Raw genomic sequence first — 144,179 nt, 5'->3', positions numbered from 1 at the left:
TTTATACTCTTGACTTGCTAAGGTTTTCAAATGATGAAGTGGTAGACTTTAGTCCTTTTGTTGAGAGAAAAAATCTACAAAGGTCAAGCAGGGAAGTGGGAAATGGAATGTTTTGGGGGTTCTCTAAGGGTGGCTTTACATGCTGCGATATCCGGCCCGATATCGCTAGCATGCGACCCACCCCCATCGTTTGTGTGAAACAGGCATATCGCTGCCCGGCGCGCACAAAATCTGGCACCCCCGTCACACATACTTACCTGCATAGCGACGTCGCTGTGACCGGCGTACCGCCTCCTTTCTAAGGGGGCGGTCCGTTCGGCGTCACAGCGACGTCACTAAGCGGCCACCCAATGAAAGCGGAGGGGCGGAAATGAGCGGGACGTAACATCCCGCCCACCTCCTTCCTTCCGCATTGTGGCTGGAGGCAGGTAAGGAGATGTTCCTCGTTCCTGCGGCGTCACATGTAGCGAAGTGCACTGCCGCAGGAACGAGGAACAACTTCGCCACTGCGACAGCAGCGATAACTGGCAGCGGACCCCCATGTCAACGAGGAGCGATTTTAGACGTTTTTGCAACGCTCCAAAATCGCTCCTAGGAGTCACACGCTACGACATCGCTACAGCGGCCGGATGTGCGTCACAAAATCCGTGACCCCAACGAGATCGCTGTAGTGAAATCGTACCGTGTAAAGCCCGCTTAAGAATGTGATAAAAATGTCCACTGTGACATTTCAAGCTGCAACCCATCCTAGTCATGTGTCAATATCAGTTACCGAATGAAGAAATACACAGTGAGACAGGTGTCTCAACTGAAAGAGGAGTAACATCTTGACCTCAGGAAAGAAGCAGGGCTGTAGCAAGATGAAAACACTTGTCCTCAGCGGAGTGAGCAGAATGTGCTATGATTTTCCTCCTCTGTGCTCAGTCAATCACCTGTGCACTGCTGTAAACCTGTCAGGCTGACTGAAATAGAGTTTATAAATGAGCACAGAAGAGGACTAAGGCTGGAGAGACATAGACCATTCTGCAAAAGTATTGTTTTTCTGCTGCTACAGCCTGCTTCATGGCTTAGTGTGCAGATCAAGTCATGTTGTTGCTGCTCTGACAGTTGAGATAACATGTCTCGAGCTGTGTTTATTCAGTCGGTAACCCGTCCTGACATATTGCATAGCCTGTTTGCAGCTTGGACTATATCACACGCCATTTTTATTACATTGTTGGGAAACCCCTTTAGGCCCCCTTCACACGTCCGTGATACACGTGCGTGTTTGGTCCGTTTCCGTATATACCGGAGACACGGCCAAACGTGCACCAATGTTAATCTATGATTGTGGTCACACGTCCGTTATTTCATTATGTCCGTGTGTGCGTGTCCGTGATCCGTATGTGTTTGCGTTTGGCACGGATGCATGTCCGTTATCTGCACGGAGCACGCACACGTGGACACAATGAAAGTCTATGGGTATGTGCACACACGTTAGTAAACACGTATGCATATACCTATAGTCCGTGTCCGTTTGGTGTTTTTATTTCTAGTGATGTCGGCTATTCTTTCTATTTCTGTGTATGTCGGTCAATCTCCCTGAGTCCGTCGGTCAGTCTCTCTGTCTCTCTGTCGGTCTCTCTGTCTGTCTGTCCCTCTCTCACAGTCTGTCGGTCAGTTTCCCCCCCTCTCTCATACTTACCGTTCCCCGATCTCCGGCGCAGCGCTGCACGACATTCACACTGCTGCGGCGGCTTTTACTATTTTGAAAAAGCCGGCCGCCCATTAAACAATCTCGTATTCCCTGCTTTCCCCGCCCACCGGCGCCTATGATTGGTTACAGTGAGACACGCCCCCACGCTGAGTGACAGGTGTCACACTGCACCCAATCACAGCAGCCGGTGGGCGTGTCTATACTGTGCAGTAAAATAAATAAATAAATAATTAAAAAAAAACGGCGTGCGGTTCCCCCCAATTTAAAAGCCAGCCAGATAAAGCCATACGGCTGAAGGCTGGTATTCTCAGGATGGGGAGCTCCACGTTATGGGGAGCCCCCCACCCTAACAATATCAGTCAGCAGCCGCCCAGAATTGCCGCATACATTATATGCGACAGTTCTGGGGCTGTACCCGGCTCTTCCCGATTTGCCCTGGTGCCGTTGGCAAATCGGGGTAATAAGGAGTTATTGGCAGCCCATAGCTGCCAATAAGTCCTAGATTAATCATGTCAGGCGTCTATGAGACACCTTCCATGATTAATCTGTAAGTTACAGTAAAAAAACACACACACCCGAAAAAATCCTTTATTTGAAATAAAAAACACACACAAATTCCCTCATTACCAATTTATTAACCCCGACAAACCCTCCATGTCCGGCGTACTCCACGGACCTCCAGCGTCGCGTCCAGCTCTGCTGCATGGAGGTGACAGGAGCTGCAGAAGACACCGCCGCTCCGGTCACCTCCACACAGCAAATGAGGTGAGTAGCGCGATCAGCTGCTGTCACTGAGGTTACCCGCGGCCACCGCTGGATCCAGCGGTGGCCGCGAGTTACCTGACTGACAGCAGCTGATCGCGCTACTCACCTCATTTGCTGTGTGGAGGTGACCGGAGCGGCGGTGTCTTCTGCTGCTCCTGTCACCTCCATGCAGCAGAGCTGGACGCGACGCTGGAGGTCCGTGGAGTACGCCGGACATGGAGGCTTTGTCGGGGTTAATAAATTGGTAATGAGGGAATTTGTGTGTGTTTTTTATTTCAAATAAAGGATTTTTTCGGGTGTGTGTGTTTTTTTACTGTAACTTACAGATTAATCATGGAAGGTGTCTCATAGACGCCTGACATGATTAATCTAGGACTTATTGGCAGCTATGGGCTGCCAATAACTCCTTATTACCCCGATTTGCCAACGGCACCAGGGCAAATCGGGAAGAGCCGGGTACAGCCCCAGAACTGTCGCATATAATGTATGCGGCAATTCTGGGCGGCTGCTGACTGATATTGTTAGGGTGGGGGGCTCCCCATAACGTGGAGCTCCCCATCCTGAGAATACCAGCCTTCAGCCGTATGGCTTTATCTGGCTGGCTTTTAAATTGGGGGGAACCGCACGCCGTTTTTTTTTAATTATTTATTTATTTATTTTACTGCACAGTATAGACACGCCCACCGGCTGCTGTGATTGGGTGCAGTGTGACACCTGTCACTCAGCGTGGGGGCGTGTCTCACTGTAACCAATCATAGGCGCCGGTGGGCGGGGAAAGCAGGGAATAGGAGATTGTTTAATGAGCGGCCGGCTTTTTCAAAATAGTAAAAGCCGCCGCAGCCGTGTGAATGCCGTGCAGCGCCGGTGATCGGGGATCGGTGAGTATGAGAGAGGGGGGGACACTTCAGTCAATCGGGGGATTAGCGGTCACCGGTGAATCCTTCACAGGTGACCGCTAATCAGTACTCGACACAGACAGAGCCGCAGTATGAGGATGAAGTCGGGTGAAGTTCACCCGAGTTCATTCTCATCGCGCAACTCTGTCTGCTGTCAGCCGACATTTATAAACGACATTGTGCATCACACACACGGACATTACACACGGACATTACACGTACACATACACGTTAATTCCACACGCACACACGGACGTTCTGCACACAAACACGGCTAGCATACGCAATTCACACAGGTGCCACACGGACCATAAAAACGGACACAAAAACGGGACACGGACCCGAAAAACGGCCCGTAACACACGTGCGTGTTTTTCACGGACGTGTGAAGGGGGCCTCAAAGATAGTGGAAGCAGCTATAGTATAATGATGAAAACAAGATGGACCCATTGGATGATCTAGTCGAATGATTAATTAACCATAGGTAAATGTAGTTTCTGTCAAGGAAAGGCCAAGACCACTGGATAACATCAGAGAGGGGGGGAGCTGAAAAGAAATGGCATCAAATTCACTAAAGAAATATTATGCCAAGCATCATGTCTCTTCTTTAATGGACTCTTGAAAGGAGAGCTAAAAAGGGTGTTGTGTCAAAATACACTCCTTCTATGCCTTTGGAACTCCAAATTAATAAGATCTGTTTTACAAGCGCTTGGGAATCAATACAGCACACACCATCTGTGGTGTACTGAAAGTTTCTGTCTTCATTACATCTTGTGACTAGTTAATATAGTATCTCAAACAAAGAAATAACTATGCGCCAATAAGAGCCGCAGGGGTGTGTGTAGAAATGTGAAACTTCCCTGCCCATCAGTATTAGCTGAGCCCTATGACATCATTCAGTTATAAGACAAGATGGTTTTCTATAAGAACAAAATGGCTTGTGTTCTCTCACAATCCCCCTTTTGTGACTAATTATGGGTATATCAGGAAGTATATATGAGTGCGCAACCCGCATCATCGGGACTTTCCTACCTGCTTCACCACAGTTCCCTACCTGGATACCCACAATTCTATCACAACACTAATGGATCTCCTCGTGTCTCGATTCCACATTCCACGACCAGGAGTTCTTTGACAGGAATTTCCTTACATGTGGACCTGATTACCTTCTTGTAATACACAGATTAGCACTTTTAGCTACAAATTCCAACAAACAAACAATATCATATATATACAGGTGTGTGTTATCTATGAAAATCGCCTACTTACACCCTTAAACTAATTGCTTAGTTCAGGACAGAGAATGTTTCTCCCACCATGAGTCCTTGTTTGCATTGTGTTACTGTAACTATTGTTCCCTTATTTTGGCTATTTCCCCTATATCAGTCCCAATCTGAAGATATTCCATAAGGTCCTATATGAGATAGTCCAGCACCATGGTATGTTGAGACAATCACTCTGCTGGTGTGACTCTTTACAATGACTTCTGTGTATCCAGATGAGTTTTCCGTCAAGCTTCATCAACGTTTCTTTGGTTAGGAGAAGCTGGATAGGCCCATCTAATCTTGGGTCATGGCTCTTTCTCGCTTGTCTTTTTAGGAGTCTCCTGGCTTAAGACCATGTGCTATTGGCACTGATTTAGGATCTAGAATTGAAAAATACACCTGTTTATCACACTATTTAGTCAATCATATAAGACTTGTACATCCCTGGTTACGATATCCTGCTGAATCTGAAGTATCTGTGGGAAATATAACAATGTTCTAGGTTCAAAACCAAAAAATATCTTATATAGAGACCTATTTATTAAGAAAAGAATACAAACATGCATTCGGTCCACGACTTGACAGTTTCCACCTTTACCCTCTGTTTTTTTAGCTTGGCTATCCTATTCAGCCTTTCCACATTTCCATGCTCTGTGGAGGGTGAGGAATTTGGAAAGGCACTACTTCCCAGGTCCTGCACGACTTGCAGATATTTTCTTTTATTTGGGCCTGGAGCACATTAGAGCTTCCATGCCTCTGCATCACTCATATATTAAACCCTCCCTCCACCCCCTCTTAAAAAATTGCCGGATTTGCAACTTAGCCCGGCAAAAGGGAATGGCGTTTAAAAAAAGAAATGGTATCTTAACATGGCCCTGGTGGCAGTAGCTCTGTGTGGGCCCCTCCAGGTCATGGGCCCGGGGCGACTACCCCTCTGCCCCCCCAGTAGCTACGCTACTGCTTACCGCCCTTTATTCACAGAACATTTTCAGTCAGCTGGGCTCCCTGCATTTCACACTCCATTCCCTGTTGAATCGCTTGTACCTGTTTGGATTTTAGAACATCAGGAGTGACTGGTGCCAAGGAAGTGCTGGTCTACATTGGTAAAAGACTCTAAACTCTATACCTGTTTGCTGCTTCCTTGTCGGATGCATCTGTGCAAGCTTTTCCTCTGACTCTATCACTGTCAGCGCTCAGGTCTGAGCTTTATCTTCACTATGCCAGGCTAATTTGATACCAAGAGAGCCTCTGTCCAGGCTCGTATGAACTCTGCAGTCTTTATAGATTTCTCATTTGATATTAGGAATGATCTACCACCTACATACACATTTGACTAGCTTACCCTTTTCCGCTCTACATGTCCCAGAGAGGGCATCTTCATCACTTCCTCCTGTATCGATAGGAGGGGAGTGAGTGGTTCAGCTTTTTATTACCTCATGTTGTGTAAATCGTAGCATATCCAGTGTAGAATCGACCAACATCTTATCATATTGTGCAATCTATGAAAAGAAAACTAAAAATATGCGTTAGATCATTCTATACCTTTAGCTGTGACTATGATAGTTAGTGGTCATCTGTACTTTACATGGTTGAAGGAAATAAATAACATATAGGACAAGATTTTCCTATGTTTCACTCTCCTATTTCTTACTTTCTCAAGATTCAGAGAGATAAAACCAGCGGGGACTCATTCCTTTCGCTATGGCCCCTCTCTCTTTCTTTTTCCATGCCTGACCATTTGGTCAGACGAATACCATCAATTTTTATGTCTGAAATTTGTAACCATATATGGGTTTCCTTTCTGCCATAGCATGCTGCATTCGGCATTCATCAACATTAATACAATCCACCAAGTTACAATCCAACCACACAGACCAATGACCAGTACAATGGCAAATCCACACTTACACACTGAACACATCCCATGCACACAGTTCACAAAGGCATTGGTAATTTTCTCAGTTCTTAGACCAGACTATTTAATACAAAAAAACTCACCTGGATGTAAAATAGATCAAACTCTCCGGAAAGTAACGCAAATATAAGAATTAAAACTTCTTACCTTATGCTGCAGCTATTACCATTAATTTCCCCAGAGCATCAATTTTCACTCAAGATTTGGATGGTATAATGTCTGTTTGGGTACCTGTTCATGACGCAATGTTTGTGAGCAAAATACACTCCTTCTCCATTGGAACGCCAAATTAATAAGATCTGAGGTGTACTGAAAGTTTCTGTCTTTATTACATTATGTGATCAGTTTATATAGTATCCCAAACAAAGAAATAACTATGCACCAATAAGAGCCGCAGGGGTGTGTAGAAATGTAAAACTTCACCGCCCATCAGTGTTAGCTGAGCGCTATGACATCATTCAGTTCTAAGACAAGATGGTTTCTAAAAGAACAAAATGGCTTGTATTCTCTCACAGGGGTACCATTAGTAACAAGACTCCATGTGAACTTCTGCATGTTGGGTTACCATAGTGACCACCATGCATGTGAGGTCACGCTGGCTTTAACCTCTTCACCCCCGGGTGATATTCCGTTTTTTAGCTTTTTGCTCCCCTTCTTCCAAAAGTCCTAACTTTTTTATTTTTCCATCAATCTTGCCATATGAGGGATTGTTTTTTGTGGTACTAGTTGTACTTTGAAATGATTCCATGAGTTTAAATGATTACATGAGTTTTCTTTTATCTTAGGGGTTTAAAAAAATTCAGAAGTCCATCCAAAAAAAGTGGCACACTTTTAGCGCCTTTTTCCACAACCCATAGAGTTCTCATTTTTCGGGATATGGGGGTCAGTGACAGCTTATTTTTTATGTCTTAGCTGACTTTTTAACTGTATCATTTTTGCACAGATACTATGTTTTGATCGTCTGTTATTGCATTTTGTGAAAATATGCGATAACCAAAAAACGTAATTTTGGCATTTGGAATTTTTTTAAACTACACCGTTTACTGATCAGATTAATTGATTTTATATTTTGATAGATCGGGCATTTCTGAACATGGCAATAACAAATATGTGTATATTTTTATTTTTTTAACCCTTTAATTTTCAATGGGGTGAATGGGGAGTGATTTGAACTTTTTATTTTTTTTTAATTTTTAAAACTTTTTTTATATTTTTTATTATTTATTATACTAGTCTCCATAGGAGGCTATAAGGATCATAAGTCTAATCACTCATTCATATCTGCTGATCACAGCTTCACAGCTCAGATCAGCTGAAATGCTGCTCTCCTCTTACAGCCAGCACTCTGGTGGCTGTAAGGCTTCTTTCACACATCAGTATTTTGCATCATTGTTTCATCAGCATTTGGATGCCATAACCAGGAGTGGAAATTACAGAGAACTATAATGGAAAGACTGACGAGCCGTCTGCTCCAGACGTTCATTAGTTAACAATGAGATATCTGATAATGCCTCACTCCTAAGCCAGCACTCCTCTCTCTTCTCAGTCAGAAACCCTATCTGAATTACAAGATGGAGTCTGTCCTATTTCTCAGCACTAGTTCCTCCCCCCAAGGTCTAATCCTAACTGCCAACTGTCACATGACCTGCAGTCGGTTGCCGGGCAACCTATCTTATAACATACCCAAATACACATATAGTACCTTATGCATTATACCATATTAGTATACATTACTATGCAGAAACATATTACACTTTGTATCACATCACATTACACATTGTATCAACATTGTGTACCACAGGGATTTTACCACCTCTTACAGTGGTACCTGGCATCCACCCTGGTGGTTGCTTAGTTAAGCTTCTCTCACGTCACAGTAAGCACAGGCCCCCTTGTTGTCCAGGGGGATCTACTCGAACTACAGCTCGCCTCAACTTCGACGAGCATATAGATAATAGAGGGATATAGATAGATAATAGATATTTAGAGGTATAGATAGATAATAGATAGCTAGATAATAGCTAGATAATAGATATATATTTAGGGGTATAGATAGATAGATAGATAGATAATATAGAAAGATAGATAGATAGATATTTAGGGGAATAGACAGATAATAGATAGATAGATAATAGAGGGATACATAGATAGATAGATAGATAGATAGATAGAATCATAGACATATAGACAGACAGATAGATAGATAAATAGATAGATAGATAGATAATAGAGGCATAGATATTCCAGCTTTATTTATGATGTTTCCCCCCACACACACTGCACTTATCGCGGCCGGTAATGTGCTCACATCAGCGGCCGTGGGAAATGTCCTGTAGTTACCCGCAGCCTCGCTCAGGAGCCGCATTCAGCACTCGCACACTGACCAAGGCTGCGTAGAGAACTGTCACACGCGGCTGGAGCAGGGCTGGAAGCGCCGCGGGACATCGCTGTGGATTACGTCGGAGCTGTGTGTTTCGGGGGGTTTAATACACTGGAGAAAGAGGGGCTTCTTGTCTTTTATTCAAAGTAAAGGATTTTTCGGTGTGTGTTTCTTTACTTTCACTTACAGATTAGTGACGGCGTGTCATAGACACTGCCATCACTAATCTTGGACTTAGCGGCAGCTATTGGCTACTGTTAACTCCATATTACCTGGATTTCCCTCGGATCACGGCATCTGGTAGAGCGGGGGACACGCCGGGACTGTCGCATAATGGATGCGACAGTCCCGGGGCAGCTGCGGCTGATATTCTCGGCTGCGAGAGGGGGGGGGCATTAACCCTGTCCCTCGCTCTCCCCAGCCTGAGAATACCGGGCCGCCGCTGTGTGTTTACCCGGCTGGAAGGTAAAAATACAGCGGAGCACACGCTTTTTTTTTTTTCTCTTCTTCTTCATCTTCCTGTCCTAGTGACATCACTTCCCTGCAAAACGCAGGGCAGGGAAGTACACTATGTCCCGAAAACGCGAAATAACGCAGGTATAACGCAGGAATAACACAGGAATAATGCACATCACTTGCTACCTGCGTTATTCCTGCGCTATTTCATGATTACATTACAGTCGATGGAGTGAAATAACGCAGTTAGCTGCAGAAAAGAAATGACATGCTCATTCTTTTTCTTAAGAAAATCTACTGAAAGAATTTTCTTAAGAAAAAAACGCAGTGTGCGCACAGCTAATTTTTTCCCCCATAGGTTTTGCTGGGGAATGTCTGCAGAAAGGTTACAGGAATTTCTCAAGAAATTTCTGCAACAAAAACGGACCAAAAACGCAGGTAAAAAACGCAGTGTGTGAACATAGCCTAAGACTGTCACCTGGGCAGCGTGGTGCAAAATAAAGGGACTGTTGTTTAGAAAGGGGGAGGGGAAATGATGATCCGATGTGCCGGCCAGGTCAAGGACTTGGAATGTCGTCCATGGCAATGGAGGACTTCTGCGTACAAGCCCTTGCCATCCGTGAGGTGTTGAAATGTTAAAAGTGATTCCATCCTGATACTGGATGGGAGAGCTGGACTATGGTTTACAACCTATTTTGTTAAATAAACCTGGACACTGTGTTGCGAGGTTCCAACCAAGTGGGATCGAGGCATTTGGACCGGTAAAAAAGAAAATTGATCTTGACGTGTACAGTGCGTATGACAGTGTCAGACAGGTATGGGAAGGAGGACAAAGGAATACGTAATGGGACAGGAGTACAGGACCTGACAACTAGCTAGCAGAAGAGGAAAATAACTAGCTAAAGGCATTGTGCAGACATCTTTCCTAGGAAGGATGTCTTAAGTACTTAGTGCTTCTCATTCACAGGTTGTTGAGAGGCACTTCCGGGAAATGGCGTGCCGACTATTTAAAAGCTGGGGTGGCACAAACCCTAAGTGCATTCCCAGGGGACCTGCACGGCATGCACAGGCCCCAGCAGGTTGAGGAGGCAGAGGACCACATGGAAGGCCATGGTGGCAAGTGAGTTGGTGTCCCTACTGGGTAGAGGCAGGGTATTGCAGTGATGCCGGTGCTACACAGCATCTGTCCACGCTTCATAAAAAGTGCTTATCTGAACTGAGGGTTTTGAGAATCTACCTCACCAGGCAATACATAACAACACCACAATGCAAAAAGACCTGAGTTTTTTAAAGTGCAAAATTACAAAATTCAATTTTATTATTAGGATATGGTGACAGAAATATGTTAAAATGCACACACATTAAAAACTAGGGAGACAGACATAAGGTAAACAATCAAAATATATTCATTTGTGACTCAAGGTCTAGGGATTATTCTAATTATAACAGCAAATTTTTCACCATACAAACATTTTTATTTGATATATAAAAACACACAAAGGTGGTTGTCACACTAAAAGAGTAGAAAATGTAGATAATACAAGTACCAATTTGTCTCAGGATATTCTTATAACATCCTGTACACCTTGGCCCTGGATACCAGGGACAAGGTAGAAAAGATGATAATACAAACAAATTCATACAATTTAGATAGAACATTGTAACACAGATAAGGACAAAGCGACACAATAATTGTGATGATGGTCAAATATACAACAGGACTTATCTTTTGACCGTAAGAAATATCCAATCAGATAGAGATTTCACAGAAAATGTAAAGCTGCGTGATTATCGTTGGAGAAGTTACAGTCCATCAAGATCCATATGTCGCATTTGTGCAGATGTCGCAAATCCCATTATCCATTATGTGAAACAGTAGCCATCTACAATGGATGAGGTATGTCTCTGCCTCGACGCTTTTCCCCAAGTGAGTGGTTCATCAGGAGGCTACAAAGACAACTGTAGTCTATCAGAGACCATACGACCATCAATATACAAAGCAAATAATATAAGTGAAATCCACCAAACAATATGACATAGAAAATTGCAAACACTTACATAGTAATAGTATGTACTTGCCCAAAAAATTTCTTGATCTGTGTTACGATATGCTTAGGGATGAGAATACGTATGAACTTCTGTCCTCTGATCCAAATAATACCTTTGTCAACATCCTCCTTTCGATACTTTATGGTGTTAAACAACATAACCTTTTATCACTTAGCAAGTATGAGTTTTTGGTGCCTCGATGTCCCGTCATCCCTGTCTTTTATGCCTTACCAAAGGTGCACAAGGGCCTAGATCCTCTTAGGGGTAGGCCCATAGTTGCGGGGATCAATTCGATATCCCAGAATAGTGGCATATATATTGACAAGGTACTTGTCCTTTTGTCACCTCTCTCTCGTCATATATTTGGGATACCTCCCATTTGTTACACATTTTGGAGGATATAAGTGTGGGTCCAGATACTATTCTGGCTTCCATTGATGTGGAAGCACTTTATAGCTCTATCTCCAATGATTTGGGGATTAGAGCAGTCAATTTTTTCTTGAAAACAAGGGCAGTTGAATGTGCTAGACACAGTGCCTTTGTTGAGGAATTACTGTCCTACATTCTCCATCATAATTATTTTTTGTTTAACACCAAGTACTTCCACCAGCTCAGAGGTACAGCAATGGGGAGCCCATGTGCCCCCAATTATGCTAATCTATTCCTGGGCTGGTGGGAGGAAACAGTGGTTTTTGGGGGAAAGATGGGGAATTTCATCAATGTATCGGACTTTGGGTCCAATAGATTGATGACATCCTCATCATCTGGACAGGATCCATATTTGATTTTAAGCATCTTGTGGGATCTCTTAACAAGAATGCACTTGGTCTGAGATTCACATATATTTGTGATCCTCATTCCATTACCTTTCTCGACCTAATTATATCTAAAGTATATCTAAAGATGACAAAAGGAGAATTCAAACAACCACGCACCATAAGCCCACGGCCACTAATTCTTTATTAAAATGGGATAGTAATCACTCCTTCCCCTTAAAAAGAGGGATCCCAAAGGGGCAGTTTCTAAGGATCCGCAGAAACTGCTCCAGGGATATTGGCTTTAGGACCCAAGCGTCGGATCTGTTTGGCAGATTCCTGGATCTGGGGTACTCCAGACATGTTTTGGAGCAGTCCTATGGCTATGTTAGGAGCATGAATAGACACATGCTTAAGACTCCAAAAGCACGACTCTCTGATTCTAATATTACTCGAATAATTGGTACTTTTGATGTACAATCAGAACGTGTGTTTGGAGTGATCTAAAAGCATTGGAATATCTTGAGAGCAGACCCGGATCTAGCCAAGTTTATCTCTAAGAATCCTAGTATTACTTATAGACGTGGTCGTACGATAGGGGATAGATTGGTCCATAGTTTATATCAGGGACCTCGACCCACAGGTACTTGGCTGGATAGACGTATCTGTGTTATGTTCCGCTGTGGGAACTGCAGTTACTGTGATTCTATAGACCAGTGCAAATTTGTTAAAAGCTCAGCCACAGGTAAAGTTTTTTACCTACGAGACTTAACAATTGAAAGACCTCAGGGGTCATTTATAGGGCTAGCTGCACGTGCCCATTGGACTATGTAGGTAAGACACTACGAGAATTTAGGAGACGTGTAGGGGAGCATCTTTCAGACATACGTAATGGACGGGATACTCTCATCTCCCGTCATCTCAACACGATACATCGAGGTAACATAAAACATATTTAATTTTCTGTGTTGGAATTGGTTAAACCAAATCCAAGAGGAGGGGACTTTGACAGGGTATTACTCCAGAAGGAGACAGCATGGATCTATAAGATGGGATCCTTGACCCCTAGGGGGCTCAATGAGCATCTCTCTTTCAACTGCTTTCTCCCCACATAGATGTTTAGGGTCTTTTATTGATTTATAAAACATATAATCCATACTCTTTATTCCCAATCAAAGGAAAATGTCTACTCACATTGTGGGGTATAATTCTATGTATCTTTATCTTGCCCATCAATATCGGGTTATCATATACCCAATATTTATATCTTTATGGGATGTTTATATTTTGCTTATACATATTATACGTAAGTGATTGTGCTTAATAATGAATTTGTTTTGGATATTTATTACCTTTATATGTTGACCCGATTATAGATTACTGTACCGCTCCATATGCAGTCTATTATCTCCGTTTGGAACTAAGTTCCCTTCTGAGCCATCACCCATGCGAGAGCCGTGTGTAACAGGGTGAACAGCAAACATCCACATCATGTGACCGTTATCGGGTTTGTTATGGGTGTAACCTTGGTGTGCGGCTCGCACATGCGCGGTACATATTTTCATTCTGATATGTCCTCATTTAGCCACCGTATTGGCGCAAGCGCCATTACAAGACGCTACTTAGTATCCGCGGTAATTTTGTAATTGATTAATTAGTTACGGCTGCGCAAGTAGCCGTGGGCTATTTATACCCAGATCCGACATGCATCTCCATGACGCTCCTCTATGACGGTTGCGGACTACATTGCTCATGATTCTCTGCACTACTGCTGATCTTGTTGGGGATTGTGTAATGGATTTGCATGTCTGATATCAACTTTTTGGGCAAGTACATACTATTACTATCTAAGTGATTGCAATTTTGTATGTTACATTGTTTGGTGGATTTCACTTATGTTATTTGCTTTGTATATTGATGGTTGCATGGTCTCTGATAGACTACACTTGTCTTTGTAGCCTCCTGATGAACCACTCACTTGGGGAAATGTGTCGAGGCAGAGACATACCTCATCCATTGTAGATGGCTACTGTTTCACATAATGGATAATGGGATTTGCGACATCTGCACAAATGCGACATATGGATCTTGATGGACTGTAACTTCTCCAACGATAATCATGCAGTTTTACATTTTCTGTGAAATCTGTATATGATTGGATATTTTCTTATGGTCAAAGGATAAGTCCTGTTGAATATTTGACCATCAACACAATTATTGTGTCGCTTTGTCCTTATCTGTGTTACAGTGTTCTATCTAAATTGTATCAATTCATTTGTATTATCATCTTTCCTACCTTGTCCCTGGTATCCAGGGGCAAGGTGTACAGGATGTTATAAGAATATCCTGAGACAAATTGGTAGTTGTATTACCTACATTTTCTACTCTTTTGGTGTGACAACCACCTTTGTGTGTTTTTATATATCAAATAAAAAATTTTGTATGGGGAAAAATTTGCCTTTATAAACAGTCAAAATATAGCCACATAATGTACAATAACGGATGATCAGAATACACTGTGTGCAGAATTATTAGGCAAGTTGTATTTTAGAGGATTTTTTTATTATTGATCACCAACTATGTTCTCTCAATCAACCCAAAAGACTCATATCAAAGCTTAATATTTTTGGAAGTTGGAGTGTTTTTTTTTTAGATTTGGCTATCTTAGGAGGATATCTGTTGGTGCAGGTAACTATTACTGTGCAGAATTATTAGGCAACTTAATAAAAACCAAATATATTCCCATCTCACTTGTTTATTTTCACCAGGTAAACTAATATAACTGCACAAAATTTGGAAATAAACATTTCTGACATGCAAAAACAAAACCCCAAAAAATTAGTGACCGATATAGCCACCTTTCTTTATGATGACACTCAACAGCCTACCATCCATAGATTCTGTCAGTTGCTTGATCTGTTTACAATCAACATTGCGTGCAGCAGCCACCACAGCCTCCCAGACACTGTTCCGAGAGGTGTACTGTTTTCCCTTCCTGTAGATCTTACATTATATGAGAGACCACAGGTTCTCAATGGGGTTCAGATCAAGTGAACAAGGGGGCCATGTCATTATTTTTTCAGCTTTTAGACCTTTACTGGCCAGCTATGCTGTGGAGTAGTTGGATGGATGTGATGAAGCATTGTCCTGCATGAAAATCATGTTATTCTTGAACGATACCGACTTCTTCCTGTACCACTGCTTGAAGAAGTTGTCTTCCAGAACCTCGCAGTAGGTCTGGGAGTTGAGCTTCACTCCATCCTCAATCCAAAAAGTTCCCACAAGTTCATCTTTGATGATACCAGCCCATATCAGTACCCCACCTCCACCTTGCTGGCGTCTGAGTCAGAGTGGAGCTCTCTGCCCTTTACTGATCCAGCCTCTGGCCCATCTATCTGGCCCATCAAGAGTCACTCTCATTTCATCAGTCCATAAAACCTTTGAAAAATCATTCTTAAGATATTTCTTGGCCCAGTCTTGGCATTTTATCTTATGTTTCTTGTTCAAAGGTGGTAGTTTTTCAGCCTTCCTTACCTTGGCCATGTCCCTGAGTATTGCACACCTTTTGCTTTTTGATACTCCAGGAATGTTGCAGCTCTGAAATATGGCCAACCTGGTGGCAAATGGCATCTTGGCAGCTTCACGCTTGATTTTCCTCAATTCATGGGCAGTTATTTTGCACCTTTTTGCCCAACACGCTTCTTGCGACCCTGTTGGCTATTTGCCATGAAACAATTGGTTGCCAAACGTTTGAAGCATGATCACCGAACAATTTCAAGACTGCTGCATCCCTCTGCAAGACATCTCACAATTTTGGACTTTTTAGAGCCCATCAAATCACTCTTCTGACCTATTTTGCCAAAGGAAAGGAAGTTGCCTAATAATTAAGCACACCTTATATAGGGTGTTGATGTCATTACACCACACCCCTCCTCATTACAGAGATGCCCAGCACCTGATTTACATAATTTGTAGTTGGCTCTCAAGCCTATACAGCTTGGAGTAGGACAACATGTATAAAAATTATCATGTGATCAAAATACTCATTTGCCTAATAATTGTGCACACAGTGTATATACCACAACATTGGATCAATCGTAAAAGGAAAAAGTTAAATAACATATCAAATGACTAAAAGTGAATATTTCTATTTAAAGTCCATGGTTGTCAAATGACCCTGATCAATACAATGATAATATATTCTGTCCATCATGTGATGGAAAGTTCACCAGAGAATCTTTCAAGAGGACTTGACAGGAGTTTGGCATATGTCTCCCTGTCTCTTAGTTGTCTCAGGACTTCCTTGTGATATTGATCAATGGATAAGATGACAATATTCCCCCCTTTGTCTGCTGATTTTATTGCTACAGCACTACACTGCAGTTCAAAAGTTTAGGGTCCCGTAGATATTTCTGTATTTTTGAAAGGAAAGCACATTTTTTTTTTCAATGAAGCTAACATTAAATTAAACAGAAATACACTCCATACATTGTTAATGTGGTAAATGACTATTCTAGCTTCAAACGTCTGGTTTTTAATGCAATATCTACATAGGTTTATAGAGGCCCATTTCCAACAACCACCACTCCAGTGTTCTAATGGTACATTGTGTTTGCTAACTGTGTTAGAAGGCTAATGGATGTTTAAAAATCCCTTGAAAAGCCTTGTGCAAGTATGTTAGTACAGCTGAAAACAGTTTTACTAATTAGATGCTATAAAACTGACCTTCCTTTGAGCTAGCTGAGAATCTGGAGCATTACATTTCTTGGTTCCATTAAACTCTCAAAATGGCCAGAAAAAGAGAACTTTCATGTGAAACTCAACAGTCAATTTTTGTTCTTAGAAATAAAGGATATTTCTTGCGGGAAATTGCCAAGAAACTGAAGATTTCCTCCAACAGTGTGCAATACTTCCTTTGGAGGATAGCACAAACAGGCCGAACCAGAGTAGAAAGAGAAGTGTGAGGCCTTGCTGCACAACTGAGCAACAAGACAAGTACATTAGAGTCACTAGTTTTAAAAATCGATGCCTCACATGTCCTCAACTGGCAGCTTCATTAAATAGTACCCGCAAAACGCCAGTGTCAACGTCTACAGTGAAGAGCCGCCTCCGGGATGCTGGTCTTCAGAGCAGAGTGGAAAACAAAAAGCCATATCTGAGACTGGCTAATAAAAGGAAAAGATTAATATCGCCAAAAGAACACAAACATTGGACAGAGGAAGATTGGAAAAATGTGTTATGGACAGACAAATCGAAGTTTGAGGTGTTTGGATCACACAGAAGAACATTTGTGAGATGCAGAACAACTGAAAAGATGCTAGAAGAGTGCCTGATGCCATCTTTCAAGCATGGTGGAGGTAATGTGATGGTCTGGGGTTGCTTTGGTGCTGGTAAAGTGGGAGATTTGTACAATGTAAAAAGAAGGCTATCACTCCATTTTGCAACGCCAAGCCATACCCTGTGGACAACACTTGCTTGGAGCCAAATTCATCCTACAACAGGACAATGACCCAAAGCACACCTCCAAATTATGCATGAACTATTTAAGGAAAAATCAGGCAGCTGGTATTCTATCTGTAATGGAGTGGCCAGCCCAGTAACCAGATCTCAACCCAATTGAGCTGTTGCGGGAGCAGCTTGACAGTATGGTAAGAAAAAAGTGCCCATCAAGCCAATCCAACTTGTGGGAGGGGCGTCTGAAAGCAGGGGATGAAATATCTCCAGATTACCTCAGCAAATTAATAGCTAGAATGCCAAAGGTATGCAAAGCTGGAATTGCTGTAAAGGGAGGATTCTTTGACGAAAGCAAAGTTTGAAGGAGAAAATTATTATTTCAAGTAAAAATCATTATTTCTAACCCAGTCAATATCTGGACTATATTTTCTATTCATTATGCAACTTATTTGATAAATAAAAGTAGGATTTTCCATGGTAAAGACAAAATTGTCTGGGTGACCCCAAACTTTTGAACTGTTTTGTATATACACAGTATGTATACATATATACATATACATATACATGTGTGGATTGCAAATTCCTTCTGCTACTATCAAAAGTAATGTTGGTGGCTGTTTACACTCAACCACCTCACCCTGTTCCACAGGCATCATTAATTAAGCAACATTTACTTTGGCCTGATCCGTCTTTATCCATGGCTGGTGGCCTGATGCAGTGAGGGCCAGTTCTGACATTGTGCTGGTGTGTGTGGTCTTGCTGCATATGCTGGCACCTGGATTGTCTTTATTCGCAGTTGTCTGTCTTTGCAACATGGGAGCGGTTCTGAGATGTCACAGGTATATGTGTTGCTTTTATATGGTTCTGCCTATTAAAATATTTAGGTGACCGTATGGCACAATGGTAAATTATATAATATAGAGTAGGACCCCCTATTGAGATTTGCCGTGACGTGGCAGGGGTGGCTCAAATTATTGATCAACTGTTTGCGAAAAATCTCATTTTGCATTATAGTACAGTAGGAATGAATTTGTGAATTTTACACCTTTTATTTGTTGCATGCCATTCATAGGCATTGCTGGCTCCCCCCGCTCTATAAAAATATATATACTACATATATACACATATTTGTTATTCCCGCGTTTAGAAATGCCCAATCTATCAAAATCTAAAACAAATTAATCTAATCAGTAAAGAGCGTAACAAGAAAAAAAAACAAAATGCCAGAATATGTTTTTTTTGGTTGCCACTAGAGCTGAAAACCGGGACCTGCTCTCTTTACTTTATAATCTGGATCCGGTCCGGAATCTGGCTCCCATAAAAGTCTACGGGATCAGAATCCGGAGACTAAAAATGGTGGTAGAAGGGATAGGGTAATGGGAGCAAGTGTGCTGTACTTACCAAGGTACCGGCATGGCTGTATGCTGCTCTCAGGCCTCGCATTCGCTTCTGGTGCCGCGTATTACGTTCATCACATATGCATTGCTTTCCCCGCCAACCGGCACCTGTGATTGGTTGCAGCCAGACGCGCCCCCATTCTGAGTGGCAGTGTGTCAGTTGACTGCATCCAATCACAGGAGACAGGACTACATGGTGGGCGGGGAAAGTAGTGTAACTGAAGGAGCCCATACAGTCTAGCATCTACCATGAGCCATGAATGTATGGGCTCATTCCAGTTTTGTGGGCGTGACTCGCTTGGTTGGTGGGCATCACGTTTCCTTTCGTCCACGATAATCATGCAAGGCTTTGCCTCCCCTGCACCCATCCTATTTGGGGGTCTCACCTCCACACCCTGGCATCAATTATAAACAACTCTATGCCCACGTGGACTTAGAAAAATAATGTTTATTCTGGCTGCAAACGTCGGACGGCATTTTGAACACGCCCACTATCCTGTGATAGGGGCCGTGTTGAAATGACCTCTTCCTGGAAGGAGCCCATGTACTCTAGCATCTACCGTCAGCATCATGGTATAAAATAAATAAATAAAACAATTGGTGCAGGCCCCCCCAATATTCTGATATTCAGCACAGATAAAGCCTATGGCTACAGCCCCAGCCTTGCGCTTATCTTGGGTCTGTATCAAAACAAGAGGAACCACATGCGGCTTTCCTTTTTAATTATTTAAATTTATTTTCCCCCAATTTTGATACCGAGCCAAGATAAAGCCCGCTGGGGGCTGGTATTCTCAGGCTGGGGAGGTCCAACCTAAAAATATCAGCCTCCAGCCACCCAGAATTGTCGCATCCATTAGATGCGACAAGCCTGGTGCTTTACCGGCTCCCATTTGCCCTGATGCGGTGGCAATCGGGGTAATAGCAGGGATTAACAACAGCCCACAGCTGCTACTAAACCCTAGATTAGTGATGGCACAGGCATCTATGAGACACCCACATCACTAATCTGTACGTGAAAGTTAATAAACAGAAACACTGAAAAAATCCTTTATTTGGAATAAAATACAAAAAAGTACCCTTTTCACCACTTTATTAACTCCTTAAACCCCCCTGCAGGTCCACAGTAATCCACACAATGTCCCATGACGATCCTGGCTCTGCTACATTCAAGTCACAGTGAACGCTATAGAGCATGACTGTCCGCTGTGAGCTCCAGAGAATGAGTGAGCTGCGCAATGAGCAGTGATGTCACTCAGGTCATTTGCGGTCACAGTTGGAGTTTCCCACGGTCCTTCACCTGTGATCGCAGGTAATCTGACCTCAGATGACCTCACCTCAGGTGAGTTCACGGAGTTCACAGACCTACATCTCCTGGCAGAAAACCACATATTTTTTGCCAAGAGATGCACATTTGGTGATGAAATTTTTACACCATATTCCTGCATCTAATCTACACCTCCTAGCAAAAAAACCCCCAAAAAACGTTTTTTACGCATTTTTTGCCGGGAGGTGCACAGTTAGTGCTGAAATAATCTGCACCAGATTTCAACACCAAATTTGCACTTCCTGGCAGAATAAGGCTATGTTCACACTAGAAAAATGATTTTTCTTAAGAAATTTCTTAAGAGTGCACCTATGTTAAAAAACGCACCAAAAACGCACCTGCGTTTTTGCCGCGTTTTCGGTGCGTTTTTGGTGCGTTTTAGGTCCGTTTTAGGTGCGTTTTTACCGCTGGTTGCTCCCTGCGTTATTGTGCCAATTATCTATGGCAAAAAACGCAGTTAGCTGCAGAAAAGAAGTGACATGCTCATTATTTTTCTTAAGAAAATCTACTGAAAGAATTTTCTTAAGAAAAAAACGCAGTGTGTGCACAGCTAATTTTTTTTGCCATAGGTTTTGCTGGGGAATGTCTGCAGAAAGGTTACAAGAATTTCTCAAGAAATTTCTGCAGCAAAAACGGACCAAAAACGGACCAAAAACGCAGGTAAAAAACGCAGTGTGTGAACACAGCCTAATAAAGTTTTTTTGCATTTTTGGGCCAAGAGATGCAAATTTGGTACTGAAATTTTAACACCATTTCCTACACCCAATCTACACCTCCTAGCAAAAAAACGCTTCAGTACTGCATGCGGAATGATGCGGGGGTTTTTTTGCCATTAGGTGTAGATTGCGTGCAGGAATATGGTATAAAAATTTCAGCATCAAATTTGCATCCCTTGGCCAAAAAATGCAAAAAAAGGTTTTTTTCTTCCAGGTTGTGCAAATTTGGTGCTGAAGTCTGGTGCAGACAACTTCAACATCAAATGTGCCCCTCCTGGGTAGAATACTGTGGCAAAAACTGCAGTAAAAAAGCGTCAAAAAAATGCGGTGAAAATCAAGGTAAAACAGTACTTAAAAAAATGCATTTTTTTTGCCAGGAGGTTTAGATTGTGTGCCGAAATATGGTGTAAAACGTTCAACACGAAATTTGCATTCCTTGACCCAAAAATGAAAAAAAAAAAAAAGTTTTTTTTCTGGCAGGATGTGCAAATTTGGTGCTGAAATCTGGTGCAGGTAACTTCAGCACCAAATCTATACCTCCTGGGCAGAATCTTGTGGCAAAACCCGCAGCAAACAAAAAAAAAAGCGTCAAGAAAGTGCGGCAAAAATTGAGGCAAAAAAAATTCAGAAAAAAACACATTTTTTTGCCAGGAGTTGTAGATTGGGTGCAGGAATATGGTGTAAAACTTTCAGCACCAAATTTGCATCCTTTGGCCCATAAAAGCAAAAAAAAAAATTTTGTTTCTGCCAGGAGGTGCAAATTTGGTGTTGAAATCTGGTGCAGATGACTTCAGCATCAATGTGCGCCTGCTACCAGAATACTGTGGCAAAAAAAATAGTAACAAAACACGTTTTTTTGCCAGGAGGTGTAGATTGGGTGAAGAATTAATTTCAGCACCAAATCTACATCTCTTGGCAAACTCCCCCCCCTGTGGTTTTTGGCCAGGTGATGCAGGTCTCACCTGAGGTGAGGTCACTCACTTTACTGAGGTCACCTGTGGTCAATTACCTGCTGTTACAGGTGGAGGACCGTGGGAATCTCCAGGTGTGACTGCAAATAACATGAGTGACATTATCGCTTATCGCAGCTCAGTCATTGTCTGTCTGCACTCACAGCGGGCAGTCATTCTCTATGGCACTCGGTAAGAGATTCAGATGTAGCAGAGCTGAATCACTGTGGGACCTCGTGTGGATTACTTCGGACCAGCAGGTGTGTTTGGGGGTTAATAAAGGGGTGAAAGAGGGTGTTTTTTGTCTTTCATTCCAAATAAAGGATTTTTTCAGTGTCTGTGTTTATTTATTTTCACTAACAGATTAGTGATGGGGTGTCATAGACGCTGCCATCACTAATCTGTGGTTTAGTAGCACCATTATTAAACCCTTATTACCCCGATTGCCACTACATAAGGGCAATCGGTAAGAACCGGTAAAGTGCTGGGCTTGTCGCATCTAATGGATGCAACAATTCCGGGCGGCTGGAGGCTGCTATTTTTAAGCTAGGCCTCCCTAGCCTGAGAATACCAGTCCCCAGCTGGCTTTATCATCGCGGAGTATGAAAACTGAGGGGAACCGAATGCCGTTTTTTAAAATAATTTATTTAAATAATTGATTAAAAAAAAAAGCTGCAAGCGGTTTCTCTTCTGTTGATACACAGCCAAGATAAGCACAGGACTAGGTCGGCAGCCTATAGCTACAGGCTTTATCTGTGCTGGGTATCAGAATACGAGGGACCTCCAATTGTTTTATTTATTTATTTTTATACCTCGGTACTGACCCTTATACAGCACCTGTCAGTAATTGCAGGCAGACACTGTTACACAGGCCGGGGGCGTGTCTGACTGCAACCAATCACAGACGCCAGGACGGCTGGTGGGCGGGGAAAGCCATGTGTATGTGATGAGATAATGCGCGGCACAGGAAGTGAATGAGCGACCTGGAAGCAGTGTGCCGCCGCGGAGCCTTGGTAAGTATGAAGCACTCACTTCATTCTTGTTTTCTTTATTTTTCCTTTATTTTTTTTTTTAATTTACCCAGTGCCGAATGTGGATCAAACACCCGGAATCCCAGGCCCGGGTCTAGCACTTGGGCATTTTTTAAACTGCGTGGCTCCGGAATTTAACAGTCCGGGTCAAACCAGCCCTAGTCGCCACAACAGTGCAATAAAATGCAATAAGCTGCAATCAAAACAACGCATCTACCCAAATATGGTATAATTATAAACATCAGCTCAAAACGCAAAAAGTAAGCCCTCAAACAGCCCCAGATCCCAAAAACTGAGAACGCTACGGATCTCAGAAAATGGCGACAAAAGTGGGTGGTGAAGAGGTTAAAAACTGCACAGCCCATAGTTATTAAATGATGTGAAAACCATTTCCTATCACTGCGCTATAAACTGGTATCGCTCCCTGCAGCTCTGACTGCTGAAAATTAGAGATGAGTGAACCCAAATTGTAAAGTTCGGGGTCCATACTAGACAACTTCTGTCTGGTGCGGAACCCCAAACACAGACTTTTTACTGTTTGTCCTGGTTCTGTCCGGGTTTGTCATCCGAATAAAGCTTGTTGACAGGTTGCAGAGCAGCCAATCAGCAAGCTTTTCCAGTGTGGGTACTTCCAGCCCCATCACAGCCATGTCAAGTATTGATACGGCTGTGATTGGCCATGGAAATCACTGTAAAAAAAAAAAGAAAGAAAAAGAAGCAAAATGGTTAAATCAGGACATACCGTACTTACCAGTCTCCACGGCGCACGGCTGCAACACTGCTTCCAGTCTGATCATTACACCTCAGGCATATTCACTGCTTCATCCTCACACCGTATGTGACAATGTCTGTGTATGTTACATTGGCTGCTGTCAGACTGTCAGTGTGCTAGCGTTTCTGATTGACTGCCCTCACAGAGGCTGTTTGTCTGTCTGAGTAAAGTGTAAAAAAATAAATTAAAAATAACATAGGGTCCCCATATATAGATACCCAGCGCAGATAAAGCATATGGCTTCATGCTGCAGCCCCCAGCTGTGTGCGATATCTTGGCTGTGTATCAAAATAAGAGGGACCCTATGCGGCTTTTTATTATTTAAATAAATAAATTAAATAAATAATTAAAAAAATCTGGTGTGCAGTCGTCCCACACCCAATTTTGATACCCAACCAAGATAAAGCCGACAGCTGGGGGCTATTCTCAGAATGGGGAGGCCTATGGTTATTGAGCCTTCCCCAGCCTAAAATTAGCAGCTTGCAGCCTCCCAGAATTGTCGCATCCATTAGACTGGGCACATCCCGATTGTCCTAGTACATTGGCAATGAGGGTAATATAAGGTAAGGGGTTAATGACAACTGTGATTTGTAAGCTGTCATCAAGTCCTGGATTAGTAAGCCCTGTAAATCAAAAGAAATAAACACAAACAGAGAAAAATCTTTTTTAAAAAAAAAACCAACAAAAAATACTCTTTTTCACCAATTTGTTAACCCCCAAAATACCCCTGCAGGTCCAACGCAACCCACATGAGGTCCCACAATGATCCCGGCTCTGCTACATCTGAGGTCGCAGTACGCAGTCACATTAGGAAATTTAACTGCTGACTATCAGGGCACACTGACTGAGCCGCAGCTGTGAGTGGTGATGTCACTTAGTTCCCCTAAAGTCATAGCTGGAGGTTCCCATGGTACTACAGCTGTGACCTCAGGTGAACTGACCTGAGGTGAATTCATTGACATCACCTCAGGTGAAGTCATTGAACTCAATGTTGGACTCCCCTGTGTCATCCTGTGGAGAATAAAGGCTTGTGTATTTTTGATTGTGCTTCATGCAAATAACCATTTTAAGTTTGCAACTGTGGGACAATTAATGCCATTTAAGTGCTGTCTGTGGCCAAATTTTTGTAAAACATGGAGACTCTTGTTGGAGTCCCCTTGCTGTGTTTTACATGATTTTAGAAGGGCATGGCATGCCTAAGAGGTTGACTTTCAGCATCTGCAAGCTGTTGGCTACAGAAATGCTGCCTTTCCGCCTGGTGGACACAGAGGATTTTCGAGACCTTATGCCCGTCGCAGTGCCCCAGTACCAGATGCCCAGTCGCCATTACTTCTCCAAGAAAGGTGTGCGTGCGCTACACAAGCATGTCGTGTTAGAGGGGCGACCGAGGGCCATTGTAGTCATGGCAGATACTGCCCTCTAGCTGTTGCGCAGCCCGGTACTCTTCCTCTGCGCCCCAACCGCCACTCCAGTGCAATTCAGTATTAAGCGCATTTTCTCTTCAGGCGTCACAGACACTGACACGGTCACAGGATCTTTTAACTAAATATCTTTACTTGTCAACTTATATACATTCCTTTTTCTCGCCTTAGGCGGGCACATTGCTTGAACGTTACAGGGAATATCTTTTTCTTTCCCACAAAATTTCATTTTTCTTTACATATCATCCGGCTGACTGTTTCTCTGGTGTTTGGGCTCACATTGGGGTACCCAATTACACTAGCCACGGTAGACTCAACCATCTTTTCAGTCAGTCAGGACCACTCTTCCCTCTAGAGGCCCACTGACTCTTTTCTCACTGAAGAATTTGTAAGATCTGACCAGGAAATAGCCTCCCTTTTTCCTGACCAGTTTTTGTGTCCGAAAAAATAACCGGATCCAGCCCAAAAGGCCACAACAAATTAATTTTACAGGGCTTTTTCTTCACTACACCTCTCACAGACGCAGTGTACTTCTCCTCAGGGACCTTCCTCACCAACTGATTTCTAACCGCTCTTTTTCAAACTAGACTCCTCCTCCTCACTGTTCGGGATCACCAGGGAAACATCCCACACACTGTGGCCACCTAGTGGCCATTTGAATACATTACATTACACTATAACATGGACTTTAAATATTACATTACACTATAACATGGACTTTACATATTACACATTTTACATATACATCATACACACAGGTTTGGGGTGACCGAGCTTTACACCCCCTTACAATTGCACACAACATCACCGCTTCCTTGAGAAACGCTGTGTGACAGGGTGCATTTCACCACAGATACTTGTACCAGTAAGCATGGACAGGGGCGTTATATGTCGCTGAATGGGCACTGGGTAACTATGGTGAGAGATGGAGAAGGGTCTGCTGTACAAATCTTGCCGTCCCCACGAGTTGTGCATCAATCCTCTGTATGTAGAAGTTCCTCCACTGCTTCTGCCTCCTCAACCTCGTCTGGGTCCTCCACGTCCACCCAAATCCTGTCTGGTAAGGCCACCCGCGTTGTAACTCTGCACAAGGAATCCCGCACACCTCCTTACTATGCTGGCAGCAGAGCTCAACGGCACCAGGCGGTCGACTCTTTACTTTGAAATGTATGGGAAATGTGAGTCACACCGCTGAGGAGTTGTGGACGGTCAGCTCTGGAGACCGAGTTTCATGAATGGTTGTCTCCACTCAACCTGCAGCCAGGGAAGGCCGTGTGCGACAATACTGCAAACCTGGGTGCGGTCCTTCGCCAGGGCAATGTGACACACGTGCCTTGTATGGCTCACGTGTTGAACCTGGTTGTCCAGCAATTTTTAAACCACTATCCCGGCCTAGATGGGCTTCTGCAGAAGGCACTGTGTAATGCCTGCCTAGATCCACAGACTCAGACGGGCTGTAAAGGATAGGCTAGAGGAAAGCCACTCTCCAAGCAGGACCCCTAGAACCCTGAAACCCTTTAACCCCTATACAGGGATTTGGAATTACACAGGGCCCAAGGTGATCACTACCTGTGGAAGGCTGCAGTCTAAGAGAGTAGTAGTCAGGCAGGGTCACACCAGGAATTGTGGAACAGGGACAGAATTGGCAGGCAAGGACGTAAGCAGAAAACAAGCAGTGGTGAAATCCTGATCAGGCAACAAGGTACATAAACAGCAGGCAGGAGACTTAGTCAGGAAACAAGCGATAGTCAGCACACAAAATCACAAAACAGAACAGCGCGGAACAGGAACCACAAGTTCAGAATTATCTCTGGCAGTGGTCAGCAGACAGGAGAGGCATTAAAAAGGGTGTTGTGTCTTCCCATAGGTTGTAACTGGATTATGGTGCTTCAGCTGGGAGACACCTGCCACCTACAGTCAGCCAGTGGTACTGCAGATCTCAAGGAAACCCAGCCCAGTGGATGAGCGGTGCCTGTGCCCACTGGCGCCGCTGGCACTGACTCCTCTCCTATCAAAGCACTATCCATGGCAGGAACGCGACGGCATCTGGCGATCGGAGTAGAAGTCTCTGGAGCGTACTCCGATGGTGACATAACAGCCGTGTGCGACAATGCTGCAAACCTGGGTGCGGCCCTTCACCAGGGCAATGTGGCACACGTGCCTTGTATGCCTCACGTGTTGAACCTGGTTGTCCAGCAATTTTTAAACCACTATCCCGGCCTACATGGGCTTCTGCAGAGGGCATGTTCGTTATGTGCTCCCGTTCACACCCCATAGCTCAATGACTTGCATCGCTCCAGAAGTCTTTCGGCCTGCCGGTTCACAGGTTGAAATGCGATGTGCTGACACGCAGGAATCTGCACATGTTGCAGTGACTGTTGCAGCACCGACGAGCCCTGCTGTAATACGTTATGACGTATAGCCTTGGCTAACGAGATCCAGAGGTGTGGCAGATCCCACTGCTGGAGTGGTCTCAGATCAAGGACCTATGCACCCTTCTGCACAGTTTCGAAATGGCGAAGAAGATGTTTAGCGCTGACGATGCCATTATCAGCATGACAATTCCGGTCATCTACATGCTGGAGCACACTATAAACAGTATTCGGAGTCAGGTGGAGGGACAAGAGGAAGGGGAGGAAGTACAGAAGGAGTGATATGCAGAAGGGATAACAAGATCTCCAAGGTCCAGACGGTCAGCAGCACCAAGGCGCCAGGCATGCGACGGTGGGGGAGAGGGATTAACAAGGGCGCATGGTAGCAGCCAAACTGTTGAGGCATGTGCAGGAGCCCAGGAAGAAATGGATGACGAACTGGCGATAGGCATGGAAGACTCAGCAGATGAGGGACACCTTGATCACATTTATGTTGTGCGAGGTTGGGGGGAGAGGGCAGAGGAAGAAAGCATGATTCTCACCTCGCTGCCAACAACACAGCAAGGACTTGTTCCTCTTGGATGTGCAAGACACACGAGCGCCTTTTTGCTCCATTACCTACAACATGACCCTCGGATTGCCAGAATTCGAAGTAATGCTGACTACTAGGTTGCCAAACTCTTAGATCACCGGTACAAGACAAATTAGGAGGAAATGGTCTTTTACTTGTCCACATCTGAGGGACCGAGGGCTGGCTGCTGTGCTGAGAAGGCGTTGAGTAGGGTGTCCCTGCAGAGTTGCAAATTTGGTCATCTATAAAATGAGTGGAAAAAGGCCAGATGCTGGTGGAAAGGGGAACAGGTGTGTTGGAAAGGGAAAAAAAAAGTTTATGTCCGTGGGGTAGGTGGTAAAGCAACAGTAACATCTGCTGAAGAAAGACTATCTTCCAGCCAAAGTAAGATGTCTACTTCTTTCCGTGGACAATCTGATATGATCCCTTTCTTACGGACACGACCAACGCTACCAAATGTACAGTCATGGCCAAAAGTTTTGAGAATGACACCAAAATTATATTTTCACATGATCTGTTGCCCTCTGGTTTTTAATTGTGTTTGTCTGATGTTTACATCACATACAGAAATATAATTGCAATCATATTATGAGTACCAAAAGGTTATATTGACAGTTAGAATGAGTTAATGCAGCAAGTTAATATTTGCAGTGTTGACCCTTCTTCTTCAGGACCTCTGCAATTCTCCCTGGCATGCTCTCAATCAACTTCTGGATCAAATCCTGACTGATAGCTGTCCATTCTTGCATAAGCAATGCTTGCATTTTGCCAGAATTTGTTGGTTTTTGTTTGTCCACCCGTCTCTTGATGATTGCCCACAAGTTCTCAATGGGATTAAGATCTGGGGAGTTTCCAGGCCATGGACCCAAAATCTCTATGTTTTGTTCCATGAGCCATTTAGTGATCACCTTTGCTTTATGGCAAGGTGCTCCATCATGCTGGAAAAGGCATTGTTGGGCGCCAAACTGCTCTTGGACAGTTGGGAGAAGTTGCTCTTGGAGGACATTCTGGTACCATTCTTTATTCATGGCTGTGTTTTTAGGCAAGACTGTGAGTGAGCCGATTCCCTTGGCTGAGAAGCAACCCCACACGTGAATCGTTTCAGGATGCTTACCAGTTGGCATGACACAAGACTGGTGGTAGCGCTCACCTCTTCTTCTCCTAATAAGCTGTTTTCCAGATGTCCCAAACAATCGAAAAGGGGATTCATCTGAGAAAATGACTTTACCCCAGTCCTCAGCAGTCCACTCCCTGTACCTTTTGCAGAATATCAGTCGGTCCCTGATGTTTTTTCTGGAGAGAAGTGGCTTCTTTGCTGCCCTCCTTGAGACCAGCAGTCTCCGCCTCACAGTGCGTGCAGAAGCACTCACACCAGCCTGCTGCCATTGCTGAGCTAGCTCGGCACTGCTGGTAGTCCAATCCCACAGCTGAAACAGTTTTAAGATACGGTCCTGGCATTTGCTGGTCCTTCTTGGGCGCCCTGGAGCCTTTTTGGCAACAATGGAAGCTCTCTCCTTGAAGTTCTTGATGATGCGATAGATTGTTGACTGAGGTACAATCTTTGTAGCTGCGATACTCTTCCCTGTTAGGCCATTTTTGTGCAGAGCAATGATGGCTGCACGTGTTTCTTTAGAGATAACCATGGTTAACTGAAGAGAAACAATGATACCAAGCACCAGCCTCTTTTTAAAGTGTCCAGTGGTGTCATTCTTACTTAATCATGACTGATTGTTCGCCAGCCCTGTCCTCATCAACACCCACACCTGTGTTAATGGAACAATCACTAAAACAATGTTAGCTGCTCCTTTTAAGGCAGGAATGCAATGATGTTGAAATGTGTTTTGGGGGTTGAAGTTCATTTTCTTAGCCAATATTGACTTTGCAAGTAATTGCTGTTAAGCTGATCACTCTTTATGACATTCTGGAGTATATGCAAATTGCCATTAGAAAAACATAAGCAGAAGACTTTGTAAAAATTAATATTTGTAGCATTCTCAAAACTTTTGGCCATGACTGTAGATGAGGCACCAAAAGTGCAGGTGCTTGAATGGATCTCAAGTGCTCCATCAAGTGGCCTCTCCTCCACTCAACTTTAATATCCCAAATACTCCATTCCTCTGTGGTGTCACCACAATCGCACTTGCTTCCTACGAGCTCTCAAGTCTCCACCTGCCCTGCTGAGTATGGGGTAACAGAGATGGTTGAGTCTGCAGAGCTGTTCAGTCACACTATAGCCTGGGAATCAGAGGTCTGCTCTAAAGCTGCAGTGTAAGGTGTTAAATACTGTTTGTATAGAGTCTAGTGCAAGGGTACAAGGGAAACACAGAGACACAGGTTTGCTAAACAGTTCTTGTATTACTTCATACAAGTAAGTGCACAAAACATGAAGGGTTAAACAGTTGCAGGGTGCAGAGGCTGGGAACAAATTAAGCAGGAATGGATCCTCAAAGTTCAGCAGAAGTGTCAAAGTATAATTTAGTCTCTCTTACTGTACTTGTAAATGTCCATGGCAGAGCAGAAGGTTTCCTGTGTGGACACAAGTTTCAGGGATCCAAAACAGAGGATGGCAGAAAAGTAGTTCTTCCAAAGACTTCAGGAGATCAAGTTACAGGCAGACTGTAAACAGGATTCAGAAGCACTGGTCCATCAGCTGAGATGGCTTAAGCAGGTAATTGGCAGGGAACTGGGCGGGAACATAGAAGCTGAGGAATCCATATTGACTGAGGGCAAAGGTGAGGGCAACAGAACAGGAAGCAAGATGGCCAATGAAGAAAAAACAGATTAAAGCAAAATGACAAAACAAGGCAAAAAGTCAGAAAACCTCACATGCAGTGAGTCCAGACAAGGAAATGATGTGCACTGATGCCCAGAAGCTTTGTGAGTCAGATCCAGGCCCAGATGAAGAAGGTTCTGAGCATAATGTAGACCCTCATTCCCAAACTGTAACTCCTCTTGGTGGAGACAATGAGGAACATGCTACATAGTTACATTGTTAGTTACATAGGTTGAAAAAAGACCTAGGTCCATCTAGTTCTGATGAGACTCAGATACCTGACTGGAACGACAACTTTACTATTCGGTCAGGGCAGAAAGTGGTTGGCTCTGAGGACGAGGGGAGTGAGAACACACAGGGTGATGATGAGGTTGGAGATCCCACTTACTGAGGATGCTACTGATGATGAGGTTAGGTTGCGCCTTCCTGGACAGAGACGGAGTACTGGAAGCACGTCAACAACTGCATCCTCAGCCATAACTCTGCCTCTGAGCAGAAGTCGTGGTGGCTCTGCAGGTCGCATGGGCTCTAAGCCTTGCCTAGTCTGGGCCTTTTTTGACATCTCAAAGGATCACCCAACTCATGTCATCTGTAAGCTTTGTCACCAATCTCTAAGTAGAGGCCAAAAACTCACTAGTTTGAGTACTTCGTCAATGAACCGTCACATGGATATAATGTGATAGGGTGAGGGCGCATTAATGACCTTTATCCATTGTGAATGCAAGATGCTTATTTGCTGTTCATTGTATGCATTGTTATTCACATGTAAAAGGGTAAGAGTGTATAAATGACCTTTATTTACTGTAAATGCAAAAGGCTTATTTACTGTCTATTGTATGCATTGTTGCTGACCACCCACAAGGGGCCCCTGTTTTGCATCTACCTTTGACTGTTTGGTCACTATAGGAAAACGGTCTTCGGCTGTGGACTTGGTGACCGGAGGAGGTGCTTCATGTGAGCTGAAGGAAAAGCGAAAGGTGTGCGTAACAGAACGGAGCCGCCATAGAAACGCTTAGGTGGATTGTGAGGAGACTCGTGTTAGAGTTTGGTGAGGAGGACCGTAAAGCGTGTGAGCAGCATCCTGTGCCGAAGACCACCATTCTTTAGTTGCTGGCTATACTGTTCACTGTGAGAGGATCTTCAAGTCTCTATTTATGGCAGCTGGACACCACAGTACCCGGGTATGGTAGGCTGGGCCCAGGAGTGCATGCACGCAACACTTTGTTTTGGTACCAAAACACTATCTGTTCTGCTTAGGACGACTATATAGACAATAAGACTTACTGGCTCTGCTCTGTCAGTTTGTCAGTTACAGTTAAAAACTTAAAGGGACATCACCACATTTGCATTGAATGTTGTTGTAGAAGAGTTCCAGGACTGTTTTGCTGAGCTGTGTGGTTTGCCTTCCCACTGTTATCATCTGCCTTATCTGTGAGGCTTCAGCAAATAAGGGTATTTCAGGGGGGTTAATGGGTTTTGTCCAGGCTCGGTCTGGCCCGCCGGGGTACCGGGGAATCCCCCGGTAGGCCCCGGGCCCTCAGTGGGCCCCTGTGCCTTATATAGTGCAGGGGCAGGGCAGTGTATAGCGCCGTCCAGCCGCCGTTTTTTCGGGGTCGGCGGTATGTGCGGGCAGACTGGGCAGGGCCCCCACGCTGTGATGGGCCCCCCCTCCCACGCTCTCATGGGCCCCCCCTCCCACGCTCTCATGGGCCCCCAGCTTTTCAATCACAAATTGCAGCGACAGCGCAAGTTCTGTTCTATCGCTGCAATTTGCTCAGCTGCAGAAGGACCTATGGTGACATCACAGTCATGTGATGTGATGTCACCACAGGTCCTGCACTGCGGAAGTCCCAGACCTGTCCTGCAGACCGCGCCGCTATTCAAATGTACGCGCATCTCTCAGACGCGCGTACATGTGAACAGTGAGGCCGGTGTCAGGACTGAGGTGGAGGAGCTGCAGGTAAGCGCTCAGCAGAGCCGAAGAAAAAAAAAAAAAACATTCTCACCTCTCCTCCTCGTTCCTTCCATCCGCTTCTTCCAGACCGCAGGGCACAGTCCCCTCAGTGAACCCGTCCTCTGCACGGAGCCGCCAATGCAGGTGACTTCATAGCTTTACTGTAGTTAAATGCTTTACGGCGCCACAAAGCCATTTAACAGCAGTAAAGCCATGATGGCATCCTGCCGTGGCGGCTCCGTGCACCGGACTAGATCATGGAGGGGTCTGTGAGCCTGCGGACTAGTAAGGTAAGGACAGCGCAGGAACGGAGAACAGGTGAGAATAAGGGTAAGTTCACACAGTGCGTTTTTCGCTGCGTTTTTGCGTGTTTTTCGGGTGCGTTTTTTGCTCAGAAAACTGCATGACTTCGCTTCCCCAGCAAAGTCTATCAGTTTTCATTTTTGCTGTTGGCACACAGCGTTTTTTTTTAGCTGCGTTTTGTGGTGCCCACAAAAACACAGCATGTCAATTGTTTCTGCGTTTTTCACTGCGTTTTCCACCCATTAAGTTCAATGAGATGTTCAAAAACGCAATAAAAAACGCAAATTGCAAATATAGCTGCATTTTAGTGCGTTTCTATGACTAAAAACGCAGCTATAAACGCCGGGGGTGGGTAGTAAAGTGACGTGTACAGGAAGAGGATTCCTTCTGTTAGTAAACACAGAAGCGTGAATCCTCCCGGTACCACCACCACTGCTTCCACCTCCCGCCCGGCACCATGTCCGGGCGGGAGATAGAAGCGACTGAAAATCAAAAGTGAATAGTAGAAAAAAAAATGTCGTACTCCCCTGTCCCGGCACATGTCCGCTCCCAGCTCCTCTTCCCAGTACCGCACCCCTGCTCCGGCTGTGTGCAGACTCCCACGCACGTCCGATGGAAGCAGGACCTGCCGCTGATCAGCTGATACGGTCACCTTAGCTCTGGAGTGCAGCCTAGACTGTACCGCGAGCGCCGAGTGACTGATTCCCCGACGCTTGCAGTCAGTTCATGACAGCTGCAGACAGGCCGGGGCGATCTCCGGAGTTCAGGTGACAGCACCAGAGATCACCCTGGCCTGAAGCGCCGGGGAATCAATCACTCGGCGCTCGCTGTACAGTCTCGGCTGCACTCCAGAGCTCAGGTGAGAGCTTCGGAGTGTAATGCAAGGTACCTGAATCCAGGCCTGGCCTTACTGTAGTTTCTTCCGGTAGTTAGTCCGACGTTGCGTGACAGAAGTGAGTAGTTTTTTTTTTGCACTGATGCATCAGCTGATTGTATAAACAGCTTTTATACAATCAGCTGATGTGTCATGTGATTCAGGCCCTTGAACCTGACACATCATCTGATCGCTTTGCCTTCCAGCAAACCGATCAGATGATATTGGATCCGAATTGGACGGCACGGGACCTTTAACCCAGGATTACTGCGGAGGTGGGTTCTTTATTTCAATAAAGATGGAGTCACTAATTGTGTTTGTGTTTTATTTCTAATAAAAATATTTTTCTGTGTGTTGTTTTTTTTATCTTTACTAGAAATTCATGGTGGCCATGTCTAATATTGGCGTGACACCATGAATTTCGGGCTTAGGGCCAGTTGATAATATACAGCTAGCCCTAACCCCATTATTACCCAGCGAGCCACCCGGCATCAGGGCAGCTGAGAGAGTTGGATACAGCGCAAGAAGATGGCGCTTCTATGAAAGCGCCATTTTCTAGTGAATGGAGCATGCTGAGCCTTGTAGTTCTGCTCCCCCTGCCTCTCCCTCCAGCATACAGTCCTGGATGGAGCAAGCTGAGCCTTGTAGTTCTGCAGCTGTCTGCTCTCCTGCATACACTAGTGGAGAATGAAGAACATATTGAAGAAAGAAATGACATCACACCTTTTTTCTTTTTCTGTCAACAATCTTTAATGGCATTGTTCACTGATAAAAACCACGCAAAAACGCAGAAAAACGCGGTAAAAACGCATGCGTATTTTTGCCGTGGGTGCGGTTTTGTGCGTTTTTTGCCGCAAAAACGCACAAACGCAGCATCAAAAAAATGCAGTGTGTGAACTTATGCTAACGTGTGTGTGTGTGTGCGAACAACGGCATGATAGGGGACAGGAAGGGGACTGGAATGAGGACATTACTAAAGGATGGGGGGCCCATTCATACACTGCACAAGGATGGGGGGGGGGGGGGCGTTGGTACACGGCACACGGATGGGGGGGGGCCCATTACCTATATACAGATCTCTTGTTTATAAAGTCATCTGTGATCACTGTATTACCTGTACACTGACACTATATACAGAGCTCCTGTGTGTAATGCCACTGATGGTAATAATAGTATTGTGGTTTTTATTCATGATCATTTATTGTAGTATTCGTCATCGTGTAGTAGTAATATGTGGTCTTGTCATGGTTTGGTTGTATTTGTCTCTTGTATTTAGTATTATTTAGTAGTCTGGTCATGGTGTCGTGGTATTTCTCCCTTGTATGTGGTAATATTTGGTTACTATGTGGTCTAATTATGGTGTGGTGGTATTACTCTCTTATATGTGGTTGTGTTTAATCACTATGTATTGGTAATATGTTATCTGGTCACGGTGTGGCGGTATTTCTCTCTTGTATGTGATTGTATTCGGTCACTATGTGGTGGTAATATGTTGTCTGGTCACGGGGTGGCGGTATTTCCCCCTTGTATGTGATATTATTGGTCTTGGTATAGTGGATTGTGTTGTGTCTCGAGGTCACTTTCTCTCTATCAATATGGGGAAGATTCTTTATTTCCAATAGTTTAAATACTTGAATGTTTAACCCCTCGCTGTCCTGTGACTATTGCACTGCAGCAAATATGCAGTTACAGAGGTTCTCCAGTGAAAACAAGTAATCTCCTTTACTAAGGCCACGTGCACACAGTATTTGGGAGTTTTTTTACCTCAGTATTTGAAGCCAAAACCAGGAATTGTAAAATCAGTAAAATGAGAGGAAAAGTATAATAGAAAGACGGGCACCGCTTCTGCATTTTTCACCCACTCCTGATTTTGGCTACAAATACTGATGTAAGAAACTGACCAAATAGTGAAAGTGTGAACGTGGCCTAAGTATGTGATAACTTATTCATCAGTGGGGTCAGATTGCTGGGACTCGAACTGATCGGCAAAATGTGCAACTTTTATCCCCATTACACAAGCTCATGTCTGACTCGACCCCTGATCCATTCATTCCTCAGTGGCTGCGAGTGCTGCGCTTGTTTTTATCTGACTGCTCCACAGAGGGTGAATGAAGCTGCGGTCACACATCCCACCCCACAGAGGATAAATGGACCTGCGGTCACACATCCCACCCCACAGAGGATGAATGGAGCTGCGGTCACACATCCCACCCCACAGAGGATGAATGGAGCTGCGGTCACACATCCCACCCCACAGAGGATGAATGGAGCTGCGGTCACACATCCCACCTGCTGCTGCATTGTATAATGGGCATATAAGTGCCCTGTCAGGGATAAAAGGTCCTCATTCTTCCGATCGGTGCGGTTTCCACTGGTCTGGTTCCACCAGTCAATAAGTTATCACCTACCTGTGGATCGGTGATAACTTGTCACCAAAGATCCCATTACTGCAAACTACTGTAATTGTACAGTTATTTTGTGTGTGCACAGGAGATGTGCAGGAGCCGCCCGTGCTTTACAGTCAGCGCTAAACTATAACGGGCATAGCAGCTAATAGATATTTGCATGTAGCTGTAGGGTAGTGGGCCCCTAGAGTTATTTCCCCCCCTGGTAGGCCCCAAACACCCCAGTCAGACCCTGGTTTTGTCTAATGTTTAGGTAGATATGTTGTAAGCTCTTGTGCTAGTAGGTCGTGTTCGCACAAACACACACACACACACACACACACAATTACTCCTGCTACCCAGAGGGATTACCAGGTATTAGGGAACTGTTTAGACAGTCCTTTGGTTAGGCAAAGGTTGGTAAGAAGGCGGTATAAATCGCCATTACGAGTGCCGCAGCATAGGGGTGTAGGCTTTTGGCCTTGTGAATAGATTGTTCTATTCTTTCTGTTTTATGCATGTTTTATTTTTTGTTTTGGTAAAGTAAAACAATCATTTATCGACCCAACTGCCTAGAGTCCTTTTCCTGGTGCGTGGTTTAGCTGTATACTGGGGAGCCCACCCTGTACACAACTTTCAATGAAGCATAAGTCGCAGTGGGAAGGTCACTGTGCTACAATGCGGCTTAGCGGGATGGGCCCACCACCGTCTGCCACATAAAGTGCATCCGTGCGCTCTTCATCCTCTATGACTGTGGGGACAGCAGTCACACATGCTTTTGGATGCAGACCTTCCACCTCTTTACCCGCAACAAGCAGTGTGATTGGCTGGTTGTCAGGTGTTTTGGAAGTGGAAACAGCTGCTGGTGTTGAGCTCTCTCAGACATCGAGAGCACCACCTTTGGATGAAGGCAACATTATATCTACACCTGCACCTTTCTCACAGATTGGCTGCAGTTAAAAATTGGCTACTAGAGATGGAGAGGTGGTGTATCTTACTTTACAAGACTGATACACCGCTGACTATCACACACTGATACTATGCCCAAGGGATTGCCTGGACTAGCTGCAGTTAAAAATTGGCTACTACAGATGGAGAGGTGGGGTAGCTTTCTTGACAGCAGTGGTACGCCACTGACTATCACACACTGATACTAAGGGATGCCTGGACTTTTTGCAGTTAAAAATTGGCTAATAGAGATGGAGACAGGTGGCGTATCTTACTTTACAAGACTGCTACACCGCTGACTATCACACACTGATACTATGCCCAAAAGGAATTGCCTGGACTTTTTGCAGTTAAAAATTGGCTACTACAGGTGGAGAGGTGGGGTAGCTTTCTTGACAGCAGTGGTAAACCACTGACTATCACACACTTAAGGGGGCTTTACACGGTAGCGATATCGCTAGCAATTTGTAGCGATATCGAGCGTGTAAGTACCCACCACCGTCGCGCATGCGATTGTTTGTGATCGCTGCCGCAGCGAACATTATCGCTACGGCAGCATCACACGCACTTACCTGGTCAGCGGCGTCGCTGTGACTGCCGAACAATCCCTCCTTCAAGGGGGAGGGACGTTCGGCATCACAGCGACCTCACCACAACGTCACTAAGCGGCCAGCCAATCAAAGCGGAAGGGCGGAGCTGAGCATGATGTAAACATCCCGCCCACCTCTTCCTTCCGCATTGTGGCCGGCAGCAGGTAAGGAGACGTTCCTCGCTCCTGCAGCGATGTGTGCTGCCGCAGGAGCGATGAACCACCTGGATAAACAACCCTTACCGATTTTTAACTTTGGGACGACCTCTCCATGGTGAACGATTTTCACCATTGTTGAGGTCGCTTAAGGTCGCTGGTAAGTGTCACACGCTGCGATATCGTTAATGACGCCGGATGTGCATCACTAACAACGTGACCACGACGATAAAACATTAACGATATCGTAGCGTGTAAAGCTCCCTTTACACCGCTGACTATCACACACTGATACTATGCCCAAGGGATTGCCTGGACTAGCTGCAGTTAAAAATTGGCTACTACAGATGGAGAGGTGGGGTAGCTTTCTTGACAGCAGTGCTACGCCACTATCACACACACTGATACTATGCCCAAAGGAATTGCCTGAGCTGATTTGGACAGATGCTGTGAAAAACACTGTCACAGCACTGGCACAGACCTGCCTAGCAAAAATTGCTATGAACTACTATAATCTAGCCCTGAAAAGGGCTGAAATTACAACTAGTCTCTACTCCCTAAACTGATGTCTCGATTGCACTTTATAGCACCCACAGCAACAGCAGCGGGAGCGGTGACTGACACACAACTGCAGCACTGAGATAATGGCAGGGATGGGGAAAATGACCGGGTCTTATAGGGCAAGGACATGTGACATACACAGCCAATGACACATGCCCTTGCTTGTCTGCCAAAAATGCACCTTGCTGTGTGTGTGTGTGTGCGTGTCTGTGAATGGCTGACAGCCTGGCCCACCCCACTGGACGCGTGGTTAGGAAAAAAAAAAATGGTGATCACCATTCTTTCAGCACTCAGCAGCACTGATCTAAACCGCGTCTCCGCCGCACACTATACGCTGAATTTGGATAATATTATTATTAACATTGAATGACAGTATTACTGTGAAAAGCCAGCTAGTAACTAGCTACGCTTTTGGTGATCGAACCGTTATCGAACAGTAACTCGAACTGTCGAACGTGAAGCTAATCGTTCGAGTCCATCGCCAAAAACAGGTCGAACTTGAGATTGGCGAACAGTTTGATTTGAACACCGCTCATCTCTAATCATGAGTAGATGCGTTTTTTTGCCAGAAGATGCAGATTTGGTGCAGGAAGGTGCATAAATCCCAGCAATGAATCTGCATTTCTGCTATGAGATGCAGGTCTCATTGAACTTAATGAGTTCAGCTGAGGTGAGGTCACTGAGTTTAATGAGTTCACCAGAGGTGAGTTTATCTGTGATCACAGGTGCAGTAACATGGAAACCTCCGGTTGTGACCACAGGAAAACTCAGTGACATCACCGCTCGCAGCTGCGGCTCAGACACTGTCTGCCTGAAGCCGCAGTGGGCGGTCATGTTGTCTAATGTGCCTGAGTGCTGCGACTTCAGTATGTAGCAGAACTTGGATTGTCGTGGGACTTCGTATGGATTACATCGGTTCTGCACGGATGTTTCTTGGGTCAATTAAGGGGTGAAAACGGGCGTGCGCATTTTATTTCAAATAAAGGATTTTTTGGCTGTTTGTGTTATATTTCTTTTCACTTACAGGATTAGTAATGTGGGGTCACAGCTGTCATTAACCTCTTATATTAGCCCAATTGCCACCTCACAAGAGCAATCAGGATGCGACAATTCTGGGCAACTGTGGGCTTGTATTTTTAGGCTGGAGGGCAATATCCATGGCTCCTCCCATCCTGATAATACAAGCCCCCACGTGTCTTCTTTACCATGGCTGGATATCAAAAATAGCGGGGATCCTATGTCTTTTTTCCCCTCTATTTTGATATCCAGCCACTGTAAAGATCACAGGTAGGTGCTGCAGCTGTTGTTTTACTGGCGCTGGCTGTCAAAATATGGTGGGAGTATATGTCATTTTTTTTTATTTTTTTTTTACACTACTATACAGCAAACTGACTGCAACCAATCACAAACGCGGACACAGAGTGGGGGGAGTTTATAGCAATCTACAACCCATCAGACACTGGCACAAAGGGTGGGTGGGGGAAGCAGTGAATATTCATGAACCTTAAATGGAATCTGTCACCAGATTTGGCGATTATAAGCTGCAGCCACCACCAGTAAGCTCCTCTATACAGCATTCTAGAATACTGTATATAGGAGCCCAAGCCACTCTGTAGAATGTAAAAAAGACATTTATTATACTCACTTAGGGGATAGTCCAGTCCGATAGGTGTCGCTGGTTTCCAGTCTAGCGCCTCTTCTCTGCTCCGATGGCCGCTTCCTTGTTCGCAGGCTTGTGTGGATGATGTGTCCTACATATCCACCCAGGCCGGCATTGTGGAGCTGCGCAGGTGCACTTTGATCTGCCCGCTGAGGGCAGATCAATGTATTGTAGTGCACATGCGTGGCCGGTCTTTGACCTTTCTTCGGGCCTGCGTATTGCAGTACTGTGACCTGTCCTCAGCAGGGCAGATCAAAGTGCACCTGCGCAGGACCTCAGTGGCGGCCTGTGTGGATGACGTAGGGCACGTCATCCATACTGGGCTGGGTAGCAAGAGGAGGGTGATTGCCACCCATGCACCAGACCACCCCCCTAGGTGAGTATAATAAAAGTGTTTTATGTTCTACAGATCAGCTTGAGCTCTTATATACAGTATTCTGGAATGCTGTATATAAGGGCTCACTGATGGTGGCCACAGTTTATAGGGGCCAAATCTGGCGACAAGTTCCCTTTAATAAGACCCATAAGACAGTCTGACCGCAGCCATCGTGTATATAACTATCCTGCTCTTTACACCATTTAACTTGCAGCGCTCTAGCACTTACTATGCCCATTTTACAGCCCCCAACGTCTCATCCCCTTTGACTTCTATGGGGACGTTGTTCCTAGTCAAGTTCAGCATCACGTTTGTTTTTTGCACCCAATTTTTCATTCAGTTTGTGCTGATTCGTGGAACCAGAATATTCATGGGTCACTCATCCCTACTAAAAACACTGACAGACATTGACAGAGTCAGGTGACTACTGACAGAGACAGTGACAGAGTCAGGTGACTACTGACAGAGACAGTGACAGTCAGGTGACTACTGACAGAGACAGTGACAGAGTCAGGTGACTACTGACAGAGACAGTGACAGAGTCAGGTGACTACTGACAGAGACAGTGACAGTCAGGTGACTACTGACAGAGACAGTGACAGAGTCAGGTGACTACTGACAGAGACAGTGACAGTCAGGTGACTACTGACAGAGACAGTGACAGAGTCAGGTGACTACTGACAGAGACAGTGACAGAGTCAGGTGACTACTGACAGAGACAGTGACAGTCAGGTGACTATTGACAGAGACAGTGACAGAGTCAGGTGACTACTGACAGAGACAGTGACAGAGTCAGGTGACTACTGACAGAGACAGTGACAGTCAGGTGACTACTGACAGAGACAGTGACAGAGTCAGGTGACTACTGACAGAGACAGTGACAGTCAGGTGACTACTGACAGAGACAGTGACAGAGTCAGGTGACTACTGACAGAGACAGTGACAGAGTCAGGTGACTACTGACAGAGACAGTGACAGTCAGGTGACTACTGACAGAGACAGTGACAGAGTCAGGTGACTACTGACAGAGACAGTGACAGTCAGGTGACTACTGACAGAGACAGTGACAGAGTCAGGTGACTACTGACAGAGACAGTGACAGAGTCAGGTGACTACTGACAGAGACAGTGACAGTCAGGTGACTACTGACAGAGACAGTGACAGAGTCAGGTGACTACTGACAGAGACAGTGACAGTCAGGTGACTACTGACAGAGACAGTGACAGAGTCAGGTGACTACTGACAGAGACAGTGACAGAGTCAGGTGACTACTGACAGAGACAGTGACAGAGTCAGGTGACTACTGACAGAGACAGTGACAGTCAGGTGACTACTGACAGAGACAGTGACAGAGTCAGGTGACTACTGACAGAGACAGTGACAGAGTCAGGTGACTACTGACAGAGACAGTGACAGTCAGGTGACTACTGACAGAGACAGTGACAGAGTCAGGTGACCACTGACAGAGACAGTGACAGAGTCAGGTGACTACGGAAGCTGGAGAGAGCAGTGAACGAAGCTCACGTTTTGTGGCTCCGCCTTCTAGTAACTATGGGCAGTGATTACAGCAGTCCCTCTTCCAGCTGACGGCAGCCGCGCACCGCACTCAGTCGTGTGATTTATGTGGCGCGCACGCACTCTCCGGGCCGCCGCACACTACGTCCCTGCGCGTCCGCTGTAATCAGGAGCGCGCACGTGTCATAGCTACGCCCACCTGAGTTCCAGCGCCGGCCTGCACCGCCAGCTAGGGAGGAAGCGGTAGCGGCGGATCCGCCCACAACACGACGACAAGCGCCCGGGACATGGAGCGGCCCTGAGTCACCACAGAGCACCGGGGTAGCGCTGCCGTCCGCGGGGAGGACACTGACCGGAGACATGAGCAACAACAACCGGCAGAGCAAGCGGGTCACCAACAGCGGCTCCATGCTGCTCACTGCGCAGGAGAATGACACTCTGTACAGCTACCTGGGCAAGAAGTGTGTGGTGAGTGCGGCGGGCCTAGTGCTGGGGACTGCAGGAAGGGCCCGGACATGTACGTGCGGGGTCTATTAGCATCTTGTGTGTGTGTATATATATGTGTGTGCATATCATTGGGTATGTATGTGTAAGCATTGTGTGTGTGTTATCCTGTGTGTGTGTGTGTATATGTGTGTGCATATCATTGGGTATGTATGTGTAAGCATTGTGTGTGTGTTATCCTGTGTGTGTGTGTGTGTGTGTGTATATGTGTGTGCATATCATTGGGTACGTATGTGTAAGCATTGTGTGTGTGTTATCCTGTGTGTGTGTGTGTATATGTGTGTGCATATCATTGGGTATGTATGTGTAAGCATTGTGTGTGTGTTATCCTGTGTGTGTGTGTGTGTGTGTGTGTATATGTGTGTGCATATCATTGGGTACGTATGTGTAAGCATTGTGTGTGTGTTATCCTGTGTGTGTGTGTGTGTGTGTATATGTGTGTGCATATCATTGGGTATGTATGTGTAAGCATTGTGTGTGTGTTATCCTGTGTGTGTGTATATGTGTGTGCATATCATTGGGTATGTATGTGTAAGCATTGTGTGTGTGTTATCCTGTGTGTGTGTGTGTGTGTGTGTATATGTGTGTGCATATCATTGGGTATGTATGTGTAAGCATTGTGTGTGTTATCCTGTGTGTGTGTATGTGTGTGCATATCATTGGGTACGTATGTGTAAGCATTGTGTGTGTGTTATCCTGTGTGTGTGTGTGTGTATATGTGTGTGCATATCATTGGGTATGTATGTGTAAGCATTGTGTGTGTGTGTGTTATCCTGTGTGCATATCATTGGGTATGTATGTGTAAGCATTGTGTGTGTGTTATCCTGTGTGTGTGTATATGTGTGTGCATATCATTGGGTATGTATGTGTAAGCATTGTGTGTGTGTGATCTTGTGTGCATATCATTGGGTATGTATGTGTAAGCATTGTGTGTGTGTGTGTGTGTTATCCTATGTGTGTGCATATCATTGGGTATGTATGTGTAAGCATTGTGTGTGTTATCCTATGTGTGTGCATATCATTGGGTATGTGTGTGTTATCCTGTGTGTATGTGTGTGTGTGTATATATATGTGTGTGTGTGTGTGTGTGTGTGTGTATATATATATATATATATATATATAATATATATGTGTGCATGTCATTGGTATGTAGGTGTAAGCATTGTGTGTGTTATCCTGTGTGTATATATCCACTCGTGCACAGTCCACTATATATTACACACAGTCTGACAGTCACTGCTGTAGTGCACACCGAATATCCGCTCTTGTACTGCTCACTCATGTACCTGTATTAATGTGTAGGAAGTTAATATGCTTGCATTATATAATATACACAGTATGATAGAGGCTGGTGTAGTGCACACCATATAGCCACTCATGCACAGCCCACTCGTGCCTATGTTGCATATGGAGTTTATAATCTGCTTGGGACACACACTGACAGTGGCCACTGCACCACACACCATATAGCCACTCATGCACAGCCCACTCATGTGCCTGTATTGCTGTGTGATGTGTGGGGAGTTGTCTGATGCCAATGGTCTTGCATTGCAGACCAAGGTCCACCCTCCTTCAGACATATTTCAGGTAGGGGTGTTTCCTGTAACTACAGAAGACATCCAGCTTCTTAGAAGTGCCTTGAGCTTTTCTCCTGACTTCCTGCTCGCACTCCGGAGTCACCTGTCTATCTGGAGCAGGTCGGATCTGCTGCTGCCATGATGTCACCCGGCCACAATGCTCCAAGGGTCATGTTGACAAATACCTGCCAGCGCTGTCACAGCAGAAGAGACATGTTCTTTCCTTGCAGGTCACCTTTTAATAGATAAGAGTAAACGTATCAGTTCATCATTTCCCTCTAATTTCAGGCTTTGGTCCTGTGTGTACAGGATCGGCATTGACAGTCTGATTTACTGTGGTTTTCCGGCAGATTAGTTCACAGCTCCTGTATTTGGTAAATGGTCAGTCTTATGCCGGCCGATTCACAGAAATGCTGTCAATGGCTGACAGGAAAGCAGGCGCAGGGACTTTGATTTTCCTTCAGCGTCTCAAACAACCACATAAAGACCAGGGACCCCAATTTAGAAATAATTATTGCGTCTCATCTTATTTGGGAGACTAGAAGATGAATTATAGGGTGAGGTAGAATGGATTGCTCAAGATATTTAGGACTAAAGAGAGTGATTGCTCAGAAGGTGCAATGAATCACTGATACCAATTACACAACTGCCTCTGGGGCGATTCTCCACTAAGTATCAATCAGTCTATCAGAAATGAGTTTCTCTTGTATAGCGATTTGTTGAGCTTGCTTTTAAAGTGACATTAATTCCACAACCATCATCACTGTTCCCACTGGGGCCCACAATATCAATCCCCCGTCAGTGTGTTTTTGAAGTCCTGGAGGAAACCAGAGTACCCAGAGGAAACCCCACTCAAACACGAGTTTGATTCACACCCCCCCCCCTCCAAAAAAAAAAATCTTGCAAATGATGAGTGTAGAAATAAAACACCTAACATGAGCTAACATTTTCTTAAATAGGAACCAACCAGCAGGATTTTCATGTGTAAAGTAAAACCAGTGCTATACTGATACTAGGATGCTGAATGTAAGCATACCTTCTGTTCTGAGATTGGATGTTATGTTTTATTTCAGAAATATGTGCAAGTAAAGTTCCAGCAATGCAATATTTGATTGACAGGTGCAACAGGAAGTGAATATGCGGGTCTGGTCTTGCTATCAGTTCTGCCCCTCTGTCTGCCTATGCCGGAATTAAGAATGGCGACAGGGGGAGGAAGGCCGGGCAGACAGGGGTGGAAATAGATAGCAAGGCCATACCCACATAGTCCCTTCCTGTTGCACCTGTCAATCAAATAGCAGTGCATTGCTGGAACTTTACTTGCACATATTTCTGAAATAAAACATCCAATCTCAGAACAGAAGGTATGCTTACATTCAGCATCCTAGCACCAGTATAGCACTGGCTTTACTTTTATATATGAAAATCCAGCTGGTTGTTCCTTTTAAAACTAGTGAAAAAATGACTTTGTTGTATTGAGCATTAGGTGTGGGGCGGCTGGTGTAAGGGCAGTTCAGCATCACTGTAATGTGTATCAACACGTGCTTTCTTCTCTTCAGAGCTGCACCTGAAAAATAATTCTGCCTGCCTTGGGGTATGTTCTCTGAAATTTGCATACCGCAGAAATGGTTTGGCTTTCTGCCACGGATTCACACGAGGCTTCGTCCCATCCAATGGAGCTGATCCATAGAAGCTAATGTGCTGTCTTTTCCATGCAGAATCCATTAGAATAAGTTGGATGCTAGCTGCTGTTGCAGTTTTTTTTCTGAATGGAAATTTCCAGTTTAATGTAAACATGATTGCTTAAAGCGCTCCAATTACCATGATTTTACTATACTGGCATGATCATGCTGATTCTATACATACCTTATAGTTTTCAGTTAGGATGTAAAGGTTTTGAAACACAAGCAAGTAAAAATTGTAAAATGAGCAGTTTTTTGAATGACAGCAGCTGCCGATCAGCTCATAGCTTGGGTGGGTATTCATAGTTATTCCTGCCCCCTTGCCTGTCCATCCGCCATGTTATTTATACTAATTCTATTATAGAATCATTTTACTAACTGACTAGAAGGACCTGTGCTGATGTCATACCCATATGACTAGAAGGAGCTGGGCCTCAGCCAACAGAAAAATGTTGCTTCCTGGTATCAGCTATGTTGGCCAAGGCCCTGCCCCTTCTGGTCACATGGGTATGACATGCCATTAGCCCAATTGTCACTGCACCAGTGCAATCGGGAAGAGACAGGTAAAGTGTTGGGACTGTCTCATCTAATGGATGCTGAAAACAAAGGAGAGCTGTTGACTGTTGCTTTCCATGGCCCTACGAAGGGGACTTGATCCCAGAAACTCTTCGACCTGTAAAATAAATTACTAATATTAATCAACACTTTGGTAGTGCGGCAATACATCCATTTTTACTCCAGTACCTTCCAGATTGCATCTAATGGATGTGCCACTTCTGGGGCTGCTATTGATAGGCTGCAAAGGACCAAATAACCATGGTCCTTCCCACCCTAATATCAGCCCCCAGCTGTCTGCTGTACCTTGGCTGGTTCTGGTTTTAGAAAAATAGGAGGGACCCCACGTCTTTTTTTTTTTTTTTTTATTAAAAAAAAAAAAAAAGCATGGGATACCCTCTATTTATAACCAGCCATGGTACAGCAGACAGCTGAGGGTTATTTTTGCATGGTTTGCCTTCAGCAGCGTCTATTTTATACTGTCTATTGCAGGCTTCAGAATGAGAGCCACATTATCTTTATGCCAACAGATGTGTTGGGGCTTTTGTGGCACTTACTGCTGGTGGAGGAGCATGTGACCAGACCTGTCCATCAGTGCCCTCCAATAGAAAAGCAGTTTTCTCATGTGACGCTTTCAAATGGACAGATCTAGTCACATGCTCCTCCATCAGCAGCCATTGTACGGACAGCAGTGCAGTCTGTGATACAAGGTTTTACGCACGCCTACGTCCATAGCTATGGCTCATTATCCAAGATGTTTGGTGCAACTTCTGTGCCAAGTTCCTTCATACTCTGCTAGTGTACCTAGAAGAATAGGTAATTTCCAGTTATGGAAAAGCGTGGTCACACCAAATATTGATTTGATTTAGATTTCTCTTGTTCACTATTAACATTTTTTATTTTTTTTAAAGTATTTTTACCTTGTAGCAGTGACGGTGACTCAACACTGTACCTGGTGAGGATGAGTAAAGGAAAGGTTTTTTGTTTTTTTTTATATATATATTTTTGGATCGGTGGAAACAGGGGTTTTCTTGATACCTTGGAGACCGACCGTCACTTCTAGACAGCGAAACATGCCCACTTACATGCTCTTTTCTATTGAGTTTATTGTTTTGAAGCTAGCAGAGATCACTGAAGAGCACTGTTGTTTCTTAATCCCAGCTAGCTTGGGCACGGAATACAGCGTGAAGCGAAGGAGCTGGAAGTGCATCGTCACGCCACAATGTGTATTGGCCACACAAGGGGATAGACTGGCTTATCCTTAAAGGGCTACACAATCATGTAATGGTTTGGGTGGGAAAGAGGTAAAAGTTTACCAGACTCCCTTTAATGTGATGGCACTGCAAATTTTCAATAAATGCATCTATAAGGCAATGTGCTCACGGGACTCTGTATCTGCAGATTTTTCTGCATCAAAATCCGCAGCTTTCCCCCGGAATCCGCACCTTTTCATAGGTGCGGATTTGATGTGGATTTTGTTGCGGAAATTGCGTTTTTTTGTTTGTTTTTTTTTAATTCAATTGAATATGCAATATCCGCACGAAAATCCGCAATAAAAATTGACATGCTGCAGATTTTTCCGCCTGAAAATCCGCACGATTTCTGCTGCGGAAAAATCCGCAGTGTGGGCACAACATTTCCCAAATGCCATAGAAATGGCTGGGGAGTAGCTGTGCTGCAGATTTCTGGAAAATCCGCGGCTTTTCCGCAAGAAATCCACGGCAAAATCCGCACATTTTCCACAGTGTGGGCACATAGACTTGGCTATGTGCCCACGGGGACAGTGTCCTGCGGATATATCCGCAGGACATTCCGCAGAAGCTCCCAGGAAACCGCACCACAACTTCTGTCTGTTTCCATGCTGCGGAATGTCCTGCGGATATGGTGCGCTCAATCTGCATTGAGGATACAGTACCATGGCTTGAGCACTGCATCCTCAATGCAGAACAAGTGCTGCAGTGGTCGGGGGAGTTCATACTTACCTCCATCATGCAGCACCTCGCTTTCCGGCAGCCGGGTCACTGTCAGCGTCTGCAGGAGAAGGTGGGCGGGCCTGAACTAGCTCCGGCTGCCACATGACCGGAGCTCGTGCAGGCCCCGCCCACCTCTTCCTTCCTGTACCTGGATTCACCGCGCTGCTGTACACCGGACGGAGAAAGTGACTCCAGTGAGGCAGGTAAGTATATGGGACCCTGCGGAGAAATCCGCAGGAATAATTGACATGCTGCTGATTTTTCCGCAGGGAAATCCGCATTATTTTCGCTGCGGAAAAATCCGCAGCGTGAGCACAGCAGTTCCCAAATGCCATAGAAATGGCTGGGAAGTAGCTGTGCTGCAGATTTTGGAAAAATCCGTGGAATTTCCGTGAAAAATCCGCAGCAAATTCCACGCATTTTCCGCAGCCTGGGCACATAGCTTAAGATTCCAGTGAGGTGGTTTGAGTGACTCCCATACAATCCTATGAACCATAGTTGGCACTTTCTGCTCACTTTTACCCCTCTTTTCATGAAAGTATGTGAGGACCGTAGTTTAGAACCGACAAGCATCCAGTTCCTACTGTTCTGAGCAGGGAGCTTTTACAAAGTTTAGCTGTCCAAGTTTTATTTTTTTAGCGAGCACAAATGGGAATGTGTTAAAATATCTTCTGCTCACTAATTTCTCTTCTCTGCAACAGCGGTCCCCTTTGCTTCTTATGAATTGCCCAGAAGTGATGACATTCTGACCATGCACGTTTGGCTGTCCTGCAGAGCGTTTTTGTAAGCTGCAGCATGTCCGTTTCTCTTGCAGGTACGCTGAGCATTTGGTGCGGAATTTCCCCCTAGACTTGCATTATTTGCGGAAATTCCACAGTTGAAAAGTGCACTTGGAGCTTTGGTGCGTTTACACTGCGGATACGCATTGCAAAAACGTATGTCATCCTCACCTAATGATGTCAATACCAAAAACCAAACTGCTTTAAAGGATGATGCATCAAACAGACAAAAAATGTAATAAAAATGCACACAAAAACCGCAATTAAACTAAGGTGCAACGATGGTGCAGAAATCCTGCAGCGTGAAAAACTCAATGGATACTGATCGTGGGCATGTAGCTTTAGAGTTAGTCATAAATACAGGCAGCATTAAAAAGGTGGGAAAACTGTCAATTTAATTTATTATTTCAGTGCTTGCTTTGTGCCCTCTATCACTCCTTCATAAGCTGAACAAGTCCTGCTGCCTCTTCATTGATTGTATGGATGTAGTACCAGGCACAACCAGACATGTGAAGGGGGCAGGCACTACCAGACAGTCGCAGCAAAGATGTTTGGGATCAGGACATTCATAGTGACAAATACTGACTCAAGTAAGCAGTCCCGCATGGCAGGCAGTATGCCAGTACGTGTTACTGTATTTGCCTGGCTTAGAACTTGAGATAATGAGGAAACCATGTATGTACACTAGTACAACGTAGTATTCAAGAAGTATATGGGGTAGAGTACTGTGTATAAGGGACACTAATAAGAAAGACTAATTGACATACAGGCAGATAAACATTGGAAAAAATACAATGTCTCAAGGTAAGGAAGTTTTATTGAAAAAAAATAAATTAAAATATAATACATCATCACTCAGCATCAGGATATTGAGGGGCAGGACACGGTAATATAAAATAGCTGATGTAAATAAACTGATATCACAAGAAAATGAATTTATTGCAGGCATTCATATGCAGGGAATTATGTAGACACAAACATACAGTACAGACCAAAAGTTTGGACACAGCTTCTCATCTCTAGAACAACTATTAAGAGGAGACTTTGTGCAGCAGGCCTTCATGGTAAAATAGCTGCTAGGAAACCATTGCTAAGGACAGGCAACAAGCAGAAGAGACTTGTTTGGGCTAAAGAACACAAGGAATGGACATTAGACCAGTGGAAATCTGTGCTTTGGTCTGATGAGTCCAAATTTGAGATCTTTGGATCCAAACATCGTGTCTTGGTAGAAAAGGTGAACAGATGGACTCTACATGCCTGGTTTCCACCGTGAAGCATGGAGGAGGAGGTGTGATGGTGTGGGGGTGCTTTGCTGGTGACACTATTGGGGATTTATTCAAAATTGAAGGCATACAGAACCAGCATGGCTACCACAGCATCTTTCAGCAGCGTGCTATTCCATCCGCTTTGTGTTTAGTTGGACCATCATTTATTTTTCAACAGGACAATGACCCCAAACAGACCTCCAGGCTGTGTAAGGGTTATTTGACTAAGAAGGAGAGTGATGGGGTGCCACGCCATATGACCTGGCCTCCACAGTCACCAGACCTGAACCCAATCGAGATGGTTTGGGGTGAACTGGACTGCAGAGTGAAGGCAAAAGGGCCAACAAGTGCTAAGCATCTCTGGGAACTCCTTCAAGATTATTGGAAAACCATTTCCGGTGACTACCTCTTGAAGCTCATCAAGAGAATGCCAAGAGTGTGCAAAGCAGTAATAAAAGCAAAAGGTGGCTACTTTGAAGAACCTAGAATATAAGACATATTTTCAGTTGTTTCACACTTAAGTATTTCATTCCACTTGTTTTAATTAATAGGTTTGATGCCTTCAATGTGAATCTACAATTTTCAGAGTCCTGAAAATAAAGAAAACTCTTTGAATGAGGTGTGTCCAAACGTTTGGTCTGTACTGTACATAGACCCATGTAGTATCTAATGAATTGGTGTAATTTCAATCATTACATTTCTATATGATGGCATAAGTGAGCATTGTCACAGGTGGCAGCACTATAATACCATTACATGTGTGTATCTTTAGAAAACGCCCATAATGCATAAACATTGAGGCATATGTTAGTGTAATATAACTAGTTAATACTGATGTAAAAGGGACAAAGGTCCATAAATTGCATAGAAAGCTGAAGTAGATATTAATGTAAACTTAGTAATCAGTTAATGCTGAGGCAAAGGGACATAGCAGCCTTTAGAGCTTGTAAAGTGCAACCATGGCCACAAGTTGAATAAGGTGAATTACCTGGTTGTGATAGCTGTAGTGACGTGTGCGGCCAGGACTCCGACACGTTTACATCCTACCCGGCCCAGGAGATGTGGTATGATCAGACCATGCTTCTGTACAGTCAGACACGGCCATTACACAGTGCACAGCAGGGACACATAAGATTATCTCAGCACAGGAAAACTTTCTTCTTTTTTTTTTTATTTTTTTTATTAACACATCCAATTGTGGAACTTATTATTCCAAGATCTGTTGACTAAAGTGAACTTTGTGGGTAAACCTTTTAAATTCAACTCCATTATCACCCAGCCCTGCTGTGATTTTAGCTTGGCCCAAGTGTAGATTTAGGAGAAGCACATTGCTTAAAAGGAAATTTATCACAAGGTTTTTGCTACCTCATCTGAGAGCAACATAACGTAGGCTCTCTATATACATAGTCTATTGACAGTGAGCTGCTTATCACAGGAGGTGATGAAGGTTTTAATTATAAGCAAATGGCACACAGTGTGATAAGAAACACATTGCTGAGTTCTGTGTATTAACCCTCTCCCATGCTGTCCTTAATTACATAGCAAAACCTGCTGACAGATTCCCTGTAGGGCCTCCAGAGACGTTGGACTAATTCTCCACCAAGCTCGCCAATTTCAAAGCTTTCCTTCTCTTCCCCCGATGGATGATGTTGGGGGTTAAGGCTGGCCTTCTGAATTTTAACCCCTGATCCTTTTTGTTCTCCTTGGAGAGACTTCCAGAGATGCCTGGCAGCAGTTCTCTTTTTATATAGAACACAGAAGCGCTCAGCCAAGCCTGGCATTCCTAGGTATGGGGGAGTCAGGACAGATGACTATCAGCTGAATGACAGGCCAACAGCAGTCTCACATGTATGGGTTCTTTTATTGGGGGGCAAATTTACTGTAGATCAGGGGTCTCAAACTCGGCTGGGTGTATGGGCCGCACAGAGGGAAAAAAAATAATTTGGGAGGCCGCATTCTTTGCAGGACAAACTGATATTTTTATTGGTACCATATTTTATTTTTTTTTTTCCCACACCTTTTGGATCACTGTTTTTGAACGTTTTTTTCACTTGTTTATAACACGCACATTTTTAGTTTAAATATTAAAAAACAACAGTTTTTGATGGCAAAAGTCATGCCTTATTTTTATTTTTTCATATTTTATCCCTTTTTTGTAACTACTAGTTTTACAATTAGCACCATATAGTAATTTTGGCCAACAACTTTTAGCAATGTTCCCCATCCTGTAGTAATGTGCCCAGCCTTGTGGTCATCCTGTAGTAATGTGCTCAGCCTATAGTAATGTGTCCCATTATTGTCCCTTTTACTAATCTGCCCATGCCAGTGCTCTTCTTGTAGTCATACACCTCAGCTGCTTGCCTCTGATTGGCCGGCAGCTTCCATTGGAGGAATAGTTGTGCACAGGGTTTCACTCGTGTGCAGCGCCAGCAAAACGTTCATCTGAAATAAAGTGCTGACTGGCTGCGGCCCCTGCACCAGCGACTGAAATAACGGGGGCACGGGACTACGGGCAGCAAGAAGCAGCCTGAGGGGCAGTATGCGGGCAGCGAGTTTGAGACCTCTGCTGTAGATGGTCTCCATTCAGTGAACGTTAGATAACTGAATAACGCCCAATAGAAAATATCATCAAATGTAAAATAAATTAGTAGCTTCTGTAGTGACGTTCTTGCGTCTACGCTTCTGTACATTGTGGTTTGAGGATTATGGGGAATTTATACTCCTCACTGGCGTGTTTTGTTTTACTGCTGGAATTTTGCTTTAAATTGAAGTCCCCTGCCCTTATACTCACCCTCTGGTGTTTCCCGTTTTACTGATGTTGCTCCAGTTCTTTGGCACCATCTTGTGGCTGTAACCTCTGACTGGCCAGAAGTGACATCACAAGCTCTCAATGCAAGTCTGTGAGAGGCAGATCGAGGCTCTCATAGAGATGTATTGATTTGTGACCTCCGGTGCACTCCACGAAGCATTGGATATGCTGGCAGGTCACACAGTACTTGAGACTGATGGAAATTATGCTGGAAACTGATGAAGGCGGCAGCAGGAGAGTACAATGCATGGGATTTATATTTAAAGCGCCACTCAAGCAGTGAAATAGAAGCAAAATAAAAACTGCTGGAATAGTGCTTTAAAACATGTTTACCCTTCACTCCCTTTGCTATCACTATACACATAAGGCCGCTTTACACGCAGCGACATCGCTAAAGCGATGTTGGGGTCACTGAATTCGTGACGCACATCCGACGTCTTTAGCGATGTTGTTGCATGTGACACGTGCGATCGAAAATTGTCGCAAAATCGTTAATCGTTGACATGCTCCCCTATTCCCAAATTGTTGCAGGCACGATGTTGTTCCTGCGGCAGCACACATCGCAACGTGTGACACCGCAGGAGCAACGAACCACACCTTACCTGCGTCCGCCGGCAATAAGGAAGGAGGTGAGCAGGATGTTGCGTCCCGCTCATCTCCGCCTTTCCGCTTCTATTGGGCGGCCACTTAGTGACGTCGCTATGACGCCGAACAAACCGCCTCCTTAGAAAGGAGGCGGTTAGCCGGTCACAGCGACGTCGCTAGGCAGGTAAGTAGCGTGACGGGTCCGAGCGATTTTGTGCGCCATGGGCAGCGATTTGCCTGTGACGCACACACGATGGGTGCGGGTACGCACGCTAGCGAGATCACATCGTGTAAAGCGGCCTATAATGTTGGCTGGATGGTTCACTTGTTTACATATTGTGTATGGTTGTCTCCCTATTCTGCAGTATTAATCTCCTATACTACAGACCTAACTATAAATCTGTAATACCAATTTGTGTATGTAAAATATGAATGCAGTATGTTAGTGATCCATTGTTTTTTGTCTGCGTTCATCAAATTTATACTTGGTGGTTTACACTAATTTAGGCAACTGAAAGTGTCTGTATTATCAATGGTTCTCCAATCATCAGATATTCCCTTCAATCACAAGTTGGGCAGCTCCACATCTGGCTCTAGTGCTTGACATGGGTGCGTTACTTCAGATGGCCCATTTCTAGCGCGGACTGTTGAGGAGCATGGCTGCAGGCACGTTTCAGTAGGTCTCCTACATCGGACAGAGCTACTAAAGGGAGGTAGCGAAGGACACTGATTACTCCAGACTGGTGTATGAATTGGCCCCTATTCTGTATGAAGAGTACAGATTAGTAATGGAAAATTCTAGTCACATTTCTATATATTTCATAAGTCAATGTTACTATCCAGACTCCCCAGTATATTACATCGAGCCTTGCTAACTAAACTTTACAATTCTGCTTCTAGCCTGTCCCCTTAACCATTTGTGGACACCAACACACATTTTTTACATATTTAACATCGATTTTGCTGAAAGGCTTGTTCATACTACCAGATAGAAACGAGTTTAGCCACATAACAAAACTGTGACTCAGGGGCATGAACTACCTTATTCTGCTGCTGGACCCTGCACTTTCAGTCAGTATCTAATGGTATCAGATGTTAAAGGGAGTCTGTCACCAGGTTTTTGCCACCTAATCTGAGGGCAGCATAATTACGACAGTCCCTGATTCCAGCTATGTTGCTATCTGGGCTGCTTGCTGTAGTTTTTATAAAACGACTATTTTATCAGCAAGAAATTATCCCAAGAGAGCTCGTGAACCTGCTGCCATGTAGTATGTATTCATAACTGTTTACCCATGCCCCATCACTGACAGCTTTCTGCCTATGCAGAGTGTACTCAGAAAGCTGTCAACAGTGGTCTGGGTGGGGTCATACATAGTTCAGCATTCAGGGAGATGGTAGATCTGACTTTATCAAAACTATAGTGACAAGCCCAGTAAGTGATACAATTCTGAAATCTGATGCTCTGCCCCTTTATCATGCTACTCTCAGATGGGGTAGCAAAAAACTTGGTGGCAGATTGCTTTTAAAGGGAACCTGACATGTAAAAAGAAAAATCCACTGTTAAGTTACCTTGAGGAAATGAACACTTTCTCCCGGCAGCCCAGGCTTTTCAGTCACCACTCGGTGCATAAAATCAAATGAGATCGTGGCACTCCTGGTATAAGTCGGGGTGCACCGGAAGGGTCAAATCCAGAAGATAAGAAAAACCACGCACTCAAAAATAGATGCAAAAAGTGACTTATTTTTTTTTTTTTTTTTTTTTTCCAAATTTAGTGAAAAATAGACATTTCGGTGTAGTATTAGACTTGCATCAGTTTCACATGCTGCTGGAAGAGAGCTGCCTGCATTGGTGGCATATGGGATAACAGCTGTGGTGCTAGAGCAGCGGCGGACACTGCTGTTATCCTATACCACCAATGCAGGCAGCTCTCACTGAATTTTCTGCATAACTAAATTCACCTTTCTTTGTCGCTCCATTGGGAGACCCAGACAATTGGGTGTATAGGCTATGCCTCCGGAGGCCGCACAAAGTATTACACTAAAAGTGTAAAGCCCCTCCCCTTCTGCCTATACACCCCCCGTGCTCCCACGGGCTCCTCAGTTTTTTGCTTTGTGCGAAGGAGGCAGACATGCACGCACAGCTCCACAGATTAGTCAGCAGCAGCTGCTGACTATGTCGGATGGAAGAAAAGTGGGCCCATATAGGGACCCCAGCATGCTCCCTTCTCACCCCACTCTTGTCGGCGGTGTTGTTAAGGTTGAGGTATCCATTGCGGGTACGGAGGCTGGAGCCCACATGCTGTTTTCCTTCCCCATCCCCCTTAGGGCTCTGGGTGAAGTGGGATCCTATCGGTCTCCAGGCACTGAGACCGTGCTTCATCCACAACTCCTGAGGAGCCTGCTGGATAGGAGCCGGGTATCGTTCAGGGACATGGCCCTGCTACTTTAAGGTACTCTGTGTCCCCGTGGGGACCGCGCACAGCAACACTCCAGCATTGCTGGGTGTGCTAGTGCACCGGGGACCGCGGCGCTGACCGCGTTTGTGCCATTATACACTGCAGCGTCGCTGAGTGTGTTTGTGTATGGGGACTACCGCGCTGACCGCCGCTGCCATTATTTTTACTGAGGCGCGGCTGGGACTGTTAGTGCGCCGGGGACTCTGCGCCGGCCGCGCTTATACGGCGGCCGCGCTTATAACTCGAGTCCCCGGCTTTTGGGCCTAGTCTCTTTTTCTTCCCGCCCCCAGCCCTGCCAGTCAGGGGAAGGGCGGGACGCTGTACAGCACGGCAGCACTGAGGGCTGGAGCATGCTTTGCATACTCCACCCCCCTCACTGTGCACAGTGAGGCACCAGCTCCCGCACTTTCTGGGTCACGCCCCACGGCTCCCTCCTCTCCTCAGGACGCCGGCAGCCATTCCTGTCAGCTCCTAGGACGCTGCAGAGGGGAGACAAACTCTGGGGGACCCAGGCAGGGATTCTGGTGGCCACACAACCGCTTTAAGCGGGCGGTAAGCAGCACCTGAGGTGCTGACCCCACTTGTGCAGAATTGTGATTATAGTTTATATGTTTACAGGCTATACTTTACACTGTATGGTGCACAGTTGATTTCTGGCTATATACCCTGTTGTGTTGCTCAAAGGAGACAACAATATGGCGCCCACAAGAAGCAGGGGTGCCAAAACACAGGCTTACTATGCTGCCTGCGCCGCATGTACAACCTCGCTACCGGCAGGTTCCACTGACCCTCATTGTATGCACTGCTCGGCCCCTGTGGCACTTACTCAGCCGGAGCCTCTGCTAAGGGGGGCCCAGGGGGAACAACCAGCTAACACTGTCCAGGTGACAGGGACGGAGTTTGCAGTTTTTACTGACAGACTTTCTGAGACTATGGCTAAAATACTAGAAGCTTTGCAGTCCAGACCGGTATCTCAGACCATGGGCACTGTGGAATCACTGCCCCCTAGTTCCCCTCAGTTGGAACAACAATGTCCCCCCGGGGTGTCTCATAGATCCCAGGGTGAGGTCTCTGACACGGACCGCAGTCCCAGACCGCCTAAGCGAGCTCGCTTGGAAATCCCCTCGACCTCATCACATTGTTCAGGGTCTCAGAGAGATGACTCTCTGTATGATGAAGCGGAGGTAGCTGATCAGGATTCTGATCCTGAGGCCGCTCTCAACCTTGATACTCCTGATGGGGACGCCATAGTGAATGATCTTATTGCGTCCATAAATAAGATGTTGGATATTTCTCCCTCAGCTCCTCCAGCAGAGGAGTCAGCTTCTCAGCAGGAGAAGTTCCGTTTCAGGTTCCCCAAGCGTACAGCGAGTATGTTTCTGGATCACTCCGACTTCAGAGAGGCAGTCCAGAAACACCGAGTTTGTCCAGATAAGCGTTTTTCCAAGCGCCTTAAGGATACACGTGATCCCTTCCCCCCCTGACGTGGTCAAGGGCTGGACTCAGTGTCCCAAGGTGGATCCTCCAATCTCCAGATTGGCGGCTAGATCCATAGTTGCAGTTGAAGATGGGGCTTCACTCAAGGATGCCACTGCCAGACAGATGGAGCTCTGGTTGAAATCCATCTATGAGGCTATCGGCGCGTCTTTCGCTCCAGCATTCGCAGCAGTATGGGCACTCCAAGCTATCTCAGCGGGTCAAGCCCAAATTGACGCACTCACACGTACGTCTGCGCCGCAAGTGGCTTCCATAACCTCTCAAACGTCGGCATTTGCGTCCTACGCTATTAATGCTATCCTGGACTCTGCGAGCCGTACGGCGGTTGCAGCCGACAATTCGGTGGCATTACGCAGGGTCTTGTGGCTACGGGAATGGAAGGCAGATTCAATTGCCAAAAAGTGCTTAATCGGTTTGCCATTTTCTGGCGACCATTTTGTTTGGTGAGAGATTGGATGAAATCATAAAACAATCCAAGGGAAAGGAAACATCCTTACCCCAGGCCAAACCAAAATTACCCCAACAGAGGAGGGGACAGTCGAGGTTTCGGTCCTTTCGGGGTGCGGGCAGAGCCCAATTCTCCTCGTCCAAAAGGCCTCAGAAGGATCAGAGGAACTCCGATTCATGGCGGTCTAAGTCACGCCCTAAAAAGACCGCCGGAGGTGCCGCTACCAAGGCGGCTTCCTCATGACTTACGGCCGCCTCACACCGCATCCTCGGTCGGTGGCAGGCTCTCCCTCTTCTGCGACACCTGGCTGCCACAGGTAAAAGACCGATGGGTGAGAGACATTCTGTCTCACGGTTACAGGATAGAGTTCAGCTCTCGTCCTCCGACTCGATTCTTCAGAACATCTCCGCCTCCCGAGCGAGCCGATGCTCTTCTGCAGGCGTTGGACACTCTGAAGGTAGAAGGAGTGGTGATCCCTGTTCCTCTTCAGCAACAGGGTCACGGTTTTTACTCCAACCTGTTTGTGGTTCCAAAGAAGGACGGGTCTTTCCGTCCTGTCCTGGACCTAAAACTGCTCAACAAACACGTAAAGACCAGGCGGTTCCGGATGGAATCCCTCCGCTCCGTCATCGCCTCAATGTCCCAAGGAGATTTCCTTGCATCGATCGATATCAAAGATGCTTATCTTCACGTTCCGATTGCTCCAGAGCATCAGCGCTTCCTGCGCTTCGCCATAGGAGACGAACACCTCCAGTTCGTGGCACTGCCGTTCGGCCTGGCGACAGCCCCCCGGGTTTTCACCAAGGTCATGGCTACAGTAGTCGCGGTCCTCCACTGCCAGGGTCACTCGGTGATCCCTTACTTAGACGATCTGCTGGTCAAGGCTCCCTCCCAAGAGGCATGCCAGCACAGCCTCGACGCTACTCTGGAGACTCTCCAGAGTTTCGGGTGGATCATCAATTTTCCAAAGTCAAATCTGACACCGGCCCAATCGCTGACATATCTTGGCATGGAGTTTCATACCCTCTCAGCGATAGTGAAGCTTCCGCTGAACAAGCAGCGTTCACTACAGACGGGGGTGCAATCTCTCCTTCAAGGTCAGTCACACCCCTTGAGGCGCCTCATGCACTTCCTGGGGAAGATGGTGGCAGCAATGGAGGCAGTCCCTTTCGCGCAGTTTCACCTGCGTCCTCTTCAATGGGACATCCTACGCAAATGGGACAGGAAACCGACGTCCCTCGACAGGAACGTCTCCCTCTCTCAGGCAACCAAAGCTTCCCTTCGGTGGTGGCTTCTTCCCACTTCATTATCGAAGGGGAAATCCTTCCTACCCCCATCCTGGGCGGTGGTCACGACGGACGCGAGTCTGTCAGGGTGGGGAGCAGTTTTTCTCCACCACAGGGCTCAGGGTACGTGGACTCTGCAAGAGTCCTCGCTTCAGATCAATGTTCTGGAGATCAGGGCAGTGTATCTGGCCCTAAAAACGTTCCAGCAGTGGCTGGAAGGCAAGCAGATCCGAATTCAGTCGGACAACTCCACAGCGGTGGCATACATCAACCACCAAGGCGGGACACGCAGTCGGCAAGCCTTCCAGGAAGTCCGGCGGATTCTACTGTGGGCGGAAGCCACAGCCTCCACCATATCCGCAGTTCACATCCCGGGCGTGGAAAACTGGGAAGCAGACTTTCTCAGTCGCCAGGGCATGGACGCAGGGGAATGGTCCCTTCACCCGGACGTGTTTCAGGAGATATGTTGCCGTTGGGGCATGCCGGACGTTGACCTAATGGCGTCCCGGCACAACAACAAGGTACCGACGTTCATGGCACGGTCTCAAGATCCCAGAGCTATGGCGGCAGACGCCTTAGTTCAGGATTGGTCGCAGTTTCAGCTCCCTTATGTGTTTCCTCCGCTGGCACTGTTGCCCAGAGTGTTACGCAAGATCAGGGCCGACTGCCGCCGCGTCATCCTCGTCGCTCCAGACTGGCCGAGGAGGTCGTGGTACCCGGATCTGTGGCATCTCACGGTCGGCCAACCGTGGGCACTACCAGACCGACCAGACTTGCTGTCTCAAGGGCCGTTTTTCCATCTGAATTCTGCGGCCCTCAACCTGACTGTGTGGCCATTGAGTCTTGGATCCTAGCGTCTTCAGGATTATCTCAAGAGGTCATTGCCACTATGAGACAGGCTAGGAAACCAACGTCCGCCAAGATCTACCACAGGACGTGGAAAATTTTCCTGTCGTGGTGCTCTGCTCAGGGTTTTTCTCCCTGGCCATTTGCCTTGCCCACTTTTCTGTCCTTCCTTCAATCTGGACTGGAAAAGGGTTTGTCGCTCGGCTCCCTTAAGGGACAAGTCTCAGCGCTCTCTGTGTTTTTCCAGAAGCGCCTAGCCAGACTTCCACAGGTACGCACGTTCCTGCAGGGGGTTTGTCACATCGTCCCTCCTTACAAGCGTCCGTTAGAACCCTGGGATCTGAACAGGGTGCTGATGGTTCTTCAGAAACCACCATTCGAGCCAATGAGAGATATTTCTCTCACGCCTTTCGCAGAAAGTGGTTTTCTTAGTAGCAGTCACTTCACTTCGGAGAGTGTCTGAGCTAGCAGCGTTGTCGTGCAAAGCCCCTTTCCTGGTGTTTCACCAGGACAAGGTGGTTCTGCGTCCGGTTCCGGAATTTCTCCCTAAGGTGGTATCCCCCTTTCATCTCAATCAGGATATCTCCTTACCCTCTTTTTGTCCTCATCCAGTTCACCAATGTGAAAAGGATTTGCACTTGTTAGATCTGGTGAGAGCACTCAGACTCTACATTTCTCGTACGGCGCCCCTGCGCCGCTCGGATGCACTCTTTGTCCTTGTCGCTGGCCAGCGTAAAGGGTCACAGGCTTCCAAATCAACCCTGGCTCGGTGGATCAAGGAACCAATTCTCGAAGCTTACCGTTCTGCTGGGCTTCCGGTTCCCTCAGGGCTGAAGGCCCATTCTACCAGAGCCGTGGGTGCGTCCTGGGCTTTGAGGCACCAGGCTACGGCTCAGCAGGTGTGTCAGGCGGCTATCTGGTCGAGCCTGCACACTTTCACGAAACACTATCAGGTGCATACCTATGCTTCGGCGGATGCCAGCCTAGGTAGACGAGTCCTTCAGGCGGCGGTTGCCCACCTGTAGGAAGGGGCCGTTTTACGGCTCTATTACGAGGTATTATTTTACCCACCCAGGGACTGCTTTTGGACGTCCCAATTGTCTGGGTCTCCCAATGGAGCGACAAAGAAGAAGGGAATTTTGTTTACTTACCGTAAATTCCTTTTCTTCTAGCTCCAATTGGGAGACCCAGCACCCGCCCCTGTTTTTTTGTGTACACATGTTGTTCATGTTGAATGGTTTCAGTTCTCCGATATTCCTTCGGATTGAATTTACTTTAAACCAGTTTATAATTTTTTTCCTCCTTCTTGCTTTTGCACCAAAACTGAGGAGCCCGTGGGAGCACGGGGGGTGTATAGGCAGAAGGGGAGGGGCTTTACACTTTTAGTGTAATACTTTGTGCGGCCTCCGGAGGCATAGCCTATACACCCAATTGTCTGGGTCTTCCAATTGGAGCTAGAAGAAAAGGAATTTACGGTAAGTAAACAAAATTCCCTTCTTTGCATCTATTAGGGAGTGGCCGGCTTTTCTTCTCACCACTCGGGGCATAGTGAGTGGCCGCTATAACCATGCCCCTGCAGTGACTGGCAGACTGTCCTCCACTGGTTCAATGCTGAGGTAGCAGTTGGTCAGTGCAAGGGTATGGTTACCGCTGCCACTCATTATCTACTGAGCAGTGACTGAAGCCACGCCTCTGACTGAAAGCACGAGCTCCCGGGAGGAATAAAATCCATTTCTTCCTGGCGGCCTTAGAACGCTCTTACCCTGCAAATTAACCCCCATATCTGCAGGTAAATATTTTTTTTTTTTCACAGGTTCCCTTTAAAGGGCATACTGACCTTATATCCACTTGCACTCTGTATGACCCAGTTTTACCAGTGGTGCTCAAACATTAAAGACTAATCTGTTGCCTAGAAATGTTGCACTACATTTGTTAAACTTGTATTTTTACTTCCTCTGAACCCTCCAGAACAAACAACTGCATTTTACTATGGCACGTGCAAAGGCACAAGCATATGCCATGCCAGTAGACTAGAGCTGTGTCACTGGTTATGAAACAAATATATGATTAGGGTCATTCCTAGTCGGTCCAAGTTTCCAACAGGCAGGGATAGTTATAGCATCAACAGGGACGAACAAATACCCAGAGGCCTATAATATGCATCCTGTTGACCTGTAGCCCAGTGCACAGAACAATGCAGTGCGGAATACAGGATCAGTAAGGGGATATGTGCCATTTACAGACAACATTTATGCCTTACCAGGTGACAGATCACACCCATAATAAAGAAGTGTCAAGTCAATACAAACTTTATTAAATGCTGAAATAGGTCTGCACAATATAATATCAAAACCAATTTGTAATGCCATACCCACAAGTGTGTTAATAATATGCAATACCAGGCCAAAATAGACACTGAAAATATTTTATATTTCTAGAAAATATTCTTCAACTTTGGAATAAGTCATAATTTATTAGCACGTGCAATAGTTATGGCCAGTACCTTTGACACCTGCACTAAATTTGTCAGCCATGCGAGATAGTAATATGCAGTTTATGTGCCGAACACAAGATGAGCAAAGATCAAGTACTATATGCTCCAAAGTGTTCACACAAATTGACATACGCCATGTGTGTTAGAACGTGCAGGCAAAAAATAAAAAGCAACGCTACTACAAAGTGTGGGCATCAAATACACAGCATTATACTAGAGACTTTCAGAAAACCCATCTCTCATTAGACAATGCATAATTAATGTTAGGATACATTATAATTAGTGATGGGCGAGTAGTAACTATTCATGTTCCGATAATGCTTACAGAGTACTATTCCAGTATTTGTCACTACTAGAAAAATGTTCAAGTTCACCATTGACTTGCATTAGGTTCACTATGCGTGACAAATCAAGGAATAGTACTTATTTATGATTTAGAACACAATATTCGACCATCTCTACTTGTCATGTAGTTGTAACTTGTAAGTGCTGCACACCTTGTGTAGGTGACAAGCCACCACTCAGACTGCCGATGTGGCTGTTACCCTTAGGCAATGAGCAGTAAATAATAAAAACTTAAAATTCCTCCGTTTATGAGAACAAAGGAGTTTTAACAAGCACTTTGCGTTTTTAGTTTTTTTTTCCCTCTTTTATCAAGATGAAACAACTTTAAAATGTATTTGGTGCTGGAGACACGGAACACTTTCACGTTAATCAGAGAATATATAAAATTGGTATAATTTTATGTAATATTATTTTCCTTATTAACCAACAAACATTTATTCAGGTCATTATCTGATATTGTGTTCTGTATTTATACTTGATTATGTTTAGCGTGTACCATTTTTCGATTATATTCTGGATGTCTTTTATGGTATAGCTATAGCACCTTGTTTAAATTCTGTCATACACTAACAGCCATGAACAGGATCATTGTGGAGGTGGGATCATGTGGAGGATGAATGCTAATAGTTTTTTACCTTCTAAGGCCACATTATCATGTGGTGTATTTGTACAGTGTGATGAATGTGGATAGGGCTATATCTCTACAACTACTCTCTTCTGCCTAGAGCTTCTGTCAAGTTTGCCACATCAGGGGTGGGCAACTTTCTGCATACTAAGCTCTGCTGCAATGTATATATGCGACAATGTCCATTCCTGTGAACTTTGGGGAGTTTTCGGGGGCAGAGGATTATGTTCATAGGCCCTTATTAAGATTCCCGTTCTCCATGAATAAGAGTGGAGACAAAACCCGCATCTAGTAAAGTGGGGCAACTTTGTCCTGCCCTACTCTCAGAGCCTTTTGGGAGGGGGTACTTAAGGTCGCTCTGGAGGTGATGGGTGTGTTGGACCCCCCCCCCCCCATCTCCTGAAGCAATTTTGCTATTCATGTTGCCCATGCCCAAGTCAGTCTACAAAAAAAAAAACACTTCTGAGACATATTCTCAAAGCCACAAAGACGGTGGTCCCCCGGCATTGGATGTCTTTGGACCCCCCCTTCCCTGGAGGAGTGGTTTTCCGAGGTCTCCAGTACACACAGAATGGAATCTCTGATCAACAGAGCCAAAAAGTTGAGAAGGAAAAAACAGGGCACTGCTCAGCCCGAGGAATGTTTTTGGCAATAGCCGATGTTCACAAACAGCGTTATAATAGTGTTCTTTGCTGTAATTGACAAAAAGACATGGCAGAAAAAATCCCTGCAACAGCTACGTGGTGCTCATTCAAAAGTCCAGAGTAATCCGAGAAATGAAGGCACTCACCGGTCTTTGCTGTGCAGTTGAAAACCTTTAATCATGAATGGAAGTTACATGCTGTGGCAAGCGGGGAGGGGGTAGAACGGGAGAGGGTCGAATCACTGTGAAAGAGTGCGAAACGGCCGTCGTCTGACGTGCTGTCCCGTTCTACCCCCTCCCCGCTTGCCACAGCATGTAACTTCCATTCGTGATTAAATGTTTTCCACTGCATAGCAAAGACCGGTGAGTGCCTTCATTTTTCATATTTATTTTTTAGAATGGAATCTGATTGCCCTCACTGTACTCCAAAAAGAAATTGAATTCGTAGCATTGAAGTGGTTTGGCCTTTCTCTCCTCTCCCTTATATCGTCACATTCTCAATCTCACTGTTTGCCCGTGCTCTTTTTCCTTGTTCTATTTTCTCTTTCCTCTTTTTCTGACATAACTGTTTCACAAGGGCGAGTCCATTGTGGCTGGTCTCTTCTCTCTCAACTTCAATTCTCATTTGATAATGCCCAAAACTGACACGATTATTAATTATGTGCCTGTTTTAGTATGTTTTATTATTTAATCCATGTTTGTACGGTTGTATAATTAAATAATCTAAAAATCTAAAAAAATTTAATTTTCAAAACAAAAGAGGGCAACTTTGTAAACTTTTTTTTTTTTTTTTTTTTTTTAAACCTATGCTGACTGATGCATTAACAAGACAACAGTCAATCCATGTGTAGTCTGCTAGTATAACTAGTATAAGCCTCTGCTAAGATCATACGATGTAGTGTGGTATGTGCCACTGACTAGTAAGATCACAGATGTTGAGAATGCCTTTGAAAATGAGGAAAGATGCTGGCATCTACAGAGTAAGGGTAGATTGACACTACTGTACAAATCTGTCAGACTTTTTCTTTTCTCTCGTCATGCAGGTGAAATGTATTTTATATGGTCGTGTGCATGAGCCTTATGTGCGCACGTTGCGTGTTATCATGCTTTTACGCTGCGTTCTGCACCGCAGCATAAAAGCATGCGTCCTGCGTCCCCAGCACAATCTATCAAGAGTGTCAAGACGCTGTGTTCTAAAAAGAAACATGTTACTACTTTTGTGCGTTTTGGTTGCATCTCTCTCTCACTCACTCTCTCTCTCACTCTCTCACTCTCTCACTCTCTCACTCTCTCACTCTCTCACTCTCTCACTCTCTCACTCTCTCACTCTCTCACTCTCTCACTCTCTCACTCTCTCACTCTCTCACTCTCTCACTCTCTCACTCTCTCACTCTCTCACTCTCTCACTCTCACTCTCTCACTCTCTCACTCTCTCACTCTCTCACTCTCTCACTCTCTCACTCTCTCACTCTCTCACTCTCTCACTCTCTCTCTCTCTCTCTCTCTCTCTCTCTCTCTCTCACTCTCTCACTCTCTCACTCTCTCACTCTCTCACTCTCTCACTCTCTCTCTCTCTCTCTCTCTCTCTCTCTCTCTCTCTCTCACTCTCTCACTCTCTCACTCTCTCACTCTCTCACTCTCTCACTCTCTCACTCTCTCACTCTCTCACTCTCTCACTCTCTCACTCTCTCACTCTCTCTCTCTCTCTCTCTCTCACTCTCTCACTCTCTCACTCTCTCACTCTCTCACTCTCTCACTCTCTCACTCTCTCACTCTCTCACTCTCTCACTCTCTCACTCTCTCACTCTCTCACTCTCTCTCTCTCTCTCTCTCTCTCTCTCTCTCTCTCTCTCTCTCACTCTCTCACTCTCTCACTCTCTCACTCTCTCACTCTCTCACTCTCTCACTCTCTCACTCTCTCACTCTCTCACTCTCTCACTCTCTCACTCTCTCACTCTCTCACTCTCTCACTCTCTCACTCTCTCACTCTCTCACTCTCTCACTCTCTCACTCTCTCACTCTCTCACTCTCTCACTCTCTCACTCTCTCACTCTCTCACTCTCTCACTCTCTCACTCTCTCACTCTCTCACTCTCTCCACTGACCGATCACCGTCGCGGTGCTGCACGGCTGTCACACTGCGGCGGCTTCTCCAGCTTTTGAAAATGCCGGCCGCTCATTATTCCATCTCGTATTCACTGCTTCACCCATCCACCGGCGCCTATGATTGGTTGCATTCAGACGCGCCCCCCATGCTGAGTGACAGCTGTCTCACTGCAACCAATCTCAGCCGCCGGTGGGCGGGTCTATGTAGTGCAGTACAATAAATTAAAAAACGGCGTGCGGTCCCCCCCCAATTTTGATACCAGCCAAGATAAAGCCACACGGCTGAAGGCTGGTATTCTCAGGATGGAATGCCCCACGTTATGAGGACCCCCCCAATCCTAAAAATATCAGCTAGCAGCCGCCCGGATTTGCCGCATTGATTTAGATGCGACAGTCCCGGCACTCTGCCTGGCTCATCAGAATTGCCCTGGCGCGGTGGCAATCTGGATAATAAGGAGTTAATGGAAGCCCATAGCTGCCACTAACTCCTACGTTTAATCATTGCAAACGTCTGAGACACCCCCAATGATTAACCTGTAAGTGAAAGTAAAACACACCCAAAAAAACACCCTCTTTCACCACTTTATTAAAATCCCCAAACAACCCTCCAGGTCCGGCGTAATCCTCACGATGTCCCACGACGCATCCAGCTCTGCTACATGAAGCTAACAGGAGCAGCCGTACAACACTGAAGGGAGTCGCACTGTCAGCAGAGACGTCACTCAGGTTGCCCGTGGCCACAGGTCTCGTGTGGAGGACTCGAGCTGGCCGCGGGTAACCTGAGTGACTGCACCGCTGATCGCGCGCCTCACTTCAGTCACTTGGGATTTGCGGTCACTAGTGAGTCCTTAAACTGTGTTCGCAAAGCAAGCCGCGGCATACGCACAGTCGCGCGATCACAATGAAGTCGGGTGAAGTTCATCAGAGTTCATTCTGATCGTGCGGCACTGTGTTGCAGCCAGCCATGCCCTTTTTGACAGTGCGGTCCCACTCGGCTCTGCTGCAAGTCTATGGGGATGCTGCAGAGCTGAGTGGGACCGCACTGTCAAAAATGTGCGTTCTGGATGCTTTCCCCACCCAGAACACATGAATTCAGCAGGAATTCTGCAGTAACAATGCGTCTCAGAATGCAGCTTTTCGGCTGCGTTCTGAGACTCACATGTAGTGACTTGCACGCTGCGGAATAAAACGCAACATGCGCACATAGCCTAAGGCTGTTTTTTTGATATTTGGCTTCCACTTCTAATAAAATCCACAACACTTGCTGGACACATGAAGGACACCCACAGCTCCTATTAGACCGTACTGTCTTATAATGGCTTCTGTGTGACCGACCCTACGATGGAGGCAGCATCTTTGGTTCGGACATAGTATTGTCTGTAAGAATGAGGCTTGTGTTCACAGCGCTATAGTTTCCATCTGCTTTTGAGGTCGGCCCGTTCTGTAGTTGTATTTTTTAGCATCTTTTGCCTTTTTTCTTTTTGCTCAGAAGCACAAAGAACAGCAAAGCAATCTTCTGAGTGTAAGAATACTGATTGCTTCAATAAAGGCAGAAGGAATGTACTTGCCAGTCAGCATTTACAACAGGAAATATTGGTCTTTTTCTTCCTTAGGGAGAGGAGATTGGAATTTGGATCCTTTTGCAGTATTTGGAGTTAACACACAGAAAGCACAACCAGATTTACTGGCCTAGCAGAACGAATTACAGGCAAGCAGCCCCTCTCCAGTCATATTCTTACTCCGCTCCGATTCCTTTAAATCATGTGTTTAAGACCTTTAATATTTGCATTAGAGATATACTGTAGATGCAAAAATGACTACAGATGACACTTAAAGTAGCTACTGCAAAAAATCAGATCTCACAATTAGCTGTTACATTGGAGAATCTTAGTGACAAAGGAGTCGCCAATGCAATTTGCAGGTGTGGAGATTGATAGTGTACATTCACAATTTGTGCAGCAAGTCTGGCGTAGGCTGCTGCAGCAATTAAGCTTGTTTTTGTTTTTTGTTTGTGTATCACCTAATTTAAAGCACCACTGCAGTGTTTGATTTTTTTTTTTTGTCTTCTTGCATGTGTGGAGTGGCACTTTAAGGCCTAAGCCACACGGCGAGAAAAACAGTGCGAGTGGAGTGCGATAAAACATCGCATTCCCCTCGGACCAATTCTAGCCTGTGTGTCAGCACACATGAGCGATTATTTTCTCAGCCCTAATCGGACCGAGAAAAGTCGCAGAATGCTGCGATTGTAAGCTGAGACTTTCTCTCGCACCCATTCAAGTGAATGGGGCGAGAGAAAAATCGCACTGCACTCGCGGTATACTTATGTACCACGAGTGCAGGGCGATAATGGCAATAGCCGGCTACGCAGTAGAGAGGGAAAGAAATCCCTCCCTCCCCTCCTGAGTGCCGGCCCGCCCCCCGCAGCTGAGGTCTGCTCGCACGAACGGACCTCAATTGCAAGGACACACACATGACACTCGGCTCTGCTGTACTGCCAGCACGAGCCGAGTGTCATGCAAGTGGATCGCAGTAGTGCCCGTGTGGCCCCAGCCTAAATGTAAGTCACCTGCTCCCTGTATTATCCTCGCCTTCCAGTGTCTTCACCTTCTAGTGCCGCCGCATGAGTCAGTCTCCTGTGATTCGTGACCTGCCGTCCGCTCCACTGTTTCATGGAGTCAAAACTCCATAAAAATCTGAGCCTTGTTCTGGCTCTCGGAGATCCATTGGCAGCTTGTCTCCTAACTTCTGGCCAGTCAGAAGTTAGTCACAAGATGGCGCCATGGGCCAGGAGTGGCTTAGGTGGAAAGTGACTATTCGGCAGGGGCTTGGGGTATGTGCGCACTAGGCGTTTTTTTCACGCTGCGTTTTTATGTGCGTTTTTGTCTAAAAAAACGCACCCGCGGCTAAAAAAACGCGGCAAAAACGCATGCGTTTTTTCAGCGATTTGGTGCGTTTTTTGCTGCGTTTTTACTCACTGCGTTTTTAATCAGTGCACAATGCCATTAAAGATTGTTGATGAAAAAAAAAAAAAGGTCTGATGTCATTTCCTTCTTCAAAATGTTCATTGTATGCAGGAGAGCAGACAGCTGCAGAACTAGTGTATGCAGGAGAGCAGACAGCAGCTGCAGAACTAAAAGTCTCAGCATCCTCCATTCACTAGTGTATGCAGGAGAGCAGACAGCAGCTGCAGAACTACAAGTCTCAGCATCCTCCATTCACTAGTGTATGCAGGAGAGCAGACAGCAGCTGCAGAACTACAAGTCTCAGCATCCTCCATTCACTAGTGTATGCAGGAGAGCAGACAGCAGCTGCAGAACTACAAGTCTCAGCATCCTCCATTCACTAGTGTATGCAGGAGAGCAGACATCAGCTGCAGAACTACAAGTCTCAGCATCCTCCATTCACTAGTGTATGCAGGAGAGCAGACAGCAGCTGCAGAACTACAAGTCTCAGCATCCTCCATCCAGGACTGTATGCAGTTTTTTGCCCAAAAAGAAAAAAAAAATTACATGGGCTTCGCCATATTTTTGTATGCTAGCCGGGTACAGCAGGCAGGTACGGGCTGCCCCCAACCCCCAGCTGCCTATTTGTACCCGGCTGGGAACCAAAAATATAGAGAAGCCCTTTTTTTTTTAATTATTTCATGAAATAATTAAAAATAAAAATGACGTGGGCTTCGCCTAATTTTTGAGTCCAGCCGTGTACAACTAGGCAGCTGGGGATTGGAATCCACAGTGCAGGGTGCCCATGCTTTCTGGGCACCCCCCACTGCGAATTGCAGTCCGCAGCCACCTCAGAAAATGGCGCTTTCATAGAAGCGCCATCTTCTGGCACTGTATCCAACTCTTCTAGCTGCCCTGAAGCCGGGTGGCGAGCTAGGTAATAATGGAGTTAGGGCTAGCTGTGTATTATCAGCTGGCCCTAAGCCCGAAATTCATGGTGTCACGCCAATATTAGACATTGCCACCATGCATTTCTAGTAATGATAAAAAAAAAACACAACACACAGAAAAATATTTTTATTAGAAATAAAAACACAACACAATTAGTGACTCCATCTTTATTGAAATAAACCCCCCTCCGCAGTAATCCTGGGTCAGGGTCCCGCGCCGTCCAATCCGGATCCAATATCATCTGATCGGTTTGCTGGAAGGCAAAGCGATCAGATGATGTGTCAGGATCAAGTGCCTGAATCCCATCACACATCAGCTGATTGTATAAAAGCAGATTATACAATCAGCTGATGCATCAGTAGAAAAAAAAAAAAATAATACTCACTTGTGTGCTGTGGTGATTACCGGCAGCTCCTGGAGCGATCGATTGGACAGGAGTCTGATCCCGTCCGATCGCTGCAGCAGCTGCCGGTAATCAGCTGATGAAGTCCCCTGACGGCAGGATCAGCTGATAGCCGGCCGGGCGCGAAAAAGCCGGCGAGACTACGATCAGCTGATGCGTCAGGTGACTGCATCAGGTGATCAGCGCCAGGTCCTGCAAGCAAGGTCCTGCCCCGGGGAGACTGCACACAGCCAGAGCGGCGGGACCGGGAGGAGATGGGAGCGGGCATGGCACCGGGACCCTGCGGACAGGTGAGTATATGACATTTTTTTTTTTCTACTGTTCACTTTGGTTTTCGCCGCTACCTCCACCTCCCGCCCAGACATGGCGCCGCACGGAGCTGACATGCACCGGACGGGAGGTGGAGGCAGCGGTGACGGTACCGGGAGGATTCATGCTTCTGTGTTTACCAACAGAAGGAATCCTCTTCCTGTACACGTCACTGTAGTGCCCACCCCTTGCGTTTATAGCTGCGTTTTTAGTCATAGAAACGCGGCTATATGCGTTTTTCATTGCGTTTTTTAACATCTCATTGAATTCAATGAGTGAAAAACGCAGTGGAAAACGCAGAAATAATTGACATGCTGCGTTTTTGTGGTCACCACAAAAACGCAGCTAAAAAAAAACGCTGTGTGAGGACAGCACTTCTGAAAACCCATAGACATTGCTGGGGAAGCAATGTCACTGCGTTTTCAGCACAAAAACGCGGTAAAAAACGCCGCTAAAAACGCGGCAAAAACGCCTAGTGCGCACAAGGCCTAAGATTTAAATTGACAATCTAGCAGTGAAAGGAAACCAAAACATTTTGAGTGGTACTCAAAAAAAAAAAAAAACACACCTTGGCTTTTTCCTGGAAACAGTAGCTTGCATCACTGATAGTACGTGAATTCTGCAACCTGTGATTGTCGGTAGAGGGGGTCTTGTCATGGTTTCTTACTTTCATAGGAGTCTCAAGCACTGTTTCTTGCTATTTTCAGCAGGTGCAAGAACATAGTGCATGTATATATAGAAAACCTGAAATTCTGAATAATAAACCCGTATTCTGTGCTCCAGTGATTGCTCTACATAGTGTGGGGATTACAGAACAGTACACCACTTATTTTTTTGGTTTTGGTGGAATTGTTCTGAACTTTTCTTTTCGGCATTTGCTTGCAATGCGCTGGTGTGGACATTGTAAAGGTTATAATGAATGAACTGTTTATTTGAAGCATCCTTCAAAATTATCAAGACAGGCGCTTGGTATTTTCACTGTGGGCTTTGTGTAATGCGGTTGTGGAAGTGGGAAGAGTATGTAAAGGCTTCCTACACGTCTTACTGCTTCCCTGTAAGTGTTACTTCTTAAAGAGGACTTGTCACTAGAGTTTGGTCAAATTTTATTTCTGCTGCTGCCCTTAATTTTTTTTTTCTTTCCTTAATCTTGTATATGGCTTCAGAAACTTGGGCTTTTTTAATATAGTGCTACTTTTTATGGTCTTTACAAGAGGGTGTTAGTCACGGGATTCTCTGTGACCGTACTCTGCACAATTACCCATTGAGCTACATCCACTTGTAATGACTACAAAGAGAGGTTGATTGATTTATAATGTTAGATAAAAAGGCCTGCATATCTGGAGCCAAAAGGTGGATTTAAAAATAAAGAAAAAAAAAAAAACTTTTTGGGAGCAGCAGGTTTAAAAGGAGCAAGAACTAGCCACTTCGGATGTGGCATTAGGTCATCTAAATCTGCTGCTGCTCTCGAGACATGACTTTACTTTTGCAACCCAAGACTTGGACAGTGGTGAAGTCAGTCCTGGATATACGGAAGGTAAAAAAAAAAAAAAAACTAGTTTTTATTTATTTTTTATTTTATACAGCTAATTATGCCTACGTGCAGAAGTTTGCTGAAAGAGTAAAACGCCTTTTTAAAGGGGTTGTCTGGTCTAAATTCACATGTCCACTGTAACTCCTCACTCTGACTGCAGACTTGGGACTCCTCACATCATATGCTCTGTGAGGATTCTCCAGTGTCAGAGCCAGGAACGGTAGTCACATGTATGCGATATACAGGCTCCCGGCCAGGATCCAACTAGAGGGGCGCAGCCTCGTTTAATAGACTTGCACTTTGCGTTGCCTCACCCATCTAGTTGGATTCTGGCCCGGAGTATTCATATCGCATAGGTGTGACCACTGTTCCCGACGCTGACACTGGAGAATCCTCGCAGTGCACGCAATGAGGATTTTCAAGTCTGCAGTCATAGTGACACATAGTGGCTGCAGGTTTGTGGATTTGGACTGGATAATCCCTTAAATTTAGCATTTTATAGGTTCGGAATTTTTTTAAGAAGCCCACACACGTAAGTACAAAGTGGAAACCGATAACACAACTGTTCTCGCAAAAAACTGCTATTTGGTTTTAAATGCTGTATTTTCTTTTAGCAATTGCCCCAGAATAGTTGGTGCATAGCATTATTAGTGTATGACTGTACATGGCTGATAGATGTGCGGTGTGAATCTGATATGAAGTGTTTGCTTGACCTATTTTAATCAGACCATGGCCAAGCACAGGCACCATTCCTTCCTTTTCTTGCCTTTTCATTGGGGGACACAGACCGTGGGTTATATGTTGTCTCCAGGGGAGGCTTGACACTAAATTTAAAAAAAGTTAGCTCCTCCTCCCACAGCATATAACCCCAGCTAGGCGGCAACTAGCTCAGTTCTTTTTAGTGTCAGCAGGGAGGCTGACACGTCTGGCCTGAGCCCCAGGCCAGCTCATGTTTTTTGTTTATTTATTTCTTTTCTTTGTGATTTTATTCTATTTTGACTATGGGGCAATACCAGGGTGTGCTCACCCTCGTTATCCCCCGCTTACGGGCAGAGGAAACCTGGCGTGCAAAAGCCGTCAGTCTTCCCTCGCGCCCAAGTGGTCGGGTCTGCGTACCCCTCCAGGCTCCCTGGAAGCACCTCACAGAGGTAGCTCCAGAGGGCTAGGCAGAGCCGAGAGCCTGCTAGCCTTGAGCCGAAGATGCGTTCCCGAGATCTCCGCATCCCAGGACCAACACGTCTTCAGACGGAGCAAGAGCAGGTAGGGAGACTACGTGTACCTATCCCCTGCATCCAACCACCGCCTGAGGAGGCGCCGGTGGGGCGATGCAGGCCGTGATCCCGGGAAAGCAGCATTAATTTAGCTCCCGGAGTCGGCCTGCAGGTTTAGCAATGCCCCCTACACTGCTCTAGAAGCCGCTCCCTCTAGTGGGTCGTCTCTCCCCTCTATGCTGCCAGAGAATACTGGACGCCATTACACGTGGGGAGCAAACTTGGGTGAGATCGCCTCCTTGGCTCTGCAACTCTGCAGCACTATATACCGCTCTGTTCAGTGGTATATCGCTGTCTTCCTAGCGGTGTGTGCCTGCTGGCTGGCGGTGTATATCAGCTTTCAGCGGTATATACTAGCTGTGCTTGCAGGTATATACTGACTGTTTGGCAGTGTGTGCCACTTTACTATTGGTATATACCAGCTCTGTATAGCAGTCACTTTCTAATACTGCTACTAGATCCTCACCCACAGTAGTGTAATACTGCTAAAGGCTCACAGTATAATTGTACGTTTGTTGCTGACATGCGTAAAAACCGCAAGGGTGATAAAGCTTCCCAGGCATCCTCTATGGACCTATACTATGCTTGTACCACCTGTGGAAGCTCGTTTCCCAATGGTCGAAGCTATCCACTCTGCCGAGGCTGCGATGCCCCTACTACAATGTCGCAACAGGCGTTGCCGGACCAGGTGGTCGTGCAATCTGTGGGTTCAGCCCCGGCCGCCATTCAGGCAGCACCCCCGTCTGATGAGGCTATCCCTGCATGGGCTCTTCTGATGTCTAAAAGGTTAGATGACCTGGCCGCTCAGATATCTCAGCCTTCCACAGGCTCCCACAGCCTCCCCCCGGCTCAGCTCCCTCAGAGGAGCCCGCCTTCGTCTGGTGTATTATCCCCAGTACGTAAAAAGGCTGTCTCCAAAAGGCGCCATTGCGACCGCTCCGCCTGTTCTGACTCACACGATGGTCAGCCTGACTCAGTCTCCGTGACCTTTTAGTAGTCACGATTCCCGAGACTCTGACTCTGATTCAGATGTCTATTCTGAGTCTAGGCATATGGAAGACACTCTGATAGCGACTGTCAATCACTCTGTCGATTTCTGATCAGCCCTCGGACCCGACTTCTCAGTCGGCAATCAAGCGAGCCAAGAAGCCTCCTAAGTCCTTTGCCCAGGATCCGATTTTTCATCAAATCGTATCTAAACGATGGGATCACCCTGATAGGAGGTTTAATAAAAAATCCTCCATCATTCGCTTATCCCTTTCCCCCGGAAATGGTTAAGCCCTGGTCGGTACCCCCCGTTGTGGATCTGCCAGTATCCAGACTGGCTAAACACACGGTTATGTCTGTTTCAGACAACGCGTCTCTTAAGGACTTGTCCGACCGCGCAGTTGATGCTGCGGTCAAATCTATTTTTCAGGCTTCGGGCTCCTCTCTGCACCCCCTGTTTGCCATGACATGGGTGGCAAGAGCTATGAGCGTGTGGTGTAGGAATCTGCGCAAGTTGCTTCGCCCTTGCAATATTCCTCCGGAGGCTCTTGAGATTCTTGATTTGTTCTCTCTCGCCTCTAATTATCTTCTTCACAGCTCTCTAGATGCAGCCAGCTGGTCAGCCCTAACGGCAGCCAATACTGTCTTCGCCCGCAGGGTTCTGTGGCTAAAGATCTGGAATGCGGACAGTGCCTCCAAGAAGTCCCTGTCCACACTTCCCTTCCAGGGTCTTCGTCTATTTGGTGAATCCCTGGACAAGCTCATATCTGAGGCGACGGGTGGTAAAAGTACCATTCTACCACAAAAGCGGCCTGTAGCCAGAAATTTCAAAAAAATCTTCTTGGCGCAGGCAGTCCTTTCGGCCTGCCCCCCAAAAGCCATTGGCCCAAGGACCGTCCCAACGCTCAGATCGAGGATCCGGTCCCTCAAGAGGCTCGTCTTGGCGTTCCCACTCCAAGCAGCCTAAAGCCAAAGGACCTCGCTCTGTACAGGCCCCCTCAGCATGACGCCAGGTATCCCGCAGATCCGACTCCTGTGGGAGGGCGGCTTCTGCTTTTTCGGGATATCTGGCTGGACCACACTCGCGATGCCTGGGTTTGAGAAATCGTCACCTCAGGTTACAAGATCGATTTCCATTCCCTGCCGGCCAACAGGTTTCTGCGTTCTCGTCTCCCAAAGTCCGAAACGCAAAACCTGGCCTTATTTCAGGCCATAGCTTCTTTACAAAAAGCAAACGTTATCATTCCAGTGCCCCTGGAACAGCGCGGCAAAGGTTTCTACTCAAACCTTTTTGTCGTTCCCAAAAAAGATGGCTCTGTCCGCCCTATCTTTGACGTCAAACGGCTGAACAAATTCGTACGGATTCGAACTTTCCGAATGGAATCATTGAGAGCTGTACTAGCCGCCATGGAACCTGGAGAATTCCTAGCTTCCATAGACGTTCAAGATGCTTACTTACACATTACCATATGTGTCTCTCATCAACGGTTCCTTCGCTTTGCCGTAGGACACCGTCATTTCCAATTCAGGGCCCTCCCCTTTGGGCTGGCCACTGCGCCTCGGGTCTTCACAAAGGTCATGGCGGCCGTCATGTCCATTTTACACCCCAGAGGAATCCTGGTCGTTCCCTATTTGTACGACCTTCTTGTCAAAGGGAGCTCTCCTCACGTTTGCTCAGAAAGCATGCAGATTTGCCTAGACACGCTGTCAAGGCTAGGGTGGCTTGTCAATTTCAACAAGTCATCCCTCATTCCTCTGGGGAGATAAGGTATGCACACCAGTGACTATGTAAGGGGAATACATGAAATAGCAGAAACTGCTGTGTGAATACTGACTTGAAAAATCCAATAGCTATATGCAAGAGTGAATATGTGAAATGGAATCTGCATTACTGCCTTGAACATATGAATCAAGAGAAATTTAGCTACTGAATTGATCAATGCAATAGAGCCCCAACACTACGCCAAAGTATTTCTCTACGTTGGGGTCCCTAGCTTGTGTGTGTCCTCTCATGCAGTTAAAAAAACCTACCGTGTATGGGAAGCTGAGACCCAGGCTATTTATGCGTATGATATGGATTAGCAATAGGTGTGGTTGGGGCTCTATTGCATTGATCAATTCAGTAGCTAAATTTCTCTTGATTCATATGTTCATGGCAGTAATGCAGATTCCATTTTTCACATATTCACTCTTGCATATAGCTATTGGATTTTTCAAGTCAGTATTCACACAGCAGTTTCTGCTATTTCATGTATTCCCCTTACATAGTCACTGGTGTGCATACCTTATCTCCCCATAGTGATGTTTTTTTAGGTTTTTGCACCCAGTTCGGACTTAGAATGGTGTTCCAAACGTTATTCCTATTTATCCCTCATTCCTCATCAGCGCATCACCTTTTTAGGTATGCTGATACACGGCTCAGTCCCGGGTTTTCCTTCCAGAGGACAAGAGGTCTTCCCTGATCCGGGCTGCCCAATCCCTCCGCTCTCGCCGTCACACATCCCTTCGGAATGGAATGAGAGTGTTAGGCAAGATGGTGGCGGTCATAGAAGCCGTGTCCTTTGCCCAATTCCATCTGCGCCCTCTACAACTGGATCTTCTATCCTCCTGGGACAAGAATACAGCTTCCCTGGACCGGTCAGTCCGCCTGTCTCGGTCTGCGCTCAGCTCCCTCGTCTGGTGGACTCAAGCCTCATCCCTATCTCAAGGGAAGTCCTTCCGCCTGGTCCACTGGCAGGTAGTCACGACGGATGCCAGTCTGATAGGCTGGGGGGCGGTGTTTCTCCACCACACTGTTAAGGGACGCTGGTCTCCTTCCGAGCGCTCTCTGCACATCAATGTTCTGGAGATCAGAGCCATATTTCTGGCCCTTCAGAATCTTCAACCCTTATTACTGGGCCTCCCTGTTCGGATCCAGTCAGACAATGCCACGGCCGTGGCTTACATCAACCGTCAGGGAGGAACTCGCAGCGATGAAGGAGCTATCCAGGATTCTTCTTTGGGCAGAGAAGCACATCCCCATCATTTCAGCTGTCCATATCCCAGGGGTAGACAACTGGGCCACAGACTTTCTCAGCAGGCAGGGTCTAGCGGCAGGAGAATAGTCCCTCCACGACGAAGTGTTCCATCAGCTCACTCTACGTTGGGGACTCCCGGATGTGGACCTCATGGTGTCTCGAATTAATGCCAAGATACGTCCCTTCATATCTCGGTCGAGAGACCCGCTAGCGCTCGGCTCCGATCTAGTCTTTCCATGGTCGCAGTTCCGCCTACCCTACATCTTCCCTCCGTTTCCTCTCATTCCGAGAGTAATCAAGAAAATCAAAGCGGAGGGAATTCCGGTGATCCTCGTGGCCCCGAACTGGCCCAGGAGAGCCTGGTACCCAGAGCTCCTCCAACTTCTCAGCGACACTCCCTGGCGTCTTCCCGACCGCCCGGATCTTCTGTCGCAAGGGCCAATATTCCACCAGAATACAGCACAGCTGCATTTGACGGCGTAGCACTTGAATCCCTGATTCTAGCCAAATCGGGTTTTTCTTCCAGGGTAGTTCATACCATGCTTAATGCTCGGAAGCCTTCCTCCACCAGCATTTACCACAGGACCTGGAAGACCTATCTTTCCTGGTGTGACCGTCATAATCGGTCACCCCTGACCTTTTCAATCCCTAATGTTCTTGCCTTTCTGCAAGTCGATCTGGACTCGGGTCTTGCTCGCAGTACCCTTAAAGGACAAGTTTCTGCCTTGTCTTTTTTTTTTTTTTTTCCCAGAAGCAGCTGGCTTCTCGCACTCAGGTCCGTACCTTTCTTCAAGGGGTAGCGCATTTGGTCCCTTCTTATCGCCACCCCTTAGATCCCTGGGATCTGAATCTGGTTCTTGGAGTCCTTCAACTTCCTTCTTTCGAACCTCTGAGAGAAATCTCTCTCCACCGACTGTCTTGGAAAGTTGCCTTTTTGGTCGCTATCACCTCTATCAGGCGAATGTCCGAACTGGCAGCTCTTTCCTGTCGTTCACCTTACTTGATATTCCATCATAAGGTGGTCCTTCGGCCTTCCCCCGCCTTCCTTCCGAAGGTCGTATCCTCTTTCCACCTGAACGAGGACATTGTGTTGCCGTCATTCTGCCCGGCCCCGGTCCACTCCTTTTGAGAAAGCCCTTCACAATCTCGATCTTGTCAGGGCTCTGCGGATCTACATCTCCAGAACAGCGCCGTTGCGCAAGTCCGATGCCCTTTTCGTCCTCCCAGTAGGACACAAGAAGGACGACCCGGCTTCTAAATCCACTATTTCTCGATGGATCAGGACCGCCATCTGTGAGGCATACAAAGCACGAGGTGCCGTCCCCCCCCCCCCCCCTCAATCTGTGCGGGCCCACTCTACACGAGCAGTGGGTGCCTCCTGGGCTATCCGCCATCAGGCCTCGGCAGCCCAACTTTGCAAGGCCGCTACCTGGTCCAGTGTGCACACGTTCACAAAATTCTACAGAGTGCATACGCATGCTTCCGCGGATGCTGCTCTTGGAAGACAAGTCCTTCAGGCGGCAGTGGCCCATTTATAAGTGGCCACTGCTCGATTTGTTGACAGTGTTTGATATATGTTCACTGCAGTTGTTAGTCAGCTCTTAGTCTGATGTTATACACTGTTATTAGTTCAGTTCCCACCCAGGGACTTCTTTGGGACATCCCACGGTCTGTCCCCCAATGAAAAGGCGAGAAAGGAAAGGACATTTTTGTGTACTCACCGTAAAATGTCTTTCTTGGAGCCTTTCATTGGGGGACACAGCTCCCACCCTTGTGGTTTTGGTTATCCTTTTCCTACTGCTTTACACCAAACTGAGCTAGTTTCCGCCTAGCTGGGGTTATATGCTGTGGGAGAAGGAGCTAACTCGTACACAAAAATGTCCTTTTTCAGGGGCTATATAAGCTGCTCTATGGAAAAATAAAGTGCATAGCATATTTTACATGTAGTATATTTTTGTTGTTGGAAAAAATTAATTACAATCTTAGAAAATATGTTGGGTATAGGGCTATATACAAACTAAATGTTGGAGCGTGTCACTTGGAAGCACCTTGGTCTAGCAGTCATGGAGGATCTTGGATATTTGTTGTTTTTCATCTTGGCAAGTTATCAGCTATTCTGTGGATAGGGAGTAACCCTGGAACTTCATACTGGATGGGCAATTTAGACTGTGAACCTCGATGGGGCCAGGGATGACTGAGTGTAAGGCCACGTGTGAATATTTTTTTTTTTTTTTTTGTGTTTTTTTTTTTTTGTTTTTTTTTTTTTACTTCAGTATTTGTATTCACCTGATGATCCTGTGAGTAAGAAATGCGTCAGGAGGCACGCAGGTCACATATAGGGCTTATTCCACATAGGGACAGATGTGTCCTTGTTGGGGTGGGAGAATTGAACAATTTAAGGATATCCAGCATAGCTAGTGCCTACTAGAGATTCCCATGCCTCCCTTAACCCCTTCACGACCGGCCGATTTTTCGCTTTCCCTTTTATTTCGCCATTCTTCTGAGACGTAACTTTTATTTTTCAGTCAATATGGTCATGTGAGGGCTCATATTTTGCGGAACAAGCTGTACTTTTAAATGAAACAAAGTTTTACCATAGTGTACCGGAAAACGGCAAAAAAATTTCAAATGCAGAAGAATTGCAAAAAAGTGCAATAGCACTATTGTTTTTGAGATTTTATTCACTTTGTTCACTATATGGTAAAACCGATGTGTGGGTGTGATGCCTCAGGTCAGTGCGAGTTCGTAGACACCAAAGATGTATAGGTTTACTTTTATATAAGGGATTAAAAAAAAAGTGGAAGTTTGTCCGAAAAAAGTGGCGCACGTTTTACGCCATATTCCGTGACCTATAGCGTTCTCATTTTTCAGGATCTATGGCTCAGTGATGGCTTATTTTTTGCATCTCGAGCTGACGTTTTTAACTATCATTTTTGCGCAGATTCTACATTTTGATCGCCTGTTATTGCATTTTGCGCAAAAGTTGTGGCGACAGTCATTTTGGCGTTTGGAATTGTTTTTGCCGCTACACCATTTACTGATCATATTAATTGATTTTATATTTTGATCGGGCGTTTCTGAACGCGGCGATACCAAATGTTTATTTTTTATTTTTTTAACTCTTTACTTTACAATGGGGCGAAAGGGGGGTTATTTTAACTTAAGTTTTTTGTTTTGTTTTTTTTTTTACTTGTCCCCCTAGGGGGCTATAGCGATCAACAATCCAATCGCTCTATCTGCTGATCACAGCTACACAGCTGTAAACCGCAGATACGCTCATTCTCTACTTCACTCGGCTCCGGGCCGAGGGAAACTAAAAGTAATTCATGGCAGGTACAGGAGTCGTCACATGACCCTGTGCTACTATTAACAACTACCGGAAGTTACGTGATCACATCATGTGACTTCCGGTATCGGGCGGTAAGTAAATGTTTATCGCGATTATAATGGCGCAGTCACATATTGACAGCGCCATTTAAGGGGTTAAACGTCACATGCAGATAACAATTCTGTTCGTGCCTAGCAGGCACACATCTCAGCTGTGAAAATCATCTCAGATGTGCGCCGATCGCGGCATGCTGCCGGCGGCAGACCGCGGGCAGTAACATTATGACCGATAGGACGTAATATTGCTGCCGCGGTCATTGAGGGGCTAAGAAGATGGACAGATCTCTGCAGGACTATAATCCACAAGGATTCTTTTATTTAACCCCTGGATGTTCATGATTGGGTGACATTGTTCCAAATTGTGATATTTTTTCACTTAACTGTAATATGGTAGGAGGAAATATATGCTTCATCTCACCAGTCAGTGTATTGTGGTATTTGCTATACCCGCTATCTATATGTTGTTACAGATCCATATACAATGTGGAGTAGGTATACTAATATCTAACAAAAAGGGATTGTCCTACACCGATCCTATTATTTTAGTAATTATACTATTTTAACTTGACATTTATTTAAGGTTACGTTTTGTTAATACTCACTATGTGCTTTTCCTCTGTATTTGTAAGCCAAAACCAGGAGTGGAACAACCAGGGTGAGTGCATCTAATCACTCTTAGGCTATGTGCGCACGTTGCGTAAATTCATGCAGTTACGCTGCGCTTTGCAGCGCAGCGTAACTGCATGCGTCCTGCGTCCCCTGCACAGTCTATGGAGATTGTGCAGGGGCCGTGCGCACGTGGCGTCTCAGAGCGCAGCGCTTCGGCTACTGCCGAAGCGCGGCACAAAAAGTGACATGTCACTTCTTTCCTGCGCTTTGCCGGCAGCTCCTGCTCTGTCTATGGCAGGAGCAGCAGGCAGAGCGCATGGAATCGGCGCTCACTACGGACATTTCTGCAGCGATCTAAAGCGCAAATGTGCTCTTCAGATCGCTGCAGAAATTTCTGCAGGGCTAGTACGCAACGTGCGCACATAGCCTTAGCAGCGTTTTGGACGCAGTGAGTTTTTAGTGCTTCCAAAACGCTGTGTTGTACAAGCACAGTGAATAGATTTATAGAAATCTGATGTCCACTGTGCTTCTTTTCTTGACAGCGTAAACTGACCTGCAGCATAGCTTCCCGAGTTGCAGTATTTCAATTAATTATTGTGGAGATGCTAGTGTTCTGGGCAGGAGAACACAGCAAAAATCCGCTGTGCCCAGAATACTGATTATGGGTACAGCCGTTGCGGTTCTCCCTCGGAGAACACTAGCATCTCCACAAGAGAAGACATGCATGAGTGGAACGCAGTGTTTCCTGATCGTATACACATACCCTCAGAGGAAAAGTATAATATTAACATGGGCACCATTTCTGCATTTTTCACCCACTCAGTTTTGGCTTACAAATACTGAGGTAAAAATCTCACTAAATACTCAGCGTGTACAAATACTGAGGTAAGAATCTCACCAAATGCTCAGCGTGTACAAATTTGGAGGTACAAATCTCACCAAATGCTCAGCGTGTGCAAATACTGTGGTACAAATCTCCCCCAATGCTCAGCGTGTGCAAATACTGTGGTACAAATCTCACCAAATGCTCAGCGTGTGCAAATACTGTGGTACAAATCTCACCAAATGCTCAGCGTGTGCAAATACTGTGGTACAAATCTCCCCCAATGCTCAGCGTGTGCAAATACTGTGGTACAAATCTCCCCCAATGCTTAGCGTATGCAAATACTGAGGTACAAATCTCCCCCAATGCTTAGCGTGTGCAAATACTGAGGTACAAATCTCACCAAATGCTCAGTGTGTGCAAATACTGTGGTACAAATCTCCCCCAATGCTTAGCGTGTGCAAATACTGTGGTACAAATCTCCCCCAATGCTTAGCGTGTGCAAATACTGTGGTACAAATCTCACCAAATGCTTAGCGTGTGCAAATACTGTGGTACAAATCTCACCAAATGCTCAGCGTATGCAAATACTGAGGTACAAATCTCCCCCAATGCTTAGCGTGTGCAAATACTGAGGTACAAATCTCACCAAATGCTCAGTGTGTGCAAATACTGTGGTACAAATCTCCCCCAATGCTTAGCGTGTGCAAATACTGTGGTACAAATCTCACCAAATGCTCAGCGTATGCAAATACTGAGGTACAAATCTCCCCCAATGCTTAGCGTGTGCAAATACTGAGGTACAAATCTCACCAAATGCTCAGTGTGTGCACGTGGCATAAAAGTTTGCAAAATATGTTGGTGCACTATAGGCAAGCATAATAAATTATCTCCAACACCCAACCATGGAAGCTATTGGTAAATTTTAATGTGCCTTTAGTAAAATAAAAGGCACATAAACAGACAAGTAATTGAGGAAGAAGTGTGTTCAGCACCCTGTGTGATATTCCAGGCGCACAGAAGAGTACTAAGTTATTCTGTGTGCATTAAATTCAGGGCGGCATGGCTACATGGGCCACTAAACAACCGCCATTTGATGTAAATGTAACTGATCAGCCGCTGTTTAGTCATGTAAATGGACCCTAAGGACTCATTCATGCGTCTGTGTATGTTGCACGATTGCTGTCTGTTTTTGACTGACTGCACTCGCACATTATATTCTGTTGGGATTTTCACATGTCTGCTTTTTATTTTATTTTTTCTGACAGATTTGGATAAAGTGGGACATCCTATTCTGGTCTGTTTTGCAGACAGCGCTCACCCATTAAAGTGAATGAGTCACTACTACTTGGGAAAACTCTTATCAGTCTCTTTTTGCATAGAAACATTTTGACTCAAAGGTAAAAAAAAACCAAAACTGTCACGCAGACAATGAAAATATGTTCCATACACTGGGGGAGAAAAGCAACTGATTGTTCTTGCCACATCATAAGCGCATAGTGTTTAAACAGGCAATTAAGACTACTAATCGGCAAATATGTCACAAATCGATGTTTAATGGCTGCAGGTCATATAGTGTAAACGCACCCCAAGGCCTGTTTAACACGTCAGTGATTCTGGTATGTACAGTATGTGCTATACGTACCAGAATCACGGACATACGCAAACCAATTATAATCAACAGGTCTGCGCACACATCAGTAATTTGTCACTGACTGTGTGGTGTACACGCATGTCCGTGATTGCCGCACGGAGACATGTCCTATTTTTTTTTTTCTGGCATCACTGATGTTCCACACTATGGTGTGGTCCATGAAACCTGTACCAGAAAAACACTGACATTGAAAATAAAAAGCTTTTTAAACTCACCTTCTCCAGCGATGCTGTGTTCGGCAGCTGCTCTCTGCTTCATAGCCTGCTCATTATGGCATGCATATTTGGTTATGCACCGCACAGTTGACCCAGAAGTAGCTGCAGAGGTGAGACACAGCAGCCGGATGCAGCAGAGCCGGAGAGTTCAGCACCACGGACAGAAGGAACGGGAACAGGTGAGGCTATCTCCATGTGCAATCACTGATGACGGATCACATCTCCCGGATTGCACATGGACAAACCCATGTGTGCCGTGAATCGCGGCACATGGAGGGACAGACGTTTTTCACTGACGTTTAAGGCAGAGATATCTATGGTTTACCCTACTGATCATGCCAAACAGACAGCAATATAGTTAAATGGGAAGTCTGTCTCATCCACATGATTATGGGTGCTCTAGAGTAAGAAGTCTCGTAGCAATAAAATTATAACTGGCACACCGGATATGAATGAGATAGAGATGAATAGAGAGTATGGGAAACTTGCTTTCTTTAGTGATGCTTTAATGTGAAAAATTTAACAAAACAGTCCATTCAGTCCAAAGTTTCGGCCTTTCAAAAAATTGGCCTTCATCGGGGAGAAATTATCTATATGAATAAGGCAAAATGAGATATTCATATCTAGCAAAAAATTGCAAGAGGACTGTAGACCTCTAACAAAGATGTAATTGAATAATCTGTATGAGAGCGATTTGGTCAGGGATCAGTTTTGAGGCCTCTGTGTAGAGACAGGGACCCAGGCAGAGACAGTTCACTCTAGAACCAGAGGTGAGTCATTGAAATGAGTAAGGACTGTTAATGAAGCATGGTATGTATTCCACTGGGTCAGGATGTAAGGGAGATTTCATGTATATCGGAATTCCAATGCAGTAAACGTGATTATAGTGAGGGGCCTTTTCCAAGAGACTATCTCACCAACGGACACGTTATAGAGGCATAACATGCATCCTGCTTTGTACCAAAGTTTTGGAGGGGTTGAGTGCAGAAATGGTGTAATCCAGCAGGTACTGTAAAGACAGTGGGGGTCTTCTTTTTCAAGGAATGATCTCACAATAGACCTCAGCTGTCAGTAAAGGTTAGGGTGGCAGTGTGGGTCCACGTTTTCAGGGAATGATCTAACAATAGATCTCAGCCGTCAGTGAAAGGTTAGGGAGAACAGTAATCCCAAGTGCAACTTCAGAGAATACAAATACTGGGCTGAGGTGATGGCACATGTAAGTAAGCCTCCTGCTGGTGAGTGAAAGTCACTGGCACTATCAGGCTGATTCTCTACATACCTGTAGTGGTCAGCTCGGATGTATAGGTTTTGAAATCCCAGAAAGTTAAAGTTTAGAAAAATCACCAGCTTCTTGAGTGACAGCAGCTGAGGATCAGATAATATCTGGGGGGGGGGTATTCATAGCTATCCCCTCACCCTGTTAGAATTAGCATAAGTATTATAAAAATGATTCACTTTTTCACTAGCAAGACCTGTGAGGTCATAACCATGTGGGGGCCGTGCCTCAGCCAACAGAAAAATGTTCCTTCCTGGTTTCAGCTTTGTTGACTGACCCGCCCCTTCTGGTCACATGGGTAGGACCTCACATAGGTCCTGCTAGTGACTCCAGGGGTGTCAGAAAACCGGCCCTAATCTGGTGTAACTACCATTTGCCTCACACAGTGCAACACATTCGATGAGTATGCTGGCCATGTAAGAACTGGGATGTTTTCAGCTCCCAGGTCTTGTGTACCGATCCCTGCAACGCGGGGCTGTGCATTATCCTGCTACAACATGAGGTGGTGGTCGTGGATAAATGGCACAACAATGGTCCTCAGGATCTTGTTACGGTATCTCTGTGCATTCAAAATGGCATCAATGAAATGCAGCTGTGGTGTTTGTCCTTAAAGGAGTTATCCGACATACACTCCAAAAAAAATTGTAAGCTAATCTGTGCTGTATTGTCATATAAATCACCCCTACATTATTTCTTGTTTTCTAACTTTTGTTCCTCTTGAATTCACCCTTTATTCTCTGCAGCTCCTTGTTTACATTCAGCTCCAACAAACATGACAATTTCCTGTATTCTTGGTTGCCAAACCTCAGTCAGAGCTGGCACCACCCAGCCTCAGTGTACAGAAACGCCCCCTGCCCGGCCTCAGTGTACAGAAACGCCCCCTGCCCTCCCTCTGCACATTCAATGGCTGTCAGTATTCTGCCCGGAACCTGACCTCTCAGCATGTGACAGAGCAGAGATCCAGCTTCTCTCATCTGTGACACAGCAATCCGCTCACATCCCATCCACAATGGTAACAGAGTTGTTACATGTTCCTCACCTCTTATAGATAAATGAATACTGTGTAAGGCTATGTGCGCACGTTGCGTACTAGCCCTGCAGAAATTTCTGCAGCGATCTGAAGAGCACACGTGCGCTTCAAATTGCTGCAGAAAATGTCCGTAGAGAAAAAAAAAGCCGATTCCATGCGCTCTGCCTGCAGCTCCTGCCATAGACAGAGCGGGAGCTGCCGGCAAAGCGCATGGAAGAAGTGACATGTCACTTCTTAGAACGCAGCGCTTCGGGCAGCAGCCGAAGCGCTGCGCTCCAAGACGCCACGTGCGCACGGCCCCTGCACAATCTCCATAGACTGTGCAGGGGACGCAGGACGCATGCAGTTACGCTGCGCTACAAAGCGCAGCGTAACTGCATGTATTTACGCAACGTGCGCACATAGCCAAAGGCAGACTATATATAGCACCCAATGTGAGTCTATAGTAGATATATACGCCATTTATGTATGGTACGTGTGTGTGTGTGTGGTTTGTGTCATATAGTTATGTGTATACATATATTTATATATATATGCACATAGATTCTCCAGGCTTATCCCTCTGTGTCACTATATGAATTGACATATTGGGCTCCGAATGTAGAGTGTGCAGATTGCATACGAGTGGTCACATGACTATTCATTCTGACTGTCGACAACTGTCTGCTGCATGTGATGTGAGGATTCACATATCTACACTGTGTAGCAGCAAGCAAGAAATAGTGCGATAATAATAATCATCATCTACAATAAAATATAGTTACTGCAGATTTTTGTGAAAAATCTTGACCACTATTTTTTTTCCTTGGGCTCCATGATATTTTGGTCATGCTGTCATACATCACAGCATGGCTGTCACTACTAGCATGATGCAGGTCTGTGAGGTGGCTTTCATTTCCGCACTGTCTCGTTCAGTCGGTCTCTGTCTGTCTCTAGCTTTCCGTCTCTTTTCTTTCCTTGTCTGTCTCTCTCTATCCGTCTCCCCACTGACATCTTATTACCTCTTATACTAACACTGTCCTTTGTTACTATAGTAACCAATCACAGCTGAGATTAATAAACTGTAGTTCCAGGCTCCATTCACTTTAATGGAGTCATGTTTTTTGGAGAGTAACTGTAAAGCGCAGGGTTACATTTTCCTGTGAAACTGTAGTCTACGACGTTCCCTGGGTCACATGGGTCATCTGTGAAAAAAAAAGTTAATGTAAATGAGAGTGCGGATTCCTTTAGCGGACACACACACACACACACACACACACACACACACACACACACACACACACACACACACACACACCCCTTTATATATTAGATATATATATATATATATCTATATCTATATCTATATCTGAAAGATATATACAGTTGTGTACCGCTCATGGCGGCAGACCACGTTGCTACTAAGGGACCTGTGAGTCAGGGGGCCAGTTCCAGGGCCTGCACTGGACCCTCCTCCATCCTGTATTGCACGTTCAACTGAACGATAAATGCCAATATAATTGAAAGCAATGATCTGACGGCTTCCTCCTCCATTATTCTCCCTGTGCTTATGAGCTTTGATGTCTCAGTGCAGAGGGCACAATGATGTCATTTCAACGCACCCTCTGCAGACCAGTGCTGAACATTCAGGACACCTGCTGCGAAGATTGGAGCAGCGGGAGAATGGGGAGAGATGAGTAATTTTTTTAATCATTAGGTGGGGCAGCCATTATACTGTTTTGATCTGTGTAGGGGCCAAAATATAGTTTGCTGGGCTGTATGAGGGGGACATTATAGTATTTGGATGTCTATGTGAAGCGCATTATACTGTGTGTGAGCCATTATAAAATGTGGTGGGTTGTGTCGGGGCTATCATACTGTGTTGATGAAACTGTACTTTGTGGGTTGTTGAAAATGGAGGTTCACGAAACTTTGCATCATCTTTTCAGAGTAGCTACTGAAAAAACTCGTTCTATCAGTCAGCGTAGGGATAAACAGCCCTCTTTTCAGAGTATCAGAGGCTATTGTGTAGAACTAGGCCCTGGATTCCGGATGTGTGATCAGGATCAGGCACTTGTGAAATTAAAAATTAATAGTAAAGTAAAAAAAAAAAAAAAGAGAGCGCTTCATACTGACCGAGGCTCCGTTGCAGCTGTACACTGCTCCCGTGGCTTCTCCTTCACTTGCTGGGCCGCTAATTACTGCTCATTCATATGCACTGCTTTCCCCGTCCTCCAGCTGTCCTGTCTCCTGTGATTGGTTGCAGTCAGACGCACCCTTAGCGTATGTGACAGCATCTGCCTACAACCAATCACGGGCGCCAAGACGGTCGATGAGCGGGAAAGCAATTCAACTCTGCGGATCATTATTGTGGTATAAAACGCATACAAATTTTTCACTGTTTTTCTCCCATATTATGACACCAAGAACAGAAAAAGCATATGGCTACAGTATGCAGCCCCAAGCCGTGCGGTTATCTTGGCTGTGTATCCAAATAAGAGGAACTGCATGCGGCTTTTTTCTTGATTTACAAAAATTATTTAAAAATAAACGAAATTCAGTCCCCCCGAATTTTGGTACCCAGGCATGATAAACCACAAAAGCTGGGGGTTGGTATTGTCAGGCTGGGGAGACCCCTATTTATTGAGCCGCCCCGTGCCTAAAAATAGCAGCCTGCAGCCACTCAGGATTGTCACATCCATTAGATGTGACAATCCCAGCACTTGGCTCTTCCTGGTTGCTCTGGGGCAGTGGCAATCAGGCTAATATGAAGTTAATCACAGCCCACAGCTGCCTCTAAGCCAGATATTAATCGTCAGGGTCTATGAGACACCCCCCCCCCCCCTTTAGTAATTTGTAAGTGACAGTAAATAAACACACCAAGAAAAAAGTTTTTTTGTAATTAAATACATCACCCTCATAAGCCTCTTGATTAGGCTACATTCACAGGACTGCCCCGTTTTTTGCGGTCTGCAAAAAAAATGGTCATGTTTTTTCACGGATGCAACTGTGTGGCATCCGTTCCGTTCTGTATATGGTCCGTGTGTCATCTGCGTACCTTCCTATTTTTTTCATACTGCAAAAAAACGGAAGCAGCTAGATAGAGGGATAGATAGAGACAGATAGCTAGAGGGATAAATAGAGGGATGGATGAATGAATCAAGGGATAGATAGAGGGATAGATAATAGATGAGAAATAATAATAATAATGACCAATATAATGTCCTACCCCCCCGCATATTCTAAGCTGGCACCCTTTAGTGCCTTTCATGTGGCACTAAAGGGTGCTTAGCCTTGTATTTAGCCAATAAATAATTAAAAAAAAAGGACGTGAGGTACCCCCTATCTTTTGTAGCCAGCTAGGGTAAAGCAGACGGCTGGATGTGCCAATCCTGGCGCTTTGCCCCCAGCTCATCCCGCGCCCTGGTGCGTTGGCAAACGGGGTAATATATGGGGTTGATGCCAGATGTGTAATGTCACCTGGCATCAAGCCCTGGGGTTGGTGAGGTCAGGCGTCTATCAGATACCCGACATCACCAACCCAGTCAGTAAGAAATAAAAAATAGACAACAAAAAAAGTTTTATTTGAAAAAACACTCCCCACATTCCCTCTTTCAACAACTTATTGACAAGAACAATCAAATCCGGGTCCGGCGTAATCCAATAAGGGGGTCGCACGGCGATCCATACCATAGTCAATGAGACTCCCAGTCAATGAAGAACAAAATGTTCCCCATTGGCTGGGAGAGCCGTGCAGTGACCTGAGCTAACATCAATAGGTCAGCCCAGGTCACTGCAGGGGATGACGAGCGGTGCCGTCGGGAGGTTAGATGAGATCATTGCCTGCAGTAACGATCTCCTGCACTCCTGACGTCAGCGCTGTCACTGACTTCTATGCCCGCTGCGTTCTACGCAGTATCGCGAGAGCCCGTGACGTCATTGCTAGTGACAGTCTCGGGCCGCCCGCGAGACGGGCAGAGAAGGCAGTGACCGCGGTGACGTCAGGAGATCGTCACAGCAGGTAATTATCTCATCTAATCTAACCTGCACTACATGTGCAGAGAGCAGGGAGCCGCGCACACTGAGCGCTGGCTCCTTGCTCTCCTAGCTACAGTACACATAGGGTTAATTACCCGATGCGTACTGCAGCTACATGTGCACAGAGCAGGAGCCGGCGCTGGCAGCGTGAGAGCGGCGGAGGCTGGTAACGAAGGTAAATATCGGGTAACCACCTTGGTTACCCGATGTTTACCTTGGTTACAGCTTACCGCAGGCTGTCAGAAGCCGGCTCCTGCTCTCTGCTCGCTTCATTTCGTCGCTCTCTCGCTGTCACACACAGCGATCTGTGCGTCACAGCGGGAGAGCGACGGGCAGCTGCGGGGCTGGCAGGTAGCGGGACACAGACTGTACGGGAAGTGATGACAAGCAGCGCTCGTCATCCCCGCGGATGCACGCACTGCAGGGTGAGAAGCAGCTTATACTGCAGAGGGGGGCAAACACTGACACGCTGCAGTGCGGTCATCCGCGGGGCTGGCGCGGGACACAGACTGATGCACATACACAGATGACCCATGATGACACAGACAGCGCGCACGGGGGGGGGGGGGGGACAGTTCCCAGGGCGTCAGGCAGTAAACATGATAAAGCGCTGGGGCATTCAGGGCGCACGTAGCTGGGCACAGGAGGCGGGGGAGGGAGACTACGGAGTGTGTGGGAGGTTGCGGTGAAAGTACGGGGTGCTGGGCAATGTGTGGGAGGGTGCAGGGAACGGGGGAGGTTACTCCACGCACTGTACAGCCCAGCAGGGCGGTAACATGCTGTTCCAGATTTGCATGTCAACATGGCCCTGCCCATGTAGACATGAAATGACCGGAAGCAGCAAAAGCGCGGCAGTAGCGGTCACATGATCACTCTGAGCCGGGGGAGAGGGGCTGACAGCAGGGCAGGTAAGTGGTCTCTATCTACTTACCTGCCCCAATGTAGCCCAATAGTGTAATAATGAAAAAAAGTCAAAAGAAGCCGGATAACCCCTTTAACATATTCTTGCCCATACCATATCCCCATCATGAGCCACTCAATTCACAATGTTCACATGAGTGAACCGCTCATCCACATGAGTCCATACACAGTGTGCCATCTGCCCTGTACAGTGAAAACTGGGATTCATCCGTGATGAGAACACGTCTCTAATGTGCGAGACACAATGGAATGTGAGCATTTGTCCACTCAAGTGTGTTTATAATGAACTGCAATCAGGTAAAGACCCTGGTTAGTATGACGAGCAGCAGATGAGCTTGTTTCTGACAGTTTGTGGAGAAATTCTTCTGTTATGCATGGATTGTTGCAGCAGCTGTTCACATGGCTGGTGTCAGACGAAGGAAGTGGAAGTGAAGATGCTGGATGGTGTGGTTACATGTGGTCTGCAGTTGTGAGGCCGATTTGATGTTCCGCCAAATTCTCTGAAATGCTTATGGTAGAGAAGGGAACATTCAATTCATAGACCCCAGCTCTGGTGGACATTCCTGCAGTTAGCATGCCAAGTGTACGTGCGCTCAAAACTTTCCACATCTGTGGCAATGTGCTGTGTGATAAAACTGCACATTTTAGAGTGGCCTTTTATTGTGGCCAGCCTAAGGTTTAGATGCATTGTCGATTAAAAGCAAACCAGTTGTAATGGAGGATGTAGAAAACGTGACTTGTCTGATCAGATTTTAATTGAACGTTTTTGTTTTTTTTCTCCATGTACTTCTACAGACCATTAATTCAGCTGTCGTTCAACTATATGCCTCAGACCGTAATTCTATGTGGGTGAAGAAATGCTGTGGAGTAGTATGCCTGGTGAAGGACAATCCGCAAAGATCATATTTCATTAGAGTGTATGATATAAAGGTAAGTCACGCTTCCATGTTTAGCATCCGTTGTCATACAGAAGAGTCAAGTATCTACAGGAGATAAAAGCTTTGGCGCACTCTCTTTGGGACCGTGTGAGTCTTTACATTGTGGATATGATTAAAGAAGCCAGTGAATCAGATCTATACGGTTATCCTCCAGTGTTGATTTAGAAGAAGACAAGCACCAGTGAGGCAGCAATTACCATGCAAAACCTGTGGTACAATATCAGACACTTCCACACCATGAATTCCAATGACTGTTCTATAGACAAACTGAACTTACCCCGTCCACAATGAGGTAGACACCTGCCTCCTCTAGTGTAGCACTAGACTGGAAAGTAGATTTCTCATTAATATCTTTGTCCATAGCTGTTAGATTGCTCCTGAACTCTTTTTTTTGTATGGTAGGAATAGTAATTTGATGCATAGATGCCAATTTGATGCAAGATTCATAATTTGGACCAGAGGCATTATCTCACAGCTGGTATGGACGGTGGGCTTTACCATGCTGCAATCAGATGCATCTTGACCTCTGTAGCATTAGACTAGCGTACTGTGCACTTATGCAGACTAGCTTGCAAGCGGGCACTTCTTGTCTAGGAAAGCGGACCTTCATCATGCTATTCTCACATGGGGTATGAAAATCCTGGTTACCGATTCTTAGACTTAGGCTAGTTTCGCACTTGCGTTGAACGGCATCTGTTGCATTGCGTTGTGTGACGGATGCAACGGATGCGTTACATATAGTGGCACAACGGATACAACAGATCGTACAAAACAGAATCTTCTTTTTTTTTTTTTATACAGTTTTTTTTACCAGCGCCAGACATTTGTGAACGATCAGCTGAGCGCTCTCAAAAGCCGGCTCCTGGGCGATCAGCTGAGCGCTCTCAAAAGCCGGCTCCTGGGCGGTTAGCTGAGCGCCCTCAAAAGCCGGCTGCCGGGCGATTAGCTGAGCGCCCTCAAAAGCCGGCTGCCGGGCGATCAGCTGATCGTTCGGCCACCGAGAGACAAATCAAAGTTTCTGTGATTTTAAGAAAAAAAAATGAGCATGCGCAGTGAAAAAATAATGGATTCCGCCGCTCAAAAAACGCTTCATGCTGCGTTCCCTCCGCCCGACGGTCACCGACAAAACAACTGATGTGCCGCAGGGCAGATGCAACGCAAGACCATCCGTTGCAAACCACCCTTAATAGAAGCCTATGAGGAATAAACGGATTCCTGCAACGGTTACCGTAATTTCTCAAGGCGGCTTATTGCAACGGATGCCGCACAACGCAAGTGTGAAACTAGCCTTATGCACAGAAGATGACTTCGATGCCAGTTAGGTGCAGGGTCCTCCCAGTTTCATCAAACTTAATGCTCTTCTGACACATCCATGCACACTTTGCTTAGCTTGGGGTCATCTGCAAATACTCCATTACGTACAGCAAAGAATAGAATGTACCAAGGTGAAAATGGTGAGGTTCAATTTTATACGCCCTCTAAATGTCATTAATAATTATATTGAGGGTGTCTAATTCTGACTTTTGTAATAGCCCACTGATAACTGAGCCAATTAGAGTATCTACCATCAAAACTATTATTTAATATTTTTCCACTCCTATCACTTTATCCAATTACAGCTTTAGAATTTATTTTCCTAGAGACTCTTCTCTCTAAAACGGATAGGTCCATATGTTATCAAATACTGGCAAATGCTGTATAAACAGTTTTTAATTGCATTTTTTTTTCTTCCTTAGGATGGTCGGCAACTCTATGAACAGGAACTTTATTATAACTTTGTATATAATAGCCCAAGATCTTATTTTCACACATTTGCTGGTGATGTAAGTAAATACGCTGTATACGTATGTTGTGTGTCACATTCATGGTGGAATCATTGCTAGAGTTTAGAGTTTTTCAAGAGTATAACACAATACTGCACCACTTACCAACCTGCTCTGTATCAGTGGTGCCAAACCACGTATTTTAGTGAGTCATTTCCCAGAGGGGAAAAAAAAAACAACTGAAAAAGGTAGAAGGAACCCATTTGATTTTGGGTAATGTTCAAAAAAAACTCATCTCATTTGGTTGTGTACTTTGCAATGTATACACAGCCTATATCTCCATGCCACGAGTATTATTTATTATGGATTGAAGAGCAAGGGTTCCACCAATGAGGTGAAATCCTACTTAATTCTTAGAGAATATGAATGTGTTTTATCAATGATGTGTTGGTGTCATATATTTAGTGAAAGTCTTTGACTTATAATGTTAACTTCAAATTTTCCTCCAGTGTCAGCACTGATTGGCCTGAGTAGAGCCATATTTACTGACAAGGTAAATGTTTGAAGTTGTCCATTTATTCACAAGCTTACGGTCTGACTACCAGAGGAAGAACACAAACTTCTAAGGGTACTTTTACACTTGCGTTGAGCGGAGTCCGTCACTATGGAGAATAGCGCAGTCCATTAACGCACTGCGCTATTCTCCATAGACTTGTATGGACGACGCACTGTAACACAAGTGTCAGCGTTGCATCCACTGGACGACGCAGCGTCGTTATTTTGACGCTGCGCCGGGCAGGAGGAACGCAGCATGTAAAGTTTTTTTTTGAGCAGCGCAATCCATAGGATTTCACTGCGCATGCTCTCGCTGGCTCCCTGCACCCGTAACCAAGGTAAATATCGGGTAACCAAGCAATGGGCTTGGCCGATATTTACCCTCGCTACATGTGCAGGGAGCCCGATACTTCCACGCTTGGCTCCGCCTTCTCCCGCACCCCACTCCACATGTATGTACACACACTCACAGACACACACACATATACATACACACACACACACTCACCTGTCCTCAGCGCCATGGTCCACTCGGCTCCACCCACTCCTCACTCCGCCCCCCGCACAGATTCTCGGCGTCCGAACGATCAGCTGAGCGCCTGGCCGCCGGCATGTGAGAGCGCTCAGCTGAGCGCCTGGCCGCCGGCATGTGAGAGCGCTCAGCTGAGCGCCTGGCCGCCGGCATGTGAGAGCGCTCAGCTGAGCGCCTGGCCGCCGGCATGTGAGAGCGCTCAGCTGAGCGCCTGGCCGCCGGCATGTGAGAGCGCTCAGCTGAGCGCCTGGCCGCCGGCATGTGAGAGCGCTCAGCTGAGCGCCTGGCCGCCGGCATGTGAGAGCGCTCAGCTGAGCGCCTGGCCGCCGGCATGTGAGAGCGCTCAGCTGAGCGCCTGGCCGCCGGCATGTGAGAGCGCTCAGCTGATCATTCATAATAGTCTGCTGCCGGTAAAACTGTAAAGAAGAAAAAAAAATATAAAAAAAAAAAAAAAGCTTTCCGTTGTTTTGTACGATCCGTAGCATCCGTTGTGCCATTATATGCAACACATCCGTTGCATCTGTCACACAACGCAATGCTACGGAAGCCGTCCAACGCAAGTGTGAAAGTAGCCTAAGACTACATGCTTGAGGAATTATTTAATGGGAAATGCAGAACATTTAGAATTTAGTAAAACATTGCAGTCAGGAGAACTGTGTAAAACAGTCATTATATACCTGGCTTTCTAATTGTGAGTATTGAAAGTATTTGAAAGTGACATGTTATATTTCTAGTGCCCAAACTACGGTCAACATGAATTTGAGCTTGGCTACATGATTGTCTTAAGCCTGCTTTACACGTTACAATTTCCCCCATCGCCCCCATCGTATGTGTGGCACGTTCAATTTGTTGAAAGTGCCGCACAAACTATTAACCCCCCCGTCACACGTACTTACCTTCCATACGATCTCGATGTGGGCGGCGAACGTCCACTTCCTGGAGTGGGAGGGACATTCGGTGTCACATCGACGTCACGCAGCAGCCGGCCAATAGAAGCGGAGGGGCGGAGCTGAGCGGGACGTAAACATCCCGCCCACCTCCTTCCTTCCGCGTTGTGGGCCGGGAGCCGCAGGACGCTGGTAAGATCTGTTCATCGTTCCCGGGGTGTCGCACACTGCAATGTGTGCTACCCCGGGTACGATGAACAATCTGACGTGCAACTCTAGAGAGAGGTACTATGTGTATGCGATGAATGTTTTACCGTTCAAACGCACGTACCTGTCACACACTGCAATGTACCTTACGATGCCGGATGTGCGTTACTTACGACGTGACCCCGCCGACACATCGTAAGATACATTGCAGCGTGTAAAGCGGGCTTAAGGCTGAGATTCTGCTGCATTTAGGAGTCAACATACCTTGAAAAGCCAGTCAGGGACTAAAGGTAGAGGCATTACTATTCTGGTGTTGTCCCTGCTGGCTTCTTCCCATCCCACTTCAGTTGTTTTCTAGGTCTGTTCCCATGTGTTCACATAGGGCGAGACATGTCAATCATGGTGAGTGGGGCAGGGAGCAGCCACCAGGAACCGCAGCAGACTAGTTAGGTCTCTACTTCTAGTCCCCAACCACCTTCTCAAAGTATGATTATTGTGAAATGCAGCAGTATTTCTGTAAATAAATGTAGCTACTATGACATAGCCAGGCTCTGATTCATGCTGCCCGTAGTGTGGACAGTACAAATCTAATGGCAAGTTCCCTGTAAATGTGATATCATACATACCGTACTTTTCGGACTATAAGACGCACCCTGGTTTTAGAGGAGGAAAATAAAATTTTTAAGCAAAAAATGTGGTCATGACACACTTTTATGGAGAGAAAATCTGCTGCTAACACTGTTATGGGGGTAATTTAAAAAAAAAAAACAGTGCGGTTCCCCCAATTTTGATAACCAGCCAAGATAAAGTCTCACAGCTGGGGGCTGGTATTCTCAAGCTGGGGAGACTCACATTATTGGGAGCCCCCCAAGCCTAAAAATATCAACCAGCAGCCGCCCAGAATTGGTGCATCCATTAAATGCAACAGTCCTGAGACTTTTCCCAGCTCATCCCGATTGCCCTGATGCGGTGGCAGTCGGGGTAATAAGGAGTTAATGGCAGCAGCCCATAGCTGCCACTAAGTCCTAGCTTAGTGATGACAGGCGTCTGAGACACCCCCTCATCACTAAGCTGTAAGTGAAAGTAAATAAACACAAACACATAAAAATCCTTTATTTGAAATAAAAGACAAAAAAAACACACTTTCACCACTTTATTAACCCTTAAAACACCCAGGTCCGATGTAATCCACACTGTCTCACGACGCATCCAGCTCTGCTACATTTGACAATCACAGAGAGCAGCCATAGAACACAACCGCTCTCTGTGAGGGTCAGACCACAAGTGACATGACCTGCCGGGATCAGCGGTGACTCCAGCTGTCACCGCACATCACCTGACCTGAAGTCACCGCGGATATCGTGGTCACTTCAGCCGTGGCCGGATTTGCGTTAACAGCTGGAGGACTCCCGCTGTATACTTGCCTCTCCTCACTCCACGCAGCATGGCTCGCTTCCTGTCTGTGTGCCAGCTGACCTGTGTGGAGCCGTGTGTACAGCGATGTCATCCTTATGCTCACCGCTCTCCACACAGTTCAGCAAGCCGGCAGACATGAGGACATCGCGATGCTGCATGGGAACAGTGAGTATACCATACTTATTCACTGCCCCCCCACCCCGTGCAGATGATGATGCACGGGGGCCGTGAATACAGCCGCACATGATCACTCCAGGCTGTAGTTGCCTGGGGTGATCACGCTGGCCGGCTCTTTAGTATGCGCGCATCCCCCGCCCATCTGTCAGCGCCGGCTTCAGGGCTGAGAGATTATGGGCGTGCATATCAAATGAGCGGGCCCACGTGGTCAGGGTAGCGCTACTACAGCCTGCTTCTGCCTCTGATGACCCGCTCCACCGCACCCGCCTTTACCTGCTCTACCACCACCGCACCGCAGCCATCGGACTATAAGACGCACCCCCCACTTTCCCCCCACAATTTTGGGGGGAAAAAAAAGCGCTTCTTATAATCCGAAAAATACGGTACATACTTGACAGTGAAAGTGTATTTATGTAATAGACAGAACACTCCTTAATATATGAATTATTTTTATACTGCAGACATGTCAAGTTGGTCTAAACTTTGCAAATGAAGAGGAAGCAAAAAAATTCCGGAAAGCGATAGCTGAATTACTTGCAAGAAGGCCTAAAAAACCTGGTATGATTGATATCATTGTCATGTAGTCCTTGTAATAGCTTTTAATGATAAGGGTTACACACTATTTTCATAGGCAATCTGTGGATTTAGACATCTGCTGAGACCAGTATTGTACTTTGCTACATGGTTCAATTGGTTGGGGTTGAAGTGTACAGCCGCTGATTTTGTAGTGACCTGTCATGTGATCGTGTACAGGTCATTATGATAGCTTTTTATTTTTTATACTTCGGGGGGGGGGGGGGGGTGGCCCTGTTTCATCCAGACCGACATTGTTCGCAGACTTGATGAGGGTAGTGCGGGAGTCAGATTCTCCTTATTAAACAGGAATTAATGGATCAAGGCCATAGAATAAGTGGCCTGTAGTTCTTTGTGCACCATGCCACAAATCCTACTCTAGTTGGTGGCATTGCTTACACTACAAATCTCACTCCACTCCCAGAGTAGGATTTGCTACACCCTTTCCCTCACCCTAGATTTTTTGCATCAGGGAGAAAATTGCATGAGAGTGCCATAATCCGGAAAGTATTAGTGCAGCGTCGCATTGCGCCAAAATTCTTAGAATCAGGCCCTTAGTCCTCACTATATAATCAAATTAATATATTTTAAAAAGTGTGTGCAATTACACTGTCATTGTATTAAGTTATAATTTGATTAATTATACTACAAATGATTGGTTATCAAACCCTAGTGAGTTGTATGTACCAATTGAGATAATTTTATCTGTAAGGACCCGTTGTGCTTGTCAGAAGTGCTTTATTGATGGTCCAGCGGTTCTTAAAATATCTTTCTAGGGCAAATTGCTACCTATGCGCTATTGTATGGTTCACTTGCTGTAATAATTTGCCAATTATAGCGAAGTGAATGTAAGATACATTACAGTTTGATATACATAAATTAATCTTTTATTATGGCCTCTTTCTCTTCCAGATAAGAAGCGAGAACCTCCAAATGGTGAGTTACAGAAGGTTCAAGATTTTTAGACCCTTACTAAGTAGCACTAGATCACTGATTAGTTTGGCTGTGTTTGAGACTGCGCATTGTACATTGTTCATAGCTTTTATGACTTGAGGTATAAGCATTCTCTTCATTGTTAATTTATAAGACCGTGCCGAGGGACTGTTCCCTACTTAGATTGGGTGGTGGTTCTGTTATGTCCTATATTGTCAGTTATGACAACATCGACCAACAATATAGTATAACTGTCATGTGTAAGGTGGTGGAAATTATTTCTAAACGTTAATTAAATTTTCCAGTCTTTTGTATTGTATTGTGTATTTCCAGGGCCAAGTCTTCCTATGGCAACAGTTGACATCATACATCCTGAAATTGCCACCCCGAGATACAGTGCACAAGTGAATAACAACATTCCTTATAGCAAAGACAAGAAAAAGGGAAAAAACAAGAAAAAGAAAATCACAAAGGCAGACATTGGGACACCTAGTAACTTTCAGTAAGTAAAATACACAGCCATATAAATTCACTGGTTTTCAACATTTTGTTGTGAACTGTGCTGGTGCATCAGATAGTCCTGATTTGTTTTCATCTTGTCAGAAGTATGTACTTTGCAGAATGAAGGCCTTTATATGACAGACATGCCTTGGTCAAATACAGTTCTCTGTGCAGTATTTCTAGCCAACTCCATTTCCTAGCTAAGAATTATCAGATATCTATAGTAATAAACTGTGTGATGGTGCGCCAACACCCTTGTCTGTAAACAGCTATCACATATAATAAAAACTTTGTTTATTCAGTGTAGAATTTCCCTTAAAAGACAACACAGTATTAGAACTTTATTACCGTATGTGCAGGTGGCATTACTTCTACAATTGCCATCAAATAGGTACATGGCAGTAGTGCTGAGTAATTTGGGATCATGTCATTCAAAATCCAGTTAGAAACGTGGATAATCTAGCTCCAGGGTATGTGCATAGTTAATTATGCACCGGTAAATACCACTATGGAAATGGTGCAGGGCTAAAATCAAGGCTGACCTATGCAGCATAAATTGACAGTGCTGATTTCATATGTGGTGCACTGGTCAGGTTACTCTGAGGACCCTCGACAACATGGACAGGAAATATATTAAATTTGCTTACACTGTGCTATGACTAATACACTATAGACTTTTCAGACTGAAAATTTTGTGGTGTTTCCCCCAAATGAACACTGGCAATAGATTGTATTGTTTGCCCCCATTCCCTTCAATAAGCCTTAGCAGTACTGCCAAATGGTCAGTGGACAGGTGTGGCGCTGTGTGTTTTTAGTCTTAAAGCTTCCACCATCTATCCAGGCTAAATAAGAATTTAACTACTTCACGACCTAGGACATACACATATGTCCTAGGTCACTTACCTCCAGTAACCGCATTACAGCACGTTTCTGCTGATCTGATCAGCAGACGTGTGGCTAACAGGCGTGATCTAACTCTTTGGCAGGGATCATGCTGTTCCCCACCGCCATTCAGCGGCCTGTCACGCAATAACGGGGTGCCAATATGTTGCCATGACAGTGGGGGTCAGATTATTACACTTGTTTCCTGTGAATGCCGGCAGAGTGCTGCCTCTCACAGGAACACAGCATTTCTGCTGATCAGAGCGATGCTGCAACATTGCTCTGATAAGCATGAGTGATCAGACTGTACAGCCATAAAGTCCATGGGGGACTAGTAAAGTCAAGAAAAAAATGTATAGAAAATAAAAATTCAACTTACTCCCCTTTCTTTGTCGCTCCATTGGGAGACCCAGACAATTGGGTGTATAGCTATTGCCTCTGGAGGCCACACAAAGTATTACACTTAAAAGTGTAAGGCCCCTCCCCTTCTGGCTATACACCCCCAGTGGGATCACTGGCTCACCAGTTTTGTGCTTTGTGCGAAGGAGGCAACACATCCACGCATAGCTCCACTTTTTAGTCAGCAGCAGCTGCTGACTATGTCGGATGGAAGAAAAGAGGACACATATAGTGTCCCCAGCATGCTCCCTTCTCACCCCACTGTATGTCGGAGGTGTTTGTAAGGTTGAGGTACCCATTGCGGGTACGGCGGCAGGAGCCCACATGCTGATTCCTTCCCCATCCCTTTTTACAGGGCTCTGGGTGAAGTGGGATTTACCGGTCTCCAGGCACTGAGACCGTGCTCCATCTACAGCCCCTGGAGAAGATGCTGGATGGAGCGGAGTACATCAGGGACATGGCCCTGCTTCCTCAAGGTACTCTGTGTCCCCGTGCATTTGGCGCTCACACCGCAGCATGCTGGGTGTTGTAGTGCGCCGGGGGACATCAGCGCTGCGGCGCCTGTGCCATGGCCTCATTCAGCTTTGCTGAAGCAGGCTCACTTATGGGAATTGGTCGCGCCGGCCGCTGGGACTGCGGCGCGGCTGGCACTTGTAGTGCGCCGGGGACTTCAGCGCGGCCTGCGCTTTTACGGCGGCCGCGCTGATAATAGAGTCCCCGGCTTTTGCGGCCTGCTTCCGTTCGTTCCCGCCCCCAGACCTGCCAGTCAGGAGAGGGGCGGGACGCTGGCCACTTCCAGGAATCGGTCGCGCCGGCCGCTGGCAGCGGCGCGGCTGGCACTTGTGGTGCGCCGGGGACTTCAGCGCGGCCCGCGCTTTTACGGCGGCCGCGCTGATAACTAGAGTCCCCGGCTTTTGCGGCCTGCTTCCGTTCGTTCCCGCCCCCAGACCTGCCAGTCAGGAGAGGGGCGGGACGCTGGCCACTTCTATGAATCGGTCGCGCCGGCCGCTGGAACGGCGGCGCGGCTGGCACTTGTGGTGCGCCGGGGACTTCAGCGCGGCCCGCGCTTTTACGGCGGCCGCGCTGTTAACTCGAGTCCCCGGCTTCTGGGCCTAGTCTCCCTTCGTTACCGCCCACAGCCCTGACAGTCAGGGTAGGGGCGTGACGCTGCATAGAGCAGAGCTGAGAGCTGGAGTATGTTTTGCATACTCCACCCCTCTCACTGTGTGCACTGTGAATCCGGATTCCCGCACTTTCTCAGGCACGCCCACGGCTTCCTTCTCTACAAGGACACCGGCAGCCATTAGTGTCAGTTTCTGTACGATACAGAGACAAGTGTGGAAGACCCTGGCATTCTGATAGTCACACAATCGCTGTAACAGGCGTTAAGCAGCACCTGTGGTGCTAACCCCACTAGTGCAGAAGTGCACTTATAGATATGCTTGTACTATATACATTGCACTGTTTGGTCGCACGTTGTATATACCCTCCTGGATTATGCGGAGGAGTTATCAGCATATTCTCTGTGTAAAACAAAGGTGCAGAACCACATGTTTTTCTATACAGCTGGTACAGCATGTACGGCTATACGGCCGGCAGGTACATAGACTCCCATTGTATGCACTAATGGCCAGGGGATGAGGACGGTGTCTGCAGTATTTACTGACAGTTTTTCTGAGACTATGGCTATGATACTAGAAGCCTAGCAGTATTCTTAGCGGGCTCAGTCTCGCCCAAAAAAGCGACAGTCTGAAAACCCGCTTCCAAGGCGGCTTCCTCATGACTTGCGGCCTCGGTCGGTAGCAGGCTCTCCCGCCTTGGCGATATTTAGCGGCCATAGGTCAATGACCATTGAGTGTGAGACATTCTGTCTCACGGGTACAGGATAGAGCTCACTTCTCGTCCTCCAACTCGATTCTTCAGAATTTCTCCACCTCCCGGCCGGGCCGCTGCTCTTCTGCAAACAGGGTGCACTCTACAGGCAGAAAGAGTGATGACCCCCGTTCCTCTTCAGGAACAAGGTCACGGTTTTTACCCCAAATTCTTTGCGGTACCTATAACAACGGGCCGTTCCGTCCCGTTCTGGATCTAAAAATGCTCAGCAAGCTCGTGGACACCAGGCGGTTCCGGATGGAATCCCTCCGCCATGTCATCGCCTCAAGGTCCCAAGGATATTTCCTAGCATCATTAGGCATCAAGGATGCTTATCCACACGTGCCGATTGATCCAGAGCACTAGCGTTTCTACGCTTCGTTATAGGAGACGAACACCCTCTGTTCGTAGCTCTACCGTCCGGCTAGCGACAGTCCAACTGGTCTTCGCCAAGGTCAGGGCAGCAGTAGTCACAGTCCTGCACTCTCAGGGTCACTCTGTGGTCCCGTATTTAGACGATCTACTTGTCAAGGCACTCTCTTAGGAAACATGCCAACACTGCCCGAACGTTGCGCTGGAGACTCTCTAGAGTTTTGGGTGGATCATCAACTTTTTAAAGTCAGATCCGACCCCGACCCTATCGATAACATATCTAGGCATAGAGTTTCTTACTCTCTCAGCGATAGTGAAGCTGCCGCTAGACAAACAGCATTCACTACGGGCTGCAAGCTCTTCTTTAAGAACCAGTCGCACACATTGAGACGCCTCATGCACTTCCTACGTAAGATGGTAGCAATGGAGGCAGTTCCTTTCGCGCAGTTTTGCTGCGTCCACTACAATGGGACATTCTCCGCCAATGGGACGAGGAGTCGACGTCCCTCAACAGAGTCGTCGTTCTTTCTCAGGCGGCCAAGGAATCTCTTCGGTGGTGGCTTCTTCTCACCTCTTGGTCAAAAAGAAGGTCCTTCCTATCCCCGTCCTGGGCGATAGTTACGACAGAGGCGAGTCTATCAGGGTGGGGAGCAGTTTTTCTCCACTACAGCGCTCAGGGTACGTGGACTCAGCAAGAGTCCACTCTTCAGATCAATGTTCTTGAACACAGAGCAGTGTATCTTGCCCTACAATCCTTCCAACAGCGGCTGGAAAGCAAGCATATCCGACTTCAGTCGGACAGCTCCACAGCGGTGGCATACATCAACCACCAAGGAAGAACGCGCAACCGGCAAGCCTTCCAGGAAGTCCGGCAGGTTCTGATGTGGGTGGAAGACACGGCATCCACCATATCCACAATTCACATCCCAAGTGTGGAAACTAGGAAGCTGACTTCCTAAGTCGCTGAGGTGTGGCCGAAAGAGTATGGTCTCCTCACCCGGACGGGTTTCAGGAGATCTGGCGCCGCTGACAGAGGCCGGACGTCGATCTAATGGCGTCACGGCACAACAACAATGTGCCAGCTTCATGGCACGGTTTCACAATCATCGAGCTCTGGCGGCAAACGCCTTAGTTCAGCATTGGTCGCAGTTCCAGCTATCTTAGGTGCCACCTCTGGCATTGTTGCCCAGAGTACTGCGCTAGATCAAGACCGACTGCGGCCGCGCCATCCTCGTCGCTACAAATTGGCCGAGGATGTTGTGGTACTCGGTTCTGTGGTGCCTCACGGTAGGCTAACCGGGGGCACTACCAGACCAATCAGACTGGCTGTCTCAAGGGCCATTCTTCCATTTGAATTCTACGGCCCTCAACCGGATGGTGTGGCATTGAGTCCTGGAACCTACTGTCGTCAGGATTACCTCAGGACGTGGTTGCCACCATGAGACAGGCTAGCATACCAACGTCCGCCAAGATTGACCACAGGACGTGGAAGATGTTCTTATCTCGGTGCTCGGCGCAGGGTGTTTCTCCCTGGCCGGTTGCATCGTCTATGTTTCCTTCCTTCCTGCAATCTAGGTAGGAAAATGGGTTGTCGCTCAGTTCCCTTTAGGGACAAGTCTCAGCGCTATCTGTATTTTTTCAGAAACGACGACTTCCTCAGGTACGCACGTTCCTACGGGGAGTTTGTCTTCTCAGCACTCCGTACAAGCGGCCGTTAGAGCCCTGAGATCTGAACAAGGTTCTAATTGCTCTCCAGATGCCGCCTTTCGAGCCTTTGAAGGATGTCTCCCTTCCCGTTTTTCACGGGAAGTGGCCTTCTAGTAACGGTCTCGTCTCTTAGGAGAGTTTCCGAGCTAGCAACGCTCTCATACAAACTCCCTTCCTGGTCCTTCACCAGGACAGGGTAGTTCTGCGTCCGGTTCCGGAATTTCTCCCTAAGGTGGTATCCCATTTTCATATCAATCAGGATATCACCTCACCTTCTTTGTGTCCTCGTCCAGTCCATCAATTTCAGAAAGATTTGCATCTGTTGGTTCTGGTGAGAGCACTCAGGTTCTACTTCCCGCATGGCGCTCCTGCGCCACCCGGATGCACTCTTTGTCCTTGTCGCTGGTCGGCGTAAACAGTCGCAAGCTTCCAGATCCACCCTTGCTCGGGGGCTCGAGGAACCAATTCTTGAAACCTACAGTTCTACTGGGCTTCTGGTTCTCTCAAGGCCGAAGGCCCATTCTACCAGAGCCGTGGGTGCATCCTGGGCATTACGGCACCAGGCTACGGCTCAGCAGGTGTGTCAGGCACCCACCTGGTCGAGTCTACTTACTTTTACCAAGCATTATCAGATGCATACCTACGCTTCGGCAGACGCCAGCCTAGGTAGATAAGTCATTCAGGCGGCGGTTGGCCACCTGTAGGAGAGGGCCGTTTGACGGCCCTATCATGAGGTATTCTTTTACCCACCCAGGGATTGCTTTTGGACATCCCAATTGTCTGGGTCTCCCAATGGAGCGACAAAGAAGAAGGGAATTTTGTTTACTTACCGTAAATTCCTTTTCTTCTAGCTCCAATTGGGAGACCCAGCACCCGCCCTGTTTTCTCGGGGTTTTTTCTGTTTTTTCGGGTACACATGTTGTTCATGTGGTATGGTTCAGTTCTCCGATGTTTCCTCGGATTGAATTGGTCTTTAAACCAGTTATTGGCTTTCCTCCTTCTTGCTTTGGCACTAAAACTGGTGAGCCAGTGATCCCACTGGGGGTGTATAGCCAGAAGGGGAGGGGCCTTACACTTTTAAGTGTAATACTTTGTGTGGCCTCCAGAGGCAATAGCTATACACCCAATTGTCTGGGTCTCCCAATTGGAGCTAGAAGAAAAGGAATTTACGGTAAGTAAACAAAATTCCCTTCTTTGCCCTATTGACAATAAAATAAATACACATATTTGGTATCGCCGTGTACAGAAATGCCCCATCTATGAAAATATAAAATTAATTAATGTGATTGGTAAATGGCATAGTAAGAAAAAATCAAAACCTCAAAATTACAATAGCAATGATCAAAACATCACATCTTTGCAAAAATTGTATATTTAGAAACGTCACTGACTTTTGTTTTTAGTCTTGAATGAAAACCCAGATCCCGAAAAATGAGAACGCTACTGGTCTCAGAAAATGGCGAAAAAAGCGCAATTTTCTTTTTTTTTTTTTTCTTTCTAAACAAACTTCAGATTTTTTTTTTCAATAAAAAAGTAAAATACAAAAGTAAAGCTATACGTGTTTAGAATCTACATACTAATACAGACCTGGAGAATCATAGTGACTGGTCAGTTTTACCATCTAGTGAGCATGGTAAATAAAAAAACAAAATAATCCTGCAATTGCACTTTTATTTATTTTTTTTCCCTGTTTTTCAGTATAATGTGGGTCAGAATAAACGGTGTTAAAAAGTGCAACTTGTCCCACAAAAAACATGTGGCAAGTTTGACAAAAATTGGAAGGGGAGGGAAATATGGAAAATCGTCCAGGGGTGATTCTTCTTGCTTTTCCTACTCTATTCCAATGGGGCGTCATTGGCTATAGGCCATAATCATCAACATTAACAGAAATCAACACTTGAAAAAGATGACAGTTTTTGTAATGACTATATAATATGCGTTTCCCTTTTTCTATTACTGAAATTAACTTTTTGATGATATTCTAATTTGAGATTCACCTGTATGACCTATTAATGTTACACGGTCTCAGGTGTGAACGGGGAGCAGATGTGTTAAATTTGATATTGCTCACCCACTCTCTCATACCATTCACTGGATGTTCAGCATGGCACCTCATGGTAAAGAAATGTTGCTCCACATAAAGCTGGCTATAAGAAGATTGCCAACACCTTGAATCTGAGCTGAAGCACGGTGGCCAAAACCATACAGCGGTTTATCAAGACAAGCTCCACTTAGAACAGGCCTCTCCACGGTCGACCAAAGAAGTTGAGTGCACGTGCTCAGCGTCCTATCTAGAGCTTCTTTTCAAATTAGATGTGTGAGTGCTGCCAGCATTGCTGTAGAGGTTAAATTTGCTGAGGGGGTCATGGCTGGCCTGATATATTTACTGTCGAACACTGACAAGTTAGATAATGCCCTGTATAACATAAGAAAAGGCATATAAATCATACTGACCACAGCATATCGGTCTATATTTTATGAATGCTCTCCCGTGTATATTTACCATATTCCAATATATAGCTTTATGTAACCTTGATGTGTTTTATTTAGACACATTGGACATGTGGGATGGGATCCAAATACCGGCTTTGATGTAAGTATATGGCGTAACAAAGCTATAGAAATCACTACTCTTGTGGAAGATGTAGGTAGTAATGTGCATATTAGGGAAATTACAGCCTACTTTGTGTCAAGTAACTAGCAATTAAAAAAATGACGCTTTATTTTTTATTTTTGTTAGTAACATTTCACCAGCTATAGCTCATTGTCATAAGCAGTGAATCATCTAGCTATTCTGAGTCACGTCTGTATAGTATGCCCAAAATGGCACATTCTTGGCTCTATATTTACATGAACAGTACAAACGATTAGGCTGTAGGTTGTGCTGATAAATTGTCTGTTTTGTCTAGTATTCATGGTACAGAGTTTAGAGGTTACAATAACCCCTCTGTGTTATCGCATGTACAGTGTGTCCACCCATATCCTGTCCACCGCCATTAAAGGGGTTATCTGGCTTATTTTGCTTTTTTTATTATTTACACTATTGGGCTACATTGGGGCAGGTAAGTAGATAGTGAGCACTTACCTGCGCTGCTGTCAGCCCCTCTCCCCAGGCTCAGAGGGGTCATGTGACTGCTCCTGCTGTGATTTTGCTACTTCCGGTCATTTTATGTCAACATGGGCAGGACCATGTTGACATGTAAATCTGCCACTGCATGTTGCCGCCCTCTTGGGCGGGTACAGTGTGATGAGCCCCGCCCCCTCCCTGTGCGCTGCTATCTCTGCACTGTATGTGCTGGACAAACACAGGGTTACCCTCTCTGTCTAGGACACCGTAGCGCTGTTTGCCCAACAGTGTCCTCAGCTCATGTTGTATGGTGCCCGGGCAACTGTGACCCCCCCCCCTCCCCCATGCGCTGTCTCTGATGAATGCAGCCTCCCATGCTCCTCGCTTCTGAATACAGTCAGAAGCAGGGATGTCACCTGACACCAGCGAACAACAGCACTGAGCTCTGTATAGGACACTGCAATCATCACAGCACGGAGAAGAGACAGCATGCTGCATGGGTGTGAAGGGAGAGCGAGCAGGGGGGGGAGGGGGGCAGAGAAGAACGTGCACGGCTGACAGAGTGGGGGGACAGAGAAGAGTTCATGGGTGACACAGCAGGGGGGCAGAGAAGAGACTTCATGGGGGTGAGAGACAGGGGAGTGCTGGGGGGCAGAGGAGACAGTGCAGTGGGAGAGAAGAGTGCAAGAGGGGGATTATGTATAATATATTATATAACTAGGTGTGTGTGTGTGTGTGTGTGTCCGTCCTATAGACTCACATTAGGGGCTATATATAATTTTCATTACATAGTACTCCTTTATCTATCAGGTGCTGGGGCAGAGAATACGGACAGGGAATGTGTGTGCAGAGGGTGTGGTTGGACACTGAGGCCGGGGGCGGTGCCAACTGTGACTGTGGGTTTGGCTGTCAAACGTCATGTTAGGTTGTGCTGAATGTGAACAAAGAGCTGCAGAGAATAAAGTGAAAAATCAAGAGAAACAAAATGTAGAAAACAAAAAAAAAAATAATGTAGGGGGTGTTTTATATGACAATACAGCACAGATTAACTTTTTTTTTTGGAGTTTGTCGGACAACTCCTTTAACTTGAGAACGGCGGCAGCTATAGGCATAGAAGTGGTGTCTAGGTATAGTAAAGTAACCATGAGCTACGCAATGAAACCACCTATAGCGCCACCTGCTGGAAAACAACGGAGTTAGCATTTTTATCTCGAAAACGGAACGAGATAGAGGAAAAAAAAGTGAATTACAAAGTTGTAGGGCATCATCAATTCAATACGATTCGACACCTTGGATACAGAAATGCTATGATTAGAACGTGTAAAACTCTCACAAGGCTGCAGACATGAAGCGATACCTCATGGAGATCTTCCTACAAGTCATTGGGTATGGTGGCTGCGTGGAGTGGCCTCCACGCTCACCTGACCCTGACCCCAGTGCACTTCTTTCTGTGAGGTCACATCAAACAGCAGGTGTATGCGACCCCTGCACCAACATTGCAGGACCTACGACGATGTATCACAGATGCTTGTGCAAACGTGTCACCTACCATATTGCACACTGTGCAGCAAGATACAGTATGCTGTCCAGAGTCCAGATGTGGCCACTTTGAGCATCAAAGCTAAATGCGCGCCATATACGTGACCAGCATTCAATGTTTTGGGGGGGGTCATAAGTTTCATATCGTAAAATTTCTGTATGCAAGGTGTCGATTCGTATTGAATTGATGATGCCCTACAATTTTTTAATTCACTTTTTTTCCTCTCTCGTTCCATTTTCGATAAAAATGCTAACTCCGTTGTTTTCCACCAGGTGGTGCTATAGGTGGTTTCATTGCATAGTGCATCGATACTTTACTATACCTAGACAACACTTCTATTCCTATAGCTGCCGCTGTTCTCAAGTTAATGGCGGTGGACACACTGTATAGTCTCCTGCATGCCTTAAAAATGATTGTGTATTTTCTCTAACTGGTAGGATGGCCTCAGCAGCTCATAAGATGTCAAATATAGTACCTAGGACAGGGGCCCTTTGAACCTCTTCTATATCTTTACACCTTTTTTGTACTGTTTTAGCATTTTTAGGCGATTTTAAACCTGTGATGGGAACCTGTGGCCTCCCCCAAAAAATCCCAAAAATATGATTTACCTACAAAGTGGTAATCTCCAGATAAGCAGCATTAGCCATTCGCATTGTCATGGGATGGTGCAGAGAGCTGTAACGGGGCTCACTAAACAGTGAGTGCTCTGTAATCCTCTGTAGCACAATTTGAGCTAATTGTACCAGCCCCCTTTACTGCCCACATGACTGGAAGCGAGTGGTGGCAGGGAGAATATAACTTCACTTTCTCCCAGTAGCTGTGCTTCCAATAAGCCACAGACCTGATTTTAGTTGCCATTTGCCTGCAAATTCCTCATTCCTGTGCAGGTAAATAGCGTTGGTCACATGTTCCCTTTATATTAGGTCAGTCTGACACTGGTACATTAAATGCACCCAGAGATCCCCCATTACTGGGATATTGATAGCCAAATATCACACAGACCTTTTGCCACCCTGCCTAATAGTCACTATAGTTACATCCAGACGCTGCCCCTTTACTCCGTTTTTCGCATCAAGCACTCCCACTACAGTGACATTCAGCATCAAGCCCCCCTATAACTGGCACTGCCATTCTATCTCCAGCTCACCACCATGGCCAATGTATGTGCATCCATATCTGGATTTCTTTTATGGGGCTACTCAATTGTCGCCATCTGTAGACCTGCCCTTCATGCCTTTTTGCAAGACCTGGTACAAATGCACCATGCTGGCAGACAGCCACATACACTCATGGGCAGACAAGCCATATGTGGCTCCCAAGCTACAGATTGGGTACCCCTGCCTTGAAGGGAATCTTTCAGCAGGTTTTTGCCAAGTAATCTGACGCCAGGTTCAAAGGTTAAAACATAGAATTCTGGGATGCCTGTCTTGTCAAGGTCCATTCTGTTGTTTTTCTTATGTTTGTTTAAGCAGCAGAACTTATCATTCCTTGGACTACATTGTCTCTTGCACAGCAGTCCGGCACGCCCCCTCCTCTTATTGACACCTCATTGTAAAATATCTGTCATGTAAAATCTCTATTTAGAGCCTTGTGTAGTCGGGACAGCTCGCTCAGCTCTGCTACATTCTAAATCTAAAAACTGATTGTAATCTAAGTGATATATCATTGGATTCAGTGTCTCTGCCTACATCATGCTGCTCAGATAAGGTAGCAAAAACCTGCTGACAGATTCCCATTAATGTAATATTGTATATGTCTTATGCAAGCAGAGAAGAGATGTTCCGCCTGATTTACAAGTCCACAGCTATCACTGTCTGTAAATCACACCATATATTTATTTTGGAATGTATGTAGACTTAGCACCTCCATTTATTTCAGTTTTTTTGTTTTAGGTGAATAATTTGGACCCAGAACTGAAAAAGTTGTTTGACTTATGTGGGATCTCTGAAGCTCAGCTGAAAGATAAGGAAACATCTAAGCTCATTTATGACTTCATTGAAAATACAGGAGGTGTTGAGGCTGTAAAAAATGAGTTACGCAGGCAAGGTGAGTTCTATCTGATTGCTGTTCTGTGATAGCTGAGTGGTGGTGGGAATATTCTGTCCATTTTCTGAATGGGACACTTGGTGGTTTTCCCCAATAAGGAATAATGCATCTCATACAGTTTTGGCTAAGTACAGAAGTCACTAAAACAGCTTAGTTCATACACTGAGGATAAGTCTTTTTGTTTTTCTTTGGGTTAAGTGTATGAAATTATGTGCTGAAACACTAGTTTTCCCTTTAGCCACTAGATGGCGGCACAAGACACCTCACTGGTAATTTTTCAGTTCTTTCCTCTTACATTGGCTGATCTCCCTGGTCCGAGATTCTGTTGACGGTTTCTGAAATTCTCCCTTAATACGCCGCATTAAAAAATAGTAATGCTAATATCCACATTACATTTCAGCTTTGACAAATTGCATTTTGACTGTTTTATGTTATGCCGTTCTCATAAAGTGGTAATCTAGCAATATATCAGTTGGCATCATACCTTTTTAAAAGTTCTCCTATCCTGGAGAGGCTGCTTCACTGGTTTAGTTGCTATTTCTGCATTTAAAACTGGGTTGTCCAGGGCTAAGATTTCCTCACTTATCATTAGGATAGGTCATCCTTGTACCCCCACTGATAAACTATTTGTAGACCCTTCACTGTGTACTTCTGCTAGCGGTGGGGAAGCCATTACACCACAGCTCCTTATACTTTATAGAGCCCAGGTACCGGAGCTCAGCTCCCTTCATTAGGAGCTCAAGAACAGATGTGATCTTCTGATGGGATTAAGTTCCGAAAAATATCAGCTGAGAGACGCAGGCTCATTGTGCTTTAGGCTAGGTTCACACTTCCGTTAAATTGTATCAGTCACAATCTGCTGCTCTGGTAAACAACAGAATCAGTTTGGCGGATTCCGTTGTTCCCATAGACTTGTATGAGCGGCGGATTGTGACTGATGATGCTGCTTTGCATCCTTTGCCTAACTGATCAGTCGTGGAACGACTGACCGTGGGGCTGAAGGAACGCAGCTTGTAATGTTTTTTGAGCAGCGCAATCCATAGGATTTCGCTGCGCATGCTCTCTGGCTCCCTGCACACATAACCAGGATACACATCGGGTTACCAAGCAATGCGCTTTACCTAGTTACCCGATATTTACCCTGGTTACGTGTGCAAGGAGCCAGCGCTAAGCGGTGTACGCTGGTAACCAAGGTAAATATTGGGCAACTAAGCAAAGTGCTTTGCTTAGTTTTTACCCGATATTTACCCTGGCTACGTGTGCGGGGAGCCCGACACTTCACCGCTCGGCTCCTCCCCCTCCCGCACGCCGCATGTGTACCATGAGCCCGACACTGCATTGCTTGGCTCCTCCCCCTCCCGTACACCGCATGTGTACACACACACACACACACGTACGTCCCCAGCCATGCAGTCCGCGGCACTGATGTCGTCAGCGCCACGGCCCCGCTCAGCTCCACCCACCTCGCACTCCGCCCCCCCCACCACCCCCGCACACAACAGTCAGACAATGAATTCTGTTCTTTGTCATCTGTTGTACAACGCATCAGTCACATGCGTCAAGCAACGCATGTGACTGCAAAACAACGGAGATGTGAACCTAGCCTTACTCACCTTTGCTATACCATATCAGCCAGGAGCACATTTTTAATTGTGTGGATCTTGTTTTGAAGCACCTTGTGTTAAAGATCATAGGCCCTTCCAATTTATTTTTATTTGTTTTACTCACTTATATAGTGATATTCCGCAGCGCTTTACAGACATGATCATCACTGTCCACCATAAAACCCATTTTTCTAGTGATCATTCCCCTTCTGCAGATAATAAATTCTATTTATATAGCATACTTTACAATTGCAAGTAATCTGGGGCATGTATAAACAATAAAAACAAAGTAGCACAGTCAACCTCCAGCTCGCACACTTATAATCTATGGAGAGTCTCATAGTCTGTACTTTATCTGCATGTAGATTGGGAGAGGAAGACACAATGCAATGTGCAGGACTTGTGTGTATGTTGGGAGGCTCACTCAGCAGCAGTGTGTACATGTTGGTCAGCAGAGTAGGATAGATCCCTTATGGGCATAAGAAGGAGAACGCAATGCAGGTATGAAGTTGTTCCACATCATGCGCTCTAGTGGTCGTATTTGTAGCAATCACAATTGTCAGTGTAGAAAAAATTTTTACAGTATATAAAGTACTCTACATATCTAAGCTCTCAAAGTACCTGCAGAGCATATATGTTTACTATGAGTAGAACCTGATCAGAAGAAAGTAAAACTGTTCATATGATCCTTTTTTATTTGTAAGAAATGGATTGTGCTACTTCCTTTACACAGTTGGCTAGAAATGGCAACCTTCAATTTACTAGCTTTAATGCAGCTTCGACACTGGTGACCAGGGCATCAGAAACGAGGATTACCAGGCCACAAGATAAATCTGCAGAGGAAGCTGCATTAAAGCATGTAGACAGCTGTGACCAATAGACACCAATGATTGGGAAGGTGGGGATGAGAACCAGACAAGTAGAAACACGGAAGCTTAGGAGTAGCCTAATGCTGCTCATAGACATTATAGCTATGTCAAATGATAGTTTGTCTGACACATCTCTTCAGACTCGCACAAATCTTTATTGTGGTGCATGCATGCTCAGCCGAGTGCTCGTGTTAACCATAAGAGAGCAGTGGCATATCTTTCCGCTAAACAAAAGGATCGGGTGTTAACAAGATTTGTTGCAGTAAAATCTGAAAACCCCATACACTTTAGGTGGTCAACCAGCCTGAAATTGACAGGTTTGGACTACTTTTATGTAATGTGTATAGGGTCTTTGTTAGTTACCTTTAATCAGGATTTTCATATATAAAGTAAATCCAGTACTATACTGGTACTAGGATGCTGAATGTAAGCATATCTTGTTCATAGAGTGGATGTTTTATTTCAGAAATATGTGCAAGTAAAGTTCCAACAATGCACTGCTATGTGATTGACAGGTGCAACAGGTGTGAGAAGATGTGGATTGGATCTTGCTATCTATTCCCGCTCCTTCTGTCTGCGCTGGAATTAACATCTATGACAGAGGAAAAAAGGCCAGGCAGGGCCAGGAATTGATAGTAAGATCCAACCCTCATATTCCCGCCCCTCTTACTAGCAGTGCATTGCTGGAACTTGCATATATTTCTGAAATATCAAATCTTTGAACAAGAAGGTATGCTTACATTCAGCATCCTAGCGACAGTATAACTAGTTTTACTTTTATATAGGAATATCCAGCTGGTTGGATCCCTTTAAGCCACACATGAACATATGAGGTACTGTAGTGGCACTAAACCAAGTAACATAATATGCCACTCTTACTGTAGAGGAGCTATTCAATTTGCAGGATCCTGGTCCAGTTTCCACATCAGTATCTTGTGACCACGAGATAAAAGTCCTGAGAACTGCCTCCTACCTGCTTACGTACCGGTACCACTTCTCTTTTTTTTTTTTTATTGGCCAGCATGGCGAAACATTGTCTGCACTGAAAATATGACTTTACACCAGGCCGGCTAATCAGAAGGGATGCCGACATTCACATAGCTCCCATCTGCCAGTCACAGAATAGATATGGGCTCTGGACCAGATTCCTGCACATTATGATAACTTTTCTATACCTACTCTGAATTTGATCCCCTCATGAGCCCCATACTGATTGTTATGCCAGTATGGACTGAACTCTTCTCAGTTCTGATAATGCAACAATCTGTTTTCCTCAGTGTTACCTGTCTGAGAGACGTCAGGAGTACAGTGTATACAGTGCTGGCCAAAATTATTGGCACCCTTGCAATTCTGTCAGATAATACTCAGTTTCTTCTTGAAAATGATTGCAATCACAAATTCTTTGGTATTATCTTCATTTAATTTGCTTGCAATGAAAAAATACAAAAGAGAATGAAACAAAAATCAAAACATTGATCATTTCACACATCTCCAAAAATGGGCCAGACAAGTGTTGGAACCTTTAGCCAAAATAACTGCAAACAACCGCTTCCGGGTAACCATCAATGAGTTTCTAACAATGCTCTGCTGGAATTTTAGACCATTCTTGTTTGGCAAACTGCTCCAGGTCCCTGAGATTTGAAGGGTGCCTTCTCCAAACTGACATTTTGAGACCTCGCCACAGGTGTTCTATGGGATTCAGGTCTGGACTCATTGCCTGCCACTTTAGTAGTCTCCAGTGTTTCCTCTCAAACCGTTTTCTAGTGCTTTTTGAAGTGCGTTTTGGGTCATTGTCCTGCTGGAAGACCCATGACCTTTGAAGAAGACCCAGCTTTCTCACACTGGGCCCTACATTATGCTGCAAAATTTGTTGGTAGTCTTCAGACTTCATAATGTCATGCGCACGGTCAAGCAGTCCAGTGCCAGAGGCAGCAAAGCAACCCCAAAACATCAGGGAACCTTCTTTATCCACCATTCGCACAATCTTGCGTTGAAATCTCTCGGCAATTTTTCTTTTCCTTCCACATCTAGGGAGGTTAGCTACAGTGCCATGGGCTTTAAACTTCTTGACGCTGCGTACCGTAGACACAGGAACTTTCAGGTCTTTGGAGATGGACTTGTACCTTGAGATTGCTCATGCTTCCTCACAATTTGGATTCTCAAGTCCTCAGACAGTTCTTTGGTCTTCTTTCTTTTCTCCATGCTCAATGTGGTACACACAAGGACACAGGACAGAGGTTGAGTCAACTTTAATCCATGTCAGCTGGCTGCAAGCGTGATTTAGTTATTGCCAACACCTGTTAGGTGCCACAGGTAAGTTACAGGTGCTGTTAATTACACAAATTAGAGAAGCATCGCATGATTTTTCAAATGGTGCCAATGCTTTTGTCCACCCCGTTTTTTATGTTTGGTGTGAAATGATATCCAATTGGCTTTGACAAATTTTGTTTTTTTTTTCCATTGAAGACAAATTAAATGAAGATGATTATACCAAAGAATTATTTGTGATTGCAATCATTTTCAAGAAGAAACTGAGTATTATCTGACAATTGCAGGGGTGCCAATACTTTTGGCCAGCACTGTAGGATATAGTTGTGTTAAAGGAATTTTAGTAGGATGCAAGCTTTGGCCCTTCAGTGCCCTTCCTGCTAACCATAAAATAATCCCCCTATGTGTCCTGTTAAGAATACAAAGGAATGAATAAAAATCAATTTACTTTTGATGTGACTTACTGCAAGCATCCTCATATGTTGCCGTTGGATTCACAGCTCTCGGTCTTCATTGGGAAAGCATTTAAAGCTCTTACCCATCCTGCATGAATGGATTTCTTAAAAGTTTAATGACTTTTAATATAAACCTTTTTTAAGGTCTGCTCCATTTATTTCTGTAGGTCCTCCTCGCTGGAGTGGTATGTATAGATGGTTGCAATTAATGAGACTTGATAAGCATGGAGTGCAAAGCGTGGTTTTCTGGTTTCTCTAATGAGCAGAGTTAATCCCATAGTTTAGCTAGACAATAAAATATTAAATGATTTTCCATGTAGTCAGTATCTGCACTGTTACATGTTATACAGTAAACTTCCTTGAAATATTTCTATGCATGCACGTGAATGTGCTTTTTACATAAATACTGTAATTGAAAGATGTATTTGAAGTTGACTGAAGACCTTGGCATGTGGTGTTATTGCAATGCTCTTGACAACTGCTGATTTTGTTTTTTACAGCACCACCACCACCACCTTCAAGAGGTGGCGCTCCACCACCTCCTTCACACAGCTCAGGTCTCCCACCCCCACCACCAGCAAGAGGTGGCATTTCAAAACCCCCTCCACCTCCTTCAAGAGCTCCTATGGCTGTACCCCCACCACCTCCACCTTTTAGACCAGGAGCCTCAGGACCGCCACCACCTCCACCTAATAGAATGCATCCTCCACCACCACCAGGTCATTCTTCATCTGCACCTTCAAGTCCACCTCCCCCACCACCTCCACCAATGCAAGGATTTGGAGCACCTGCACCACCTCCTCCCCCTCCTCCACCTGGTCCCCCACCTCCACCTGGACCACCACCTCTACCTGGTTCAGTAACAGAAAATGATCATCCGATTGCACCTCCATCTGGTAACAAAGCGGCACTTCTTGAGCAGATTAAGGGAGAGCAACCTAAACTTAGGAAAGTAGACAATAGGGATAATCGACCAGTGTCGTCTTCTGGACGAGATGCTCTGCTGGACCAAATACGACAGGGAAAAGCATTAAAACCTGTAAGTACACTTTTCCGCTTGCTCTGCACAGTACCACTTTGCTTTTTCGCCACTGTTTTTGACTATGTATGCATTATATTTACTAGGTGACGGATGAGGCAGAAACTATTGCACCTACACCTGCTCCTGGGATAGTAGGAGCACTGATGGAAGTAATGCAGAAAAGGAGTAAAGCCATTCATTCTTCAGGTATGAGGAGTACCACAGCTACACCCTCAGCTTTTTTTTTTTTTTTTTTTTCTTCGACCTTTTAGGCTGTTTACTTTTTGTGGAAAATTTCCATTGAGGATTTGACCATAAATTACTTGTGGCTTTCAATGCGGAATTTACCCTACTCTGTTACAAGGCATTGAATCAGGTGAAATCTGCATTGAAACTGTAGTTTACTCTCAATTTCTTGCAGATTCTTTTTCCTCAATTTGTGAATGGGATTTTGAAAACCCATGTGGTGTCCTGTAATTTGCTGCAGAATCATTCTACATACATATAACATACGTACAGCCGAATGTTTATTTTTATTTTGAAATTGTTTAAAAAGTGATGAAGTATTTTTTTATTTTTTTTTCCTGGTAGATACTGATGAAGATGAGGACGACGATGAAGACTTTGAGGATGACGATGAATGGGATGATTGATTTACACGTTATATAAATATATATATATAATATATATTTTTTTTAAGGTGAATGAATACTAAACACTACTTTCTGTCTGACTTCTGTAAAATGATCATGTAAATGGTTTACCAATCTGCTGTATATTTTTGTTGCCTTTTTTGCTTTTTTAATAATCTGTGCAATACCTCATTGGAAATGCAAAGGTTTGTCCTTACGCTGCACACAACTCTTCCTCCTGCTAACTGTGTGCGAACTGACATGACATAACAGATCACATTAGTGACTATATAACATCTGTGTGACGAGATCTCCCTGCGGAACAGTCAGTGACAGAACAACCTTTTAATGTAATTGTTGTAATGAGAAAAAAACAAACACTATTTTCTTACCCTGATTTTTCTGTATCTAAATTTCTTATTGAAATCTAGTCTAGCACTACGTTCTTTTCTTAAGTCATGCTGATCTTTGCTAATTACACCCCTCATTTTGAACTCAAAGCTAATTGTATGTTAAGTATGTACATCCTTGTTTTTGTTTAGCACTTTTTTATTTTTTTGACACAACAAATTGGATTGTATTATCGCAGCCACTACCCGTAATGCTAATAACTCATTTTACAAAGTTCAAGCAATAGCCTCTGCTAATTTATAGCAATATTAATTGACTGGTTAAACCGTTTTATATCCAATACCTTGTAATGAAAAAAAGTATGACAGACGGTACACCAACTACTAATTGGTGATATTTAACCTAAATGGCGAGTAGAACTGACTGACATAGCAATGCTACATGAGGCCGCTGGCCACGACTGACTCTAACTGCATTAACTACGTGGACACAGCTTGTACACTACACATTAAACACTATATAGCAGAATCGGTGCTTGTTGTGCACTCGTACTCTTCTGTGTTGACAGGACTGCTTGCTTCTCTACTATAGGGTTAAGTTTCTGAATGCGTACGAGCCACGCTGCAGAAGCTCCAGAATACATCCAGTGCCGTTTATTGTGCTGCATTCCTTATGTATCCAATAGCAAACACTACAACACAATCATACAAAAAACTATCTTGAATGGCAAATGAATATTAGTCTATATGGTAAAATAAACACTAATATGTTATGAACCTGCCTATTGCAATGCTCTATCTATTGTATAGTTTTGGGGAACAGAGGTTGGCATTAATAAGAAATAAAGAACACACTTTGTATAAATACTCTATGTACTTGTCTTCACATACCTACATATGAGAAGGTAGTATCTGGTGTCCTATACACCTTTCCCATTATGTGGTCACAATAAATGAGTTCCTGTTGGTTTAGCTTTCATTGTAAATGTTACTGGCTGTTAATATCTAATATAAGGTTAAGTGTGACAGGCTGGTCCTGTTTCATTTTATATTCTGGAAATCCTAATTATTGGACTATCAATAATCATGCAATTAAAGTGATCATGTAAACGTTATATTGTATTTTATGGATAATTGGAACTCTGTTTATTCACCATGGGCTGTCATTCCGCAGAGATGAGACGCTATGAAATATATTCAATAGGTATACTTGTATTTTTTACTTGGTATCCATTGTGTCTCGCCATCCTGGTTACATCCAAGGGTATGCTCACTGGACACTGAATTTTGCCGAATGTAGCCACAGTAACAATGGTAGGTTGATGCTATCCAGTCATGTTATATAATGGGTTGCTGGTGACTAAGGCTCTAAATCAAAGAGAATTCACAAAGAACTGGTAAGAAAAATGTTTTAAAAAAAAAAAAAAAAAATTTCATGGTCAAAGGTAAAATCTGTGTGACATATCTATGTACATAATCATAAAAAAACAAAGGGGGTATAAATGACATTCAGTCTCATGATAGGGTTTCAGCACAATTGGATGCCCTTGTTTAAAGGCCCAGTCACACACAACGACTTACCAGCGATCCCGAAAACGATGCGACCTGATAGGGATCGCAGGTAAGTCGCTGGGAGGTCGCAGGTGAGATGTCACAGTCAGATCTTACCAGCGATGCAGGAACAATACAGGTCGCAGTAGCGACCTGTATAACGATCTCAGCAGTCAGTGACCCTGTCACACAGTGTCAAACACAGCGATGTGTCCTGCCCAGCAGGACATCGCCTTTGAAGAAAATGACCTGGACCATTCAGCAACGACTAGCGATCTCACAGCAGGGGCCTGATCGCTGGTAAGTGTCACACATAACGAGATCGCTACTGCGTCACCAAAACGGTGACTCAGCTGCGATCTCGCTAGCGATCTCGTTATGTGTGACAGTACCTTTTAGACCCAATGCTATCTCCATGTATTATAAATTCTCTGCTGTCAAACAATTCTCCCTACCAAGTCTACAGTTAACAAAAAAAAACAAAGCAAAACGGAAGTTCTTTAAGCAAATTTAAGTTTCTCGACAAATGGGACACCACTGGTTATATTTATTCCTGTGCTTTACACTGTATTCTACTGGAGAGTAGTAAAAGTCTGGACTCCGTTTCATAGTTTCCTGGGTGCCGATCCAGATGCAGTACTAGAGAAATTTAAAATAAATTAAGAATTAACTGAGCACTTCATACTAACTGAGGCTCCGTCATGGTGGCACCGTGCTTCAAGGACGCGTATTCACTTCTGGTGCCGTGCATTAAGGTCATCGGATATGCACTGATTTCCCCGCCCACCGGCCGTCCTGTCATCTGTGATGGGTTGCAGTCAGACCCCCCAGCCTGTGTGACAGTGTCTGACTACAACCAATCACAGGCCTTGTCTGCGGGTCAGTATCGTGGGATTAAATAAAACAATTGGCGTAAGGTCCCCCCATATTATGATAACCAGCACAGCTACAGGCTGCAGCTGGGCACTTATCTTGGCTGTGTATCAAAATAAGAGGAACTGCATGCGTGTTTTTTTTTTAAAGAAAAAATGATGACATGCTGTCCTCTCCATTTTTGATAGCAAAGATAAAGCTCAACAACTTGGGCCTGGTATTCTCAGACTGGGGAGGTCCATGCTTATTGGACCGCCCACCCAGCCTAAAAATAGCAACCTGCAGCCACCCAAGATTGTTGAATCTATTAGATTCGACAAGCCCGGCACTTTACTTGGGTCTTCCCAATTGCCCTGGGGTGGCAATTGGGGTAATGAGGGAGTAAATGGCAGCCCACAGCAGTCCTAGATTAGTGATGGCAGGTATCTGAGACCCCACCATCACTAATCTGTAAGTGAAAATAAACAAAAGCATCGAAAAAATCATTTATTTGGAATAAAATACAAAAAACACTTTCACTACTTTATTAACCCTAAAACACCTCTCCACACAAGGTCCCACAACGATTCAGCTCTGCGACATGTAAGTCACAGCAAATACCGTAGAGCATGACTCACTGTCCGCTGTGAGGGAAAACAGACTGAGCCGCGCGATCAGCAGTGATGTCACTCAGGTGATTCGCAGCAACAGCTGGATGTTCCCACCGCTGACCGCAAATCACTTGAGTGACTTTCACAGTCAGACGTCACACAGGCTGTGGAGCACGTCTCACTACAACCATTCAGACACCAGAACGGCTGGTGGGCAGGGAAAGCAGTTTATATGCGATGAGCTTAATGCGTGGCAGCAGAGTTAATGCGTAACCCGGAAGCTTTCGCCATGAGTGATCCTTGGTGAGTACAAAGTGCGCTCCTGTCTCCCTATCCCTTCTACCAACATTTTTAATCTTCGGATTCTGGTCCTCATAGGGACTGGATTCTGGACCAGAACTGGATTCTAAAAAACAAAAAAGATGGACACCAGCTGGTCCTGGTTATCTGCGAGTCTGATTATTTCTACTGGAGAGTCTTGCTACAATTGACCCCCAAATGAACTGTAATTTTTGACCAGACAAGTAAGATATATGGAATTAAAGAGAATCTGTCAGCAGGTTTTTGCTGTGCAATCTGACAGCAGCATGATGTAGGAACAGAGACCCTGATTCCAGCAATGTATCATTTAGTTTACTGGGTGTAGCAGTTATGGTTAAATTGCAGTTTTCTCTGCTTCAAATTTAGTAAAGCTTGCATAACCCTGCCAACACCACTGACTGGCATCTGTCTGTGTATATTGATGGAGAGCTGATAATTAGAGGTGGGTGCATGGCTTGACATGGATGCATGTTTCTAGTCCTCTAATGATTGATTTCCTGCTGATTTAAAATACTGATTTTATGGAAACCACTTCCTAGTAGGTAAGACATTGCTGGATTCAGGGTATCTTCCCCTATGTCATGCTACTATATGATTACATAGCAAAAACCTGCTGACAGGCTGTTTGGTTTTATATGTCAGCAAAATCTGTGTTCAAATGGATGACTCCTTTGGAGCTTACTATCAATCAGAAGTCTCAGAATTTCTTCTGACTTGATAGCTCTAGTTCATAGTGAAGATTCTTCATTAATGCAGTCTAACATGTCAGCAAGTGAAAGGAAATATTTCAATTGATCGTATTTTGGGTTTATATTCAAAAGAAAAGTGTTAAAAATATTTATTTTAAATAAACATTTAGCTATTTGTCACTATTATACATTGGTATCATTTGTATAGGAAAATGTCTAAATATTTCAGTGAAAAATCATAGCAGTTTCATTTGTTTCACTTTTGTTTGCCATTTTCCTTTTAATAAAGAAAATATAGAAATATAATTGCTCAAAAATAGCACCTGAGTGTACTCTTTTAGAAATGAAATTTTTGTGACTTTCAACAATTACTGGATAATCCCTACAAAGTAAATCCATGCCTGTGTCTGCCAAAATAATGTTTCCTTAAGAAAAAAAATTGCTTTAGTTAGCATGAAAATAATCAAGTATGCAATTGACTTGCCTTGTCTGGATCTTCTGCTGTGAGAGCTTTTTTATCTTACGTAGGATACAGCTTGTTTCCATGGAGATCTACCACAATAGCCTGTCAAACTATGCACAGTGGGATAGAAGACGTTAACTCTTCTCCTAGAATATATCCAATCAGCTCTTTCCAGCCCATTGCTGTCTATATAGTAGTTAGCTGTTTAACTCTGTCACTGCCTGACATAGCTGCTGTCATCAGGCCTAATCAGTCCCCCAACATCAGCAGTTTCCACAGCAGTATTTCCAATCTCCTTTCTGAGCCAGTCCAATCCTCGGCAACCAAGAAATAATGAAACGTTGGTGAGCTGCTCAAGAAACTTATGCCCGTGACAACACCTATAAGAATTTCCATATCTGGACAGGGAACCTGAACAGACTTCTCCAGGATCTTTTTAAAGCCACTTCAGTTGCTTTTTACTTCCCATGGACAAAGGTGTAGAAACTTTGTTTCTTTGGAATTTCTCTTGCAGCTGCAGGACCTCAGTTTCCCTAAGGGTGTAAATAAAATGTGCTTAAGCACTAACAAGCAGGTAGTCTGCTGGGCACAATAGGCATGTAGGTACACTGTTCTTCACCAGCACGGAGCAATCCCAGTCCGCTCCTGCTGGCAAAGCAGCTGCTTCCGCTGACGTTGTGGTAAGGGTAAGAATGCACTTTGCTTTTTACCTCCTTTTTCAACTGCAGCATTTAACATGTCATGTCAATTGTTTTTGCCATTTGGGTTATGCACTGCAAAGCAGAGTTTTTGCCCAAATTTCTGCCACAAAAAGGCTGCAGTTTGAACTGCATAGTGCAGTCTAGAAACCCAAATTCCCATAGACTAAGCTTGAAAAGCAGAACACATCCATTTTGGCATTAAACGCTGCAGTTGAAAAAGCAGGTAAAAAGCAAAGTGGGGTCTAAGGCTGTGTCCATGGGAGAATGTAGCTGTGGATTTTTCTGCATCAAAATCTGCAGATTTCCCGCAAAATCCGCACCTTTTCAAAGGTGCGGATTTACCGCGGATTTTTTTTTGTTCTTCCCAATTTTAAAGCCAAAATCCGCAACAATAATTGACATGTTGCAGATTTTTCCGGACGAAAATCCGCACGATTTCCGCTGCGGAAAAATCCGCAGTGTGAACACAGCATTTCCAAAATGCCATAAAAATGGCTGGGGAGTAGCTGTGCTGCAGATTTTCGGGAAATCCGCGGCTTTTCCGTGAGAAATCCGCGGCAAAATCCGCGCATTTTCCGCAGCGTGGGCACATAGCCTTGGCCTTATAGCAATGAAAATGGAAAATACTATTTTACCACAAAAATGTTATTTTAAAGGGAAGGTGTCGTGTTTTTTTATTTTTGTATTAATAGTGATTATGAAATCAAGTATATTTAACATATAATTAAACTCACTATTTAGTTTATTTAATTCTAGTTTTACTGAAGCACTGGGGGCTGTCATCTTGGATTTGCTGTGAGTAACTTCAGTTACTTACCTCCTTCATGGCAGCGACCTGTGCATTCACCCTGATGGTCGGCCCCGACTCTATACTTAATAAAGGACAGCTCCCTGCTGTCAGCTGGACGCGCCCCCTGGGCTATCCAGATCACAGCAGTGGGAAGAGATCGGCGCCATCTTTGTGCAGCTCACAGCGTATGATGTGTGCTGCACTTTTCCCCTGTCACCCATTCGGCTGTGTGAGTACTGGTGCCCCTCCCGTTGCTGCCGCTGCTACCTTCTCCAATGACATTCCCTCCCCCCACACCGCCGCCGCTACCGTCTCAATGACCCCCCCCCCCACTCTCCCGGCCGCAGTGGCCATGCATGCAGATTATTGCATGAGTACCGCCGCTCCTCCCCCCCTGTCGCCGCTGCTACAGTCTCCAATGAAACCCCCCCACCCCTCCTCTCATTGCTGCAGCCGCTGCGGGCGTGCATGCATGCAGAACATTGCGTGTGGGTGTGTATGCAGAGCATTGCATGCATGTATGCAAAACATTGCGGGTGGGCATGCGTGTGACAGAGCATTGTGTGTGCGTGCGTGTGGCAGAGCATTGCTGGACTGGGGTGTACAGAGCGCTACGTGGGGAGTGAAAAGAGAAAAGGATGTCCAGCTCTTCAGGCAAAGAAATCACGTCTTTATTTCATCATGCAGACACGAAGAATAACCTGACCAGCACTACGCGTTTCAAGTGAAACACTCACCCTTAATCATGATTTCTCTTTTCACGTTGTACCGGGCTGTGGCAGTGCCTGTCCGTGCTCCAGGACGAAATCGGGATTGAGCTTTCACACGGTGAGTTGATACACACAATTGGCTACGTGGGGAGCACTATAACAAATGCAGGAGGACAAAAAGAGTAAAGTGCAAATAAATAGTTTATTGAGGAACAACTGGCATGATTAAAATCGGCAGCAATCTAAAGCCTGCTTTATACGCTGCAGTTTCGCATACGATCTTGTATGCGATTTGCAATGCCCCATTGTATGTGTGGCACGTTCAATTTGTTGAACGTGCCGCACATACGAGTAACCCCTGTCACACGTACTTACCCGTCCATACGACCTCGATGTGGGCGGCGATTGTCCACTTCCTGGAGTGGGAGGGATGTTCGGCGTCACACGGCAGCCGGCCAATAGAAGCGGAGGGGCGGAGCTGAGCGGGACGTAAACATCCCGCCCACCTCCTTCCTTCCGCATTGTGGCCGGGAGCCGCAGGACGCTGGTAAGATCTGTTCATCGTTCCCGGGGTGTCACACACTGCGATGTGCGCTACCCCGGGTACGATGAACAAACTGACGTGCAATTCTAGAGACAGGTACGATGTGTATGTGATGAACGTTTTAACGTTCAATCGCACGTACCTGTCACACACTGCAATGTACCTTAAAATGCCTGATGTGCGTCACTTACGACGTGACCCCGCCGACACATTGTAAGATACATTGCAGCGTGTAAAGCAGGCTTAAGCCGGTTGTGTGGATAGTAATTGTAAGGCTATGTGCGCACTTACCGGATTTTGCCGCTGATTTTCTGCGGATTTGCTGCATGTTTCGCTGCAGAAAATGTTCATAACATCTCTGCAGTGAATCACCAGCAAATCCTATGGAGAAAAAAATCCTGTGCGCACTGGGCGGAATTTGACAGCTGCATGTTTTGCTGCGGGAATCCCGCAGCAAAAACAAGTGCATGTCACTTCTTTTCCGCACATCGCTGCGGGATTTCACTCCATTGACTCCAATGTTAATCATGAAATCCCGCAGGGAATAACGCAGGCAGCAAATTCTGTGCGGTTCACTGCGTTTTGCTGCGTTATTCCCTGCGGTATTTCGCGGTTTACCTCTGGTAATGTACATCGCTTGTCTGCGGATTTGCAGGGAAGTGATGTCATTACAGGAAGAGGAAGCCGTGCAGAGAATAAACACACACACATCACAGACACACACAGACATCACAGACATAGAACACAGACACATAGAACATACATAGACAGAAAACGGAAATATAGAAAAAAAAGAACGTGGGTTCCGCTGTATATTTACCGTCCAGCCGAGGTAAGCACACAGCGGCGGCCCGGTATTCTCAGGCTGGGGAGGGAGAGGGGCAGGGTTAATGTACCCCGCCTCACTCCCACCTCCCGCAGCCGAGAATATCAGCCGCAGCTGCCCCGGGACTGTCGCATGCATTATGCGGCAGCACCGGCGTGTCCCCGGCTCTTCTTGCTGCCGTGTAGCAGTGGCAGCAAGGTAATACAAGGGGTTAATGATGGTGGGGGACCACCGCCATTAACTTCAGGCTTGATCATGGCAGCGTCTATGTGACAGCTGACATGATCAACCCGTAAGTAAAGTGAAAAAACACAGACACCGAAAAATCCTTTATTTTAAATAAAACAAACAAGCCTCGTTCACCATTTTATTAACCCCTCCCGCACCAAAGCTCCGGCGTAATCCACCGCTCCGGCGTAATCCACAGGTCCTGCGCTGCTTACATCCAGCCGCGACTGTCACAGACACAGCGCTGAATGAAAGCAGCAGACAGCAGAGGTAATTACCGGTCATTTCCCACGGCTGGTAATGTGAACTCACTGCCGACCGTGGGAAATGCAGCGATCTGTCCTCTATCTATCTATCTATCCCTCTATCTATTCTTCTGTCTATCTACTATCTCAGAATTAAATGACTTTTTTTTTTTCCTTTTTTCAATGTGCTTTATTGCATTGAATGCAATAAAGCACATCCCAACCCGCACGCGGCAAACCGCATGCGGTTTTCGGGTGCGGTTTCCCGCGTTTTTTTACCGCGGGTGCAGTAATCTTTGAGAGCATGCGGAATTTTCTCAAGAAAATTCCATTTCCCAGTGCGCACATAGCCTTAGTACAAAATACAAGTTAATGTAAAGACGAGAAAGGGGGACTGACAGTCTGGGTCCTAAAATGAGTCATATTATATAATTACACAAGAGCACCCCAAATACAAGGATCATAAGTACAAGGGTTTACAAATAAGTTGGTGTGCACAAAGAGTCGTACAGACCAACACTGAGTAAATTGCAGTGATAGAATTATACACTCTGAGATAACAGAGAATTGCTACATATATAAAGACATAATATTAATGTCACAAATATGCAATTCTTCACAGAGATGCTGGTACAAAGGAATGTAGAAGCTCTAAAGTGACAAAATAACAATATAAATGCGAAACCATGTCTGTATTGAAATGCAGAGATTATCCACAAGGTGGTGCTGACAAATGCCAAATAAAAGACAATAATTATTAGGGACACCAGTTAAAGCAGACAGACCCAATCAATTAAATAAACATACCCATAGGGGTTACACAACAGGCTTAAGAAGCAGCAGAGAGGACCCCCTGGAGGAAGAGCCCCGACACATACGTTTCACGATCAAAGAGGTAAGATAATTTCATCAGGGGGAGAGGTGGAATACCATACAGTAGCCATGTGCATTTATACATGACGCTCGGTCACTCCAGCTGCTCCGCCCCCACAACGTCCGCGCGAATGGACAAATCGCGGCTGGTTCCCGGCGCCGTCAGCTGTCAACGCCCCTAATTGGTAGTGCGCATGCGCGGAAAACGGGGACGCGTCACCCGGAATCCGCGCATGCGCGCAGGCGATAATGACGCCGACAGAGCCGGGCCAGCAGGCCACTGATGCAGTCGCATGCGACGGGGAGGAGGAGCTGGAGCGAGCATATGAAACAAAGAATAGGTAAATACAGGCAGTATGAACACAAGTGGGAAGACACATCAATTATAAAGCAGCACAGAATTTTCAGTATCGCTTCCAGGCATCCCAGATGTGGCACACAAAAGGAGATAGTGGATAAGTAATATGTCCATCAGCCGATGCCAAAAAGATGTCCGTTCCATTTAAGTGCCAGCAAAAGGAAAAATAAATGTATCTAGAAATTAAAATAAACAAAAATAGAATTAAAAACAAGGCACAAAAACCAGGGGGATACAAGGAGAAGGCGGTCATCGTAAGAAGGGCGCAAAACTCAGATGCTCATTAAGCCCCCTTGGGGATAATGAATAGATCCAGCGTGTTTCACGCTGGGCAAGTATTTTGCGTACATTCCCACCCCTCGCCCCCCCATGTATGACATCAATGCCCCTGATTTTCAGAGACGTTGGGATACAATCATGGAAGGCATGAAAATGACGAGGAAGGGTTTTTAAGGTGGAGATGTCAACCACTGTCCGGGCAGCAGCAATGTCCCTCACATGCTCCCTCACACATCTGCGCAGTTCTCTGCTAGTAAGACCCACATATATCATGCGGCACCCACACGTGGCATAATATACCACATTGCTGGTACCGCATGATACGTAATGGCGAATATCAAAACTGCGCAGACCATCAGCAGAGGTGAAGGAGGAAATGCGAAGGACATTGCTGCAGGCCAGACAGTGGCCGCAGGGGAAACAACCCCTAAGGGGAGTACCAAGATCCAGAAAGGTGGTAGGCCGGTTTGGAATATAATGGCTCTGTACAAGCATGTCACGTAAATTACGTGACCTGTGGGGCGTCAAGGGGCTTTTGGGTAGAAGGTCATGTAAGGTAGAATCGGAGAGGAGAACATCCCAGTGCCTGCTCAAAATGGATCGCATATTGGACCACTCATGGTTATAGGTGGAAATAAAACAAACCTGGCCAGGATCCGAAGAACTGGGGAGCACTATGCAGCTGTCCTTGGTGACAGTTTAGACATTTGTGGTCACCAGCAAAATGGCTCCGCACTGTGATCCTAAACTGTGTGATACTGCCTGCTGAGCTGTGTATCTAATCCTTTCCTCTGATACTGTCTGCTGAGCTGTGTATCAAATCCTCTCCTGTGTAAAGCTGGTGTCACACATAACGACGACGACAACGACGTCGCTGCTACGTCACCATTTTCTGTGACGTTGCAGCGACGTCCCGTCGCTGTCGCTGTGTGTGACATCCAGCAACGACCTGGCCCCTGCTGTGAGGTCGCCGGTCGTTGCTGAATGTCCAGCTTCATTTTTTGGTCGTCACTCTCCCGCTGTGACACACACATCGCTGTGTGTGACAGCGAGAGAGCGACGAAATGAAGCGATCAGGAGCCGGCACTGGCAGCTGCGGTAAGCTGTAACCAGCGTAAACATCGGGTAACCAATGGAAGACCTTTCCCTGGTTACCCGATGTTTACGCTGGTTACCAGCCTCCGCTCTTGCTGCCAGTGCCGGCTCCTGCACTGTGACATGTGGCTGCAGTATGCATCGGGTAATTAACCCGATGTATACTGTAGCAAGGAGAGCAAGGAGCCAGCGCTAAGCAGTGCACGCGGCTCCTTGCTCTCTGCACTGTGACATGTAGCTGCAGCACACATCGGGTTAATTAACCCGATGTGTACTGTACCTAGGAGAGCAAGGAGCCAGCGCTAAGCGCGGCTCCCTGCTCTCTGCACATGTAGCACAGCGACGTTATGATCGCTGCTTCTGCTGTGTTTGACAGCTAAGCAGCGATCATAACAGCGACTTACAAGGTCGCTGTTACGTCACCGAAAATGGTGACGTAACGGCGACGTCGTTGTCGCTGTCGCTTAGTGTGACACCAGCTTTATACTGTCTACTGAGATGTGTATCTCATCCTATCCTGTGTGATACTGCCTGCTGAGCTGTGTTATCTAATCCTAGGCTGTGTGATACTGTCTGTTAAGGCCCAGTCACACTAAACAACTTACCAGCGATCCCAACAACGATACAACCTGATAGGGATTGCTGGTAAGTTGCTAGGAGGTCGCTGGTGAGATGTCACACTAAAGGTCCAGTCACACTAAGCAACTTACCAGCGATCCCAACAACGATAGGGATCGCAGGTAAGTTGCTAGGAGGTTGCTGGTGAGATGTCACACTTTGACACTCCAGCGATCCCACCAGCAACCTGACCTGGCAGGGATCGCTGGAGCGTCACTACACGAGTTGCTGGTGAGCTCACCAGCAACCAGTGACCAGCCATACGTGCAGAGAGCAGGGAGCAGCGCACACTGAGCGCTGGCTCCCTGCTCTCCTAGTACAGCACACATGGGGTTAATTACCCGATGTGTGCTGCAGCTACATGTGCACAGAGCAGGGAGCAGCGCACAATGCTTAGCGCTGGCTCCCTGCTCTCCTGGCTACAGCACACATCGGGTTAATTAACCCGATGTGTCCTGCAGCTACACGTGCACAGAGCAGGAGCCGGCACTGACAGTGAGAGCGGCTGAGGCTGGTATCAAAGGTAAATATCGGGTAACCAAGGACAGGGCTTCTTGGTTACCCGATGTTTACATTGGTTACCAGCCTCCGCAGAAGCCGGCTCCTGCTGCCTGCACATTTAGTTGTTGCTGTCTCGCTGTCACACACAGCGATCTGTGCTTCACAGCAGGACAGCAACAACTAAAAAATGGCCCAGGACATTCAGCAACAACCAACGACCTCACAGCAGGGGCCAGGTTGTTGCTGGATGTCACACACAGCAACATCGCTAGCAACGTCACAAAAGTTGTTCGTTACCAGCGATGTTGCTAGCGATGTTGTTTAGTGTGACGGGGCCTTAAGCGACGCTCCAGTGATCCCACCAGCAACCTGACCTGGCAGGGATCGCTGGAGCGTCGCTACACGGGTTGCTGGTGAGCTGTCACACAGGCAGATCTCACCAGCAACCAGTGACCAGCCCCCAGCCAGCAGCGCCGCGTGGAAGCATGCTGCGCTTGGTAACTAAGGTAAATATCGGGTAACCAACCCGATATTTACCTTGGTTACCAGCGCACACCGCTTAGCGCTGGCTCCCTGCACACCTAGCCACAGTAAACATTGGGTTAATTACTCGATGTGTACTCTGCTGCGTGTGCAGGCAGCAGGAGCCGGCTTCTGCGGACACTGGTAACCACGGTAAACATCGGGTAACCAAGAAGCCCTTACCTTGGTTACCCGATATTTACCTTTGTTACCAGCGTCCGCCGCTCTCACACTGCCAGTGCCGGCTCCCTGTTCCCTGCACTCCTAGCCACAGTACACATCGGGTTAATTACCCGATGTGTAGTCTGGCTATGTGTGCAGAGAGCAGGGAGCCGGCACTGACAGCGTGAGAGCGCGGACACTGGTAACGAATGCTAATATCGGGTAAACAAGGTAAGGACTTCTTGGTTACCTGATGTTTACCGTGGTTACCAGGGTCCGCAGAAGCCGGCTCCTGCTGCCTGCACATTTAGTTGCTCTGTCGCTGTCACACACACCGATGTGTGCTTCACAGCGGGAGAGCAACAACTAAAAAATGGTCCAGGACATTCAGCAACTACCAACGACCTCACAGCAGGGGCCAGGTTGTTGCTGGATGTCAGACACAGCAACATCGCTAGCAACATTGCTTCTACGTCAAAAAAGTTGTTCCTTAGCAGCGATGTTGCTAGCGATGTTGCTTAAGGCCCCGTCACACTAAGCAACATCGCTAACAACATCGCTGCTAACGAACAACTTTTGTGACGTTGCTAGCGATGTTGCTGTGTGTGACATCCAGCAACAACCTGGCCCCTGCTGTGAGGTCGTTGGTTGTTGCTGAATGTCCTGGGCCATTTTTTAGTTGTTGCTGTCCTGCTGTGAAGCACAGATCGCTGTGTGTGACAGCGAGACAGCAACAACTAAATGTGCAGGCAGCAGGAGCCGGCTTCTGCGGAGGCTGGTAACCAATGTAAACATCGGGTAACCAAGAAGCCCTGTCCTTGGTTACCCGATATTTACCTTTGATACCAGCCTCCTCTCACTGTCAGTGCCGGCTCCTGCTCTGTGCACATGTAGCTGCAGGACACATCAGGTTAATTAACCCGATGTGTGCTGTAACTAGGAGAGCAAGGAGCCAGCGCTAAGCATTGTGCGCTGCTCCCTGCTCTGTGCACATGAAGCTGCAGTACACATCGGGTAATTAACCCGATGTGTGCTGTACTAGGAAAGCAAGGAGCCAGCGCTCAGTGTGCGCTGCTCCCTGCTCTGTGCACATTTAGCTGCAGCACACATCGAGTAATTAACCCGATGTGTGCTGTACTAGGAGAGCAGGGAGCCAGCGCTCAGTGTGCGCTGCTCCCTGCTCTCTGCACGTGTAGCTGCGTGAGCTGGTAACCAAGGTAAATATCGGGTTGGTTACCCGATATTTACCTTAGTTACCAAGCGCAGCATCTTCCACGAGGCGCTGGGGGCTGGACACTGGTTGCTGGTGAGCTCACCAGCAACTCGTGTAGCGACGCTCCAGCGATCCCTGCCAGGTCAGGTTGCTGGTGGGATCGCTGGAGCGTCGCAGTGTGACATCTCACCAGCAACCTCCTAGCAACTTACCAGCGATCCCTATCGTTGTTGGGATCGCTGGTAAGTTGTTTAGTGTGACTGGACCTTTAGTGTGACGTGGCCTTTAGGATTAGAGACACAGCTCAACAGACAGTATCACACAGGAAAGGATTAGATAAGTAGACAGTATCACACAGGAGAGGATTAGATACACGGCTCAGCAGACTAGCATACATGATAGGATTAGATACACAGCTCATCATGTATACAGTTAGGTCCAGAAATATTTGGACAGTGACACAATTTTCGCGAGTTGGGCTCTGCATGCCACCACATTGGATTTGAAATGAAACCTCTACAACAGAATTCAAGTGCAGATTGTAACGTTTAATTTGAAGGTTTGAACAAAAATATCTGATAGAAATTGTAGGAATTGTACACATTTCTTTACAAACACTTCACATTTTAGGAGGTCAAAAGTAATTGGACAAATAAACCAAACCCAAACAAAATATTTTTATTTTCAATATTTTGTTGCGAATCCTTTGGAGGCAATCACTGCCTTAAGTCTGGAACCCATGGACATCACCAAACGCTGGGTTTCCTCCTTCTTAATGCTTTGCCAGGCCTTTACAGCCGCAGCCTTCAGGTTTTGCTTGTTTGTGGGTCTTTCCGTCTTAAGTCTGGATTTGAGCAAGTGAAATGCATGCTCAATTGGGTTAAGATCTGGTGATTGACTTGGCCATTGCAGAATGTTCCACTTTTTTGCACTCATGAACTCCTGGGTAGCTTTGGCTGTATGCTTGGGGTCATTGTCCATCTGTACTATGAAGCGCCGTCCGATCAACTTTGCGGCATTTGGCTGAATCTGGGCTGAAAGTATATCCCGGTACACTTCAGAATTCATCCGGCTACTCTTGTCTGCTGTTATGTCATCAATAAACACAAGTGACCCAGTGCCATTGAAAGCCATGCATGCCCATGCCATCACGTTGCCTCCACCATGTTTTACAGAGGATGTGGTGTGCCTTGGATAATGTGCCGTTCCCTTTCTTCTCCAAACTTTTTTCTTCCCATCATTCTGGTACAGGTTGATCTTTGTCTCATCTGTCCATAGAATACTTTTCCAGAACTGAGCTGGCTTCATGATGTGTTTTTCAGCAAATTTAACTCTGGCCTGTCTATTTTTGGAATTGATGAATGGTTTGCATCTAGATGTGAACCCTTTGTATTTACTTTCATGGAGTCTTCTCTTTACTGTTGACTTAGAGACAGATACACCTACTTCACTGAGAGTGTTCTGGACTTCAGTTGATGTTGTGAACGGGTTCTTCTTCACCAAAGAAAGTATGCGGCGATCATCCACCACTGTTGTCATCCGTGGACGCCCAGGCCTTTTTGAGTTCCCAAGCTCACCAGTCAATTCCTTTTTTCTCAGAATGTACCCGACTGTTGATTTTGCTACTCCAAGCATGTCTGCTATCTCTCTGATGGATTTTTTCTTTTTTTTCAGCCTCAGGATGTTCTGCTTCACCTCAATTGAGAGTTCCTTAGACCGCATGTTGTCTGGTCACAGCAACAGCTTCCAAATGCAAAACCACACACCTGTAATCAACCCCAGACCTTTTAACTACTTCATTGATTACAGGTTAATGAGGGAGACGCCTTCAGAGTTAATTGCAGCCCTTAGAGTCCCTTGTCCAATTACTTTTGGTCCCTTGAAAAAGAGGAGGCTATGCATTACAGAGCTATGATTCCTAAACCCTTTCTCCGATTTGGATGTGAAAACTCTCATATTGCAGCTGGGAGTGTGCACTTTCAGCCCATATTATATATATAATTGTATTTCTGAACATGTTTTTGTAAACAGCTAAAATAACAAAACTTGTGTCACTGTCCAAATATTTCTGGCCCTGAATGTAGGCCCAGTCACACTAAGCAACTTACCAGCGATCCCAACAACGATAGGGATCGCTGGTAAGTTGCTAGGAGGTTGCTGGTGAGATGTCACACTGCGACGCTCCAGCGATCCACCAGCAACCTGACCTGGCAGGGATCGCTGGAGCGTCGCTACACGAGTTGCTGGTGAGCTCACCAGCAACCAGTGACCAGCCCCCAGCGCCGCGTAGAAGATGCTGTGCTTGGTAACTAAGGTAAATATCGGGTAACCAACCCGATATTTACCTTGGTTACCAGCGCACGGAGCTACACGTGCAGAGAGTAGGGAGCAGCGCACACTGAGCGCTGGCTCCCTGCTCTCCTAGTTACAGCACACATCGGGTTAATTACCCGATGTGTGCTGCAGCTACATGTGCAGAGAGCAGGGAGCAGCGCACAATGCTTAGTGCTGGCTCCCTGCTCTCCTAGCTACAGCACACATCGGGTTAATTAACCCGATGTGTCCTGCAGCTACATGTGCACAGAGCAGGAGTCGGCACTGACAGTGAGAGCGGCGGAGGCTGGTAACAAAGGTAAATATCGGGTAACCAAGGACAGGGCTTCTTGGTTACCCGATGTTTACATTGGTTACCAGCCTCCGCAGAAGCCGGCTCTTGCTGCCTGCACATTTAGTTGTTGCTGTCTCGCTGTCACACACAGCGATCTGTGCTTCACAGCGGAACATCAACAACTAAAAAATGGCCCAGGACATTCAGCAACAACCAACGACCTCACAGCAGGGGCCAGGTTGTTGCTGGATGTCACACACAGCAACATCGCTAGCAACGTCACAAAAGTTGTTCGTTAGCAGCGATGTTGCTAGCGATGTTGCTTAGTGTGACGGGGCCTTATGATAGTCTGCTGAGCCGTGTATCTAATCCTCTCCTGTGTGATACTGTCTGCTTATCTAATCCTTTCCTGTGTGATACTGTCTGCTGAGTTGCTGTATCTAATCCAATCCTGTGTGATAGTCTGCTGAGCCTTGTATCTAATCCTTTACTTTACAATTTGCCAAAGGCAATTAGATCCCCAAACTAAAGACTAATCTATTAATATATAACTTTTAATCAACGTATTAAGAGAAGGGGACAAACACAATTAAAAGCACTGAGCACAGTGATCTGTCTTATATCACAAAAGCTATTACTTTAGCCACAGGGAATTCCCTATTCAGACTCATTCTTCCTGTCTCTGGCTAGCTAATGTGTTAATCCTATTGTAAATAATCACTGCGATCTCTATTTTAAAAAGACATTCAGTAGCCTCCCCAACATGTTTCACCACACTGGCGTCATCAGGGGGCTGAGGCTAAAGGCCCCGTCACACTAATCAACATCGCTAGCAACATCGCTGCTAACGAACAACTTTTGTGACGTAGCAGCGATGTTGCTAGTGATGTTGCTGTGTGTGACATCCAGCAACAACCTGGCCCCTGCTGTGAGGTCGTTGGTTGTTGCTGAATGTCCTGGGCCATTTTTTAGTTGTTGCTGTCCCGCTGTGAAGCGCAGATCGCTGTGTGTGACAGCGAGACAGCAACAACTAAATGTGCAGGCAGCAGGAGCCGGCTTCTGCGGAGGCTGGTAACCAATGTAAACATCGGGTAACCAAGAAGCCCTGTCCTTGGTTACCCGATATTTACCTTCGATACCAGCCTCCGCCGCTCTCACTGCCTGTGCTGCCGGCTTCTGCTCTGTGCACATGTAGCTAGCTGCAGGACACATCGGGTTAATTAACCTGATGTGTGCTGTAAGTAGGAGAGCAGGGAGCCAGTGCTAAGCATTGTGCACTGCTCCCTGCTCTGTGCACATGTAGCTGCAGCACACATCGGGTTAATTAACCCGATGTGTGCTGTAACTAGGAGAGCAAGGAGCCAGCGCTAAGCATTGTGCACTGCTCCCTGCTCTGTGCACATGTAGCTGCAGCACACATCGGGTTAATTAACCCGATGTGTGCTGTAACTAGGAGAGCAAGGAGCCAGCGCTAAGCATTGTGCGCTGCTCCCTGCTCTGTGCACATTTAGCTGCAGCACACATCAGGTAATTAACCCCATGTGTGCTGTAAGTAGGAGAGCAGTGAGCCAGCGCTAAGCATTGTGCGCTGCTCCCTGCTCTGTGCACATTTAGGCTTAGCTGCAGCACACATCGGGTAATTAACCTGATGTGTGCTATAACTAGGAGAGCAGGGAGCCAGCGCTAAGCATTGTGCGCTGCTCCCTGCTTTGTGCACGTGTAGCTCCGTGCGGTGGTAACCAAGGTAAATATCGGGTTGGTTACCGATATTTACCTTAGTTACCAAGCGCAGCATCTTCCACGCGGCGCTGGGGGCTGGTCACTGGTTGCTGGTTAGCTCACCAGCAACTCGTGTAGCCACGCTCCAGCAATCCCTGCCAGGTCAGGTTGCTGGTGGGATCGCTGGAGCGTCGCAGTGTGACAGCTCACCAGCAACCTCCTAGCAACTTACCAGCGATCCCTATCGTTGTTGGGATCGCTGGTAAGTTGCTTAGTGTGACGGTACCTTAATGCTGAACGAGCTTTCAGTTGTATCTAATCCTGTCCTATGTGATATGGTCTCCTGAGCTAGGTATCTAATCCTCTCCTGTGTGATACTGCCTGCTGAGCTGTGTATTAATCCTATCCTGTGGGATATGGTCTGCTGAGCCATGTATCTAATCCTCTCATGTGTGATACTGCCTGCCGAGCTGCATCTAATCCTATCCTGTGTGATACTGTCTCCTGAGCTGGGTATCTAATCCTATTATACACTGTGAAGAAAAAGACATGGATCGCACATCCCAAAAAATACAATAATCTAAAGCAGTTAGGCAAAAAAGTAAATAGAACATGAGGTTCTTTGTTACCATTCTGATCAGATTGTATTAAGCCCACTGCCACATCACGGCGAACCTCTTGAGTTGGTCCCTATTCTAAACCTTGTAGTGTGGCACTGTACACCAACCACTGCTGCAGTGACAAAGCGCCATCAGGGTAGGTGACCTGGTGCCTCACAGCACCCATACTGCAAGGCGAAGCCCCCATGGCTCCAGGCCGCACTGCCCCACTGACAAAACACCACCCCAACAGCGGCCACCACACAGTCCCAGCACACAGTGAGAGGAGCTGTGCACTCATCTCCCACTGGCTCCCATATGTGAACTGGAAGCAAAAAAAGGCTGACCCCTCTTGCAGTCTCCTGCTGATTAAAATCACCTGTGCCAAATGGGGAGAGTGCAGATCCAAGCCAGTGAGAGGTGAGTGCGCAGCTCCTCTCACTGTGCGCTGGTACTGTGTGGTGGCCGCTATTGTGGTGGTGTGTCAGTGGGGCAGTGGGGCCTGGAGCCACAGGGGCTTTGCCTTGCAGCATGGGTGATGTGAGGCACCAGGTCACCTGCCCTGCTGGCGCTTTGTCGCTGCGGCAGTACTTATTGCACAGTGCCGCACTATAAGGTTTAGAATAGGGACCCACTCAAGAGGTTTGCCGTGATGTGGCAGTGGACTTAATACAGTCTGCTCAGAATGGTAACAAAGAACCTCATGTTCTATTTAATGTTTTGCCTAATGGCTTTAGATCATTGTATTTTTGGGATATGCGATCCATGTCTTTTTCTTTATAGTGTCTAATCCTATTATCCTATGTGATACTGCCTGCTGTCCTTGGTGACACTTTAGACATTTGTGGTCACCAACAAAATGGCTCCGCACTGTGTCCCTAAACTTCATTCTGTTAAACTTTTGGAAACACCCAGATTGGGAGGGGGAGCTCTGACATCGCATACAGGAGAGCAGATTCTGCCCACTTTTACTGCAGCTGTAATGTGAGCAACCTCTACAGTAGGATTTCAGCAGCTGCTCCCCCTAATGTTTAAGAGTGGAAAATATCAAACTTTTTTTTATATATATATTTTGCTCAATTAAAAACAAATAAATAATATTTAAATTAAACATTAATACTTTACATTTTCTCAATTATTGAATTTTTTTTTTTTGGATGACACCTTCCCTTTAACCCCAATTTTGTTAATTTTTACAATCGTAACAATAGAAAATGGACCATAAAATTTGTTTTGCAATCTCTCCTAAGTACTGGGATACTCCAAATGTGGTAGAAAACTGCTGTTTGGGTGTATGGAAAGGCTCGGAAGAGAAGGAGCGCTGTCTGAATTTTGGAGCACCATTTTGGCTGCAATAGATTGCAGACACCATGGCACATTGCAAGATCCCCTGACATGCCAAAACAGCAGAAACTGGCAAGTTAATCCATTCTAGAAACTACATCTCTCAAGGAATTAATCTTGTGATGTAGTGAACAATTTATGGAATTATATCAGATTGGACTGTGAAAATAAAAATTTAACATGTTTGCACTAAAACGGGTCGGGAACCTATGGCTTGCGAACCAGATGTAGCTCTTTTGATGGCTGCATCTGGCTCACAGACAAATCTTTAATTAAAACAAAAAAAGCATATCTTCCGATTTGTAAGATGCACTTTTTCCCCCGAAAAAACTGGGGGGAAAATGTGGGTGCGTCTTACAAACCACATTTGGCTTATTGGGGCGGCAGTGGTGGTGTAGGGTCGGCGATACTGCAAGCTCGTGGGGTGTTTCGGCGATAAGCACCATTGATCTCCTGTAGGACTGCAGGCTGCTTTGAATCTCCGACAGTTGATGAGATCGACTTCAAGGAAATGACCACATAGGCAGTGCATGCACAGATAGGACTCCACGGCCATTTTCTTGAAGTCCATCGTGTCAATCTGCGCACACGGCACAGCTATTTTCTTGAAGTTGATCTTGTCAACTGCGAGAGATTCAAAGCAACCTGCCGGTAGATCAATAGTCCTGACTGCCGCGACACCCAATGAGTCCGCAGTATCGCCGACTCTCTGCTACCGCACACTGAGCCATGACACCCCCTCTTCCAAGTCTGCTGGCAGATCAATGGCGCCTGCCACCGTGACACACCACAAGCCTGAAACAGTATCGCTGACTCTATGCACACCGACTGTCTTGAGCCACTACACCCTTCCTCCATGCCTGCACCATCGCCTATCCTGTCTCCTGGGACCTTCTGAGCCGATCCACCACTGCCGCACTGCACAGGTGAGTTAATATAAGAGGCACATTAATGGTAAGAAGTACGGTACTTTATTCATCATTGGTTAGCAACAGCATAACAATGTTATTAAAAAGAATTCAGAGACTTATTGTACTTTAAAAGTGTTGGTCTGACATAAAATGCACAGGTTTATGTGTATTTAGTTGTAAACATATTAAATGGCTCTCGTGGAATTACATTTTAAAATGTGTGATGTTCATGGCTCTCTCAGCCAAAAAGGTTTCCGACCCCTGCACTAAAATGTTGCTTTGGCCCCAAAGTTTTAATTATCAAGAAGGGTAATCTGCATAAATGGACCATACTATTTGTTCCACAATTTCACCTGAGATTGCCAATACCACATACAGTTGCATCTCAATAAATTAGAATATCATCAAAAAGTTAATTTATTTCAGTACCAACTATATAAGTGTGAAAACACTAGCGCTCAAGCACTTACTGCCAAAAAAAAGTGTGAAGCTGCAAGTAGTACCTGGAGGTCTCGTCCAGATGATCCCCTGAACAATGAAAATGGAACAGAAGTGCAAGACTACTGCGCTATACACACAGAAAGAGATAGTTAGAGGCTGTCTATACTTATTATAAAAACTATGCGACTTCTAGACTCCAATTCATAAGGATAAATATACCAGAGGTGTACCTAGGCTTTCCAGCACCCGGGGCAAGAATTCAGTTTGGTGCCCCCCCCCCCCTCCCACCAGGCAATTAGGGTGGTCGTCATGTGACCAGTCACTCATATATGATTTGCACACTTAGTCACGTGAGGACGAGCTTCACTTAATAATTCTCTCAATGTTCAATGAGAAACGTATGAAGAAAAGCCAGTTGTCACATGCAAGTATGAAAATCACATGAGTGGAGTGGCCATGTGGTGACCAGCGAGCAGAGCTGAATTGTGACAGGGGGTATATTACGCGCTGTTAGAACTGAGGATACTACACTACTTAATTTTGTAATTAAAGGGATTGTCCAGATTAGAGATGAAAATCTGCAGTGAATCTATTCATGACTTCAGGGTTCTGAATTCTTACAACGCATGCTCTGCACACTTTTAGGATTCTCCGGTGCCAGTGACGAGAATGGACGATCATGTGAGCACAAGTATGAGATTTGTAGACTTCTGGCCACATGACGTTGGCATAGTGGAGTCCTGGTGACCCCTTAAACTTCTACCATACCCCCACCCCCAATAGCTTAACCCCCTATTGAAATGACCACAGACACATAATTGGATAAAATAGCCACAGCAGCCTTTTATTTAACATAACTTATAATAACATTTATAAAACAGGGGGTTGTGGTCCTCGAAGCTCAAACAATCTGGTGATCACCCAATACTCCGATCCTACCTTCCCCCTCAACCCCATTACTCCCAGCCGCAACCACAAACTCGGGAGCACCAAACAAATATGAGGGGGAAGGGTTAAACCACCAAGCACGGGAACCGACCCCACCAAGCCGATGTTCCCCCATGATCACCAGACCACTCCCCAAACCAGTAATTAACGGGGGGGATTCCACCTCCATTGGGACCCCCCAATCCAATTTTCACCAACTTCGAGGACCCCACCCCCACCACCTCTGCCACTATGACCCAGACAAACAAAACAAAATAAAATAAAACAAAAGGGGAGGGTGGGCGGGACAACCACTTCAGCTGCAGCCGCAGCAATGCCTAGTTTTTCCCGCTCCTAGCCTAACGGTCCCTAAACCCCCATCCCTCTCCCTTTTCACCCTATCCCCCCTAGCCACGTCATGCCGGCCTCCACCTACCCCCTGGGGAGGGGGTGGAGGTTCCAGCCGGGCACTTGACATTGGCATAGTGGAGTCCTGGTGACCCCTTAAACTGCTACCATACCCCCACCCCCAATAGCTTAACCCCTTATTGAAATGACCACAGACACATAATTGGATAAAATGGCCACAGCAGCCTTTTATTTAACATAACTTATAATAACATTTATAAAACAGGGGGTTGTGGTCCTCGAAGCTCAAACAATCTGGTGATCACCCAATACTCCGATCCTACCTTCCCCCTCAACCCCATTACTCCCAGCCGCAACCACAAACTCGGGAGCACCAAACAAATATGAGGGGGAAGGGTTAAACCACCAAGCACGGGAACCGACCCCACCAAGCCGATGTTCCCCCATGATCACCAGACCACTCCCCAAACCAGTAATTAACGGGGGGGATTCCACCTCCATTGGGACCCCCCAATCCAATTTTCACCAACTTCGAGGACCCCACCCCCACCACCATAACGAGAGCGCTTTGACCCCCTCAAACGCTCGAGACCCCCCCCTCTACCGGACAATGCCATGGCCCGCTCAATACCCTCCTGAATCCCCAAAGACCACAAATCTGTCCCCACTGCATTCAGGTGAACCCCATCTGCCAACCAGTAATCCTGATCCACCGCCTCCAAATCAAAATGACGGACCGCCACCCCCCCATTCCTCACTACAAAACCCGAAATGGCCCGATTGATTTTTATACGGGTCTTATTCAGCCTTTCAACTGACCGAGCCCTACGCCATGTCCGTCTCGGGACAATCTCTGACCAGACCGTCCGAAGTCCTGGTACAGCCACCCACAGCCGAAGTAAATCATGTTTTATATCTCTGATCAACTCCCGGCCCGCCACCATTCCCACATCATTCCCCCCAACGTGCAAGACCAGAATATCCGGCGCCCGGTCCAATCGCATTGCCCTGTGCACCTCGGGCAACACCCGCATCCACCGCATGCCCCAGATACCCAACCACCGGATTACCGCCACACTTCGTGCAAAGCCCAGCTGACGACCCTCCGATCGAATGTCTGCCCGGATCGCTGCCCAGTGCACAAAGGAGTGGCCCAATATCCAGACCAAACGGGAAAAGTCCCCTGCAAAGGAAGACAACAAAAAACATTACAGTACCATACCATAACCCAACAAATCCAAAACTCACCACCTCATAAGCCATTCTAAGGGCGCACATAACTCAAATATCTCCTGGATTCCCACCGACCTATCCTCCGTACTATCTCCGGACTCAACCCGCACACAGCCGCCTCAGTTGCCGCTCCAATCCTAAAAGAATGAGGCGCATAACAACCAGGATCCAGGCCAAGACCTTCCACACACCTCCGGAAAATTGCCCGAAACTGATAA

General features: G+C 45.9%; 1 protein-coding gene across 2 annotated transcripts; it reads left to right on the top strand.

The window, feature by feature from the left end:
• The first annotated feature begins 42,432 nt into the window (after window positions 1-42,432).
• On the top strand, window positions 42,433-120,773 carry WASL (WASP like actin nucleation promoting factor). 2 transcript variants are annotated; one of them, XM_075345079.1, is made up of 12 exons: window positions 42,433-42,746; window positions 92,888-93,022; window positions 94,767-94,853; window positions 99,029-99,125; window positions 100,053-100,076; window positions 100,407-100,575; window positions 108,357-108,399; window positions 112,306-112,459; window positions 117,823-117,840; window positions 118,156-118,694; window positions 118,781-118,883; window positions 119,268-120,773. In XM_075345079.1, the coding sequence occupies exons 1-12, from the start codon at window positions 42,639-42,641 to the stop codon at window positions 119,327-119,329; spliced, it is 1,539 nt and encodes a 512-aa protein (XP_075201194.1). In that variant the 5' UTR covers window positions 42,433-42,638; the 3' UTR covers window positions 119,330-120,773. The 2 variants fall into 2 exon arrangements, with proteins under 2 accessions (XP_075201194.1, XP_075201195.1); XM_075345080.1 differs by lacking the exon at window positions 117,823-117,840 and having other exon boundaries at window positions 42,435-42,746.
• The last annotated feature ends 23,406 nt before the right edge of the window (window positions 120,774-144,179 follow it).

The sequence above is a fragment of the Anomaloglossus baeobatrachus genome, chromosome 4, assembly GCF_048569485.1.
Source record: "Anomaloglossus baeobatrachus isolate aAnoBae1 chromosome 4, aAnoBae1.hap1, whole genome shotgun sequence".
Classification (NCBI taxonomy): domain Eukaryota; kingdom Metazoa; phylum Chordata; class Amphibia; order Anura; family Aromobatidae; genus Anomaloglossus; species Anomaloglossus baeobatrachus.
This window is presented reverse-complemented; position numbering and strand designations above follow the sequence as displayed.

Coding starts and splice junctions, on each gene's coding strand:
- WASL (XM_075345079.1), top strand. CDS start 42,639: ATGAGCAACAACAACCGGCAGAGCAAGCGGGTCACCAACAGCGGCTCC. Junction 100,077..100,406: donor GAAGCGAGAACCTCCAAATG/GTGAGTTACAGA, acceptor GTGTATTTCCAG/GGCCAAGTCTTCCTATGGCA. Junction 100,576..108,356: donor GGGACACCTAGTAACTTTCA/GTAAGTAAAATA, acceptor TGTTTTATTTAG/ACACATTGGACATGTGGGAT.